The sequence below is a fragment of the Drosophila obscura genome, unplaced genomic scaffold, assembly GCF_018151105.1.
Source record: "Drosophila obscura isolate BZ-5 IFL unplaced genomic scaffold, ASM1815110v1 contig_150, whole genome shotgun sequence".
Lineage (NCBI taxonomy): Eukaryota > Metazoa > Arthropoda > Insecta > Diptera > Drosophilidae > Drosophila > Drosophila obscura.
Genome location: NW_024542736.1, coordinates 10128099 through 10256636, shown reverse-complemented (window position 1 = coordinate 10256636; position 128538 = coordinate 10128099). Strand labels below are relative to the sequence as shown.

Here is a 128538-nt window from a genome sequence, read left to right as displayed (position 1 = left end):
CAATCACAATTCACAAAATCGCATCAACAAAATCAGCATCGGCAGTATTTTCATTTTCAGCCCAGCAGAAAGAGTGAAAATTAATTAGTGCCGTTATAAATAAAGCATAAGCATTCGAAAAGCAAATCATTTGACATTCAGACGCGCCTCAGCCACGGGACACACAAGTGCGCGAAAGAGTGACAAAATACTATCGAACAAAAAAATAAATAAAAATAGTCACACACACAAAAAAATATATGTACACGTAGTAAAAAGAAACAACTGAAACACAGAAGAAAAAAAAACAGAAAGCGTAAACCGGAATCAAAACAAAAAGTAAAATAAATAAAAAGCGAACCGTGTGTAGCCGGTCAAATACTCAAATCATTCGCCAGTCACGTGATCGTTCTACGAGTATCCCCTGATATTCAGTCTAAAATTTTAATTGTCTGTGCTTGTGGGGGGTGTATCTATTATATTCTATGATTATCGCTAGGGCTATGTACTCTGAATAATCCGATATACTTAACTTTAGCTAAACTTCGGACAGCAAGGACAAAAAGTATTTGGAAGCTGCGCACTGCATTCTCCTAATATTTTTATGCAGGATTATTCTTTAAAGTCGCAACTTAAGCTCCTTCCGTTTCCACCTTTCTTAAGGTTTCCGTCGATATGCACTCGCCTATGGCACTGTCATTTCTTATACAACTAGTATATGTATGTATTTCTGCAGTCATTGTTCCTTGTTCTCTTCTGGGACTTTGTTTATGGCTCAATGCATTTCGACAAAGACATGGGGCGGGAACGTGCTTGGGGTCTGGGTATGGGGACACCAGAGTGTCGCGTGTGGGGGCCAATGCCACAAGAATTAAATGCTCTGAACGAGAAACTGGCAGTCAGCCAGCAAAGAAACAAAACAGATAAATAACCATGCATATAGAAATAAAGAAAATAAACTGATATATTGTAGAAATGATCACGCGTATAATACGTTTATAGATGACCATTCTGGCGGGGAGAAACTGGCAGAGAGATGCGTATTTTTGGCCTGCAAAAAGTGCTAAAAATATTTCTTGCGGTGTGCTAATTAAACAACCAAACTTCTTTTTTTTTCTCCACTGTTAACCAATGAAGATACAACGAGACGTAACGGAATTCACGCTAATCCACTCAAGTGACACTTTCCCATTGGAGATTGATTAAAGGTAAGTGTTAATTGGAGCTTCACATAAAAATTCTGCGAATCGGGTAAAGTGAATCACTTTTCCGGGGCAGCATGGTGGTGGTGGCATTCTCCTATTGTGGACACAACTATTTGTCAGCCGTGAGACATCTGATGGCGATGGGGCTAGTGATGGGGATGGGTATGGGTACCGGGGGGTGTGGGTGCTAAACATGCAAACCCCCTTTGGCAACACTTTTTGCCGACGCGTTTGTCATGCAATTTTAATCGCAATTGCATTTTTAATTTTCCTCTTCCACCTGACGGCAGCGCGGATCTCTCTATCTCTCTCGGTCTCTCTCTTTCTCGCGCTATCCTCTTGGAAAAGAAAAATGTGCTCGGCAGTGGGAAAAAAGGGAAAAATAAAAGCAAATAAATATTAAATGCAATACACTCAATACCCAGACGGACAGACAGACAGACAAACGGAGAACGGGCAGCAAACTGGCAAGCAAAGTGAGCTGACAGTCGGCAAAAACATGCAGTGGGGGCAGATGGGGGAGGATGTAAATGCTATGAGGAGCCACGGAGGAGAAGAAAGAACCAACAAACGCCTGGCGGGCTACTAACACATTGGCATACAGGGAATGCGAGATGCGACAGGATGCGAGCGACCGAGCGAGAGAGCAATGCGTCCCATTTGCATAAATCTACATTTTAACTATTTTTTTCATACCCAGCACTCACTCGAGTATCACTAGGGGGATATACTATCCCAGGGTGCTATCCAAGCTATCCATAATTTAAAAGATCTTTTATCATCGTATCTAACTGAATCTAAATATATAAAGCGGAATGCAAAAAATTCTTACGATCGGTTCAATCTTACAGGCTGAATACCTTTCTCTTTAATTTTCCTTTAAATCTGAATATAAAAAAAATAATATAAATCACGTTAGCCGTTGTACCATTCAGAAAGTGGGTCAAAATCTAATAAAATACATAATGTGTTCTATTTTGGGAGGTATCCCATAATCGTGATCCCCCTCGCTGCTCTCCTGTTGCTGCTGCTGCTGCCGCTGCTGATTTTTATGCGCTAGACCCAGAGAAAGAAACGGAAAAGGCAATACAGAGAGGGACCTGAGAGAGGACTAGAGACTAGGGTAACTTGATAAATATTCGCGCAATAGTGGCGTGAAATATGCAACGATATTTCTTGTGCAACTGCAACTGCAACAGCAACCGGCAACAGCAACAGCAACAACATCCACAACTGTCAACCGAGTGTCCGAGGATTGGTATTTGAGTTTGAAGTGGAATCGGTATTGGAACTGAAATTGGTTTTTATTTTTAGTGAGTGCTGCTGGCCAAAGTGTCGTTTTCCAATGAGGCACCCCATCGATTGAAAAGCTCACATGTCAGAATTTCTGACAAACATTGACTAATTATACATGAGCCCGCAACTGACACATTGTCAAACTGGCATTAACATTTTCACCGCAATCAGACAGACCAGCAATATATTGTAGAAGTAGTAACCACATCGACCACAACCTGCGACCGCATGGCATGCCAAATAATGAAGTCAAATCCTCTACAAACACACACACCGCTATTCATGAATATTTTATCGGGTCGAGAGACTTGTTGATGGCTATTTAATGCTGATACGCGCATTTTTTATTAATATTTTTCCTTCATTGTTACATTTCTGTTGACATACGACAAGCAATGAATGAAAGTCGCTCTGCTCTGCCCAATTTACGTTTCTACTCAGCTCATCCATTTGTCAACAATTTTGCAGAATATTCATGTTTCGGTATAGAATAATTTTACAAAGTAAATTTAAGATTTCCTTAAGATATTATTATTAAGTGCACTGGACTAATGAGGCTAACTGTTTGTGTGTGTGTGTGTGTTACTCTCAGCAAGGCTACAGCCACATGAAACACTTCCCATCCAAAGTCCAACTAAACTCAAAAGCTGTTATCCACTAGGAAAGCAAAAACAAGCCGATTACTCCACCACGTGACTGAACCGATACCGGTTGCTGAAAGACAGCACTCGCACAAACTACTCGCAGTATTTAATGATTTCGAGTCTGAAAATAGCATTTCCATTGGCGTGGCAAGTCATGTGACTTATCTTCAGAGTCATGCGCCTCGGCAGACCATTGGGGCACATGATAAAGTTACCACACCACAAAAATCAACAAGTTCTCTGCAGAAACGAGCATCCCACAGACGCTGCCCAAACCTAAGTAAGCAATATTTGCGCAGATCAAGAACGATCAATGATCTTTCCCCGAAATGCAGCTGATAATGCTTGAAGGTTTTAAGTTAAATATTTATTTAAGTACAGCTGACATTGACACCTTGCAAGCGGCCTGGATATACGCGATCTGTTTGCCCGGTGCAAAAGTGCAGTAAGCAAACAACTGAGCACACTTAAGCCCCAAAATGTGACTCATGCAACGCGGATTTGTTTGCTCGGCTGATGGCTGATGGCTGTAAGTGACTGTCACAGTGAGTGGGGCAGATTTATTTAATAATTATATTATGCCACACCATGCCCCCCCCCCTGCCCAAAGTGAGTAGTCGTAACTTCTGGAGCTGGGGCTTGGGTCTGCTGATGCTGATGCTGGAGCTGATTAATTGCCATCACATGATGCGGGTTGACTATTTTTAAATTGAATTTGGCCGAAAAGCCATAAGAGGTGTTATAAAAATGCAAAAACTTGTTCCGAGCTCGCGAAAGTCTCCACAACCGATGCCTAATGCCCGATACCCGATGCCCATGCCGATGCTCGATGCTCAATGCTCAATGCTACCCAGTTTTGGATAATCAATACAAATCGATGGCAGAAATTCGCAGACATTTCACAAAAGTTGAATGACTTGTGAAGAGTTCGGTTACCTTTTGGGCTGCCTGGCCAACTGATGATTGCATATGACCCAAATTGGTTTTAAGTCGATTAAAAGGAGCACACAAATAGCTGCACAAACGTACTTATTCCCAGGCATGCAATCGAATCACAATCGAATTGCCATCGAACAAACAACGAAACGAGCAGCAGCAGCAGCAGCAAGAGCAGGAAAAGCAGCAGAAACAGCAGGAACAGCAGCTTGCATGTTGCATGAGGCATTTATCAATGAAATTCAATAACAAAAAAAATATATAGAAATATTTTTTGCATGGGCTTCCTCGCTGGCTGGAGAAATGGGAAGCAGGGAAGGCATTGAACCGGCACGGCACTCGGCACTCGGCACAAAGGACGCCCTCGAGGGCGAATGCAACTTCTTACCTGTTCCATTTCATTTGTCTGACGGCAACAATCTGTGAGAATGTCTCGAAACGCGATTTAAAAAGTCTCACTCCCAGCAACGTAACTTGACCTGCAGCAAGTTGTGCAGTAATTCCCCCACTCCCCGCACTACCCGCACCCAACAGCCATACAGCCAGACAGCCGTGATAAATGTGACAACAACAGGCCAATTGGCGGCATCCAGCTGGGCATCCCATACCATACAATACCATACCATTCCATCCAATCCCGTACAATCCTTTCCATTCCATTCCATTCCAGTTGTGTGAATGCGTGAGTGAGCAAGCAAACCCAAATGGTCCCTCCCCCTTCCTGACTTGTCATTTCAATTCCATTTGGCCAAAGTTGAGATCCAGTCTGGTTCTGCTTAAGTGCAAGCCCAATTCCCGCTCCAGACCATCCAAACCATCTTCAACACTATTAACGACCAGAGGCAGACGCAGAGGCAGAGCCAGAGCCAAAGCCAGAGTCGTGGCTGTTGCGAACGCTTCTCGTATTTCAACTTCTGCCTAATTGTTGTTGGCATGGCGACGCTTTCTGAATATTTTACCCGGCTAATGCGCTACAGCTACGATTATTTCGAGTCGAAACGCAGTGGTACCTACGTGCATGAAATCGTGGCGATCTTGCTCTCTAATCATAAAGTGTGGCGCTGTTTGCATTTTAATTGCTCCCCGATTCGAGAGTTAGTTGCATTGCAATTCCATTTGGAGATTGATTTGGTGATTGATACTCATGATGGATGCCCGGACTCAAGCCGGATCCTTGGCAAGGCCGAGTGTGCATATTGAATATGAAATTGCACAAACTTTTGGCACCATTTCGTTAGCTCTGATTGCCACAATCAGAGTATGGCCACACACAGAACCCCAAAAGCAACAACAAAAATGAGAGGGAAAATCCATAACAAAGTAATCAATGAAAATTGGAAGGGGCAAATGGGGGGGGAGGACTGCCCCAGACGGAAGCCAGCAACAACAGTTTCTTGTGGCTTACCCGGTTCTGTTCTGGCCAACACGCCAAGCAGACATCTAACCAACCAAGCAGTCCTCGCCCGGCCAAATCAAACGGGTAGCGCCAGCCACTCCCTTGCAACACAATCCTGCCCGACATTCGAGCTTCCTTTTCAGCAGCTCAGCCCTCTTCTTCGGCTGCACTTTACCAACAGCAGCAATAACAAGTATGAAGTGGCAGTGTTGCTGATAGTTTTGTGGCAAAGTTTGCTGCCCCCAGAACCTCCTCTAGTTATCAGACTTACATTTGCTTTGCTCTATTTGACTGGGTCCATGATTGCTGCTCTGCCGCTGGCAACTGATCGAATTGCTTGCCACATGCAACACGAATCCCCCCGCACAAATACATAAGTACGAGCCGAATGCTGTTTTCAATTCTATTTCTATTTTTGGCGACCGCGGTGGCATAATTTTTATTGTTCGCTGGGTTCTGGCATACGGGGCGGATGTGGAATGTGTATGTCACAGGACTCCCAGAGTATGGCTGTGTGTGTGTGTGTGTGTGTGTGCTCGTGCTCTCTCCACATGATAAAGCAATTTAAATGTTGCCTATGTTCGCATTAAATCACAAGAACACAAACCGAATGCAAAACGTGCAGTCGAGTCAAGTACTTGCTCGTATCTGCTCCCTGTGCGGCTGACGTCACGACATTACGGTGCCAGCAGCAAGAACAGGAAGGGGCACAACAACAACAGCAGCTCGAGGGAACGCCTTGAAGTATGCTGCATGTACATGGCTCTGCCTTCTTCTGCACGCAACATCCTCATAAAAATTAGAGCCTCGAGTGCTGAAGCTGACGCTGACGCCAGAAGTGAACTGAACTGAGCTGAGTTGCTCTTCAAGTTGCATGCAACATCGCTATTTATGAACTCAACAATAAGGACGTTCTCAGACCCCGCCCCTTTCTTGAACCCCTCCGAGAGGAGAGTGTATGGGTCTGCTGAATGTGTATAAATGCGAATGGGAATGGGAATGTGTATGGGTGCTCTCGACATGAGCCCAAAACATGCTCCATAAATCGCCACAGATACATTTTTATTCTTGTTCTTGTTCCTTTTCCTTTTCCCTTTTTTTTTTGATTTCGTTCTGGCCTGTATTGGCCTCAATGTGGCCTGTCGTGTCCTGACCTGGCCGGCCAACGAAAATATTATTATGTGAATTTAAAGGCGGAGTACAATGGTCATATCGTTGGCTTTGTACTAGCCTTTATTGGTACCATATACCTTTGGGGGCATCATTTGCTGACTGAATTAAAGAGCGAAAGTTCCTAAAACCTGACCTGTTGAAATATATTTTTTTATGCAGCATGCGTTGGTGTTAGCCCTTTTTATCAGATCAAAAATACTTTATCTAAGGGTAGTATCCGCAGTGAAAATATGGAATAAAATGCGGGAATCAAATGTAAATATATTAAGAATTATCCAGTAAAATTTAAATCGAATAGAGCCAATAGAGAATAGAATAGAGAAACATATATTTCATTATTTAAGAAATTAATGTGTATCGCTCTTAAAGTGTATCAGTGCTTCATCTTGCAAAAATGTTCCCATTTGTCTCTGTTGTAAATGCAGCAGGCATTCGAGCTGGAGGGCCAGGCCAGGCCAGGCCAAGCTGAAATTGTTTTCATGCTCCTTGACCAACCAACCGACCGAACAACCAACCAGGCAATCCAAGCAGCCCAGGCCTTCCAGACCCATTTTATTTATGTCAATCTCTGGCCGCTGCTCCTTGGCCCCAGCCCCAGCCCCGGTCTGATCATAAATCTTGGGCCGGCAGTAGGCGCTGAAAGTGCATATACCATATAAATAATGAGCGGGCGTGCAAGGGCCACGCCCTATTCCCCGATCAGAGCTTCCTCGCTCCTTCTGGTGCAGGCATTGTTTCAGTTTGTATATATGTGCAAGTACATACATATACGTTTAATTATTTATATTAAGCTTTGTTGGAAATGCCTTTTAGCCTTTGTAGTTTTATTTTTAATTTTTTTCTGCATGCGGTTTTTGTTGTCGCTTTCGCGGTGCATTGTTATTGGCTTTCACTGTAGACATGCATTCAAACGAACTCAAATTAATTACATTCTTAATGCGGCCATAATCCCAGTTATGCTCCACTAAAGCCAGCTAAAATTAAGCCGCTTTGAATGCCTAACAATATAATGTGGTCTATTGGGGCCGCAATCCGCTGAGTGAGTCAGTCGCTGACTAAAACGATCACGTGTTCCACCGTTTTTGCAAACTCAATGTTTAATTATCATGACTGTTAATTAAATATCAAGACAGCTGCGTCTGGAGGCTTGGGAAAGAACCGAAAGTGCGTATGGAAGAAACCAGATATTTGCAGCGTCACAGGATTGCATTGTTTATTGATTTGGTGAATGAAAATAACCAATTGAACAAACATATTACCATGCAATATTTGCTAAAGCAAATAAACACATACTTTTCAATTTTAATTTTAATATTTGCAGAACTAAGAGGAAAAGCCACAGAAGGCAAAATAATTTAAATTGAAACATTCCCCCATTGTGGGAGTCATTAAAACTAATTATTAATGAACGGAAAAACACACACACAATTTTATAAACATGGTGGAATGGGAAATTGAAACTGTCAGTACGGGCGGGGAGAGGGAGAGGGAAAGGGAGAGTGTGCAACCCTGCTCTCCCGAAGGGATTGTGTGCCCAGCTTGAGTCGCAATTAAACTGTGCAGCAATTACCAATTTTTTCCCCGCTGTGCTCAGGCCACATTTGAAACGCATTTTAATTGCTTGTCAGTGGGTTGCAGGGCCCGGCCCTGCAGCCAATGCTTCTGTAGCAGAGAGATGTTGTGGAAGCAGCATTTAATGTGCAGTCCACCCTGCGCGTGTCACAATAAAAAATCACTCAAGTGCAATGCCCCACTCAACTCCACTCTGCACCACATCGCACGCCCACTCATCAGCCATCACCCATCAAACAAATGCACCTCACGCACACAACACAACACAGGCACAGGCCTGGCCGCACTTCGTTAGCCTCGACAGTGCTTGGGGGTTTTCTGCATTGCGGGATCTCGTGGTCAGCCGTGGACGACGGACAGAGAGCCAGAACTTGAGCTGCGGAAATGCCAATGACAATGGCCATGGCAATGGCAGCGCTGGGCTGGACTGGTGTCTGTGAATTCTCCGAGTGCTCTGCTTGTTTGCCTGTCGACCAGAAGTGCATATCTGGCTCACGAACACGAAAACTCAATTTGGTGATAAAAAAAATAAAAACAAAAAAACATATAAATGAATCAAGTGGAATTCATAGAGCAACTGCAGCATGCTCGTAAAAACAGATGCAATAAAATTTCAAAAATCTTTAAAAATAAAAAAAACAAATTAAAAACTTTTTAAATATTCAAGCCCACATGTATTGCAGTGTAAATCTTCGTTAAAAAATAAATATTACGTGTTATAAACAGACCAAGAAGTGCCTTATCTTTTAACAGTACTTCGCAACTCGGAAATAACGCCCATCTGATTCAATAAAGTACGCACACAGATCGGTCAACAATTTTACCTATGTACACTTGCATATTGTATATTTGTATAATTACAATAAGTCGATGATTTTCTATCTGGCACTTTGTCTGTATCTATTTACCTTTTAAGTAATGCAAAAAGTTTTTGTTATATCTGATTCAGTATTCCGATGATTAACTATCTGTTTTTACGTTTGCTGTGTCTAACTACACGTGGAGTACACATTTCATTATCTAAACACTTCTGTAATTAATTAAAGTAAAATTGATTGAATGAGATTATGGCATACAATTTTCTTAGTCAACATTGGGCCACTGTATAGTGAGTAGATAATTGCTCTTTAATATGTCCCCCAAAGGGGACTGTAATTAATCTGTTCAGCTGCTCCAGATAACAGCAGACTCCAGCAGACAAAAAAATTAGTCATAGCCTTGTAGATAATAGACTGAGGTTCTTTGGAAAAACCCAAACATCTTTTCCAGATAAGTGTTATTGCTGATGATAAAGAAAGAGGAGGCTGGCTAGTCACATGTAGAGTCACATGTACAATCACTTCAATCATTAAAAGTCAAAAAAACACAACATTGCTGACAATATTAGGTCTCTTTTTGGGTCTGGCTATTATTTAAAATTTGCTTTTATCAAGTATTTACAGCACGCAGCGCATTTCCAGTACTACGAGTATTTACAATAGTTGACGTGTGACATTTTGCGCGGGAAAACACGAAAATGACAGTTGACGGATGATGGGTGATAGGTGATGGGTGATGGGTGATGGGTGATAGGTGATGGTGGGCCAGATACGAGTAGGACCACTCAGCGAAAACAGTTGATTGCTTATTGTTATCGTCATAGATAGAGGCTGGTTGGGTGGCGTTTTGATGGGTTGGGTATTTTTAGCATCGCAATTGTCAATGCCAGGGTCTCTTGACTATTTATTTGCCGTGAGTTGTTTGTTTAAACTAATTGAAAAGATGCACAGACGATAAGTGTGTGTTAAACAAATATATTTAATTTGGCCGACATTTTTGATTATTTTAATTTGTTCAGCTGTAGAGATATTTCTGTTTTTATTTCGGTTCGTAAATAATTCAGAAAGCAATTTACCGTTTGTTGGCACAAACAGAAAGCAATCAAAATGTGCAATCAAGTGCAATTGAGATTTGTGCTTTTTGGACTGCCTGCCCCCCCAAAGGCAATTACTACAAATAACTTGATCAATATTTGCCAGCCTCAAGTGTAACTAAATACACAAATATGCAGTGCATTCTGCAAATATTAGCACTAAACAATATTCATTCAATTTGCTGCACAGTTAATCGTTGGTAATATTGCCAACAATTAGGTGGCAAACAAACTAAAGCTGCAGGAACGGCTCCTCCTCCTCCTCCAATCATCGAGTGGGTCTAAAGAGGCAGCGCCCCAACGGTTGGCAGCCACCGCCATCCGCTGGAATTTAATTAACGGGTCTACGAGCACAAAATTAGCATAAATCATTTAATTAAAGGTAAGTGCTGACGAGTGGCAATGCAAAGCGGAGCGGAGCCAGGGCGTACAATCTTTTCTGAGATTCTCCTCCAGGGTGAGGGTGTGAAAAGTGGAGACCGTTGCCTCCGCCGTTGTGTCTGTTGTTCTGAAGCGCTAACCGAATCATGTGTTAATTTTTTAATCACATTTGATAAATATTTCAAGCTGGGCTCGTGGCACTCTGATGGCTGTTGGGCGGGGTTGCGTTCTCATCTTTACACTGAGAAAAAGAAACGTTATTAAACCAAGAATATATTTCCGCGCTTCTGAACAAGTCCTTACAGATGTGATATGACTTATTTCTATAAACGATTCCCTTTCCACATTTATTTTACGCAGCCCCAAAGAACCAACCCGGAAAACCACTCCCATCAATGATAAGATAAATTCATTCAGTAAATTCACCGCTCTAACTATTTTTGAATTACAAGACATCCTGATTGTTAAGACAAAATTGTTTGTTATGCTCAATTTTAAGCATCAGACTTTGATTCATCAGCACCGCATGTAGTTACGGTACTCTACCTGCTAGAAACATTTTAAAATAATTTTATCAGACAATCATACTAATTGTCATTTTTGTGTAGATTAGTTTCTGCTTCCATGTTTAAGGAAAACATTTATATTCATAGGACTTCAGTTTTATTTGTATGTTCTTTGCCTTAACAATTTTTTGAAGGTTTTTCACTTTTCAGCTCAGCTGTAGTTTTCCTAAGATTATATTGTTGTTTTTACTTTAAAGAATATTATCTTGAGTATTCAGCTGTCTGACGTGCAGATGTATCTATGTGTGTAGCTTCGCCATGAACCCTTAATTATTAAACTTTTCAGCTAAGCAGATATTTGAGTTTGTTTATGTACTTTTATATTATTATGTATGCTATGGCTATTTCAAAAGATTAGATCTATCCAATCATCCCATTCTCATTCAAATCGATACAACTAGACTCATCTATTTTTCAAGTTATCAGCTTATGTTTTTCCCTCAGTGTAGTAGCATACTTTGAATTGAATCATTTACGTTTGGCATAGAGATTAGAGAAAGGCGTTTATATTAATAGCTTTGTTGGCTGCTGTTTTGTCATAATTAAATTGTTTAAATACCTACTACATTTAATTTAGCATAAAACGCTTTGTGCCAACACTGTCAATGAATATGAGTATGTGTGTGGAATGCAAATTAGCAGCATACTTCCCATTCTTGGCAGGGAAATCCTTTTCAAGCGCTATTAAGTGAACACACAAAACAATTGCTCTCGGAGAAATTTACGTGTTTTAAATGCTGCACAATGAGCACAACTCAGGCAAAAATAAACACAACAGCTGCAAAAATTTAACTAAAATGAACTATGGCGCTGTTGTTATCGTTATTATTGTAAATAAATAAAAGCCGCATCAAAACTATTGTAGTAAAAACGTTTTTATTCGCATTTTCACAATGAGCGCAATTGCAAATTGATTTGTGCGGTTCTCTGAAAGTTCTCCCCTCCACAAAAAAAACGGAAAGAATAAATAATAAACACAAAAAAAAAAAAAACACAACGAAAACAAAACAAAAATGCAGAGGAAAAACAAACTGAAGAAAAAACAACAAAAATATGTTGCTATGCATCGAATATTTTTGCAAAAGCTTATGAATTTTTGATAGCGATTTTCCTGCTGCTGAATAGTTAAGCCAGCAGTTTTCATCAGTGCACTGAGCACTGGGCAGGCACCAGAGTTGCTTAAATTAGCTCATATTTAATTCGGAATAAGCGCGAATTACTGTGCGCGAATCCAGTACTCAAATAAGTTAATATTTGCCACCCACAATAGCATGGCCCAAGCAAATATTAACACTGGCGGATTACATCAAAGGATTTTATACGCTCAATGCAATTTGCAGAATACTCGTATTATGCGGGGAAATTCGCTCAATATATGCTATAATTATAACCTATTTATGCTCGTTAATTATGAGTTATGCTATGGTGGAAAACATTTATTGCATGTTGCAACAATCATTTGTAAAAATGTTTAAATGTTACCTTTTTTTTGCTCAATTGCTCAAAGGCAATTTTTCTTTTTGATTTTATTCCCAGAAATTTAATAACTATAGAAATTCTTTCTGCTTTTATGGGTGTAAATCCAACCGATTCCTGTGCAGATGCTAATCACCATATGAAATCCGTAGAGTCAATAGAAAGATACGAGTGGGAAGTGGGGAGAAGGGATTATCTCCGAACTTGTTCTTTTAATTCTCTTGAAGCTTTCCTCCCGATTGATTTTTAATAAACTACCAAAGTCAGGGGAGACTTTTAAAGTCTGCTTTATGCTTTATGAATGCAAAAACTGTTTGGCTCAGCGTAAATTTCAATTAGTTGGCAATGCAAAGAGATGAAACTTTTTTCGCTTGTTTTTGGGCTTTTGTTTTTTGGGGCACGGTACCCAAGCCGGCAAACCTGTAACAGCATTCGCATAAATTTTGCATATTTATAGGCACATAAACTCCCTACACACACCCACGCATATCAGTATATGGACATACGTATACTTGTTGTATACTTGTTGAAAAAGGGGGGTCGTCGAGAGCACCTTTGGCAATTGCCAGCCGTCCCGGGCTTGGTGTGAAAAATGAAACATAAATTAAATCTGTAACACCAACGGCCCCGACCGAAGTCAACCCACAATTCTGGCTGGGCTTAGGATTCGCTACCACGGGCTTGGGACGATCCTTATTCTCCCTTTTTATTTTATTTTATTTTATGATTTCGAGAAAATGAAAATTTATGAAGCAGATGGCACAGCCCGTTGTTGAGGCTGTTGCTGATGCAGATTCAGAGTCAAAGCCAAAACCTAAGCCGTAGCCAAAGCCACTCGCTAAAAATATGAACTTGAAATTGTGTGGTCGCAAAGTTTTTTGTGGCAAATGAAAATAATGACTCATTATTCAGCCAAGTGGTGGCCATAAATAACGTTTTACACTCCAGCCATATATGCACTGATACCAAAAAAAAACGCAGCTCCTGCTCCACATCAGCATCAATATTTCACTCCCAAGAACATCTGTCACGACTGACTGCAGTCAGTCGCCCTACCCGGGGGGCCCGGAGGGCCACAGAAAGAGCTCAATCTGCATGCCGAGTACGTAATTAATTCCAGATACAACTAGTAATTAGTTCGAGGAAATCTACTATAAGCTACAACATCCACTGCATTCGCCACACAAATGATTTACGAGTCATCCATATAGATAAGGCATTAGGGCGACTGCGTCTCAGTTTTGGGAGAACACTTCCGATTAGGCAGCTGGCATCTGGCATCTGGCAGAACTTCGTCTGGGTTGAGGCATCTTCTCTGCCACAGACTTTGACGACTTATCACTACTGACGCTATCCCATTATATGATTTTATTGTCGGGCAAACATTTGCGTCTAGCGCGATTTCATTTAACATTTAATACAGCTAAAGGCTGAGTAAACAAATTAGCACGTTCTGCGGAAAAAAAAATACCCGCTGAACCAGTCGGCCGCCTTTTATTTGCTGAAATATTTTCCACTTTAATCTTTACTCCTCCCGTATAAGATTCAGATAAATAAGGGCTCTGCACCAAGGGCTGCTCACATTTCTTGTGTGAACACAGACATCGTCGGTCATTCGATTTCTGGTCAACCACTTCCGACAGAACCAAAACAAAAGGTTTTAAAAGGAATCTACAAAATAACAAAATACGCGTCCACATTCACGTGAGTAAAACACAAAGGAAAAACCCGCTGAAAACCATTGCTGATCGCTTAAACAGCTGTCAGTGCCTTTTGACGCTGACCTACATACGTACATATACATATGTAAGAACGATTCTATAGGCAAAACAATTTTCGAGTTTTTAAACGTACGAGTATTTCAAGAATGGTGTTTTGTGTTTGTTGTTGTTGTTGCTGTTGCCCCATCCATATGTCAGGCAATTTATTTTGCATCTCTCAGTTGTCTTTAAACTGTTGTCGTGCCAAGTACATACATAGCTCCATGTTTGAGCCAGTTGATTATGATTTCCATTCAAGGGTGCCGTTTACCGAGTAAGCTCAACACAAGTTCCCAAGTTCACCAGAGGGGGGGTTGGAAAAACCTTAATTTCCCCTACCCATATTAGTGCAAGTGTTGGTTCTTCTATGTAGTCCGGAAGCCATGTTGTTGGCCTTCCCAGCACTCGGAAGTTGCCAGACAATGTTCTTAATGAGTTCTTCACAACCAGAGTAACAGCAGCAGCAGCAGCAACAGCAGCAGCAGCAACTCTATGCAAATTGATTCAGTTTCAAACAACTTCATTTGAGTTCGTTACGTATGCGGGCAGTTGGCCGACTTAAGGACCCTGCCCAAGTGTAAGCAGGCTAAGTAAGCTGCCTTAGTTATGACAAAGGACAGCATAACCTTTCGAGAACCACCTTCCACACACACACTCACACACAAGTTGCTCAACATACACACACACAGACACCCAGCAACAGCTAGTAGTACATCTGGCTAATAAATGGTGCGGCGGCCACAGGAACTGGCACAGGGAGAAACCTCTTGAGGTCTTACCTCACACACACACACCAACCCCACAGTTGCTCGAACACAACACCCCGAGAACAGATGTTGCTGTGGCTGTTGCTGTCAATCAAGGCAAGCAACATTTTTGCGACACTGTTGCTGGACAAGCTGCTGCCACCAGAGTTGACTTTGTCTTTTTATGCACGGTGTATGTGGCCTAAAAGGGTATATGGTCTTTATGTGTGGAAATGTAACAGTAACAAGCTAATGTCGTTGCTATTTTTATCCCTTATTAGTGTTGATGCGAGTACATACCCAACCATAGAACTATACCTAACTGAGGAAATAGCTAAGACATTTATTCATGCATGTCTGTCTGTCCGTTTCTCTTTATATATATGTACATAATTATTTTTAATTATAATAACTTCTATACGGAGCAAAGAATGCACATTAAGTTAGTTTTGGCACACGAATTGGATTGAAATCTGGAGAAATTCTACTTCAAACAATTTTAAATATTTTTAAAGATAATTATCCCTTAAATATTTATCTACCAATCCGCCGATTTGTAGGCTTGTCCAAGAAAAATGGGCAACTTACAGTCGGAAAATTTTTTGTTTTTTGATTCTGACTCTTCCCTCGTCCTCTCTGTGTAATTTCTTTGCCTCCGCCTCTGCATCTGCCTTTCTCTCTTGGTCATCTAATTGCTGTTACACTTTGGCCAAGTTATTAAGTGATTGTTATTGTTGCTACTGTTGCTGTTGCTGCTGCCTGTTGTCGTTGCTGGCTGATGCAACAGCATAATCTAACGATTATGCCAGGCTTTTGGCCCTTTCAACTTTGCCAGCCAAATGTAAATTAACTCACGTTCGAGTTGCAGTCCCAAAAAAAAAAAAGGTTCAACTGTTGGCTCTGGCTTTGTGTTGCCTACTTTTTCGGGGGGCTCCGGCAAATTAATTTCGATTTTTGGGAACAGTCTGGTAATGGTTACGGGGAAACAAAGAGAGAGATAGGCAGGGAGAGAGTGAGAGAGAGAGCGTCGGCCCGCAAAGCAATTTGCCAAATTGCCAATTGCAGCATATGCCGCAAACTGTTGCAACTGAGCCAACTAATTGCGTGTAATTATGAATGCAAGCACTCCCCATACCACATACCACATACCCCATACATTGCCCCCCAAATGGGCCACAAAAGATACATTTTATGCGCCTGTCTCTGGTGTGTCAGACACGGCGTATGAGTAATGGGTGTCTAGGTAACAATGCATTATCGATTTAAAGTGTCACACGACACGGCAAGTGGCATTCACACTGAGGAGCAGACAATAACTAATTGCACTCCACACGGCCATCCCCCCTCTTCGAATATTTTCCTGTCAATTAAGCTGATAAAATGTTGCACCGAATAGTTGAAGAGGGAAACGGGTAAACGGGTAAAGAGACCTTTATTTATCTGCAAATATCGTTAACATGACATTAATTGCATATTGATAGTGTTTGTTCAATTGTTGCCCTTTGTTGGTCCTTATTTGAAGTGGCTCGGTTACATTGCTGCGGCAATTCGGGCACTGCATTCATCAATCAATCAATCAATCAATCAAACAGTATATCCATAGATCAATCAAAAGGGAGCTCTACCTAATTGTGCCTCAGGCGTGTCAACACTGGGGGAGGCGCCCCCGAGTTGGCTGCAATTTGCGTCTCATGAATATTTATGGAGGATATAATTAAATATGCTAATTACAACTGATTGTACGCACAATCATTTGAAATTATAATTCTGCGCGAAGCCAGTTTACTTCTTAGCCCCTCTTAGAGCAGCCACCACGGGCAACGGGACAACGAGGACAACGAGGACAGCCAGGACAATCCAGAAGGATAACACGCACTCTGAAACTGACGATTTAGCATAAATTCAAATGAAATAAACACAAAAGGGGGGACAAATGAGAATTAAATTGCTGCTGCACGGCACGCTTTGCACCGACGCTTTTCCACTGTCGGTAAATTTTCCTTACGTGTAAATTCAGACTGCCACTTCTTGCCACCAATAACTGTCTGCCTCCCGGTATTTTTTGTTGTGAAAATGTCGCTGCAAACAAACTAGAAACGCGTTTAATTTTTCGTGCATGAAAATTCCTCTATTTTCCCCAAGAAACTTCGGTAGAAAACATTGCGTATAACAACATGCTTTAGGGGAGGTGGAAGAGCAACTGTTGCCAGTTGGAAAATTACTTTGCAGCGTGAAAAAATGGGGGGAGAGGGAGGAATTAAATAAATTACATTGTTGCCAGCATAAAGTTGACGCTGCCAGCAAAACAATTTGTGCAAGCAAAATCCCTCCACCCACTCCCTAAACCTGCTGGCAACATTGTGGTTTGGTATTGGGGGGGCATGAACTGACTTGCATGGCACTCTGTCCTAGTCACGGTGAGGAGCAGCTTGATGAGCCAGAACTAATTCTGTTGCATCCAACCAAAGTGAATTAAACTTTTAATAACTGACATTGGCAGGGGCATCCATTCGGTCACCTTCAAAGATCGACTCGCCGCCGACAAGGTTTATCCAAGTTAATTGAAAGTCCAAGAGGCCAAACAGGATGGAGTGGACAGAGAGTGGCGATGGCTTTACATATAGTTTTCACAGTTAATTGAACAAACTTCAGCTAGCAGCTTCTCAAATATGCCAGAGATTGCCATGGACTTGACAGACTTCTCAATTAAAGCCAACTCGTACATCAATAATTCAACAAAATGCTGTATGTGCTCTCATTACATAAATACGTAATTAACCAGAGACTGGACAACCGACCACACTACTATGTCCCCGGTCAGACATAAAGGGCTTTCCAATGATGGCAAGTCACTTAAACAAATCACCAGCACGTGGCCAATAAAGTGGGTGTGTGTGTGTGTGTGTGTGTGGATAGTAGTAGTGGTGCAGCCATAAATATCCATTTGAGGCAATTCCATGGTGACAAAAATATATCCAAGTCTAATTTATTGTCAACAGCCTTTGTGCCAACAAAGGGCCGCAAACAAGCTTTTTAATTTCCACAATCTCAGTGGAGAGAGAGAGAGACAACGGAGGAGTGCGGAGGAGTTGGAGTTGGGGCCTGGACATGGACATGGTCGAGGCATTTCATTAGTTCAATTAGCCAGACAGGTGTGCTGGCTGGGTGTCAAGTGGCTGCTTTTTAAACGATGATTAGTGGCTTTTCGTTCCCGCTCTGTGTCGCACGAAATACAAGACAAATTGTAGTTTGCTTAGCCCCCCACCCCCCCGACAGGTCACAGTGGAATGCAAATTTATTTCCACAGAAAGGATTCACAGCTACAGAAATTACAGGAGTTAAATAAGTCAAAACCTAATTTACTTTCGCTTTAAAGTGCACAGAGAAATATCATGTGATATCGGAGAGCTGGTTTGCATAGCCACAGGTGGGCTAGAAAAGGTAGACAAGGCAATGTGCCCCACACCGATGCCACTGTGAAGACGCAAACAGGATTAAAGGGCTGGGAACTGGGAGCTGGCCAACGCTCGATTGTCGCACCCAGGGACTAACTAACCCAATTATTTGTAAAATGCGAACGGAACTGGGCACAAAAAAAAAAAACACCAACAAAAATCCAAATGAAAAGAAACCGCAGTCCATTGTTTTTGCAACCCCCCAGCAGGTGCAACACGAGTCACAGAGGAAGTGGCAAGAATACAAAGAGCCAGCAATAGAGAGAGAGAGTGGGGCAGAGTGGGGCAGAGAGGGACAGAGAAGTTTGCACAGCACGCGTAATGAAAACTTTGTTAGACCACAGAAAGAGCAGAGCAGAGAGAGAGTGAGAGAGAGAGGGAACCTTCTCCCAGCGAAGCGACAGTGCAGACCGAGTGGTCTCCTCCATGGTGTCGAGGATGGCGACAACGTGAAATTAGTTGTGCATGCTTGCAACGCGAAACCCGAGCATTAGCCGGGGGCGCCCCAGATACACCCTGCGGCCGCGAGGTGGGCGGTCAGTTACCATTTACCAGCGCCCGGGGTTGACCACTAAATTGGCAGGATGAAGTCGCCGCTGCAACGGCTCTCTAGCTCCTGCTGCTGCTCCTCCTTCTGCTGCTGCTTCTGCTTCTGTCCGGGGCTGAAGCTGATCAAATTAACAGCATGTGGCAAGTGGCTGCTGGCTGCTGGCCCGCTTTAATGCCACTACACCCAACACTCTGGACACTTCTTCGATCCACCTCCTGGGCTGGCTATTTTCCTGGCATACTTTGCAGCGTCCCACAAATTGCTTAAGCCCTGGCACAGGACGCTCCGCAGGATGTGGGCAGAAAGCTGCCTAATTGTTTGACAGGACAGAACTTGTAACGCGGAAAACTTCACTTGCGAGCCAGAACAGCCAGAAAAACAAGTTGCAATTGTCACTTTTGTGGAAACTTTTTGAAAATTTACAAAGTGCGTGGACGGTACAGTTTGTTTTTTTTCTGTTGGTTTTACACAAGTCACGGTGCAAATAAATTATTAAATGTCTGCGGGAAATTATGTTTTCCAAGCGAACGACAGCCAGCCACAGCCACAGCGAGACGGGGGAAATGTCAGCGCAGTCCAGCGCCATCCATTGCAATGGAGAAGCCCTCGTGGCTTTTGTCGGGACACGTTATAAATGATCGCAATTGAAACTTTAACCCATTCCGAGGTCTAGTTGAAAAATTGACATTATTTTCTGTTGGCAACAACAGTCAACGGACGATAAATAAGAGCCAACTTAAGTCGGAGTATTTATTTTTCGGGCATCGTTTGATAAATGACTTTGAGGCTAAGGCACAAAAAAGAAAAAGGAAAAGTTGGTGGCAAAGAAAGGCCACGGCACCGCACATGGGCGTGGCCGCCACACCCCCGAATGACTTTTCTCATTAAGCCTGACCCGGAGTCAGAGTCAGCGTCAGCGTCAGCGTCAGCGTCAGAGTCGGAGCCAAAGCGAACGTGGTCGAGAAGAAATCAAACTAAACTTTGCTCGGGGTCTCTGTCCCGTTGTCGCTGTCGGTCCCCAGGGGAGGTCGAGGGACCGGACCAGAACATGTGTAAAGCGTCGAGCGGTTAAAGCTAAACAAACAATTGCCAAATGCAATCGAGGAGTGGGCCAAGATGGCTTCGAGAAACAGTTGAGCACAACCGTTGCATGTTGGCAGGAGGAAGTTTGCCAACCGCATGCTTCAACTTCAATTTGCTGGAAGCGTTCGAAGGGGCAAAGAACACCCTGCCACGGTGCTGTGGGTGGAGTGTGGAGTGGGCCCCTGCTTACAGTTTGACTCGTATTTCATTACTCGAACTGGTATTAAGTGGCAAACTTTTGTATTTAACAACTTTTAGCAGTCGAGCAGCAAAAATGTAGAAGATGAACCGTCCAAAGTTTCCTTGGCGAAAACCCAAACAGAGGATACAACAACAACAACAAAAACAAATAAAAAAAACCGGCAAGCAAAGAAAGGCGAAAAGTACAAAGTAAGTTGCAGTTTTCTTGACTTAACTGCAGCGTCGCGTCGCTGACGGCAAGGGGCACGTAGGGGGGACGTGGCAGACGCAGAGTCCATGTAAATGAAAGAAGACAGTTGTCACGGTCCAGCTTGAGACCGACAAAAGCCCAATTGGCAAGAACATATGGAATGGCCAGAGGTCCACCACTCCCCGAGTCGCTACAACATTTTCCACTTTGCCATCATCCCATTGGAGCTTCGGGGCAAGTTGGATGCTTAAACCAAAAATCTGTCAAATAAAACTTTGATTGGCCCGATTCCCAGTCCCAGTCACAGTCTCAGTGCCAATCGCCCACCTCCTTCTTCTGCCCCCCGGCTAGCACTGACTTTGCCAGCGCATTAATTAGCGTTGCATTCACTGAGAGCTGGAGCAACTTTTCTGCATGCAACTTTGCTGCGTACCCCCCACCAAAAAAGTTTCCCGAAGTGCCACATAAATTGAGTTGCCGCAAGTTGCATATATGGAACATTGTTCAGGCCCTCAAGCGAGTGGAATGTGATTCCCCCTGCATAGGTAGCAGAGAGGCATTAGCATTATTATTATGCCTTCAAGTAGCAGATCAAATACCACATCCTGGGCATCCTCCTTTGCGCCCAGTCATGCTGGGCAGCAAAACCAAAACGTTTTTCATATGTCCTGCGTCACTGCCCCACCCCCACCCCCCACTACGGCTGGCACTTGGACCCCAGCCAAAGGTCGAGGCGCTGCAAAAGCGTAGAATGGAAGGCTGCACTTGGGCCAAATTACAATTTCAATTTGTCAGCTGGCGCTGCAGCCAGTAGACACCATTAAATGGCAAATTAAGTTCAGTTTCAGTTCGGCTCCATTTTGCATTTTCGCCCATGATTTTTTTGTTCCACCATTTGCCAGCAGTTTTTGGTTTTTTTTGGCCGCGGAGCTCCGGGGCAAATGTGTTTTTGATATGTGTTCATCATCGAACGATCTTGGCGCATTATCCTGGCAGATTTTCGGGCTCTGGGCAACCATGTATGAATACGTTGAATATTTCATGAGTGAGTGTCATAAAATTCGTTTTCCGAAAGCGAAGGAAATGCCACATGGTAAGCGGGAAGTGGAGGCAAGCGTTTTCTTTTTTTTTCTTCTTCTTAATAACTTTCCGCTGCGGCTGTCACACACACACCCCCAAGAGCAGCCAGGACTTCAGGACATGTCGTCAACGGCTTGTTGTTGCTCCTTCAAGCTGCTTTATAATTTATGATTCCTGGCATCGAAGGCACACTGACACACACACACACGTCGCCAACTTTTGTATAATTTTGACAAAATAAAAAACTGCATGAATATTAACTGCAAGTGGCAGAATATGGCGTCGGCGTTACCGGAAGCAGCAGCATCATCCTGTCCTGCCATGCCCTGCCTTGCGCCGCGCCCCCCATCTTGACTGTCACTTTTATTATGTGCGCCATGTGAAACTTTCAAGTGCCTGCTTGATCTGGGTTGAACAAGAGGCAGGGCAGGGCAGGGCAGGACCACGCCCTACTTACTTATGCATACGTGTAGCTTAGGTTCTAGGTTCCCTTTTGTTTTTTTTTTTGGTGTTTTTGGCCAGGTTTTTAGTGCATACATATTTGATGCAAATGTTCGCAAATTGTCGTCGCTGTCGATTGGACATTTTGTGGCCACATCCGCCACAGTCTCACACATCAAACAAAAGAGCTGGAGATGATGCTGTGTGGGGGGGGGGGGGCGTTAGGGGTGGATGGGTGGTGCTGTGCTGCAGGTGGCTTACTTGTATGGCTCATGGATAATTTGCTTAAGCTCAGCCAGCAGAAAATAACATTTTGCACACAAGCTGACACGCACAATGCCACACGACCCTTGGCCAGGACAGGTCTGGTCTGGCTTTGGTTCTGGGCTCCAGCTCCGGGTTCGACTTGGCTTATCACTTGGCCGAAAGCAAAAAGATGAGAAGTCTGCTGCTGCTGCTGCTGCTAGTGATGCTCCTGCGGCTGTCAGGCTAGGAGTGACACGGCAGCTGTGCTTTAAACAAAGCTCAGCTCGAATAAAAACAACATGACTAATAGTTTTGACAGGGAAAGACAACACAAAGGCCAGCCGGACAGAATGTCAGATAAAAGCCAAAGCAATGGCAAATGACAGGATACAGGATACAGGCGACGCAGGGGACGCAGGGCGCCACTGCATGCTAAATGTTGTCAATTAGTTGGACATCCGGCACACGGTGGACCGAACGGACCCAGATGATGACCACTGAAAGACAGGGTACACCCTTCTAGTGGGGAAAGATGCCCAGAGGGGACAAGGCATATCTTCTCCAACAGCTGATCAATTAGTTTTAATCATGTGAATCATGCGGGGCAATCCCACAAAGAAAGTATCTGTGGCTCGCAGGCTTATGGATTGCACATTTCTCCATTTGATTAACAACATAAATCCCATCTAAAGAACTTTGGAAAATCAATGGCCACCACATTTGTTCCAATTATTCTGGCCCCCTGTCTTTGAAAACTTTCATTGGCTTTGACTGCTTTCCCGACTGCCCCTGGCAACATCTTTTGGGCCCAAATCTTCTTTACGAGAGCATCAGGTAAGAGAGCAAATCCTAAGCCCGGTTGTAACTTTTTTTTGTTCGCTTTGTGTGTGTGTGTGGATTGGCCCCTGCCTGTCCCGGTAGCTCAACAGTTTTGGCTTTCAGCTATAAAAACACAAAGTCGCTGGCAAAGTCGCACTTAAGCTGGGCTGCTCTCTCTCACACTCACTCCCACTCCCTTGCTCTCTCTGACACTTTCAACTTGTGGCACACCCACACACACACACACACACTTACACACGAACAAAGGCACGCGTGAAGCTCTATCAGCTCTAGACATGCATACAGATGTCAGCGCGTGTGTGTGTGTGTGTGTGGGGGGGTGGCACAGTCCATAAATTTGTGCAGCGTGCAACATTTGCTTTGCTTTTCTGGGTGTTTTTGTTTATAGAATATATATTTTTGTAGCGATACCCTAGACTTAGGGAGTTGCGTTTCAGACCCGAAGTTTGCGACACAAAAAAATCTCACATATAATCGTAATTCAGAAATACATCGCTTACTTTAGATGTAAGACTCTCTTGACTCCTCAAAAGATGATCTGACAGAAATGAACAAATTTAAGCGCCGCTCAATATATATAGTATTATTGATCCAACATATCATATTACACATACGCACACAAGTAGCTCTTGTGGGTGGGTATTTGCTGGGGCTGGTGGGGTTCTCAAAACTAACCTTTCCTTCCTCAGTCAGTCTTGTTGGTTTGTCGCTCATTTGGTGGCCCCATCTGAGGGTGACAGAGAGGGAAATAGAGTGAAATGCATGTGTTATGATGGGCGCAAGCAACCAAAGCCCGCACGCCTGCGGATATGCAACAATGTTGTCAAGTTTCCTACTCGACTGGCGGTGCCACGGCGCCATGGAGCCCATGGAGCTACGGTGCCAGCTCCAGCTACAGCTACCTCTGGGCATTATGTCCACCGGGCGTGACTAACATGCACATGCTCAACTGTGCTGGAAAACGTTTTACCCAGCTCACATCTCCTCACCTAAAAGCCCCCACCAGTATTTCCATCCGTCCCCCTACCAGTGACCTTCTATCTGGGCTTTAAGTTGGCAAGATTGTGTTTGTTTTTATCTAGTGACCAACTTGAATTTTGATTTGTTTCTTGCAGCAGCACCAGCAACAGCAACACAAGAAGCAGAAGCAGCAGCAGCAGCAATATGGCCAAGGACTTGAGTACTCTGGGCTGGGATTATCTGATGTTTGTGCTGTTCATAGCACTCACCGTCTTGGGTCCGCTCTGGACACGCATCTTTGGCAAGAAAAAGCAACGCAGCAAGGCCGATTATGTCTTTGCCACGGGCGGTGTATCGATTGTGGCCGTTATGATCTCGATAGCACGCGGCACCCTCGGCGTGCGATCGGTGCTGGGTGAGTAATAAGCCGATTTTAGCTATCGATTTTGTTAATTCTAATGTTTCAATTACGCTGCAGGCTATCCCAGTGAGTTGTTCTATCGCGGTTCGGCCATGTGGGAGATAATCTACGGCATGATGACCGCCTATCCCATTGTCTGCTTCATGTTTGTGCCCGTGTACTTCAACCTGGGCATCACCTCCGTCTATCAGTACATCGATCTCAGGTGAGTGTGGCTGTGGGTATGAAGAGAAGTGGACTTGAGGGGAGTTGGCACTCCCGAGCGCCCCATCGTTTAATTAGCACAAAGCGAAGCGACGGTGACGGCAACAGGAAAATTGTTATTTAAACATTCATTTTAATTTCGTAAAATGCGTCGCAACGCTTGTCCAGGCACTCGCCCACGCCCCCTTATCGCCAAAGCGCACACAATTTTATTCTTCATTAAGAAGGCCAAATGAAACTAAACAGAGACACGGCACGGGCTCAAGCTCAGGCTCAGGCCACTGTCCCTGTTACTGTCACTGGGATTCAGCTCCTGGCTGGCTGGGCTGGGGTTTCTGACTGGCTGAAGCTTCTGCTCGTGGCACAAGTTGCTGCGTTCCTAAATAAATTTGAATTACATTTTACAAAACAAAAAAAAACGAAAGAAAAAGTGGATACAGAAACAGGAGAAAGCAGCAGCAGCAGCAACAACAATGGGCAGCAAACAAAAGCTGAGCAGGCAGCGCAAGTAATCTATAGATTTGTCCGTGGCCCGGCTAGGACTTGAAATTGGACTGGGACTGTGACTCTGACTTGGAATCGGACTGGGAATCGGACACGATGCTATCGCGCCCAGTTGTCGTCAGTTTTGTCGTGCCCAGAGCTGGTGGCCCTGGTGCCTCCTTGTGTCGCAAGTTGTCGCATCGTGGGCCTAATTGTTTTTTAAGTTCGAAATTAGTTAACAAATTTGTTATCAAATGTTTTGCAGTTTCGACAACAGAATTCAATTAATTGCCAAAAACTGGCAAGACAAACAAACAGCCACGAGGGCGCGGAGGCGCGCCAGTTCGGCTGAGCATAATTTGATTGAAATTTAATTGGCATGTGCCGCCCAGCCCCCATCCCACTGCCAGCCAAAGCGAAACGAGGCAAAAGCTGTGCAGAATTGACAAATTATTTAAATGTTTGCTTTGGCGATGAAATTGTAATTTGTAAATTAGCATGTCCAGCAGCGTGGCCAGGGTCCGGGGGCCTGAAAGCAATTAATTGGCTACACTCGGGAAAAATAACTCAAATTGGAATATAGTTTTTAAAAATTATTTCGACAGCTGCAGCAGCTGAATGTATTTTTTCCAGTGCATCAAAATAATATCCAAGCTTAAATTAAAGACGGTTTGAGTTAGTTTTTAGATTTTAGCCATTTAGGCAGCCGTACAGCCGTACAGAACTAATGGAAGAGCGCCAAAGAAAACTGCCAAAGACGTCTAGCGTCTCGTCTCTCTACTTCATCAATCTTAGTCAATTTAGTCGATATATATATAAAAAAAAATGGAATGCGGAGTTAAGAAAACATGAGGCTCAAAGGGTTGGGTTGGATTGGATTGGCTTGGCCAAATGTTGCCACCGAAAAAGTTGTGCGTAAAACATTTTGATGCCTCATTGTCGCTTGTCATCGCAACTGGCGCCCCCTTCGCGCGACATGTTTATGCATACAACTTCATCAAAATAGGCAGAAATCAGGCCCAGACGCAGGCTGAGACTGTGACTGGGACTGAAAGTGGAACTGAGGCCGATAAGTGAATATGCTACAAATTGGCAAAAGCCACTTGGCCAAACACAAAGCAGGAACGATGGGAAGAGGAAAGAGGAAAGACAAAAGCCTTGACGTTGGCAACACGATGACAATACACAAGTAAAAAAAAACCCTCCTACACGCACAAAGGCAGAGAGACAGAGAAAAGGAAAGGGAAAAGGAAAAAGGGAAAATGTAAAAAGGAGGAAAATACAAAGCAGCAGCCACTCGCTCGGTCTCTGAGGCTGTTGACAAATTGTATGACAATTCGTTTGTGTCATAATGTTTATAAATAGCGCGTGTTGTTGCCTGTCACTGGCATCAGGCACCAAGCAGTAGGCACCAGGCAGTAGGCAGCGCTGACAGTTGCCTCCGATCCGATCCGATCCAAAACCATCCCGCAGCGCCCCGTGCTCTGTACTCTGCTCTCTGTGCTCTGTGGCTGCCCCTTTCCATACCCCAAAAAACTTGCGAAACAAAAAATCAAGACACAAACACACACACCACCACACAGAGTCTTGGATTCTCTTGCTTGTCAGTCGCCTGTCGCAAGTGATGTCTGCCACTCGCCAGACACACACACACTCTCCAAGTGCCTGGGAGCCAAGAAGGGCATGGGCATGGGCTTGGGCATCGCCACGACCCTTGACTCGCATACCCACTCAAGTGGCATCCAAGCTCACAGAGATTTTTGCTATCTGGCCTCCAATCGCAATCGGGTTCAATGGTCAAGTCAAGTTTCCTTTTGGGATAATTCTTCCTGGCTGCCTCTCCCCTCCTGTTGCTTGGGGTTGGGATGGGGGGCCGGGCGTCAGAGTTCTGTGGCAATTACATACTCTCTCGTGCATGTAACCAAATTGATATCGCTGGATCGAACAATCGTTGGCACTTAGCAAATGGAAAAAGTGCATTTCAATTGCGCCCTGGATTATTTACGACTACAAGAGTCGGGGCGGGGGCCGGGGCCCAAAGTGCCGCTCCACGGCCAACGACGAATGCCATTGGTGTGTTAGCCAAATAAAAATAAAAGGGGAGGCACAGCAGCACAGGTTCGTGCCAGCCCCCTCGTTGAGATGAAATGGTGGGGCTGGCTGGGATGATGGAATGGAGTGACATGCATGCGCATAAATAAAGACGTTTTCGGTGCTGGCTACAAAGTGAGAGCTTGATTTGCAATTCAAAGACAACAAAGTTGTTTCCGAGCCACACACATCCATTCCCCAACCCCGTGACCCCGTGTATTAAGGAGTATGCAGGAGTAGTTTGGGCAAGAGATTTATCATCCATTCTCATGCCAAATACCATACGGATTATTATGAAGGAGTATGCAGGATTCCTAGGGTATCCTCTCGCACCTTTCCATCCACGTATGGCGTACACCTTAAGTCGATTATCTGCCCCAGACTCCACCTTTGATTCCACCTTGTTATCTGCTTCTTTTCTTTGTGCATGGAAATGGAGGCTGTTAACGCTTTGACGGCACTCAGGGCCGATCCCAAACTTTATATGGCTGATTATGTTTATTTATGCATGGCATTTAATGCAATCAAAAAGCTGACGCCCACACACTCAGCCTTCTCCACGCCTCTCCAGGCCTCTCCAGGCCTTGGTTACATTACCTTTGATTGTAAAATTAACTCGAGCCGACCACAAGGCCTCTTGGCCAGGGAACTGGCTCTCTAAACGGCGATTATCTGGCCAATGTACGAGACCCACTTGTCATATTAAATTTTGCCATTAATTTATGCCTTTGTCCCAGAGCCGAAACTGGCTTAGCGGCCCTGCATGATTAATGATGGGACGACGTCTGTAGATGGACGGACTGGTGGGTGGCTCCTCCCGTGACCTCTCCTGGTGCTCTTCGCCATTCCATTCACTGCTTTTCACACTCCTTTCGTTTATTGTTCTGGTGGCTGGTGGCTGGCTGGTCATTGACGTTGTCCTGGGCGTGTGTGTGGGAGTGGGGGCTAAATGGGAATGAGCGTTCCTTTCTGGTAATTGCTTACCCGCTGGCATGCGCATGGCTGCCGCAATTATTGCATACTTTGCGGCACTTACATTTCATTTAAAGTTATTAAGCGACAATCGCCTCGCAGGACGTCTTTAATCAACTCAACAAAGTGGATTATGCTAAGAGAAAGAGAGAGAGAGAGAAGGAGCAGCAGCAGCAGCAGCAAGAGCCGAAGGGAGTTAAATCAATTAAACTAAAACAAAGGCCAGCACCAGGACAACGTTCAATCAACTGGACGGCGGTGACAGCCTCAGGTCATTACTCACACACAGACGGAGGAAGGAGACAGAGAGCCATAAAGGAGGAGCTTTAGAGGCAAGAGAACAGAGAACAAGAACAGAGAACAAGAACAGAGAACAGAGCAGAGCAGGAGCCAGCCAGAGCTGGAGCAGGAGCACTTATTGTGATGAACACAATGTTAACAGGCTAAATGAGAAACAAATGCCACAATCAGACAACGTAGAAAAACACTCACCCAAAAAACCCAGAGATGCAGAAGCAGACACAGAACACAGAAGCCGGAGTGAAAGGCAGTCGAAAACAATAAATCCCATAAATCATATTAAATTGACATATCAGGCCAAAATTGACCGCAAGCAAAGGCAGCACCCACACACACACACTGGCAGAGAGAGAGAGAGAGAGAGAGAGAGAGAGCGAGAGAGAGAAGCAATATGTTGGCAGGATATTTGTGTCCTAGAATAATATTTCTTTATCAATTTCCACAACAAGTTCAGCCCTAGGAAAAACAAGAAAAACCAAAGAACACACACAGCCCCCACCCCTACCCCACCCACCGAACAGCTGTGCCACTGTGGGCCAAAAATGCCTAAATAAATGTTTGGCCAACCAACCAGAAGATGGTTGGTGGTTGCCCCATACCATACCATACCATCTTCAATATGCCATCTCTCCCGGCCCCAGAGCCCACGCCACGCCACGCCTATTCAATCAACACATAAGACCGACGACTGTCATCCCAGCCCAGCCTCTGTCCTCGGCCAAATTGGCCAGCCAGGCTTTTATCAGCCCTCTGTGGGATTTTGCAGACTGCTTTCCCCTTTGTGTCACAATTAAAATGTATGTTTTTTGCAAGCATGCGACGCGGGGCGTGCGGCAATGTGATGTAAACCGCTTAAAGTCCGCTCGAAGAACAGCCTCCATACGTGTATACCGTACGTACTGCCCGCTGCAAGCAAGCAACCCCATTAAGTCAACTGGGTAAATATATGTTAAGCTCGTGTAATGCATATCTGATATCAGGGGCAGGGAGAGCGAGAGAGAGCCTCCCCCATTGTACATGGTAGGTACACATGTCGATACAATCGATGATTGTTTATTTGGAAAAGTGCAGCGGTATTGATGAAATGGCCCCCGCGGCCCCTGAGGCAACGTTTTGCAAGAGCCTCAAAATTAAGGCGATTAAAGATAAAATCAGTCGCATGTCGCATATCTTCCCTGCCAGCCCATGGAGGTCATTCATCTAAATATGCATTTAATACCCATGCCTCGCACCTGCGTCTCCAATCGCTCATGCTTAAGCACTCAGTTAGAACAGGGGACAGGGCCAGGGCCTGATGACAGCCCAGATCAATATTGGCCAGTGGCAATTAATCATTTAGTGGGCAATCCATACACGCAGAAAGCTGCAGAGGGGAGATCCAGAGGTTTGAGGGGGAAAATGGATTATGCAGTCAGCTTAGATGTCGGACACGAAAATTACCTGTGATTACCTAACCTGTAGCAGCAACTACAGTGGGCTTTAAAGGTGTAAGTCCACCAGCTGGATTCCAAGAGGGATTAAAATTTAAACCAGATTAAACAGGACTTAAATTTGAAAGTCTTTAAATTAAATTCGTTTATTCGCATTCAAAGTAATAGTCGCTTATAGTATAAAGAAGGCATCAAGTAACCATTTTATTACACAAAATATAGAGAGAGGAAAACCACTTCAAATAATGTAAAATATCAGCACCCACATTCAAGCCATCGAAGTAGCTTAAAGTGAAGAGTTGCAATCAAAGGATTATGGACATGAAGCAGTTTGGTTGGCAAAAACAAACCCACACACAGTGCGTGTGCGGAGGCACTTGGTACATTTGGCCCCCAAGCCACATAACGCATACTAAACGATCATTAGGCGGCGGACGCCCTCGAACAGGACCGCCCCATCTTGTCGCACATTTTGCATCAAATTAACACACAAATTTTTACAACCAGGGCCATAAAAGGCGCCCGGCACAACTATAAAAACAATCAAAACGAGTTACGTTACAGACCCGCCAATTTTCTTGGGGTTCGTTTTTTTTTCCGGCCGGTCTTGTCGTAAATTTTCGGCGAGGCGAGGCCCTTTACTCTACCCGATCCAACATTACATCTTTACAGCTGTAGTAAATCATAAATAAAAAAAAAGAAGGCCTGGGGGTGAAGGGAATATATAACTCGAGGAGGTGAAACCATTAAATCTTTAATAAAAATAAATAAATGTGCAAGAGGTGCACGGGCCTAATTAATGCCTGCACTCACCTGTTCCGACTCCTGGTCTTTCCACTTTTTAGGTTCAAGAGCCGCACCGTGCGGTGCCTGGCCTCGGCCACGTATATAGTGCGACAGATCTGCAACCTGGGCATCACCGTGTACACGCCGAGCGTGGCCCTGTCGACGGTCATCGGGATACCATACTGGGCCAGCATAGTGGGCATGTCCGTCATTTGCATATTCTTCACGATTATGGTAAGTTGGGAATGTCCACAATTTAATGACGCAAATATTCAAATTAATCTTCATCTTCTTTTTTCTTGGTCCACCTCATTAGGGAGGCCTGAAGGCTGCCATCAATGCGGATGTCATCCAGACCCTGACCATTCTGGTCGTCACATTGGCCGTCTGTATCCAGGGCACCATTTCCAGCGGCGGGCCAAAGAAGGTTTACCAGCTAAATCGTGAGAATGGTAAGCCATCACAGGGTGCGGGTGCGGGTTTGGGTTTGGGTTTGCTGCTTCGATTGATCATGGCAGCTTATTAGCCAGGCCTGTCAAATGATGCTGGATGTGTGTCCCACATTTATGCTGACGAATGATGACTATTAAAATGGCATCCATTCGGGGTTGCTGCTGTAGCTGCTGCTGCGTCGGCTCATTATGCACATAAATGATGATGATAAAAGTGGCATAAAACAGCGGCATGTGTGGCAGGGGCGGGTACAGGAAAATCTGTGGGGGTATTTGGGAGAGACGAACCGAGTCGAGCCTCGCATGACGACAGTAATAAATGTGTGACGCGAGAGCGTTTGTCACTTGAGTTTGAGTTGTTGGCTGTCGTTGTGGCAATCGTCAGGCTCCTGGGAATCCCTCCACATGCTGTTGCCTCGTGCTCTTCAACCAGCCCTGCACATGCAGTAAAGACTCAACACAACGCTTTTTATCCTATACTTCCAGGGCGTCTCAGTTTCTGGAACTTCACCGGCGATATGACGGTGCGTGTGGATACGCTTTCCGCCTGGCTGGGTCAGCTCTTCATGTCCCTCTCGCAGATTGGCTGCCAGCAGAACTTCATGCAGCGATATGTGAGCTTGAAGTCCCTCAAGCAAGTCCGCCGGTAAGTCCCAATCGTGCAGTTTACTCGGTAGCCAATGATCCACATTAAATATAATTTCTTGCCATTACAGTGTGATGCTAAGCAATGTGCCCCTGGTGTTCTTCTTTTTCGCACTGTCCTGGGTCTCCGGCATGGTCATCTATTCAACATACATCAACTGCGATCCGTATGCCGAGGGATACATCAAGAAACCCGATGAGATTCTGCCCTTCTTCGTCGAAGATCAGTTGGGCTTTCTGCCCGGCTTTGTGGGCATCTTCATGGCCACGTTGTTCAACGGAGCTCTGTGGTAAGTGATCCACCAGCAATGCGCTTGACCCAATGATGGTGATCAATATTATCCCGATCTTTCAGCATGATGGTGTCCAATCTGAATTCGCTGGCCACAGTTTGCTGGGAGGACTTTGTGTCGCAGCTGCCCAGATTCAAGGGGCTCTCCGACATGCAGCAGCTGAGGATTCTCAAGCTAATTACCATCATCTGTGGCCTGATCATTATGGGCGTGGCCTTTGGAGTGGGCCTACTGTCGGGCGTCATCGAGTCATCGCTGCTCGTCTTCTCGGCCACTTCTGGGCCACTGCTCGGCTGCTTCGTGCTGGCCATGATGGTGCCGGTGGCCAATTGGAAGGGCACTTCGGCTGGCATGATCTCTGCCTGCGCCTTTGTGCTCTGGATCATTGGCGGCTCCATGACCATCGACAAAACTAGTCCCATGCTGCCCACATCCACGGAAGTGAGTCCTGAAACGAAACGACATAAACTTTAGTGTCTGAACAATCTTGTTGGTTTCCCCGCAGGGCTGCTCCAACCACAGCTTCTCTCAGTCCATTGCCAAGCCGATCCTGGAGATGGAACAAATGCCCTGGCTGTTGACACACACGCCCATCGATGGCTACAACCAGACCACCCTGCTGGAGACGCCGCCCAGCATTGCGCCCGAACGGTAAGAGCAGAAAGGCAAAAAAAAACTCTGGAAAGAATGAATGAATGAACGCAAATTTATTTTTAGCACATCACTGGAGACGTTCTACTCGATCAGCTTCATGTACTACAGTCTGATTGGAACCGCACTGACAGTGGCTATTGGAACATTGATCAGCATGCTGACCCAGCATCCCGACGATGAGTACGATGCCAAGCTGCTGCATCCCCATCATCTTCAGGTGCTGGGAACGGTTCTCCGGGCCCAAGCCCTACTATGTCAAGCACGAGGAGGAGTCCGGGCTGAATGGGCGCAACAGCAGCGATTCATCGGCCACCACAACAACCTGCAAGGAGGAGAAGGTCAACCATGCCTTCGAGTCGTCACCGGACGAGGCACACATCCACAACGAGAAGGCGAAGAGCAACCCCATTGCGGTGGTCTTTACCAGCTCGGGCAGCGGGCAGGGCGTGGGCCAGCAGTCGATCTGTGACACCAGCAAAGTGCAGCTGGACACTGTGCCGCCGGGCGAGACCGGCGTGTATCGGCAGCTCGGCTCTGGCACCAGGGCGGCACTCTGAGACGAATCTATTGCTGCCCCCCATCATATCGTCATCCCATCCCCGCCCCACCCATCGTACTTACCGAAAAATTAGTCTTTAGTTCGTAAGCTAAGCATTAGTCTAGACCAATTAATGATAGAAGTGTTTCAAGTCTATAAAGATGCTGTGATTATCGTACAAGAAAGAGTATGCAAATTGCAATATTGTTGAGCAATATTCAATGTGTGTACATTTGTTGTAGCCAACTCGAGTTTTATTTATGTGTACTTATGCACGTATTTATGTGCCGACGAATGTAGCTCAGACTAATACGAAATTGTGTGCAATAATTAAATAAATAATACTTTAATACACATCGCAAGAGAATTGATTTACGCGCGCAGCTGCAGTGCTGCCCACCTACGCGTGCAACAGCTGTTTTTCGATAACGATGAGTCTGAAGCCAGGGCTGAGCTGCAGAAAAGTATCTTATCAAATATATTTGGTTACAAGCTATAAAATAGTCTATTGTGAAAAACAGGTGATTTCTCGTTACGAGATTTGTTTTCCGCATTTAATTCGTTTGGCAGACCTGGAAATCCTACTTTTTACATGTTATCGATAGTGCCATCGATGTGTTTGCAGCCCGCCCTAGTAATGACCATAAACTGTTTCCCGTTCAGCGCATTTATAGCTAGCTATGGCTATTTTTCTAGTGGTCAGTTATATGGCTCCTTAATATATGTATATAGCGATTTTTCTTCTAAAATGGTATCCATAACTTTCACGACTCTGTACTTACTCTGTACGTGTTAAAGCAATGATAAAACTTTATGCATTTGGTGTTTATAAGAAATTGGCTGTTAGAAGAAGTTGGCTATTTTGCATGTATTCCCCACAGAAACAGCTAACAAGTTGTCAACACTGACAATAACAATAACAAACATTTTGTCCAAATTTGCAAACTATTTTTGAGTCATCCTGGGCGGTTTTTTGACTACTTGTCTTGTAATATTTCAATGCAGAAATGCACACATAAACGACGTTCGCTGGACGTGCCCGAGAAGAGGAGAAGGAGGTTAAGCCGGTCAAGGCAAAGGTGAGTAATTGACTTCATTTTCCAAACAATAAACACGACTTAACCAAACGAATCTTTTTGGTCTCCCAAGAAAGATAAGAAGGCGGTAAAGCAGGAACAGAAGCCAGTTAATGGCAGATCCAGCCATTACCACATGTCAAGACAATTGAATGTCAGAATCAAGTGAGAGGTCGATGAGAAGAGGCCGAACAACAGTCTTGCGAAGCAGACAAGTCAGCTTTGAGCACGTCCATAAACACTCACCAGAGTGATTTGAGTTCCCAGACGAGCCCAAGGAAGACGAAAGGAAAACGGCGGAGAAAGCCACTTCAAGTGCTGAGGTTCATGCCGCCCCTGCCATAAACGATGTTAGCATGCAGGCGTTGGTTGCGACAGAGACGCCTGTTAAGCAGGAACAGGCCATCGGTGCAGCCAACAAATCAGAGCTAATATGAATGGTGAGCAAATACAACTCTTTCAATGAATTTGGATACACATTTGTGCATATTGCAGGGGAACCCAAAATCGTTAACAATTCCGTCGACGTCAGTGAGGTCTGTATCCATAAACAGAAATATGAACTTGAGAGAGTTTGGTCAACATAATCGTAAAATCCATGCCCTGCATCTCTATGCCTCTCCGTGACCAAGAGACACCTGCCACCAATGGCCATACTGGCTGTTCATTTCCTAGTTGTAAACCCATTGAAACACTCCCTTCCTCTCATTCACATTCGTGTCTCCTCTTCATTGAAATTTCGCTATTGCGAGTCTCACGCGAGCTCACAAGCCAAGTCAAATTCATTCGAACTCCCACTAAAATTCACTTTCATTCATTTTAAGAGTGAATGCGGTTTCCCATGCCGCATTGAATGCATCACGCAAACATATATGTAGCATAAAACAACCACAAAAATTAATATTCTCTTTTTACAAATTTAAGAGAGAAGAAACGAATTCCTTCTACTGTCCAAATGATACGCAGTCACTGTAAAATATACAGGTTTTCTTATTATTATTATTAACATAATATAATGTAATACATATGTGCGAATGGATGTGAGTCATGTGTTCAGTAGGCAGCTTGCGTAGTGCCGTTCTCCTTAGCCTTTGAGTCGGATGATGCCTTCAGCGGCATCTCCTCCATTTCTACCACAGGATCGGGCAGGTTCAACATGTTGCGAACAAATGGCGAATATAGCTTTGGATTCTGCTTCTCCTCTTTGTCCGTGGGCCACACATAGCTCATGGGAATGGCCCAGGCGAACACCAGAATGGCACCCAGCACCTTGTACCAATAGAAGGAGATGTCGTAGAGGGAGAAGTCCCGATTGCTGCCGAAGGCAGTGGTCACCTGTTGCGGTGCATCCGAGGAGGGAGCCGGCGTAGTCAACACCCTCGTGATGTTATTGTTGCTGCAGAAAAATATTGACTTATTTTGAGGGGAAAACTAATTATGATGGGGGCTTGTCTTACATGGAGTTCAGGATCACTTGGAAATCGCGCGTCTCGCACTGATCCAGGCCATTGGGAAGAACATCGTACCGGATGAGGCCAGCCTTAAAGTTAAACTGGGCATTGATGATGATCCACAGCATGGCCAGCACACTAAAGACTATGCCCGTGACTGCCACCTTGGCACTGCAGCGGGGCACAAACATGCCGAGCAGGAACACGCCCACAACGGCGCCCGTATTGATGCCCGTTATCGTCCACATGGTCTGGATGATTGAGTTGAAGTTCTGCACCATATATCCGCCCAGGATGCAGTAAGCACCCATCACGATGATCACCAGCTTCATGATGCCGTTCGCGCGGGCATCCGTGTGCCGGATGTGTGGCTTGATGTAGTCAAAGTAGACAACGCCGGCAAAGGAATTAAGACTGGCGGACAGGGAGCTGAGGGAGGCGCTGAACACACAGGAAATGAATACGCCCGGCATGCCAGTTAGATGCCCCATTATGTCCTGAATGAAGAATGGCATCAGTTTGTCCGGTTTGCTCACGAGCTGAGAGGGAGAGGAGACAAGAGTTGAAACGTTGGATCTATTGTGATATTGAAAGTATATGCATATTACCCCAGCCTGTATGGGATCGCAGCCGTAGTAGTAGGCAAACATGATGATGCCAATGAAGCAGGTGAAGGTCATGATGAGCAGAAAGCCAACGCCAGCAATAATTAGGGATCTATAATGCAACAGTTAATATGAATTTGATCTACATTATCTAGCCATTGGTACTCACTTCTTAGCGTGCGTATACGACGGCAGGGAGACGATGCGCTGCACACAGCTCTGGTCGAGGCCCACCTTGCCCGTCCACATGAGCAGGCCGCTGAATATTCCACTCCAGAATGTGACACGCAAGCGTGGATCTATCCCGAAGCTGTACAATAAAAGAAATAATTTCAGTGAGTCCATCGCTGGGCAGAAAGCTATTCAACTCACTTAAAGTCAAGGCGTCCACCCTCAGAGGCACTCTCCAGGACGTTGCTTAATCCGCCGCTGTTCGAAGTGCCCAGGAAAGCCACCAGCAATACGGAGAGCAGCATCACGCCAGCCTGGAGGACATCCGTCCAGACCACAGCCTTGATGCCGCCCAGCATCGTGTAGAAGACGCACACGGAGGAGACCACTGTGTTGATCAGGTGGATGTTGATGCCCGTCACTGTAAATGAAAATGAATTTTAATATACCCACAAAACGAAATGCAATTAAAATCTATTTCCATTATACCTTGGGAGAAGGCCAGCGAGGGAATGAACATGTAGACGGGCAGCATCAGAAATTGGTTCATTATGAACGTAATGGTGACCAATTGGCGGGTGAGCTTGCTGAACCTCATCTCCAGGTACTGCAGGGCAAGAAGAAAGGATTCTTGTTAGAGAGAGTATTAATATGGATATTCACACTCACCTCGTAGCAGTTAGAGACATTGTTCTCGTAGAACACAGGCACAATGATGTAGATGAGAACGGGCACCGTCAGGATCATAGACATCACGATGAACACAATGTTGAAGCCGAAGGTATAGGACTCTGCCGGAATGGACATCATTGCCACACCGGAAAGTTGACTGAAAAAGAAATACTGGATCATTAGTATCGATACGCAGTTGCTGTTCCTCCGTGACAAAAAGAGGGGCCCGAACGCAATTTGGATTAATTTCACAATATTCCACCGAATAATGCAATTCATCTAAGCTTCCACTTTATGGATAGACTGGGCGCCATGCGCACTTCAGATAAGATGCATGAATAGATACATAGACAGATCTATCTATCTTAAGCAGATGTTATCTTAATGGTGGCCCATATAATCACCGTATATATCTGCCGCAGAACCTTTGGCTGTGACGACATGGAAAATCTCTGACGATGAGACTCACCTGGAGACCAGGGATATGGCCACGGGCCATGTGGGCATTTTCTTGCCGCCTTGCAGGTACTCTTCGGTTGTGTTCTTGGCCTTCGAGAAGAACCCAAAATACACACCAATGCCCGCCGATGCACTTAGCATCACGGTGAAGACAATGTAATCGGTTGCGCTGAACCGCAGAGCCTCTGCGCTGGCTGCTGCCACAGTGGCCACTGTGCTGGCCAACTGCGAGGTACTTGTAGCCATTATGGAGCCTTGATCTTGATCCTTTACGAACGACACAACACAACACTATGGACTAACTGGGGGAAGCCGTTACTATTCTTGTGGAGGCTGCCAGCACACTTATGCAGATTAGCAGCAACTCCCTTCTTAAGTAGCGATCGCCAGCGAGGTAATGGCCCCTTATCTCGTCACGATATCTGTCTGGTAAGCGTATCACCGACATCGTAAATCAGGAGTGCTCCTTATCTAACTTACACGGGAGGATGGTGGATCCCGAATGAACCGCCCATATCCACTCCCAGTGCCAAAACGCACCGTGCCTGTCTGTGGGTTCTAAGTACTCTACGTTCATTTTCCGCATCCATCAATGGGAATCGAGCAAGATGAGTAAGTATAGTGTCCCTTTAAAATTTCGAGATATCTAGGATGATAAGATGAAATATTATCAGCTTTTTGACGCGTCTGTCTTTATGGTTATTTCCTGGCTGGTAATCTAGTACGTGAACTAGACCAACCCACTCTGGGGTTGTTGCACGCATTTATTGCGGCTGACAGAGTGCTCATGCCCAAATATAGAACCTCAAATACTGGAAAATTGAAGTTTAACCTTCAGTTGACCTCTGGGTTTTTTTATCTGAGCAGCTTTTATCTGCCTACCTTTGGGAGCGCTAGCGGGGAGTTCTAAGGATATAATAAAGCTAAAGAACGGCTTTATTGCTTTGGATAAAAGAGTTGATCTGCAGACTGGAATCAACTTTTAACGAGAGGGAGCGTTGTGAGTCGCTTCTGTTGCCGCGACTCTACTTTTATACCCGTACTAAGTCATTATCCTGTTTGTCGCATAGCTCTCAGAGACTATAAGAGCTAGAGCAACTACATTTTTTATCCAGACTCCTGTGCTTTCCCAGAAAGGACGAAAATCTGTGGCATCCACTCTTCTCTCCGACACTTTGCCTCGTGCAGTGTAAACCCTCTGTCGGGAGAGACAAATGTAGCGAAAAAATGGAAACACATAAAATATTTTAAAATACTGGCTGGGTACAAGGTATAAAACGTAGAGGCGCGGCTTTAGATGCGCCTCACAACGTTCCCCCAATCGGTTTACACCGTGAAAGTGAAAATTGTATAAATAGAGTGCTAGCTTTTGACTTTAGTAAGATATAAAATTAAATATTTTCTTGTTTAGTTTAATAGGCTTCCCACAAATTAAATATACTCGTATTATGTTTATTTTCAAGTCTAAAAATTCGTTTTTAATTCTATTTAATTTCACTATATTTGTAGTTAAAAACCGAATATTTAATCTAATTATATTATGCCATTTTTCTCTAGTATTTCTTATATCATATACGAGTATTTTAGCCTACGATTAACTAAATGCCTACAAAAGATCAGTGCTCAGGGCCTTCCCTTTCCTTTTCTTGTGCATCTACTCTAAGTTCGGGAATCTCGTTGACTGTCGCTTTCCTCAATGGCACCTCCTCCATTTCCTGCTCGGAATTCGAAAGATTGAGGAACTTTCGCACAAACGTAGAGTAAAGCTTTGGATTCGGCTTTTCGTTGCGATCTGGGGGCCAGACATAACTCATGGGCACCGCCCACAAGAAGACCACAAGCGCGCCCACCACCTTGTACCAGTAGAAGGAGATGTCGTAGAGCGAAAAGTCCCGATTGCTCTCAAAGGCAGTTGTGACTGGAGCCGCAGCAACTGTCTGGTTCGGTGTGATTGGGCTCATGGCAGTTTGATTACTGGAAAAATAATCCAAGAAATGTTGAGAGTGAAATGGGGAGCACAGACTCAATGCACAATAAACTTACATGGCATCCAAGATCATGTGGAAACCGCGCGCCTCGCACTGGTCTAGCGAGTTGGGCAGCACTTTGTAATTGATGAGGCCCGCCTTGAAGTTCATCTGGCCATTGACGATGATCCACACCATGGCCACCACACTGAGCAAGATGCTAGACACTGCCACCCTGCTGTTGCATCGCGGCACAAACATACCGAGCAGAAAGACCCCCACCACAGCGCCCGTGTTGACGCCAGTGATGGTCACAACAGTCTGCAGTATCGAGTTGAAGTTCTGGACAATGAAACCGCCCAGGATGCAGTAGCCGCCCATTGCGACGATCACCAGCTTCATGATCCCGTTCGCACGGGCATCCGTGTGCCGGATGTGCGGCTTGATGTAATCGAAATAGACGACGCCGGCCAGCGAGTTGAGGGTGGCCGAGAGCGAGCTGAGGGCGGCACTGAAGACGCAGGAGATGAACACACCGGGCATTCCGGCCAAATGGCCCATAATGTCCTGCACAAAGAATGGCATCATCTTGTCCGGTTTGCTGACGAGCTGTGGGAGTGTCGATCGATAAGTATTCATTGTGTGATATGCCATGGCAGAAGGGACCTACACCAGCCAGAATGGGATCACAGCCGTAGTAGCGGGAGAACATTATGATGCCCGCCACGGTGTTGAACAGGCTAATTATAATGAATCCCAGTCCCGAAATAATCAGAGATCTACACAGGAATAAACGTCAGATGGGTCAGATTGGACTGGCGGTGCTCTCACCTCTTGGCATGGGAGTACGAGGGCAGGGAGACGATGCGCTGCACACAGCTCTGATTGAGGCCGATGTGGCCGGTCCACATGAATATGCCACCAGTCATGGCGCTCCAGAAGCTCAAACGAATGCGCGGATCAAATCTGAAGCTACATTCGAAAGTCAGTACACAAAATTCATCGCATAATTCATACAAAGTCTTACTCTAAGTCCATTCGGCCACCCTCAGTGGCTCTTTCCAGGACAGTGGATAGGCCACCCGATCGGACGGTGCCCAGGACACCCACAGTAACCACTGAGAGCAGCATGACACCGCCCTGCACCACATCTGTCCAGACCACGGCCTTGATGCCGCCCAGCATAGTGTAGAAGATGCAGATCGAGGAGACCATGACATTGATCACATGAATATTCCAGCCAGTCACTGCAAACGAATGGTTAAGCTTGGATCTACTCCTGGCAGGATCTACTCCACCCACTTACCCTGGGAAAAGGCCAGCGACGGAATGAACATGTAGACGGGCAGCATGAGGAACGAATTCAGCACAAAGGCCATGGTGACCAGCTGACGCGTGCGCTTATTGAACCTCATCTCCAGATACTCGTAGCAATTGGAGACATTGTTCTCGTAGAACACGGGCACAATGATGTAGATCAGAATGGGAATGACTGGCACCATCGCCAGCACCACGAAGATGTAGTTGAAGCCAAACGAGTAGCTCTCCGCGGGAATGGACATGATGGCAATGCCCGATAGCTGACTAGAAATGATATACAGGCAGCCATTTGATTACACAATAACGGACAGCAATCATTCGCGGAAATGGAAATGGAAATGGCATTGGGATACACAGACACACACATTTCTAGTTCGAGTTCTAGTTCGAGTTGTATCAAGGTAAGGACACGATTGACGTCAGTCACTTTTACTGTCGCCTCGTAAAGATTAAACGAATGCCTCGCGTTCACCGCATTACGCACCTGGCCACCAGCGAGATGGCTATGGGAAGAGTCTGCATCTTCTTGCCGCCGCGCAGGTACTCCTCTGTGGTGTTCTTGGCCTTCGAGAAGAACCCAAAGTACACACCAATGCCGGCCGAGGCGCCCAGCATGATGGTGAAGACCACAAAGTCCGTGATGCCGAATCTAAGATCCGCTGTGGCGCTCGACATCCTGGCAGTGATTCTGTGAATTCCGTTTGGTCTGTTATGCGACGTCTGAGAGCTATGCGCACACTTGAGAGCACCCTGACCGGATTCGCACTTAAATATGAATCCCCCCTACAAGCGGTTGGGCTCCTTATCTGAACTTGGCCACCGCCACAGCCTCCTCCGTAAATCAAACAGAAGTTTAGTGGCTTAGTTATCTGTGCCGTTGCTCTACTGCGAGTACTGTGGCCATGCAATTGCGTCTCTTGTTGGCTTTTCCAACGCACCATAAAAATGAGAAAAAACATTGAAAAAATACTGGTGGTTGCGAATGAGTTTTATGTGTTTTTATTTTATTCATATGTAATATTAGTGGTTTAAATGTTATTTGCACAGCGGGTTATATACAAAGCGGGGGCGACAATAGCGGGGCGGTACTAAATACGCGTGCGGGTGGGTACTCTCAAATATAACTTTGTACTGGACTCATCTCCACAAATGAAGTCGAGCCCAAAAGGGAATTAGAAGATCACGCGATGCGACACTCCAATACCAAGACGATGCACATCGATGGCTTCGTGTGCAGCTGCGCGTTTTGGCTATACGTGTGAGAACAGCTACAGAACGTTACAGTTAAGTTTTTGGACATAAGCAATAAGAACAGCGGGCAAAACAATAGCGAGCATATGATTAGGGCAACTACTATATGAATTATATGAATGAATATTGACCTAAAACTAAGCGATTAATTTCTCAACAACTGGAAAACTAACGAGAAGGAACGTGTGAGTCGCTTCTGGTGACGCGACTCACTTATACCCGTACTCAGTCAGTATATACATTTTTGAGCTTATAATTTTTTAGAATTTTAAAACTTAAAAAAAAAGTTGTAATTTAACATTTTTTTGCTACATCTGTTATCCACATCTACATGTAATATGTAGATTATACATGTACCATTTATATTCTAAATCTCCTCCGCTGAACGCGGCAGAGTGTGCGAGCGAGAAAGAGAATGAGTGGTTGGTTTCTTGCTGGAGGGGGCGGCGGAAGCAACAAAAAATTAATTTCTTCATTCTGGCTATAATTATGATCCGATCTGATTCAGATTCGGCAATCTGGTAGATATGGGCATTCTCGACGATACTGCGTTTTTAGTTTTATCGTATATTTTAAATTGTGCCTGCCACAGATTTTCGTCCTTTGTGGGGGCGTTATACGGGTATACCCCTTAACACTTATTTGAGTACGGGGAAAAAAAACGAAAAGTGTGTGAAGGATAAGAGTATCTGCATTCGAATTTCAAGTGCAACATAATGATGATGATCTTTTCTTTTATAATTATCTTTAGACTGTGAACAGATCTACACTCTACACATTTTTTAGAGCGAATAGCCTTCCCCAAACTACTTTATTTGCCTGCCAAAACTTTCCGTTTCAGTTGTTTTTGTGTAAATTCCATTTTTTTGACAGAGATGCGTGGGGGGGTTGGGCGCGTGGCTGTTGTTATACGACCCTTCCAGCTGGTGTGTAAAGATCTTAACACTCTTGGCCCATTCCGAGCCAGATGTTTGCTATTTGCCAGCGATAAGAGCTTTAGCAGGCGCCACAATTTATGGCTGTGACTCGGCTCTTCTGTGGATTAATGACTGATATATTTACCCGATGTATCGCCTGTACCCTCAGGCGCACTGTGCTCTAATTCTACATTGAAGTTGAGGTTTGTGCTTGTTCTGCGGTTTATATTTAGAAGCTGTCGCTGTCCAAAGATTGTGGCCAAAGAGCCCCCAGACAATAGTGATATAGCCTTTTATTCAGATAAGCAATTCTTGATGTTCAGCTGCAGACAGATCCGATCTAGATAGAATGGGATCGCACTGGAGACCACTGAACACAGCCACAGCACTCATACCGGTTAATATCTTATATCTTTACAATGCCTAACATAAGCATATCATCCTCAGGCCTTCTCGGGCTTCTCGCTCTTCAGCTCGTGCAGCTCATCCGCTTGCGCCAGTTCGTAGGAAACGAAAGGCTGCACCACCGGCGACAGGAGCTTGGGATCCAGCTTGGCATCGGCCCGCTGCTTGAGGATGTAGCTGAGCGGCACAGCCACCAGCCACGTGATGATGAAGCCCACCACCACGTACCAGTTGAAGGACAGATCCAGGATACTGAATCCCTTTTCAGTTTGGCTGTGGGCTGCTGCTGCCGTTGTGGCTGCCTGCCTGAGGGGGGAGGCTGTGGTGGTGGCATTCAGGGACAGGAACGGGGACACCGCCGGGCAGTTGTCGATGCGTGTGGGCAAGGGGTCGTAGTGGTTGCGGCCCCAGCTGAAGATCACAATGGAGGCCATGCAGGCAATGCTGGAAATGACTCCAATCAGGGCCGCCTAAGAGGAGATTCTATTAGTGTTATCCAACTCCAAAAACACTTCCCTTTTCTTTCCGGAGACTCACCTTGCCGTGGGCACGTGGCACGAGCATGCCCAGCAAAAAGACCGCACATGTGGCGCCAAAACTAACGCCTCCGATCGAGTAGATCACCTGCAGAATGGAGTTGAACTGCTCCACAGCGATGCCGCCGAGGACGCAGTAGATGCCGGAGAAGAGCACAAACAGCTTCATGATCACGTTCGCCCTGTGCTCCGTGTGCCGGATGAAGGGTTTGATGTAATCGAAATAGACCACGCCACCGAGAGAATTAATGCTGGCCGAGAGCGTGCTGAGGGCGGCGCTAAACACGCACGAGATGAACACGCCGGGCATGCCGCGCAGATGGCCGACGGTGTCCTGCACGAAATACGGCACCATTTTGTCCACTTTGGTGACGTGGCCCGACTGAATGGGATCGCAGTCGTGGAAGCGCGAGAAGATCACGATGCCCGTGAAGCAGTTGAAGAACATGATGATCACAAAGCCAAAGCCAAAGATCACCAGCGACCTGGTTGGAGCCAACAACGATGATGATGAGAGTCTGCTGGTGCCCCATGGATATATCCACTCCACACTTACCTTCTGGCGTGCTTCAGCGAGGGCAGGGAGACGATGCGCTGGACGCAGCTCTGGTTGAGACCCACATAGCCCGTCCACATGATTGTGGCCGAGGAGAAGACGTTCCAGATGGTGGATCGTGAGGTCAAATCCAGGTTGAAGCTGCAAAGACACGAGATTGAGACGCCTTGTTGGGTGAGCCCCTTGGGCGGAACCTACTTGACGTCCAGACGACCGCCCTCACCGGCAATGCGAAAGACTTCGGATAGGCCACCCACACGCGAGGCACCAAGCGTGCCAACCAAAACGACGGAGACGACCATAATGGCCGCTTGAATAACATCCGTCCAGACGACAGCCTTGATGCCACCCTGGGGGAAAGTGCAGCAGAAGAATGGAGATGGATGGATGGATGGATGGATGGGAAGGGCAAGTGGCTTAATGGCTACTCACAAACATGGTGTAGAAGACACAGATGCCACAGACGATGCCATTGATGATGTGCACGTTGTAGCCCGTCACTGCGGGGAAAAGCATTATGCGGTTGGGTGTATAAAATGAACCGAAGAGCTGCAACTTACCCTGGGAGAAGGCCAGCGAGGGCAGGAAAATGAAGATGGGCAGCATGAAGAACATGGTCAATATAAAGATGAAGGTCTGCAGCACGCGCACCCTCCTGTCGAAGCGCAACTCCAGATACTGCGGCCACAAATGATTAACAATTAACAAAACTGAATCCAGACAGCCAGACAGCCAGACATGGCAGGGCGGCACTCACCTCGTAACAGTTGGTGATGTTGTTGTTGTAGAAGACGGGAATGATCACGTAGTTGAGGATGGGCACCACCACCACCATGCAGACGACATTGAAGAACCAATTGACGCCAAAGCCGTACATCTCGCCCGGTATGGTCATAATGGAAATGGCCGAGAGCTGGCTGGCCACCAGAGAAATGGCAATCGGTATGGTCTTCATGCGCTTGCCGCCCATCAGGTACTCCTCGGTGGTGTCCTCGCCCTTGGCGAAGAAACCAAAGTACACCCCAATGCCAGCTGAGATGCTCAGCATCAGGGAAAAGACCACGTAATCCGTAGAGTTGAACTGAAACTGAGAGTCGGGCGTGACCCCGGCGGCTGCCTGGATCGAGGCATTCAACGCAGCTGACATTTTCAAAGGATACGCTCGGCGATGCAGGAAACTCGGATCTCTGGTGGATGCACTTTCCGACTCCGGCGGAAAATCGCGTTTGAGCGCATCACGCCGTACTGCCGATCTTTATATAAACTTTTCGGCCCGATGGCGGTTTTATCTCCAGAATTGCCAGTTCAAAATAAGCATTATCTATTGACGGCTCTCTTACGACAACTCTGGGTCTTATCTGAGATTATGGGGGATTTCCAACGCTGATCTTAGGACCCCCGCTTGTCAATGCTCTCTCACTCTCTCTCCCTCTGTCTCTCTGGCGAAACCCTGACATGGCAGACTCCTACGACTCTGGATTATCTGAGATAACGGAAGCAGCAGCCGCGAGCCAACTCATTCATTGTTTTCACTGTCATCCCAACACTGTACGAGCACTGGGTAAGCAAACCCGGGAGACATAACCGCTGAAGCTGCCCAGTCATCATCAGATTGCAAAGTCGCCCCTGCCATTTTATAGGGCACCTATTATTTCCTTCATTCAGATAACAATCATCTTCTTCATCTTTTTTTTTAACCATAAAGCCGAAAATTGTCTTCCTTCTGAAGCCCAACAATTGTGTCACTTATGCTAATTATTATCTCTTTCAAACCACTTTGTTTGTGGGCTTGGAGGAGTCTCTAATGTGGCTGCTTATCACGCCTATAAAATGAGACATAAATTCTATATTACTCGCGTATATCGGCATTGGATCGTGGCAATGTCAAAGTCGAATAAAAGATATTCGTGCTTGCTTCCTGATAGCTTTCCTGATAGCTGTAGCTAAGGAAAATTAGTGGATTGGTAGATAGGGGATCATAAATAAATAAATAAATAAGTAAATCCTGATATTCTGTATCCCCTTTGACCTACAAAAACTAGGCACGAAAAGAGACAAGTGGAATTACATGGTATAACAATTTATGAACATGCACAAAAATTGTATAATTGTCTTTATAACAAATTTCTCTGTCGCACTCCAACATAATCACATAATCAGTTAGACAGAAACTCTGTACATTTCTGTGTGTCTGTCTGTCTGTCTGTCTGTGGCTCTTACGAGTATGCCGTAATCTCTGCATTCCACAGCACACTGTTGGAGCCGCTTAGTTGCAGCTACTGTTGCATCCATTGCATTTGCTGCTTCATTTGCTGCTCGTCTGCCTGTGCCTCGTTTTCGGATGCACTCAACAGAGCTCAAACGGCAAAAGATGGCCATAGATGGAGTGGCCTGGCCTGGCCTGGCCTGGCCACCGCGGCACGCAGTCAATTGGGAAATGTTAATGATGTTGAATGTGGGTAAAGTGACTGCAGCTTCAGACGGCTTCAAACGGCTCCAACTTTTGTTTCGGACTGTAATAGTTGATGTCCATCGGCGACCCCATCCAATCGTTATCCACATTTCCCCCTACCCCCCGGGGCTGCATTTTGACCCAGTCTCTCGACTGCATCTGTCGCAATCTTCGCGTAATGAGCGCCTCTCCACGTCGAGCACTTGCACGATGATGAGCGTGCTCCACAAGTGCCGCAGCAGTACGGCAGCGGCGGCGGAGAGGCGGCTGTCGAATTGAAAAAAAGTGAAAGGATTTCTGAAGATGCTTGTTTGGTACGAGTATTTGACGTAAGGCCGGCCAGTGACAATTCGGTTTGATATTTTGAACCGCAATGCGAGTGAATATCGATGGCCCAAAAAAAGCGAGTTTAATTGGATTTAATTGTCATCTTCAAGTGTTTCAAAGCTGTACAATAAATAATGTGCACAATTCTGCATCTTTATGGATATGACGACAGATCTAAGCCTGATTTAAGGAGAAGCTTTTGCGCTTCTTTGGAGTAGAACAAACTTCTCTTGCCATGCGAAACTTCTTTGCCAAATAAACCCCCGAAAAGAGTAAAAAGATCATCAAAATTTTAACGGTGACAAAATTTACTATTTTTTTTATTATTTTCATATTTTTTTTTGTTGTTTCTTTGTTTGTTTCATATAAAATAAAAACACTTACGAGCTAATAATGCGTTATAACACTGTCTGGGGTGTTGATGGTTTTTTCTTTTTCATTATTTTGTTTTCTTCTGTTTTGTTTTGTTTCCATTCATGTTGGTTCTGGGGGCCTTCGTTTTCAGCTTCTCCTTCTTGAGTTTTGTGTGTGTGTTTTGTTTTGTTTTGTTTTGTTGTGGGGTGTAGTGAGAAAACTATGTACAAAGGTTCCAAAAGGAAAGGTGAAAACGAATGAATCCACTTTGTTTGGGGGGAGTGCCCCAAATTCGAGTCGGGGGATAGACAGGGCTTGAGAATTACAGTCGCTGAGGTTGGGGGGTTCGGGGATCGGGATCATCCACATCACTAGTCGAACTATGTGTTCCAGGTTCAAGGATACCCACATATGCATCCTGTTGATTCCAATTGCTGTTCCTGTTCCTGTTGGTTCTGGTGCTGGTGCTGTTTCGTGTCGGGATTCGGTTGCGGTATCGTCGTCGTTGTCGGTTAAGTGTCGTCCATTCCGTCGGTATTCATTTTTGGCAGCGCAATTTGAGTTTGGGATGTGAGTCTCTGGATTTAGAAGGGCGAGCCATAGCTGCCGCTGGGCCTCGACGGAGCACCATACGAACCGGATGGGCCGCTTGGGTAGCCACCACCGCCGCCGCCACCGCCTCCCTGCTGGGTGCTCTGCTGGGCGAACTGGGCAACCTGGATGGCCTGACGCACACCCTCAAGATCGATGCCGACCACACGACCACCGCCGCCGCCCCTCCGTTGGGCGCGCCGTAGCTGCTCGAGGGAGGAGCACCATAGCTGCTCGAGGGAGGAGCACCATAGCTGCTCGATGGAGGACCGCTAGGATAGCCACCGCCGCCGCCTCCACCACCGCCTCCACCGCCGCCGCCGCCCTGCTTGCTCTCCTCATTCAGGAGGATCTGACGCACCTGCTCCAACAGCTGGGGATCAACATTCTGGCCCTCGGATGTCTGGAAGCCACCGCTGACGGCCTGGAAGCCACCGCCGCCGCCGCCACCACCACCGCCGCCACCGCCGAACGAGGAGCCACCTTGGTATCCACCGCCGCCGCCACCACCACCGCCGCCGCCACCACCACCGCCGCCGCCGCCTCCACGGGGATAGTTGTAGCCCGAGGGGGGCTCCGCAGCGGCCAGGGCAGCCAGGGCGAACACTAAGAACTGCAATGGTAATGCAAGGGTAATTATAATCCAATTGATCCATCATCCGCTTGGTCGGTCCACTGGCACTGCCACCGGCATCCTTTGATCCTACTTACCACTGAGAAGGAGTTCATAGCCACGAGTTGTGTGTGTGTTGTGGGGGAGAGAAGTGAAGTAAAATGATAAAGTAAATTTAGTTGCTTTCGAGTGGGAAACCAGCGACTGAATGCATCTCGAATGCCCCGACGGGCCCTCTTTATACCCATCCATCGTTGTCGTTGTCGCTGTTGTCGTGCTCTTCGTTTCGGCTATCTTCGGCAACATCATTATCACCGACACTCGCACACTCGTGGGGGGTACCTTCATCTTCAACTGGTTTTGGGGGCAGAAGACGGCGCCAAGCTCCAACTCCAACTTCCATCTTCATAGTCCCCAGTCCCCAGTGCGCACAGTGCCCAGTGCTCCGATGCATTTGTTTTTGTGCTTCTCACAATAAAACAAAATTTCCAAATGGCAAAACAAAAAATAAGAAAAATAAAGGAAAATACAAGAAAATGTCGCTAACGATTTTGGTATTTGAAATTTTCTTAGCCAACATCCCGGCCAACATCAACATCGAGACATCGTCGAGCCATCGTTGGGTTGACTTGCGACATAGCCCCTGGACCAGGAAGTGATATTTTTTCCCATCGCCAATCGCGATTGATCTGTAGGGTAAATAACCTGACTGACTACGGCACCCAGCAGCAGGACCCATGCCATGCCGATCGTCTCCTCACAATGCTTAAATTATTTAATATTTTTCCATTGAAGGACGGCGCTCCTTTGGTTCCCATAATTTCAGATTTCCCGTTGCCCAATGGCAATTCAAATTACAAATTCAATTGTCTTCCAATTCTCCCCAAAAGAAAAGAAAAGTGAGGATGGATCTGCATGCATGAGTACAAACCACGAGCATGTGCATCATACAATACATCAGCTTCAGCACAGCGATTACGAAATGTACTGGGAACACACAAAGAAAGAGAAGATGGCTATAATACATATAATCTGGCAGTGGAGCAGAGCAGTAGGGCTCTGGCACGACGGCACTGGGCATATAATTAATGTTTCCCAAGGAGTTTACACACACACACACAGCAGTGACAGTGTGAAGCCAAAGCTGCCACAAAAATAAGTTTAAAGACCTCAAACAAATGCAAATTTTCGCTCTCACTCGCATTGCGCGTCGTGCGGGCGGGCGTCAAATGAGTCACAAATGAGAGCCAAGCGGCTGATTATGCAACCTCCAGATGTGACCTCCAAATGAAACCAGAAATCTGTGAATTCTTGCAGAAGTGAAAGAAGTATCCACGGATCGCAACACTGTGCTTATTATGTCAGCAGATGCACCTGTCTGTGAACTCTCCGAAAGACTCCAAAAGCTATAAAATCAGCTGAAAATGAGACTGAATCAAACTGGCAGTAAATTCAAGTAAATGAAGTTTATCTACCAACGCATCTGCCTCTTTCCCTTCATGCTCTTATGAATGTACTTTCGAACAGCTGTAACCGAAGACGATGCGTTGCGTTTTGGTCGAAAAGAAAAAACCGGCAATAGTAGCTTTTAATCCTCCTCCTCTGAAGCGTTGGCTGCGGATGCGGGCCATTGAAGCATTCATTTCATGATCCAAAGTGAAGGACTTTGCAACGTGCCTTGCCTCGTTGCGTGGCCGGTGAGCGATCTGCAATTAGAGTTGGGGGGCAACAACGAGATGAAAGTCAACACTTAACACTCAACGGCAGCACCAGCAGCAGCAGCGGCAGCACCAGCAGCACCATCAGCAGACACGGCACGGCACAGTCGCTAAATCATTTTCGTGTCTTGGTCTGTTTTGATCAGCTGTGGCAGTGTCCGGTACGGGTACTGTGTCATTCGAGCCGTTCATTTGGTTTATTGTGGCCTGTCTTAACACAAAGAAGAAGACGAAGATGAAGGTCTCCTCCTCCCCCCAGCCCCCAGCCACCAGCTGATGTCGTAATTCACTTATTTTTTGTCGGTTCATGTAATTGGAGTAACAGTTGTAAGGTCGCATTCGCATTCGCATTGGAAGACAGGTTCCAGGGATGCTTTCCCACCATTCCTGGACCACACTCTAGATACCATTTACCCCTGAACCATTAGCGCGATTTTGCCTATCATTCGATTCGCTTCTGTGTCTATTTTCACTCGCGCTTTTTTTGCAACTTTAATGAACCTCAACCTCTTTGTTATACTCGAAGGCATATCTGAACAAATCCATCATGAACACGTCGTCTACTAGGTCAGCGGCAGACATCAGCCGACCAGCAGACAGCAGACATCAGACCGATGGATTTGGCTTTGGCGATGGTTTGCTATTTTCTGTTTTCCCAGCTTTTTGGCTCAAACAGAAACTCATTATGCGTGCGTAATTGTTATGACACTGTAATTGGGGCGGGCCAACCAGAAAAAAAAAAGTAAATAAATAAAAACCAAATCCAAACAAAAGCTGACAATAGACAATTGCCGGGCAGACGCGCATAAAATTTTCAAATCAAAATCGATGCGAATATTGCAATGCTTTTACTTGTAGAGCATACAAAATTAATGGGTATTTGCTAAGATTTGACTTGGATTTTGATTATGTCTCGATTCCGATACTCGTCTCATCATGACGATGTGCGTTTAATGGCATGCGTATGCGCAATATCAGCCAATTGCAGTTGCATTCTCTGTGTTTCTGATATCTTCAGGTGCATGCATCGTTGTCCATTTGAACATGCTAATCGACACACCGAATGCCTTTGTGCAGCTGTGCACAAAAAAGATTCATGATCCATGATTAATGCTAAAGAGGAGGGCCATTTTTCATAGATGTGTACGATGAGGAGTACCAAAAAAAAAAAATGATTATTCAAGCCTATTGATGGCAGAGAGAATCCGGAGAGTATGACAAAAGTGTAATTGCTGACTGTGATGAAGATGAGTGCGCAAAATGTTTGGTACCTCTCCTCACCCCACCTCACACATCCCAGTTACATAAGGCGCCAACGCAGAAGAGTCCACCGCGAAGCAATGGCAGTAGCAACAGCAATAGCCAAAGCAACAACCTCATCGTCATCCGCAGACATGTCCACAGTCACAGCAACAGCTACAGCCACAGCCACAGGCCACAGCTGAGCCAAAGCTGATGATCATCAGAGGCACCGTCTCCTATGGGCCACCGCCACCACCAACCATTGCCTCCACTCCTCTGGATGTCTCGCCACCATGGGCCAAGTGACGCTTCTGTCGTTTCCTCGAAAAAGACGAAAACAAGTTTTGGTGTGTGTGTCCAACGGCAGCGTGTGCTCCTAGCTTTATGTAAGTCAAGCGCGGAGACCGAGACCAACCATCCAGCGGCATGCAGCGGGCAGATGAGTAGACGGACGACGACGGCGGCGGTGGTGGCGGAGAAATTGCAATGCATATGCAATGCGAACCGAAAACTAGGCAAAAAACCGAAACGAGACACAAGAAAAGATGCAACATGGAAAAGCTGCAGTTGAATGGGAAATTGCCGCGACACGTTTTTTCGCCAAATGTCTGGAGTCGATGCTGGTGACCGGTCGTTGGTCGTCGGTCGGTGGTTGGGTTGGTGGTTGGGTGTCGATGACGATGCCAGTGTCTGAGTTTGTTTTCCGCCTAAAAAGAGAAACATGTCCAAACATGGGATGGGTGGGGTGGCGGGGATGGCAGGATGGCTTGGCTGCTGCTGCAGTTCTGCGAGCCAACTTTAGCCTTTCGGGGTGCTAACCAAATGGTTAGCTCAGCTTATGCAAAGCTCCTCAGCTGTTCCATTCGTGGGCCTTGTGCAACACCTCGCAGACACTGGCAGACGGACCCCTGACCAGTTGTGATCCACTCGCCACTTAGATGCCCCCCCTCCCCATTCATTCTCAAGGCGCCCCCATCGACAGCCGGGCCAAAAGTAAAAGTTTAAATGTGCAGCCAGCGGGGGGAACAATTGGATGGATGGATATCCATACGTATATCGAAAATCGAAGTCGGTGGCACCACCACGCAGCCCGTGGGGTGCGCTGCTTGCTCATTTGGCTACAGTAATTATGCCACGATTTTGCATGGCCAGGTCTCATCTTTTTTTCTGGCCATGGAGAAGCCCCCCGTCTATTGTCCAACTATTTCGGTGTTTCTTCTTTCTTGTTTGGCAAATGCGTAAAGTGGCAAAGCAGAAAATATAAATGTTTTTACGAGAGGGGGTCTAAATGAGTTAATTAGGTTTTGCTGTGGAGTGCGGCCAGCGAGAGGTCTTAAGTCCGAGTGTTGCTTGGCCATGGCACAGCCAATGAGGAGTAGGGGGGGCAATGGAGCGGAAGGAAGGAAGATAAATAAACATATGTATATGCACGCAAAATTAATACTTTCACGCCCGCAGAAGAGTTTTCTTAAGGGTGGGAAAGCCCCCTCATCTCAAACATTTTTCAAAATAATTTTACAGTTTTCCTGAGTGAAAATTGTTCAACTGTCAATTCGACACACATTGACATTCTACATGTAAATTTTGAAACGCTACATTACTCACTGGCGCCGCTACAACTATCTGCAAATCTATCGATATAGAGCCGCGAAGGCAGGTAATTTTAATCGAAATCAAATTGGTTTATTTTGTCCGGGGAAGGTCACATAGAAGTTGTGCAGGAAACGGATTTGTCTGTTCGATTTAGTATCACATTTTTTGATTGATATGTATGATGTGTATGTTGTGTATGGTGTGTGTGTGTACTGTGTACATGGAGGGGTAATATGCTTTAATTGTATATTATGTATCCAAGCCACAGCCAGACATCGCCCAAGATGCCAATGATGGCCAGCACCCAAGTCAGCCTATAAAGAATGTTGTCCATGGGGCCGCCCTTGAGGAACACCGGCTTTCCATTGTTCTCCTGATATTTCCTCTGCAACTTTGCTATCTTCGGCGAGAGCTTTCCTTTCTTCTTCTGAGCCTGCATCAACAAAGAAGAAGTTTGAAACAGCCGCGGGGTCGCGAACAGCGGAGACAGCACTTGGGACCGCCGGAACAACGGCTGTCCAGAATACAAATATTAAATATATACGATAAATTTTAATTTATATTTACTTACGCTTAAGGAAGTCAACAAATTTCTTTGCATTTTGTTGAATAAAATTTTTTTAGACTTGTTCGAATGAGATATTGTTTGCTTCTGAAAGCGAGCTGATAAGTTTGGGATCGCCTGTGAATTATATACTGAACAGCCTACTTTATCTAGGAATTTGATTTTGATATTTAAATAAAACCGCCGAGTCAGGAAATTAAATTCACAGTGATGATTTTCAATTGTCGTCTTCTTGGTGGTCTCAAGGTGTGACCTTTTTTGTTTGATCCTTCATATGTAAGCAATCCAATAAAAAGGGAGTTACAAAAATTAACCAATCTTGTAGAAAATTGATTCATCAATCGGATAAAATTATAAGTTAAGTGCTAGGAGTTCTAGGTACTTGGTAATGTTAAGCCGAATATCAAAATCGAGGAATATGATTTCCAATCATCGACAAAGAACGATTAACCCAATGTCGACCAAGGGGCATTTAATACTCCCACGAAATTTATGAAACTTGAACTATTTTTACGCATATTAGAAAGATATCATGCTCATTTTCGTGAGCTATGTAAGTAATGAGGTAAGAGGGATCTACACGAAGAATTTACAAACATTATTTTCCGCGGCTTAACTCAAGTTTGTCACTTCTTTAATAAAGGGGGTCTTAAGTGGTTAAGCCGATAAATCCGCGGTTGTGACTAAATTTCGCAAAAGAATGTTCAAATTTGTTATTTTAAAGAATCTGCTATATGTCTCTGGCTAAATACCTAAATCGATCGGTGGGGATGGGTGGCATAGAGGCTATGTCCAGGACCTGCACCCTCAGGCCCACGGAGGCCGAGCACAGCGCCATACGTTTGTCTGCGGGCGAGAATTTTGTGGGACGCAGCAAGGAAACCGGCATTCGGGACTCGCGCTGCTCCAAGCAGCAGCTTCGGCTGCACGTGGATACCAAGAGTTGTGGCATTACCCTGAAGGTTCTGGGCATGAACCCTTGCGGCATCAACGGAGTGATGGTTATGCAGCACACGGAATGCGAGCTGAAACATGGGGATCTGGTGGAACTTGTCTATGGCCGGCACAGCTACGAAGTAGTATTCAGCCCTCCGCCACCTGTTGAATCTACCGAGTCCGTCACAGAGGAGAACGTTCTAGACGCAATCGCATCTGCAGCCACTGCTGAGGAGAAATGGGCTTCGGTGTCGAATGGAAAATTGGTAATCTACACCAGCGCTGGAGTCGTGGCCTCGGCGAAAATTGCCGGCTACGATATGGATGGCACCATTATAAAGACAAAGTCGGGCAATGTATTCCCCAAGACCACTGACGACTGGCAGATCATCTTTCCGGAGGTGCCAGAGAAACTCAAGAACTTGCACAAAGATGGCTTCAAGATCTGTTTCTTCACGAACCAGGCGGGCATTGCTCGCGGCAAGGTGTCGCTGGATGACTTCAAGGTGAAGATAAAGCTAATAGTTAAGAGGTTGGCTGTACCCATCCAAGTATTCATAGCAGTGGGCGGTGGCTACTACCGTAAGCCGCTGCCCGGCATGTGGGAGCATCTCGAGAACGAAATGAACGACGGAGTGGCCATACAGCTGGATCGTAGCTTCTTTGTTGGCGACGCCGCTGGCAGACCCGAAGTGGGCAAGGGAGCGACCAAGCAGCGCAAGGATCACTCGCTGGCCGACCGACTCTTCGCCTCCAACATTGGACTCTCGTTCTACACCCCAGAAGTACATTTCCTGGGCAAGCGATTGGAGCAGTGGAACAAACCCGACTTTGATCCCACCTGCGTGCACGATCAGATCCCCCAGTTTGAGCCAAATGATGTCCAGTTTGACGAGGACGCGTGCGAAATGGTCATCATGGTAGGCCTGCCCGGGTCTGGGAAGAGTCACTTCTGTGCCGAGGTGCTGCGGACACGGGGCTATGAAATCGTCAATGCAGACACTCTGGGCAGTACGCAATCCTGTCTGAATAGCTGCAAGCGCTTGCTGAGCTCTGGAAAATCATGTGTGGTGGACAATACCAATGTGGATGCAGCATCCCGCAAGAAGTTCCTTGCCCTGGCTGGCGAACTGAATGTGCCCTGTCGCTGCTTTGTGATGAACGTGTCCACGGCTCAGGTTAAGCACAATATTGCCTTTCGCGAGCTCCTGGAAACGCCACACTCGCAAATCAGCGACATGGTCTTCAACATGATGAAGAAGAAGTACAAGGACCCGTCGCTCGACGAAGGCTTCGCCACCATACACAGAGTGAATTTTGTGCCGCAGTTTGCCGACGAGAAGGAAAAGAGGCTGTACAAGTTGTATTTGGTGGAAAAGTAAAACGATTCCGCTTTAATCTAATGTGAATATTCGCTTGGCAATATCTCCAATGAGCCAGTCCATGGAGCTAAGCAGCTTCTCCCCAGTCACAGCGCTCACGCCAACCACCAGCCAGTGGTGGGTGGTGATGTCATCCAAATGTAGTATCTAAAAATTAAGCCCCATTCATAATGTTAATAAATAATGTTAAATACTGACTATTTCTCACCTCTTTGATTTCATTCGAGTTGAGGGCCCCGGGCAGATCCTGTTTGTTGCACAGCACCAGCAAGGTGGCTCCGGCCAGGCGTTCCTCCTCGAGCAGCACCTCCAGCTCCTGTCGGCACGAGTCCAGGCGCATCCGATCGGCACTGTCCACCACCCACACCAGGCCATCTGTGCACTCAAAGTAGTTGCGCCAGTAGGAGCGCAGGGAGCGCTGACCGCCCACATCCCACATGTTCAGGGTGTAGCCATTGTGCTCCAGAGTCTTGATATTGAAGCCCAGAGTGGGCGAGATAGTGTCTATGGACTCGCCATTGAATCGCTTCAAAATGGTTGTTTTTCCTGCATTGTCCAAGCCGCTGGAAAACACCACAACAATGAATCACAAACTGCCAAAGAATATGCATTAAGACTCACAGCAGCAAAATGCGCATCTCCTTCTCCTTCTGTCGCATCTTTTTTAATACTGTGAGAAAGCCCATGACGACTCCTGTGAGATGTGATAGCCTAAAAACTGTAAATTAACTGTAAAATCAGCAGCTGCTTTAGTTTATGTTTTATTTTAAAATCAATTTAATTTCCGTGTGAATGTCGATTATCGATGAATGAATTAGAAACATTGTTGTGCAACTTTGGCACGGAATGAGCAACAATCTGAATACCTTGGGAAAATGGATATTATGGACTTGAGATATTGTTTGTAATTTCAGGCTCCAATTAATGCCGAAACTAGTCTGTTTTGTCTGTTCTGTCTCTTTTTTAAAGACATCAACGAAATTTTGTAGCTCACGGGTACCAATAATAGGTATCAGAACCGGGATAAATGTATATATATATAAAACAAAACTTATGCATTAATAGGTAAACAACATTTCAATCTAGGATAAAATCATTTCAATGGAGCTTGGAACAAAACATTTAACATCAATTAAAAGAAATAAGGTATACAAAAATCCATACGCATAGAAGAAACTCGGTTGACCAGCAACATGTGACGTCACATTTAGTCAACATTTACGTTTTATGCTTTGGCCGTTTTTGTTTGAACCTTAACATGTAAATAATCCAATAAAAAGGACTTCTGAAAACTTGCCAATCTCTTAAAAAATGTATGTATCTATCGGATAAAATTATTTGTTTGGGGTTGAGAGGGCCAACTAGCTAGTAATATTAAACGGAATAGAGGAATACCTACGCATCTTGTCGTATCTTTCAGAATACTTACGGTATATTATTTAATCAAGTTCCAATTTATTTTTTAATATATTAAGATACTTTTGAAAATGACCGCCAAACTCCATTAATCGTACAAAAATATCGATATTATTCGCTCTCAAAACGTGGTGGTTTTTCAAAATTTGCTCCTTTTCAGAGGTTTTCGTGGTGACTTTTCGTGGTGTGAGAAACATGTATCTTACGGGAACTTGTATGGAATGACGCAACAATGAATCTTCATACATTTGATTTGTATGGGAAAAAATTCAGCAACATGTGGAAATGAATTAGCAGCATTGTTCTGCAACCTTGGATCGGAATGAGCAACAATCTGCATACCTTGGGAAAATGGATATTATAGAGTAGAGATATTGTTGGTAATTTCATACTCAAATTAATACAGAAACTACTCAGTCTCTTATTAAAAGACATCTACGAAATTTTGTAGCTCATAGGTACCAATAATAGGTATCAGAACCGGGATAAATGTATTTATAAAACACAAAACATATGCGTAGATAGGTAAAAAATAACTCAATCTAACAAAAATGCAATATTAATGTTTTAAAGCAGCCTGAAACAACAAATTTAACATCAATTAAAGGAAATAAGGTATACAAAATTCTATACGCATAAAAGAAACTTAGTTGACCAGCAACAATGACGTTACATTTAGTCAACACTTACGTTTTATGCTTTGGCCGTTTTGGTTTGAACCCTATTATCTAAGCAATCCCATTAAAAATAGTTCTGAAAACTAGCCAATCCTTAACAAATTGGATAAAACTATTGGTTTATGGCTTAGAGGGCCAACTAGCTGGTAATATTAAACGGAATATCAAAATCGAGGAATATCATGTCAAAAAATATCATGGTATGGCAGCCCGCAGCAACTACGAATTGCACAAGTCTGGCAACGCCACAAAACGACGCCACATTCGTTTTAAGTTGTTTTTGTTTGAACCTTAATAAGTAAATAATCCAATTAAAAGGACTTCTGAAAACTTTTCAATCTTGTAGAAAATTTATGTATCTATCGGATAAAATTATTTGTTTAGTGTTGAGAGGGCCAACTAGCTAGTAATATTAAACGGAATATCAACTATCGAAACTATCGCAAAGCCATCGATAGTAGAGGCTAGCTGTAAAATATCGATACTATCGATAGCGCCCTCGATGGTTTGACACTTCGCCCAGAAAAACTATAAAAAACTATAAAAATATAAAAATATCCTCAGCAAAATGTTGAACCTGTCGAGAGTGAGTAACATTTAGCGACTGTAGATAGCCCACTGGCATTGCTGGATTGCATGGAACATGCTTCCATGGCCGTGGGAAAATATGGTTACGTAAGGCCGCTGGAGCTTCATGAACTAACCGCAAACATTTTTCTTACGCAGGCCGTTGTCCGCAGCTTTGCCACCACCTCGAGCCGCCGCTCCACCGCTGTCGGCAAGGAGCAGATCGAGAAGGGCTACTTCGAGATTCGCAAGGTGCAGGAGCACTTCCAGAAGAAGGACGGCAAGCCCGTCTTCCTCAAGGGCTCCGCTGTCGACAATGTGCTGTACCGCCTCACCGTGGCCCTGGCCCTGGTTGGAATTGGTGGCATGACCAAGCTCTTCTACGACCTGAGCGTGCCCAAGAAGGAGGAATAGGAGTAATCAACCTCTTAGTTAAGCCATTAACCAACAGCAAAAATCCGCAATCCAGCCCCCGTACCACATTTGTTTTGCAGTGTAGTTGCCTTGTATTTCCCCTCTTTTGATTGTGTGAGTGTTGCCTACATTTCTGATATCGAATTCAATAATTGAAATAGCCTTTATCTCCTGCAGAGCTGAACCCGCAATACCTGGAACTCCTACGCCCCAGAACGTTGTTTTGTGTTAGAATTAACTAAGTTTTGATGTGTAACCGAACATTCGCAAGAGCATTTAAAGCGTGGAAATATAAGAACCTGGCTGTAAAGTAATGAAATTTCATGTGTCTCAATGTGGCTTCTGCCTGGGTCCAGGAAAGCCATGTTCCCAACTTCCCTCTTTTAATATTTGCATTGACATTAAGTAAACGAACAGCCGCCGTTCTCTTTCGATGCCCCGATCCCAGCGGGGCCTGCAGCAGTGGGGGAGGTGCATCGGGAACGGCCAAGCAGCCTGTTTTATAAATCAAAGGGCGGCAACTCGGCGCGTTGCCATTGGCATGGAAATGCATTTTAAATCGAGCGAATCATGTTGCGCTTTAACACAACACACAAACCCGAGTCGCGGCCCAGCCAGCCCGCTGCATGTTTATTAATACTCGCCGCAGGGGAAGAGGAGTGAGAGAAAGAGCGAGAGGCGGCGGAGTGCAGTTCAGTGCTGCAAAATATGCAATTCAAGGCAGTTTTTTTCATTAGTTATTTCTCCATAAACACTTAAATAAAACTAAAGCATTAAAAATTAAGAAAACATCCGCTGCTTTATGAATTTTCCTTTGCATTTTCACACACAGCCATACATTGGTACAGTGCGTTGCGAAAATATTAAACAAATTTAGTATTTGATTATTTTGATAGAATACTTCGGGTGGAACTTGGTCCATAAATCCACAATATGCTTGGAAATCTTCGAAATGTTCAGTTTTGGTCTCAGACCTCTGCTTGGCACTGCCGAAACGCACTGTCTTCCCATCCGTGGGTGTGAAGCAACAACTACAACATTCTCTCTTCAGTTTTTCCCGTGTTGGTTTGCTATTCAGCCGTTACGGCCCATTTGAATTTCGAGATGTGCGCGCGAAACGAAACGCATAAAATGGGCACCCAGCGAGTTTACCGTTAACACATTTGGAACCGGCAGACACAGACCCCTCCGCGTAGGTGGCTAAGTGGAAGAACTACTGCATCCACCACATCTCGTGATCTATTTCCACTGTAACCCTTTTTAGCCCTGAATCGCCCCCCTATGACTTCATTACATTTTCGGGGAGTAGTTCCAAAAAGAACAAGATATTTTTGGTGTTTTTTAATTAAAGTTTCGTTTGCCCCCGAAGAGAACAGTGTGATGCACATGTCGCAAACTTATTATATTTCATAGACTGTGAAAAATTTAAATGAACAGAGAATGCCAAACGCTCCCTTGGCCCGGGTCCCCGGCTCCACGGTTCTGGTCGGGTCCGGACTCCGGAGTAACTGCAACTGGGTGCAGCACAATCGTTCCACATGACTGCCCACAGCCAAATTACAATAATAACTCAAAAAGCATAGAAGATGCCAAGCTAAATGCTCTTCTCCTCCTTTGCCAAAAACAATATGGAAAGCCAAAACCAAATCGGGTAAGGGAATCGAGGGCCCTGGCAGGGCAGGGCAGGGCAGGCCGGGAATCAGATGCGGATGCGTGTAGAATTAAGAATCGAAAAATGTGTTTCATTAAATGTTATTTATAGTCGGCAATTTTATGCATTTAAAGCGCGTCTATCAACGGCAGCATCTGAGGAGCCATGCGGAAACGGCACCGACGCCATATTGAAAATAAAATGCGGCTCTCTCGTTTGAAGCGAAGGGTGGTGGTGTGATCCAGGGATAGTTGGAGAACGAGAGAGACAACGAGAGAGATTCCGATTATAATCGTAGAGCTCCATGAAGCCATAGTGATCCCAATAGACCCCAAACTTTCACCTTTCCAATTCCTTTGTTTGATGTTTGCCTTTTGCTTTCGCTTTTTGTTTTCACCATTTCCTAGATGAATTTTTAGATGCAGTTCACGTGAAATATGGCCGGGTCCTGGTCTGTGGATGGATGCCAGGGTCCCGTCCCAGTGGCTGGCTGTATGAGCTGCCGGTCCGTAGCAGCCGCAGCCACAAATCAGAATGCCGTTGAAGCGTTCAAGTGCAACGAGCATGAAGGGAACTCGCTGCCTTCGTCCCCAACCTACCCCCAACTTCATCTCTACACATACATACATCCCATATCCATATCCATCTGCATCTCCGTCTCCGTCTCTGATTGTCGTTGTCGGCAAATCTCGGCAACTTTCAGATGAGCCACCGCTGAGTGAGCATCATCAACGTTTCGTCAGTTTGTCGCTGTCTGCGCCCTGCTATATGTATGTGCGTACTCGAAGTACACTCCGCCAGTAGCCAAACCTTTGGGTGATTTTTTTTATGATTTTGATTTTTTTTGTGTGTGTTTACCAACGAAACCCGTTTGGCCTGTTAACACTTCGATTACAGCTCAACTCTTTCCTTCTGTACTGGGTGAGGGGGAGGGGGGCGGACGGACGGACGGACGGACGGACGGACGCTCGCTACGGACACGGTCGCCGGGCACTTTGGGTGGTCCACGGTTCCCGTCCGGTCGGACTATTAGTTAAATTTTGATTTATTTGTACTTCAATTAGTCGTTGTACAAATCTGTTTATTTATTTGCTTTTAATTATTGTTAGAAACCACAAAGCCGTGCCACTGCCCCAGCCGCTGCCTCTGCCGCGGGTCGGCTCTTTATGGTGTGTCTCTTCGTCTCCTGCCTGACCGAAGAAGGTTTTTAATTAGCACCAACAATATAATTCACAAAATTCAAGCCATCATCAAACACCCGAGGATTTCTTCAAATGTTAATGGAATCCCACAAATGATTCAAATGCAAACAGAGTTTTGTCTTTCAAAATAATCCAACGATGGGGCAAACAAAATGCATATGCCAGTATAATATTTCTTATTCAATTTGCAAATCTGAAATACCTAAAAAACCTAGACGCATATTCAGAAAAAAATCCAACTTAAAATTCCAGCAGATTTTAATTGTATTGTGGAAATATCTTCTGTTAAGTAAATAGAATATTTGTATTTAAATTTTATTTGCGTCTGGAAAGACTAATAAAAGTGTAAATACCTGAGTATCAGCATCTATGCAAAACAATAATCGAGTAATCATATTTTGATATAGTTCTGCATCCATGGCTGCATTTGTGGGGCCTTCTGGTAGCACAAACAAACAAAAACAGATTGCATGCCTTGCCGGAAAATGCCGGAATATATAACAATGAAAATTTATAAACCATAACGGACTCGACCCCAGTCCCGGTCTCAGTCCCGCTCCCACTCCCCCGTTCCAGTTCCAGCTCCTGGGGAATCAGGCGTGAAAGAGATGCGCCGACAAACCGAAACCCGAACAGAGCAGAAACACATGTCCAGGTCGAGCATGGAGGATGGTTGGTTGAGGATGGCATGGGAAGTCTTTGGTCAGCCCCGCGTACGGCACCACCGGATTGGGAACAGCTTCATCTTCGGGGCTCGTTAGCAGTGACCGTGTGCGAGCGATCGTGTGGGATGTGGGATCAGGTGACAGGTTGGCTGCGGTATGTTGCCTCTCAAGTGAGCCGGGTATACGTTTACACCAATAATTCATCGTCAACTGCAGTTGCATCGATCCGTGTTGCGTCCTTCCCTCTAGAGCTGCGAGGGCACAGGACTCAAGTGCTTACATAATCACGTGTTGATGCTGTCCAAGATCTACGAGTGTGCCTGCTCTTTTTGGAGTGCCGCTGCCGTAGACAATTTGACGCTTCCGTCCCTTCGAAGTTCGAACTGCGTACGGTTCACACCCATCTGGCCGTAATATTATGCAAGTCCTCCCGCCGCTGCCCGCCGCTGCCTGCCGCTGGATGTGTCAATTTTATAGCGCATTTGCCACTTTCTGACATTTGATGCTGCTTCTGGCACTTGGCCTGCTGCTCCTCGGACTGCTCTCCCACCCCCCATCCTCGCACCCTTGGCTCTTTTGTTATCTCAAGTGGCATATTCTCCTTCGACTGTTGTTACACAACGCAGAAATCCAACAAGAATGGTGGGCTACATATATAGGATTCGATGCGCGCATATTTTTTATACCCTTGCGATCGTTTTTTAACTTTCGAAAAATATGATCCAATTGCAGCTACTATAACCCATAGTTTAATTTCATTTATGTTGATTTGGCTATATCGAATCGGCTGTATTGAAATTGAATTATGATTCACATAGCATGATCTCGGCTATGCTTCCTGCTCCGAGCTCCCAACATCTGGTTAAACTCATAGTACCCTCGGAAAGTGTACTACAAAAAAAAAAAACTGATGCAGAAGAGGCGAAGAGAAAGAGACATAAGTAAATACAGAGGGAGAAAGAGAAAGAGACAGAGTGAGGCAGAGAGAAAAACGCATAATATTCATTTGTTATGCTTGTCATTTGTCACTGGGCTGGTGCCGGCAACTTCAAAGCCTGTCACCCAATTTGTTAAACGCAGAGACAATTTTGTCATCGTCTTCTCTCCCAACTCTCTCGCCCCCACATCGTTCCGAGCTCCCACTGACACTGTTTTGCGCCGAAGCTTTGGCCGCAAGATCTCCTGGGGTAGAGGAGAGATCTCTTAGCTTTTCGCATGTGGCCAATTATTTTGTAACTTGATAAATGCTCAATATCCATTCCATTGCCATTACTGGAATTTGTGTTGCGATACAGTATGAAATTATACTACATATAATCCGAAATTCGTAGTATGTATATTCTTAAATACTTAACTCATTCCAAAACAATGACTTGGCCTCTATTTATTAAAGGACACAAAAATCGTTTATACTCACGAAAATGTTAAATTAAATATTAAAAAATGCTGTGATTAAATATAATTAATTTTGATTTAAACATTAAATTGAATTAAAAATTATTTTTAATACGACCCATATTATATTTAAATATAAAATACTTAAAGATAAATAATAAAACATTAAGTTTGTAGAAATGTATTTAATTTAAATATGAAAATATTTATTTAAAATATGAAATATATTTATTTCAAATATAAAAATATTTATTTTAAATATAAAAATATTTATTTTAAATATAAAATATACTTATTTTAAATATGAATACATTTATTTTTATTTATTTTTTATTTTAGTATTAAATCATTTTATTTTTACAATTTCCCATCTCGGTGACAATATTTTGCAATATATTTTAAATCTGAGTTTAATTATTCGATTCTCAAGGTCTTTTTCCCGTATATTTTTGTAGTTTTTCTCAATTAATTTTCGAGTTAAATTTCTTAAAGAATTAATATTTGCAATGAAAGCTAACTTTTTTTTGCAGATACTTCCACCAAGATGTATGTGATACAATCATGAGACGATAGGCTGTGGCCTAATATACGAAAACCACTTCAATATATCCATGAAAATATAAAAATATTCAGAATGGCGGTCGTCAAAATCAAAAATCCCTATAGATCGTTGAGCAAACAGCACAGTGAGAGAGTGAGAGAGAGAAAGAGCGAGCGGAGAGAGGCTAGTAGTGGGAGAGAGAGAAACAAATTGGATTTGCAACAAAAGGTATGAGCAGGTAAGCGTAAGGAGGCGTGTCCAAAGAATCAGTGTGTGTGTCTGCATACGTGAGGCGAATCCACACAAAGGCAGCAAAACAACTCTCTCAGAGACGCTGCAAGTGTATTTGAAAGTGCAAAAAGTTGTTGTTGTTGTTGTTGTTATGGCTAAGCGACCTGCCAGAGAGAACATTTTAATGAACGAATGACAAGAAAAATTGGCATATATCATTAAATGACGATATTCCGAATTAGTGACAATCAGATGAAGACAACATTTGCCATAATTAACTCTAACCAAGCGCGGCGCAACGCCTCAGCGAGAGCAGCCAACGGCATAAGTCTCTTGGACTAGACCAGGCCATCCATCGCTCATCACGCATACGCCGCATTGGACACACAACAGGCAACAGCCAGCAACAGCCAGCAGTAGAAAGGAGACGCGTATGGGGGTTGCTTACCGTCGCTTTATTAGTGATATGACTTTGTTAATGAACCAAAAATAGATGCACAAGATCGAGAACGCCCGAATGCGATTCCCACAGCCCCGCCCCCAGATCTCCATATGTGTGACACTAAAAAGTCATGACATCGCTCGGATACGGATACGCTTACTTGCTTCAGATTGGCCATTCAAGCATTCAGGAATTAACTCCGCCCGGTTGCGTGTGTCCAAAAGAGAGAGACAGAGAGAGCGAGAGAGAGAGAGAGAAAGGGAAACCAACCTCACTGACTGACTGACTGACTGCGTACTCGTGCGCAGCCAAGATACTCGTACTCAGACGATACGATACGGCCAGATACACAGCGTGTGCACACCCACACACAGATACTCAGCAGCAGGAGCGGCTGCGGTGCTTGTTTGGGCGCTGTGACGGGGAAGAATACTTACGACTGGTTTGCAACCATGTAGAAAGCTCATTGGTCAAGTGGAATCTAAATAGACTAGCCCACAAAATTAAATATTTAACTATAATGTTGACATTTTTTAACTTTTCTCTTTAAATGCATATTTTATCTCATTTTTATGGATGATTTAATCTTGAAATACTGTCCATTTCTGAATCCACTTTAAAAGTAAACCACTATTTCCAATTTACGTTCAAGCAAATTAAAAATGTATGCCATTTTATTCACACCCAGAGTCAAAATATTAAACTGGAATAAAAATATTAAATTCTATATTCTAGTCCAAATATTAAAATGGAATAAAAATATTAAATTTTTGTATGAAAATTTTTAAATAAATATATATCTTCTACAAATTTAATTTAATATATTTATAGAGCCGAATAATGCAATTTTGCAATCAGTTTTCTATCCTACACTGTAGTGTAAAAGCTATTTTTATTATTTTTTTTTTTAATTTGAAATTGTTGCTTTTATTATATTGCTGTACTCACAAATACTTATTGTCCGAATTATTGCTTCTATGAGGATCGATCACGGAAAACGCTTACCCCCCGATATAGGTACATAGCTCCCAATAACCTCCCTCGAAGCGGTCCTGGGTGTGGAGCGACATTCTTCATTTTTATTATTTTCCCGCACACAGATACACACACAGACACACACTCACACACACACACACACGATCATCGCCATTAAAGCCCAACAAATACAAGCCGATCGACCGCCCTCCATCGTGTGTGTGTGTGTTTGTGTCTGTGAGAGGCAGTGGGACAGAGAGCGAGATAAAGAGAGGCAGAGAGAAAGAAAGAGAGAGAGGATTTGAAGATGCTGCGTCGACGCTGTGCATGTGGATTGATGGACACACGATCGCTGCTCGTTCGGGCAGCAGTGGCAGCCACATTAGTCGCAGCAGACACGGGTGACGACCAACAACACAAGAGTGGCAGAGAGCGCGGCAGAGATTCGCACGGTAAAGAGAGACGAGTCGAGACGAGAAGCGCGCGCACGGATCAGTGGATGCGGATTAAACGAATCTGAGCAAATCGCGAGTGTCTATCTCCATGGAATGATCGATCGATCGCGCGGGAGGTCCATTTACCGAAGATCAAAGTAGAGAGAACCTCCAACCCCTCCCCCGTGCCCCAACCCCCTCCATTTCCGATAAGGTGTGGATAAGTGCGTGATAATTATCGAAAGCCCTGATCGTTTGGCCCGAAAATGTGCTAATCAGATCTCAGTTTTGGTTCAACAACTCAGACGCCCCGTCGCGACGTGGCGATCAAAACGTAATCGGGCAGCAGTGCTCCAGCATCAACTGGCGCCAATTTGTATACAAATTTCATGCCTTAATTGAAACCAACATTATAGCCAAGTGGCAAGTGCGAAAAGTTAACGACTAGGCAACTACACTGCTTGCGCCCCAGCCCGAGCTCCAGCCCCAAAACATCTTACCAGCCATTTCGCGCTTTGTGCAAATTGAATCTCCATCGCGGGGGCAGAGAAAGTTGCCGGAAAAATAGTAGCGGTGGAAGAGCAAAATCAACAGCCCGGCAACCAACGAAGCAATTGTGGAGTTCTTCAGTCAACTAACGCCGCCCGACATGGACCCAGGTAGGCCCCTTCATCCCATACGAGTATATTCAATATCCAAATGTCCACTCTCCCGTATGATCGATCGATCTACATATGTGAGGTGCCGACGGCAATGAAGATCTCCCGTGGTTAATCCTACACAGCCACTCAAATCGTCAACTCAAGTGTTTTGCCAACAAAGTGATCCGAGTCCCAGGTCCTGATGGAGCTCAGTTGCCTTCCTGCCATCGATTGAGCTACTCCACGCATTCCCCTTTTGCTTTTTGGGCCAGGCCAAGAGGGGCCAAGTGTTTGCTTATGATTTTGTCGTTTTCAAAAGGTTGCCGTCGCTGGCCGCGCATGATCGACAGCCTCGCGGTAGCCGCGACTCGTGTTTGCCATCGAAGATGCTCACCCAGGTCCATGCCCCTATCCATGCCCATGTCCATGCCCATGCCTCCTAATTTAACTAATGATCGTTGTAATGTTTGTGCCTTTTGTCGTGCGGTCTTCACTTTTGGCTCCAAGTGTCCGTGTCTCTGTTTGTCCATGTGCTTTGGGCCAAAAAGAAACCCCCCAAAACTCCATCTTATTGGCCCGAAAATAAATGAAAAATGTGTGTAAAGATTTGTTTTCAGAGATCTATTGACAAAACTCTGTGCAATTGAATAATTTGGCATGCGTTGGTTTCCGTAGTGCTGTAAATAATACATTCATATGTACATATGTATGTAGGTACTATGGTTAACTTTCAAAAATCTCAAATAGAAGATGGAATCATCTTTGGAATTAGTTGGCGAAGGGAGCAGGTCCGTACGAGGCTTGATCGGATTGGCAGGGCATGTGTTTGAGTGACATAATTTCTTAACTGGCTGGGGAACCCTTTTACTGTTTTGGCTTGGGGTTTTCCATTAATTTTGAAATACCTCTATGAATAGGTTTTATTAGACCTATTCCGATTAATGCATTAAGCGTATAAATTGTATCAACATTTTGTCGCTTACATACAAGAAGTCCGATATGATATAAATCTACTTACAGTTTAATAAATTTTAAAGTTCAATTGATGGGTTGAGAGTTCAAGTATTACCGGGTATTTATTCTAATATTTTCTTATTTAAAGTGATATGTTCCTTTTCCACTGCTGAATTATTTAAAGCTATATTTGGTTGATTTCTTTTATACAATGATTCTATTACTGGTTGGTTTTTATTTATCAATCAATGGCGTAAGATTACTGATCTGTTGATCGCCATTACCAGCTTTAAATTATTTTATAATGATATTTTCATTTAACTTTTAGAAGTATCAATCATCCAAAATACATTCAGCCAACCCAAAAAGGTAGTAACAATTATAGGAAATAATAAAACATGCATTGGGACAGGAAGACAACAAAAAAAAGTCGCAAAGTCCCGCACTTTGGTCCATTAATGACTTGCTTTCGATGTTTTGACATTTTGTTTGTACGCGCATGCTGGCCGCTTTGTTTGCACGGCCGCAGACGTCGACAAAGATGTAGAAGGGAGAGGCGGAGAGACGGAGAGACGGGAGACGGGAGACGTGAGTCGCCGTTGCGGTGGCTATGAAGATGCACAAGTGCGTGACTAACGGCCACCGGTAGCCATCTACTTTAGTAGCTAAACATGAAAAGCCCACAAAACACCGACTACCGACCGACCGACAGACGCAGGGGGATGTGCAGTGCCGATGCGAGATGCTAAAATCACTGAAATGGGCAGTAAAACAAAAGACGTAGACGTAGACCCAGACGAAGAGATGTAGACGCAGCCACAGCCACAGCTACAGCCAGTCTCGCACTGGTACTACGATGGTCACAAAATGCAGGCAAACACTTGAGATACTCCTCGGACGAAAAGAAAAGACGTCGCGTCAATGTGTACACGCCTTAATGGAAGAGTATACATATGTATGCACTTATTTACGGGTGGTACAGGAGCATCTCTGCAGAGCAGAGGACGGGCGGGGCCGGGCACTGGGACGGAGCATTATAAAAGCTCAACCTGGAAGCAACTTCCTCCTTCTGATTGCAACTCAAGTTTGGGCCAACGCTTCACTGACCAGGCTTGATTGTGTGGCGTCGTCATTGCCGGTCTCGTTTCCCCCTGAGTTCCATAATTAAATCGCTTCCCCGTCAACTGATGCGGAACTCTTTCATTAAGCACTTTTGGGGACAGTCTGACGACTGTGGATACTATGATTCGTGACAAATTTAAATGGATGCTGGAGCTTCAGCAGCGCAGGACTTGCATCGTTTGCAAAAGTTTCCCTAACATCAGCTCTTTCTCCTTTGCAGAGTGAAATTTGAAGCATTTTTTAAAGATCCCCCAGAAGAATTCGATGGTTTCTGATCCCCAAGAACTCCCCTCCTCGGGAGACATGTATCTCCCCGAGGATCGCTCCTTTGACATTTGACAAGTGTGTGCTGTTGCTGTTGAGGAGCAAAACCACTCATTACCATCAATTTTAATGAGTTTCTAATCGCTGGTGTTGGTGGGGGCACGTGTTCGAGGGATAATGAATGCAAGCTCATCAATAAGAACGGCCAACATCTGGTTGTGAACCCTAACCCCTAACCCCTTGATGGCCTGTGTCAATTCCCGCGGGGAAACATGGCATCCACAACCGGAACTGCAGTACCACATAAATACTTCCACTGCACTTCCCATCGTCCGGAGTCCAGAGGCAGAGACAGAGACAGAGGCAGAGTCAGAGTTTGGAATCCGGAGTCAAAGGAGTCAAGAGTGGGCGAGCTGCAGAACACATGGCTAGATTTATGCATCTTGCCGCTGTCAGCGACGGGCGTTGCACATTGCTCGGAATGCCAGCGAACCCGAACCCCGAGCCCCGAGCCGGGTGCCAGGCCAGGGAGTGTTGTGTGTGTGTCGGTTCTAGTACATTGCCAATGATTGGTCGGATCTGTTGGATGGATGTGCCAGTTTTCGATTTGTGGCATCTTCTATCGTACATTTCGGCTATGCGCTCGGCTCGCATTGTCCACATTCTTGGTACGCGTAATTGAAGTCACCGCGGCATGTCAGCCTCCTTGGACGCACACCCCTTTTTCGGCATTGCCTCCCGTACTGAGGGGCCGTCATATTTCCTAGACTTCCATTTGGCAGCCCCCCCATCTCCGGAGAAGGGCTCTGGGCGGTGCGCTGTGCGTATCTTTGTGGTGGCTGCCGTGATTTATGGACTCATTAATTTCTGTTGACAGACAATGCTGTTGACGCTGAAGGAATCTATTTAGCTTTATGTACTTTTGATTCCCACTTGCCGGAGCACACAGCACGGAGTACGGAGCACGGAGCACAGGGCGCCTATTTTATGACTTTCATTTATAATTTGAGGCACTTGCACTTGATACGCCTTGCATTGTTTAATCAGGAAACTCGAACGCACATAGCAGCTCTCTATAGATGGTGATTTATGTACAGTTCGAGTATTTATATATACATTTGTATATGGTGGGGTATGTAATATGAACCACTGCACATTATCAAGACCCTGAAAATGCTCATCGATATGGGAAGAAAAATGACTAAATGTTTGAAATAATACTGAAATTAATGTGATCTATTTATTATCAAATGACTAAGAACTTTCTATTTATTCTGTTTTAAATGTGAGAAATTGAATGGGTTCATAAATATTCTAGTCATTCTTCCGTGATCATTTACAGAGGTGAATAAAATATGATTCTCCTTTTCGCATCATCTTCCTTGGTGTTCATCTGTGTGGGGGAAACAGCAGCGATCGATGTTGAGTAAACAAATTGCGATCTCTTTTCCATTGATAAGACTTGAAATTGAACTTTTGCAGATTAAGATGGAAAATGGCATTGCCAGCAGCAGTTCAAAGAGACAGTCGGACAGTCGGTACAGACGGGCAGACGGGACAGGGGAAGATGCTTCCTCTTTCTCCCGGCTGGGCGACTCTGTGAAATTTACTGATAAATAAATGCGATTGTGCGGCAAATTGTGCAACGCTCCGAATGCGAAATTGTCGACAAGTGCTCATAGTTAGTATATAAATGAACAACAACAACAACAAAAAATAACCACATTGCAATGAAGACTGCATTTAAAGGGTGCTATTTATAAGTCGCAGAGAGAACCCAACAAAGTCTGCAACTAACTATGTATGAATGTTTATAATGAACATACATACATATGTGCGTATGTATGTAATATACATAATACATATTTACATATGTATGTATGGGGACAGGGGCACGCGGCGTATACGCAATGCAATGCAATTGCCGAGCCTCAGCACAACTCAACTGAGTTGTTAAATTAATTTTTTCTGCAATACGAATGCATATAAATTTCATAAAAAGAAAATCACACAAATTAAACATATATGAAGCGGCATCTCCCCATCGCTCCCCAGACGGCGCTCTGTCAATCAACCTGCCCTGCCCTGCCCTGCCACAGGGTCTGCCGAAGGAGAAGGAACCGCTTGCCAAGACCCAAAGATTTATGGGAACAGGCCGCCACACATGCCCATGTGCATAAACCCAGAAATTGTATAGTTTTGCGAAAGGAAATTCAATTTGCCATGCACTTGAATACCCTTTCGAGGGGGTTGAGCGAATGTCTGAGGAACTTTGGATGGAATCAAAGATAACAACCGAACAACTGCAGATCAACCTGCACCCCCATAAATGGTAGCATAAATTGTTTGCAACTTTCGAAAATTCTTCTCCCATCGCATTAATATTTCAGAGCATTCAAAATTCTTGTTAATTCCTTTCCTTTTGCTCGTCTTCTTGTAATGTTTTGGGGCGTTCCTCTTCCAACAGATCGGATCAAACACCAAACTCACAACCCGAAAAAATATTGCCCTCAATATCAAAAACATCATTTCATGCCAAATTTATATTCCATTTGGACCCCAAACGAATTAAAAAACACACACACAAAATCCAAAGTGGCAGCCATTTTGATATTGTATTGTATTATTTATTTTATTTGCTTGCCTGCAGTTAATGTTGTGAATATTCAGACAATTACTCAGAGTTTTCTACGATTTAATACAATTATGTGGGCCATTTTCTCAGAACGCATGGCTTAACGTGAAAACGTGTTAATTGACGGGCCGCTTATTAATTTGATTTGAAATGCTTATTGTTGTATTTTCGAAACACACAGAAATGTCCGAAATAGGCCCGCGATAAGTATTGTTGTCATCGGAGGTTCGCTGAGTTTTGTTTCGCCCATGCAATCACTTCAAAATGTCTCATAAATCAGACAATGTATTTTAATGATCGCATAAACCAAATTTCTTATCAATTGAAAATGTTTGAATTTGTTAAATTCAATTAGGCATAAAATAAGTTCATTGCCTTGCGACATTTGACATCAAATTTGTGCTCAAGCAGCGCTTACAATAATTTCTAAATGAAATAATCTCCATATCAATCGAATGGCTTGTCAAATCAAATCAAATCAAAGTACGAGTATGCACATTTATTTCAGTGCATTTTTAGTTGCAACTTATCAACCAGACAACCAGCAGGAAGAGGACGAAGCAATCTTGTTTATAGCATCATTATTTTGCATCATTCCAAAATGATAAGAAAATTTGCATTTCCAACAAAAAATTCAGAATTATCAATGTACAGTGAAAACAAGTTAAAGAAAATCAGGTTTTTATTTTGGTTTCGCTGACTATTCTCTTAAACTATTTTCAGAAAGCTTTAACTTATAATATAGTTAATTTTAGTAAATTTGAAATTACAACTAAAATAAATCATGAGAAAAAAGTTTTTGTTTAGAGAAAAATCGTATTGCAGGCCACACTGTAATCACATACTCGTAAATATATTTTTTAGCGATATAGTTTGGTTTTTTCTTTGCCGCTTCGTCCATTTTGTTTAGCAAAATATTATTTTTAATTAGTTCTAGTTAGTTAGCATTTGTTAATTGCGCCTGTAATTGGATTTACGCGCATCAGTGGCTTTCTGTGAATACTTTAATGATATTTTAATAATTTATAAAAAGGAGTTAAAACAGCAATTTACAATTTTAAGTGCCGTCGGCATTCGTTTGTCAAAAAGCGCAAGTGTTGAGAAATTTCCAAGAAAATTAAAGGGAAATGAACGAATACACATTTCTTTCTCGATTGCGTCGGCCGTTGGTAGCATTTTGTAATTTGTTTATCGTTTGTGGAGTGGCAGTGGCAGTGGAGTGGCACTGGAAACAAAGACCGGCCATTGTATTCGGTAATTTCCCAGAATTTATGAATTATAATGTTGCCCTATAGACAATTTTAATTGAGCTTTTTATGGCATGCTGTGCGGGAAGGATGAGGATACCAACCCTTAAGGGTTGCCACAGCCACAGCCCAGCCGCCAGCGAAAGATGACGCCGATCTCAAGAAGTCAAGCGTGACGACCAGGCTAAGTAAAAGTATACGATTTCATGGCAAACAGAGCCATTTGTAAGCCATTTGTACCAAAAACACAGATACAGAACACAAAACACAGAAGCAGCAGCAGCAGCGCGCGGCTACCGAATGCGTTTTGAATTTCCGCTGGGAGCCGTAAGGACAACGGAACGGAGACGAAAATCCATGGACAAATATTGACCGGACTAGGGCCCAGGGCCAAAGGCTGTTCGAGGCATCTCCATTTCGTTTCAGAGTTTATGATTTTTTAAGCTGTTTGCCAGATCTCTTCACATTTTTGTAGCTGTTTGCCTTTCATTAACAGAAGCTGCTGCTGCTGCTACTCAGCCTCGACTCGAGATCGGATTGGATCGGATCGGATCAGGCAACGACTTTGAGGGGCATGAGTGTTTGCCTTGATTAAGTCGCTGACTAGTGGAAAGCCGAGAAGCCGGGAGGGGAGCCGGAAAGCCTGAAAGAGTCCTCATTAGAAATAAAGTAGTTTGCTGCTGCTCCTGGTCGCTGCTGCTGCTGTTCTAAATGATCAGCGGCTTAACTTGAAATTAAATAAACAAAATATCTTTTAGCGTTCGAAGGTTCTTCGTTCCCTGATGGCAAACAAGCAAACATCTCAACGGCGACCTGGTATGCACCTGAAATACACATGTCTGTATGTGTTTCTCCTGTGATCGTGACCGACGCACGAAGATCGTTCAACGACGGTGGCATGTTTGCACCTCTAATAAGACCAACAATCAGTGCCGACGCATCGTCGTCGAGGCAGGCAGGCAGGCAGCCACAGAGCCACAGGCCAGCCACTCCAAAGGGTCAACAAAATGTTGCACTTGTGCATCCCTCCCAGAAGGGTTAGTTTGGGTATGGAATGGGATCTAGTAGACTGCTGCGCGATGTGGAGCTGCAACTACGAGTAGCATCATCGCTCATTAATCAAATTTGTTTTGGAGACTGGGCACGGCACGTTGCAAAATGTTTGCCCGCCACTCTTGACTCATCCATCAGCAGCAGCAGCAGCAGCAGCATCCAGAGCTCAAGGGGAATCGATGTGTTGCTCTAATAGGGAATACGTGACTAATTTGCATGTGCCGGAGAGCATTTTATTCTGGCTTTGAGCAGGCCGGATGTCGATTGGCATTGTCGGCCATAAATCACAAGGGGTGGAGGAGGAAATCAACACACAGCATTGATGTTGGGGGGATGTGATGTGATGGCGATTCACCTAACAAGTCACACAACCAACCGATGGCCGATGGCCGATCATCCACATTGTCCATTTCCAATTTTTCGGCTTGGTGGAAGTTTCCATTCTTATCGCTAGTCGCGGGAATAACTCAAATATCATAATTAAACTCCAAGTGCTCAACTTTGGCCTCCATTAATCTTCCATAATTGCCCGAAATTGATGTCATGCGTATTTGAAAAGCCATTAAAACCAACCAACAATCTTCAATAGATCCAAAACAACACACACAAAAAACAAGAGGATGAAATCCTCCTTGTACATCGTTCGTTTTGGAGGCCCGACAACTAGAAGATATTTGTTGAGACAAATTTATGAACGTTTAGCACAAAAGTCAAGCACTCGGAGATAATGTTCACGAAGAGACCAAACAAATTGCAGCCCTCATTGGACAACATATTTGGAATACTTTTCCTCGACTACGACGACAACACAACAGCACAGCACAGCAGGCAGAAAATCGGAAAATACATACAAATGGAGACAATGGAGAACAGAAGTACAGAGGCAGAAGCTGTACGGACTAAGGGATATCCAGTGACATATATTATGGCTTCTATAGCTGCCTAGATTCACCCTCTAAAGGTTGTGCATAAAATCAGAGTGCATTAAGTGTTGCAATCATTTTTCCACTCAATTCAATTAATGCAAAGGGACTATCAGAGATTAAGCTTAAGATTATCCCTATAAAAATTCTTTATAAGATGGGCAACCTACGCAACTTTATTTTCAACTGTTTCAACTGAGAAACAATACAATGGAAACCTTTCAGCTTTGCTTTACCAGCTCTTCCGTAACAGTCTTATATACCCATTCGGAACAGCTTTACTACGGAGCATAAAAAGCAGTGCAGCTAATGGGTAAATCGCTGAAGATGCCTGACACTGCTGCTCCGTCCTATAGGTAGCGCATTTGTCGTCTGTGTGATCTTTGACGTTGCCTCATCCCTTTGTGCCTCTCTGCTGCTGCTGCTGCCAGAGACTATCTGGTGCGGGAGCAGGAGCCAAGCCGAGTCGAGCCGAGCGAAGACCCTCTATGTTTGTAACTCAATTCGAAAATAATTAACGATCACAAGATTACAAATGTCAAACATAATGTCAAGCTGGGGGCTGCCGCGATATCACATTTTTGCCACCGGCAGGCACACTGTCGCTGTCACTGGCGGCACGGAATGGAATGGGTGATGCCCTGGCTCCTGTCGAGCCCGAATGTTCAAAGACCAAAAACGAACAAAACCACCGACTTGGAAATGGAAAGCGAAGTGTACTCGTGTGTGGATGTGGGATGTGGGAGAACGAACCCCCATCCACTCGCCAGACGCAATGCGTGTGGGTCTGTGGCGAGCGCCAGCCGATTTGTTGTGACTTATGTCAAGGCAATTGTATCCCAGACTCGTGAGACAAGCAAAAGTGAGGGGAGTTCTCCCCACGTATCCGCGATGTGTGCGCCCATATCTGTGGGAGTTCTTGGCGTGAACAAAAGTTTTATTTTATTTAATAACAAAAGGCGTAGACCGAATCCCGTTTTCCAGCCTAGGGATAGAGGAGTACTTTTGTTTGAGAGAGAACGGATTGGAAAGCTCCTCAAGGAGCAGCTGTTGTGGTAGCTTCAGGGGCTGCAGCAGGAGCTGCTGTAGAATCAGCAGGTGGAGCAGCAGATGAAGCAGCAGATGCAGCCGGCGGAGTAGCGGCAGTTGTAACCGCAGGAGGAGTGGCAGGGGCAGCAGTTGGAGCTACTGCAGGAGGAGCCTACCAGTGGGTGCAGCAGTTGTCTCAGTACCGTTGTCACTCGGGCCTTTTTGACCAATTACCACTGTACAGTTGCGACAAATCACTGCAAGGAAACTCAAAATAAAGCAGCTGACATCAGTGGAACGAACCCCAAAAGAACCTACGGATCTCCTCCGAGTCGCTATCGCTGTCATCGAAGTAATCTCCTAATAGGCTGGAAAACCAGTCGTACGTATCGCGTCTCTAAAATACGCAAAACTTTAGTCAACGCGAATGGGATGTTCATTTGGTACATACCGATCTGGCAGGACTCTGCTCCGAGGGTCGGGCATGAGCAGCCAGCAAGTTGACGAGCAGGCAGAGGCTCAGTACTAAAATAAGTTCACTTCTAGTTGACATTCTAACTGTGACTGACTGCCAATGTGGCTGAGAGAGCGGCTTAAATAGAGCCATAAATGATACCTGAATGCATGCATGTGGAGGAGCATCTTAGACCACTCCGAGAGAACACAGCTAAAGCTTCCAATAGTTGAGGAATTCTATGAACTACCGAGTAAGAAGATTTTCGTTTTAGCGCCCAATCAATGATAATCACATATATTTTCTGTGGTCAAACGGTATCCAAGAGTCGATCATTCTATATTTATCTAAGCGTAATGCTCTCTCAACATGAACAATCACCTTTTATGTGGGGAGATACCGGCTATTTCGGACTAAGTATTTGGTTCGTACTCGTATTTATGCAGCTGCACGTTCGTCTGGCCCATTTGTCGGGTGGTGGTGGTGGTGGTGTTGGCCCCCAAGTGCAAGTGCCTGGCAATGATCGAACTGCAATTGACAAGTGCGCAAATCCATAACCATAAAGTACATGAAATTTGAAACTGTCTGTCGGATCGTTAGTCGAAGTCGGAGTCGAAGTTGTGGGGGTGTGGTGATGCTGTTGCTGTTCGCTGTTCGCTGGTGGCAACAAGTGTCTGCGTTGCTGGCAATTGCAAATGTAATACGATATACCTTCATGCCAATGGGCTTGTAAGTCGCGAAATGTACTTTTGCATTCGATTAGTTGAATGGGGGTCGATACACCCTGGCCCCTGGCCCTCGGCCCTCGGCCAAGTCCCTTCTTTGTTCGGTTCCTTCCTGTTTTCTCTTAGCAGCGGTGCAGCTCGGTAGCCCTATTGTGGTGCATTTTTATGGCGCTGGACCACGAGTACGTGTTGTGCCCGCAAGTAGCTGTTGTGAAACACAATTCGAAATTAGAAGTCGGCGCAGATGTGCAACATTTCCTCCCATTGCCTCCAATTGTAGTGAAACTGCAAGGGCAGACCAGTCGCTAGTCCAGTGGCAGGTGCCATGACTGGATGTGTCGATGTAGATCCAATGAAATTTTCACCTCGTTTGCTTTCTCTGCCCTTCGACAGAATAATTTTGATTTTCTATTCGTTCTTTCAATAGCAATTCGAGGCAGTCAAATGGTTTTCATTCACCTACTTAGTCCTAGGTAGGAATCTGTCTTCCTGTCTTCCCCCAACAAGGGGGGGTCATCGTTCATCGCTCATCGTCATCGTTCAATGAGCATTTCCGCACGTTCGTTGCATTCGAATGGTGTTTTCCAAGTCCACAATCTCTGGTGCTGGATTCTCGCAACACCCACATCCGCAGTTCTAAGAAGCAAATGGTAGCAGGCGATTTTCAGCCGAAGAAACGTACAAAAAACCCCCAATCCGTTTCTCTTCCACTTCTGCAGACCCTCACCCCACTCTCTTTTGCAGGCGAAACTAATTAGAGGCAAATGTGCTTTTGTTCGGTTGCCATTCTAGGGACTGCCCTTCTCCACATGGGGCATGGATGTATGGAGAGGGCATAAGGGAGTAACTGAAAAGCTTAAGCTGCTGTGTTTATGGAATCGATCTTTCTTCCAGTCTATATATCACTTTCAGCACTTAATCCCCTTTGTTGCATCCTCTGTTCACTGGCAAAAGAGCATCTAGGCTTCGGCTTGCAAGCTGCAACTCTTCTTTTTCCCATGCTAAACACTCTGACCCCTTATTTACGCTCTCCCTCTCTCTCGTTGCAGAGTCGCAGTGTCCGCAGTACGGCGAGGTGAACCAACTGGGCGGCGTCTTTGTCAATGGCCGGCCATTGCCGAATGCGACGCGCATGCGGATCGTGGAGCTGGCCCGCCTGGGCATCCGGCCGTGTGACATTTCCCGCCAGCTGCGGGTGAGTCATGGCTGTGTGTCCAAAGATACTGGCGCGCTACCACGAGACGGGCTCCATACTGCCGGGCGCCATTGGTGGCTCCAAGCCGCGCGTCACCACGCCCAAGGTGGTGAACTACATCAGGGAGCTGAAGCAGCGCGATCCGGGCATCTTTGCCTGGGAGATCCGCGACCGACTGCTCAGTGAGGGCATCTGCGACAAGACGAATGTGCCCAGCGTCAGCTCCATTTCCCGCATCCTGCGCAACAAGCTGGGCAGCATCGGCCACCACCATGCACCGGGCGGATCGACTGGCTCGGGATTGGGCGGCGTGGGCAGTGCCAACAGCAGCAATGGCAACGGCGGAGGCGGCGGCGGTGGCGGTGGCGGTGGCGACGTGGCGGTGGCAACGTGGGTGGCAGTCAGGTTGGCAGCAATGGCAACGGCATGAATGTGGGTAACACACACTCTGGGGCTCCGCACCATCACCATCATCACCATCAGACGGCAGCCGTGGCAGCGGCCAGCGCCCATCATGTGCACGCCCATGCCCATGCCCACGCCCACCTCTACAATTCCATCTATCAGCCGTACAGTGCCGCGGCCGCGTACAGCATGAAGGCCGTCTCCTGTGGCAGCCCCTCACCGCCTCAGGGATCAGGCGGTCAGACACATCCGCACCAGCTGCGCAGCGTGGCCGCCGCCGCGGCAGCCGCCCACTGGCCATCGTCGCACTCTGTCAGCGATATCCTGGCCCACCATCAGGCCGTCGCCTTGCGTGCCAGCTGCCAGGTGGGCGTGGGCGTGGGCATGGGCATGGGCGTGGGCATGGGTAACACAGTGTCGCCGCTGCCAATGACCCCGTCGCCGGTGACCGGTGGCGCCAGTGGGGGGCAGCCACTGCTCGACTGCGAGGGCGGGCCCGGCCAGCAGACGCCCTACAACTACTACATGTACTTTCAAAATGGTGGCATGCACCATCATCACCATCACGGCGGTATGATGGCCGCCGGAGCCACGGGCTTATGAGGATGCGGATGCGGATACTTCGCCCATTAGTCATTGTGTGAGCTGCGCGGGGGAGGGGGGCGCTGGTTAAGGGTTTTAAGTACTAAGCACACGGATACGGATACTCTCGCCCATCCACTCAGAACTCTAGTCGGAAACGGTTCCGTTCCAGTCAGCACTTTCGCCGGGAAAAATGTTGCCTACTTTTGGGGGGGCGGTCTTAACGTTCCGACAGATGTTTTTGGAATGCCAAGTGGATGAGATGATGCATTGCCAGGGTGCCACAGTGAGACCTAGCACGGCGGGTACTACTACATCTATACGAATTTTTCTGTAATTTTGGAGATTTTTCTTTGTGTCGTTTTTGCTTGGATTGTTGGAGTTTCGAGTTGGATTTAGTCAGAACTACAAGTAAATCTTTATTTTAAAATGGCAAGTATTGAGTTCTGTTTTGCGGAATGGTATGCTAATCGATCGATATGTAGGTATATAATATATATACTATATATATGTACATGTACGTATGTGTTATATAGGTTCTTGTTCTCATAACGACTATTTGTACAATATGCTCACTAAGTAAACTAGTTGATTAATTTATGCTGCGATTACAGCAACTATATATAATTAATAATTAATAATAATAATAACAATTAAAGCAAGTGTAACTATCGAATAAAATTGTATTTTTAGACAATTTCTGTAATTACTTTGCGGTAATTCCTTTGGGACGGGGGGCAACTGCATATTTGGGTACATCTAATCTTAGTCTGGAGGGGGTGTTCCCATAATTAACAATAACATAAAAGAACACGCACACATCTGATCATCGATGATCCAATCCATCCTTCGATCCTGCATTGTCCGCCTAGGGACAGCACTCGCTCTCGTCGGGTGTCTTCTTGTTCCAGCCAAAGAAGAAGTGGCCAAGGCCCAGGCCCAGAACCACTGCGAGGCAGAGCCAGTAGTTGAAGGTCATGAAGATCAGCATGAGCAGGTAGGATATCACAATCTGCAGCAGATTCAGCAGCGACTGGATAATGTGCGCCGAGTCCATCAAGCGTTGCCAGTAGCTCTTCTCCCTGACTTCGGCCAGGGGCGTGTCCGAACAGCATCCACTGGGATTGTCGTTCTTCTGACGCTCAGCGGCCAGGCGTTCCGCCTCCCTGCGGGCCACTCTACGGGCCAGATGCTGGCGGAGGAACTTCAGCGCCTCGTACAGAAAGGAAACAACAAAGATGGCCAAGGCGGAGAGAACGAACTCTGTCACCGTCGCTGCCACCCAGCCGCGCCACAAAATGCGTTCGCAGTGTCCGGCATGAAACTGTTCAGAGAGAGAGAGAAAGAGAGCACAGGGTGAGCTTCAGGCTAGTAAGGTGTTAATTGTAAGTATATATTTAGTGCAGAGTGTAGCGAGCAGACCCTCCGAGTAATTAATTTTGACATAAAATGGGGGGGATATTCCCTATCTTTGACCCACTAAACTTGATCCATAATCTTGTTGTGCAACACCCTGTATAGCCTGTATTTTATTGTTTGCCGAGAGTAACTAAATGAGAGCTGGAGAGCAACAAATTCAACGCAAGAAGAGAGCACACAGCCATACAGACATATGTTTTTATGTATGTACAGTTTACATACAAAAGTGCGCGAGAGTAAATAGATAATTTAAATTGTTGTCAGTGCTCTGCGCTCGTCGCTAAATCTCATACCGTGAAACTGGAAATTCCGCTGGAAATTATATTATCACAATCTCCCAATATTTATGAATCTATAGATTCACACAGACTGTGCAACTTACCACCATGATCATGGGGCAGGACTTGGCTGCAGTGGCATTGTCAGATCCGTGATCGTGATCCATATCCATGTCTCGGCGGTGCGGTTTTATTTGGATAATATAATTAATTAGGCACAGAGCAGTGGGAAAAGCCGAAAGCTGTGCTCGTTAGACAGGTTAGTGATAACCGCAACACACTTGTTCGTGGGCTGAGAGCGAAGCGTCGACTGTTGCCCCCAAATGGTCGTGAGTTGTTTTTTAAAGAAAAATCGACCCTAATCCCCGTCGAGACGATAGGCAAGGCAAGTGCGCTTATCACTGAGAAATGGGAAATTTACGTTATCAACTGGTAGCGGGCAGCAGGTTGCAAGCGGCGATATCACCAGCCCACATAGAGGGGGTCTTTACACTGAGCAAGAGTAATAGCTATGTACACATAAATACGAGTAGATATAAATACATTTATCACAAATAATGATTATAATCTGCGATGCATCTCTTGTAAATTTGCAAACTTCCACGCGATAAGATACGAGTGTAAAGGGAAGATATAAACAAGAAGGATTTCAAACATCTCATTATCTTTGGCTGTTTGTCATCTTTTGCAGATCAAGGTCATGTCTAGGTACTTGTCCAAAAAAAAAAAAACAACTAATCCATGCCAAAAAATATGATTTATAGCAGCAGGGCAAGTACCAAAGGTTCTGGATTCGACTTAAGTGAAGAATTATTTATTGCAATTAAGATTAACAATTGTTGGCTAACAAGCGCTAACGAATTGTTGCTGCAGTTCAATGTGTTTAAACGTTTAGCTTTCTTCTCCTTCGAATTGAACTTTATGGTACTCGCACCTAAATGGCTATATGTATATTGGTATGTATGTACATTGGTAGTAACCAACTGGCCGGAGCGATAGCAACCGTCGAGCGGCGATTTTGCCGTTTGTCTGCCTTAGGCCCACTTGGCTTTCAAAGAGTTTTATTTCTAACTGGTCTCGAATGTCTTTTGAATCGATGGCCGTGTGCAAATATTCTACGGCCGTGCGCAAAATCTATGGACATTCTTGAGGCCGTGTGCTAATTTCGAAACACTAGTGCCGAGTGCAAAAGCTGAAGAAATTAAACGATATTGCAGAGTGCCCCTCTGGTTCAGTAATTGGTTAATGAGCAAAGCTTTTCATTACGTTCCTTGGAAGGGGAAATGCTTGTGCTCATAATACATACTTTAAAAGAGTTTATATTTTCCACGGCCAAGATGACTTTAATTCAACTGATTTGTGGTTAATAACAGATTTAAAATCATTTTTATGTGGTAGTAAATCGGATCTAAAAAAATCTTCTTCGAAATTTTATTTAATTTAACTGCCAAGTACAGTTGTGCTACCAGATGCAGGAAAATGTAACTTTTTTGGTCGATGTGGCAACTTTTCATTCCCAACTACGTCCTTTTCTGTTTAAATCTTATTTTATAAGCAATCACATAAAAATAGCCCTCAAAGTTAACCAATCTAATAGAAAATATATTTATGAATCGGATAAGACTATATGTTAAGTGCTGAGAATCCTAGCTAGCTAGTAATGTTAATCCGAATATCAAAATCGAGGAATATGATTTCCGATCATCGACAGAGAACGATTAACCCACTGTCGACCAGTGGATATTTCAATTTACGCACGAATATTATGAAACTTGAACAATTTTATCGTCGTTCAGGAGAGAAATGTTGGGGTAATTTTTGAGTTTTAAGTAGAAAGGCAGGATAGATCTGATCTATAAGGAGTATTATACAGTATTATTTTCCGCCATTTAACACAAGTTGGTCACCTGTTTAAAAAAAGGGGGCTAAGTGGGTTAGCCCACTTCTTTTCGATTTTCAAGTAAGTTTTGCTAAAACGCCGAATGCCTAATTGTGTAATTAATTATTGGGGACGTTACAGTAGGATAGCCCGCCGTTGAATTGCAATGTTTGCGCTACGACATTTGCTGAGGAGCAGAAAGCATTTTCCATACGCTTATGCGGCGACAACAACAACAACAAAAAGCATGCTGCCAGTGCCAGCTGTGCCGGCGCGTGTTCTTATTGGACTCCACACAGACAGCGATTACCGCAATGGGAGGCTATCAAAGGTCCAGGAGGTCTGTTGTCGCAAGATGACCACGCTGCCCTCATCCAAGAAGCCGGAATCGCTGCTCGAAGAGCTGTCTGCAGCTGCGAAACCGTATGCCCAGCTGATGCGGATTGATCGACCCATCGGCACTTACTTGCTGTTCTGGCCCTGTGCGTGGAGCATAGCGTTGAGTGCAGATGCCGGATGCTGGCCTGACCTTACCATGCTGGGCTTGTTTGGCACGGGAGCATTGATTATGCGTGGCGCCGGCTGCACTATAAACGATCTCTGGGACAAAGACATCGACGCCAAGGTGGAGCGAACGCGTACACGGCCACTCGCATCCGGGCAGATTAGTCAGTTCGATGCCATTGTCTTTCTCTCGGCCCAGCTAAGTCTGGGACTACTGGTTCTCGTCCAGCTCAACTGGCAGTCAATTCTGTTGGGTGCCAGCTCCCTGGGACTGGTGATCACCTATCCATTGATGAAGCGGGTGACCTACTGGCCCCAGCTGGTTCTTGGCATGGCCTTCAATTGGGGCGCCTTGCTGGGATGGTGTGCCACCCAAGGAAGCGTCAACCTTGCCGCATGTCTTCCGCTCTACCTGTCCGGTGTCTGCTGGACCATTGTCTACGACACCATCTACGCCCACCAGGATAAGCTAGATGATTTGCAAATCGGTGTCAAGTCCACTGCTCTGCGTTTTGGTGATAACACCAAAGTTTGGCTATCAGGTTTTACCGCAGCCATGCTGACGGGTCTCTCTGCGGCCGGCTGGTCCTGCGACCAAACGCTGCCATACTATGCCGCTGTTGGAGTTGTTGGCGCTCATCTTGTGCAGCAGGTGGGTAGCTGAATATTCCATTCAATTGATTTCCCCAATAACCAAGCCTGTTTTACAGATCTACTCCCTCAACATTGACAATCCCACCGATTGTGCCAAGAAATTCTTATCGAATCATCAGGTAGGACTCATTCTGTTCCTTGGAATCGTCCTTGGCACACTACTAAAAGCGGACGAGACTAAAACTCAGCCACAACCCGCACTAGCAACGTCAGCAGCCAGCTCATTCGTTCCGCTAACTCAACAACCCGAGGTTATAAGCTGAACAAATCCCAACTACCTGCATTAGTGGTGTTGAAATGAATGTTTTACGCGCGCTTTCTGTTCGCCTTGGACCAAAGTCTATATAGTTAGCTAAATAGGTTTCATTTTGTACATAGGCATAGAACTTCTTTATTTGTAGCTTAGTTTCATCGGGTGGATTAGGATAAGCATAACCAAATGATTGTAAAATACCTCACAGCTTGGTATGGTTGAGCCATTAATTTTAAGTGCACTCCACCAAGGTAACGTATGGCGTAAATCCCCATCAACTCCTCTCCCCTGCCCACAACAGCCCAAACCCATGCCTCAACAACAAACTGGTTTCTGTATTAAATTCTTACGTGTTATTTATTATTATACAGATTTTGGTTGTGTATCTTCAAATGTATTCACTCCATTTGTTGTTGTTAATGCTAAGAAAAGATGCGTTGCGTTACATACATAAAAATACATGTGTAGAAAATGTATTTTAGATCAAGTCGGCCACATTCATGGGCATCTCGTCGATTTGTGTAGAGTAGTATTGCTCAATGTCGCGCAAAATGCGAATATCATCGGATTTGACAAAGTTAATGGCGACACCCTTGCGTCCAAAACGACCCGATCGGCCGATGCGATGGATGTACAGCTCACGGTTGTTGGGCAAATCGTAGTTAATGACCAGGGACACTTGCTGCACATCAATGCCGCGCGCCCACACATCTGTGGTAATGAGAACACGCGACTGGCCGGCGCGGAACTCCTTCATGATCTCATCACGCTCCTTCTGCGGCATATCGCCGTGCATGGAGCTGACGGTGAAATTAGCCTCGCGCATCTTCTCTGTCAGCCAGTCCACCTTGCGCTTGGTATTGCAGAAGATGACAGCCTGGGTGATGGTTAATGTATCGTACAGATCACAGAGCGTGTCGAATTTCCACTCCTCCCGCTCGACGGCCACAAAGAACTGTTTGATGCCTTCCAGGGTCAACTCATCACTGTAATATAGAACGAGTTAAAGGTATGCTGTGGACGGACAAATTCATTCTGCTTACCGCTTGACCAATATGCGAATGGGATCAGTCATGAATTTTGAGGTCATTTCAAGAATCTCATGTGGCAAGGTGGCAGAGATGAGCACCACCTGCGTTGCGGGTGGCAAATACCGGTAAACATCATAGATTTGTTCCTTGAAACCCTTGTTCAGCATCTCATCGGCTTCGTCGAGCACCAGCATCTTGATGGCTCTTGTGCGCAGAACACGCCGCTTGATCATGTCGAACACACGTCCAGGCGTGCCGCTCACAATGTGCTGGCCGTAGTCCAGTTTGCGTATATCCTCGCCCAGATTTGTACCGCCAATGCACACGTGACACTGCACATTCATCATATCGCCCAGGGCCAGTATCACCTTCTGGATTTGTACCGCCAACTCGCGGGTGGGAGACAGACACAGCACTTGCGTCTCCCGCAAAGTGGTGTCCAGGCTCTGCAGAATAGATATGGAGAATGTGGCTGTTTTGCCTGTACCAGACTGAGCCTGGGCAATAACATCGCGTCCCTTCACGATGGGCTTGATGCTCCGCTGCTGAATGGCCGATGGCTTCTCAAAACCTAGACATTAGTTAAAGGTTAATAACTATAACTGTATCGGGGTTACATGTCAGCGTGAGTATACACACAACTTACCGTACGCATAGATGCCGCGTAGCAGCTCTTCCTTTAGATTCATGGCATTAAAAGTGGGGATTACCTCCACATCTTCGCTGGTCTCGAACTCAACGTTCGACAGGTCCTCGGCCTGGGCATTCTTGCGCGCCATTCTTGCTCTGTTTTATTTATTATCTGCTCAGTTTTTCTAAAATTTGTAATTTTCTCTTTTTTTTCACAATGCGGCTTGGGTCAGTGTGACCGATTGATAAAATATACTGAAATATACCTTCTCATTTTAAAAATATACCGTAAATATACCGAGGAAAAAACCAAACTTAACCCACCTAGCCCCGCTCTCTTTAAACAGGTAAACAACTTGAGCTATGCCCCCTTGGTCGACAATGGGTTAATCGTTCTCTGTCCATTATCGTAAATCATATTCCCCGATTTTGATATTCGGTTTAATATAACGGGCTAGCTGGAACTCCCAGCACTTAACATATAATTTCATGCAGATTATGTATCAATTTTCCACAGGATTTATTACTTTTAAGGGCTCCATTAATTGGATTGTTCATAAAATAAGGTTTAAACAAAAAAGTCAGAGCATAAAACGTAAGAGTGTATGGAATGTGACGTCATTGTCGGCTGGGCATCCAGGTTTCAGCTATGAGTATATGGACATTTGCATACCCTATTTCCTTTAATTAATAAATAATTTAAATTTTAAATAGTATCCAAGCATTACATTCCCATTATAATGCCAGCCCAAAAACTGAACCAGCTCCAAAATAACGATTTAACAAAATATAAACACTTTTTTTTTTCAATCAATGCAATACGATTTCTGTTTGTGTCTGACTTCCCCTCCTTCGTCTTTGGAGGAATTTACTCAGCGATTGCATATCTTTCTTTGTATGAATGGTGTGGACTCGCTCTTTGGCACGTTTGGCAGCACAGTTTGCCTTCTTGGCGCTGGCCCTGGTCCTTTCGAGATCAGCCTGCATCTCTTCCATGCCCTTTTTCAGGATCTGCACTCGCCGCTTGGCTGTTTGTTGCAGTTTTCGCTTCTCCATCGCCTCCCGTTGGGCATTTTCTGCCACGCTACGAATTTTCTCAAGACTCACTTGGACCTGTCCATATAGAGATTTGAGGTTAGCGACGTTTTTCTTTTCGGTGTTTCGAATCCGCTTGACCAATTTTGCGGCACAAGAACTGCTGGCAGCCGAATTCTTCATCTCCCCAAGGACCTTCTTTATACCGCACAGACTGTTCTCGAGAGCGTCCAGCAGTTGCTTTTTGCCAGCGAGTATCGTTTCGGCAGCCTTCGATGCCTCCCTGGCCTTATCAGCCAGCAGGACAGTCTTGTCCTTATTTCCGGACTTCTCCTCGGCACATCCTTGCGGTTTCGGTTGCGCATCCTTGTTGCACTTGACCTTCGTAGCCGCTTTCGACTTGGGATGTATTTTGGGGGCTTTCAAGTTTCCGGGCTTATACCGATCGTCGCATTTCGTGATTGCCATTGAAGTGGTCGCCACAATGAAGCTCGCTACGAACAACATAACCAAGAACTTGCAACGCATTGGGAATATACTCGTACATATCTCATCTTACACAAATCTCCAAGCCCCATTATCGGAATAGAAAAACAGACGTCAGAAGTGGCTGATCTAAATTTTCGATCACCGAACAGCATTGAGAATATTATAATACAAAAAAAGTTTTATACAGATAGAATACAAAATGCTTATTCAGCATATTCTTCGAGCTTTGCTGGTGTTCGTGACCATTGCTTGGGTTCTCAGTAATGCCCACCCACTGGAAGAGGTAAGAAGGGGAATACAATAGTTCCAAAAACCAAAATTTACCAAGTTGCTTTCTCCCACAGTCCTACAATGAATTTTCCAACCTAATGCTCGATGAATCCGAGGGAGGTTGCCAGGGAAGCGGCTGCCAGATCAATATGTCTGGCGGCGGTAAACAGAAGGCGAGCAACATAGCGCAGAAGGCTGCACAGGAAGCTAAAGATGCCTCTGATGCCCAGGTGTCGGCCGCCGAGGCTGCTGCTCGACATGTGAAGCAACAATTGGCGGACAAGGCCTTCGCTGCGGCCAACGCTGCAGAGGCTGCTCTTGCTGGGAAACAGCAAATCGTCGATCAGCTGGAATCAGAGGTCCATGAGGCTGAGGTGGTCGTCCAGGAAGAGGCCGCCGCACTGCAGACCACCCAGAGCACGGCAGCGTCTGCCGCCCAGACCGCGGATATGGCTGGCACCCAAGTCAAGACACTCACCGATGCCGTGAAGAATGCCCATGCGAATGTGGCCAACTCGGAGCTGGTGTCCAATGGCGCTCAGCAGGAGCTGTCCGAGAAGCAGCAGCTGGTCGAAGCGGCCAAGAAGCGCGTGGAGCTGCTGTTTAAGCAGCTGGAGTGTGCCAAGAAGGACTTCAAGAACACCAAAAAGCTGGCCGAGAAGGCATCCTGCGCTGCCCAGGAGGCCAGACAACGTGCCTCGCGGGAGCGTCGCCGTGTGGAACTGCGCGACAAGTTAATGCGACGCTATAGACGCGGTCACTAAGATGGACAATTAGTGTGTTTATTTTTGTATTAAATTATTGTTTGCTTCCGATTCCTACTCCACTCTGAGACTCCATTGTTCACACGCAGATCAGCGAGGAAGCGAAACTATCAACGGACACGGGCGTCGATCCATTCGATTTACAAGCTTGCCTGCTGCCTCGGAGCGGAGCTGAGCTGAGCGGAGCAGAGCAGATAGTTTAAAGCGGCTCGTGGCAATTAGAGGCTCTTCTATAATTACTCATGCGGCAGTGGCCGTGGCTGTAAATTATCCAATCCTCCAGCATGGTAGCATTGACCCAGCCCCATTGTTGGTGTGGCGTGGAACCAATTGGCGCTGCCGGGAGGCCAACTCATAAAGAAAACGGACGACCGACCAACGGGTTTGCACTTTCATCGCGACACACACAGCGAACACTTTTTCGTTTATAAATACATGGCGCCTCCGCAGGTCTGCTGGCAATCGTCGTCGAGAGGTCTCCAACGGATTTACAAAACACATCGAAGCTCACCGCTTTTCCAAAGCCGAAAGTAAAAGCGTTTTTCCAGCAAACCGAACTTGTCCATCGACTTTGGGTTTTGCTTTTGCTTTTGCGGGACGGAGACCTTGTGCTGGGAGCTCTATCGTCAATAGACACGGTTTGCCCACGCTCCAGTCAGGACGTGCACTCGAGTGTTGATTTTTCTGTCAAATTGAGTGAGTGATTCGTGTCCAGTTTTGTGCCACCAGTGATGATGGTTGGGTGGTCCTGGCCTTAAAAGCAAACTGGTTCTTCTGTGGAACATACGATAAGCGGACTGGGTGTGGTGACACACAAACTGTTTGCCGGCCATCCTGGACAAAAGAAAGTGCGCGCACTCCATGCGATATTAGCTAACATCAATTGCCATAGAACCGGTTGCATTGCCTCGATTGAAAGCCCCAGTAATAAATTCGATTTGCTTACACGAGTCGAGTCGAGTGCCGTACCTGTGCCGTGATCCCGAGACTTCCGGTTAAGCAATTTCTTTTCCAGCCCCGACAGAGTCAGATTGCATAATTGTCAACGATGCCATCGGCCATGCAGCTGCTGCTCCTGACATTGCTATTGGGTAAGCGTCGCATACCTTTTCTGTTTCTTTTTTGCTTCCCTATGCAAATTTCAATTTTCCTTTCCCCAATTAACCAGCAGCCATGCCAGCACTGGGCCTGGGACGCAAGGTGAAGCGGAAGGACGCCCACTACCATCTAAATGTGCCTCCACCACCACCGCCACCGTCACAACAGGGCCAGGGCCAGGTGCATCAGGGCCAACATCAACAGGCCACGCAGATCGAACACGAAGTGCCGCCCTATTCATTCGAAGCCATTAACCACGACGAGTTTGAGCCAGCCCAGAGCCCGCATCTGAATGGACAGCCCACGCGTTACGAAAGCTCCGACTACATTTTACACAACCTACAAAGCGGCGGCGGCGGATATCTGGCGGACAATGGGCTGCGCAGCATTGCCAAGGGATCGGCGGATACAGCCATCTCGGCGGTGGCCAGTCAAAATGCGGCGGGAAAACAGGCATCGTATGTCGCCAAGAGTACTCTGGCCCAGGCAGCAGCGCAAGCAGCCGGCACAGCCGTGGCTGTGCTCAAGGGCAAAGAGGTGCTACTGCACCGACTGGAGGATCAGAGCGTGGAGGCACACAAGGCAATGGAGAACGAGCTGACGCAGCTGCAGCAGGCCAAGCGATCGGCGAAAGCTGCCCAATATGCGGCCCAGCAGGCCATCAACCATGTGAGCGTCCTCACGGCGGCACTGAACAATGCCCAATCCGCATCTGAACTCGCCCAAAAGTCCGCGTCCGAGGCAGCCGCTGAATTGGCCTCCCAAATCGATATGGTGGCCCAGGCAAAGACCAAACTGGAGCAGGCCGAGTCCCATGCGTACGCCGCTCGGTTGGATTATGAGGAGACTCGGGATGCGGCGGAGAAGGCCACGCTGTCCGCGCAGGAGGCACACCTCAATGCCAACGATGCTGCTCTGCACGCCAATGTACAGCTCAGTGAAGCGGTTCACATTCATGATAAAAGCGATCGCAATGTGGTTGAACCGGCCCCGGCCCGCCATCGTCGACGCCGCCCGTAATACACTTCCACGACGAAGTTTTGTTGGCATTTAAGCTTCAATTTGAACTTATTTATTTCTTTTCCATGTATTTACTTTAACTCTAAGTTTTGTTATCTTGTTAATAAATAATAGTTGTGAGAAAACGAGAATCCAAACGAGGATTTTCAGGAATCACTGGAAAAGTTCCATTTTAAAAATCAAAACGGCGCGCGCTTTTAATGCCTTGGCCGTTTTTGTTTGAACCTTCTTATGTAAACAATCCAATGAAAACTAGCCAATCCTGAACAAAATTTATTGAGGTATTGAATAAAAATTATTTGTTTACGGATGAGAGGGCCAACTAGCTAGTAATATTAAACTGAATATCAAAATATGGAATAGACAACACTTGAAATTAATGTTTTAAATTTATGGTATTTAAATGGTATTTCTCGAAACTTAAACGGTATTTAATGGTATTTATTTTTTGGCCGGATGGTATTTTTCATCGTTATCGTCACGGTCACACTGTTTGCCGGCATTTATTTACATTTTTTTACATTTGGAAAATCTGGAATAACAATTGAATTAACCGAGAACTATGAACCGCACAGAGCAGACATTTGAGGACCTGAAGTCGTTCTTCCGAAGTCACAGCAAAATACGCGAGCAGCGGGCACATACGTCCAAGGTAAGTGGCCAGTCGGATAGTTGAGAAATGTTCACGAAAACTGTTAATGTCTGATGGTGCAGGTTCACTCGGTTTGCTGGAATGCTGATGGTCGCCACTTGGCATCGGGTTCCTTCGACAAGACGGTGGCGGTGTACTCGTTGGAACGCGATCGCCTCATCAAGGGCAGCATCTACCGGGGACACACCGCGTCCGTGGACCAGTTGTGCTGGCACAAAACCAATCCAGATCAGTTTGCCACTGCAAGCGGCGACAAGACCGTGCGCATCTGGGACATACGCGCTGGAAAGTGTGCTTCAGTGACCAACACCAAGGGAGAGAACATAAACATAGCCTGGTCTCCGGACGGCAAGACAATTGCTGTCGGCAACAAGGAGGACCTCATCACATTCATTGACACTCGTACGAACAAGATACGCGTCGAGGAGCCCTTCAGCTGTGAAGTAAATGAGATATCATGGAACAATACAAACGATTTGTTCTTCCTCACCAACGGCATGGGCTGCATTAACGTGTTGAGCTATCCCAGTCTGGAGCACCAACTGACACTCAAGGGTCATCCGGCCAATTGCATTTGCATCGAGTTCGGACCCACAGGTAAGCGCAAGCCTTGCCCATATCTGAGTATTTTCTAATACTGTACTGCTCTCTTCTTAGGCAAATATTTTGCCACTGGTTCAGCCGATGCCCAGGTCTCGCTTTGGGACGCCAACGAACTGGCCTGCCTGCGTATGATCAGCCGCCTGGAATGGCCCGTTCGCACCATATCGTTTAGTCACGACGAACGGCTGATAGCCTCTGCCAGCGAGGATCTGCTGATTGACGTTGCATTCACAGAGACGGGCGAACGTGTCACCGACATTCATGTCGATGCCTCCACTTTCACAGTGGCCTGGCACCCGAAACAGTACCTGTTGGCCTATGCCTGCGACGAGAAGGATGTCGAGCGGCGCCGCGATGCTGGCAATGTCAAAATATACGGCTTTCCCGAGTAAACCCAATGCTAGTAAAGAGTTTCTGTTTATTATTCAATCGTCTAATGCTTTAGTTTGATCCGATAGTGGGACAGCAGCGGCAGCGTCAGCTGAATGCACTCGAAATTATAAGCTTTGAACTTAACTTAGGTCACGTAACCTGCAGGCAAGTGGATTATCAATTTCGAAGCTCAACTTCCGTACGTGTGTGATGAAATTGAGCTGCTTCGGCATCTATATACTGGAAAGTGAAGTTTTTATCATCCCACGGACAGGCTGCCTGCCCGTTCGGTTTTTATTGCATTAAAGCGCACGCTGATGTAACCCCGGCTGTCTGTCAGCTTAAAATTGCAGTTGTTGCCAGGCATCAATCATCAGGGAAGGAGAGGAGGAACTTTTGCTTTTACTACGGCTTCCAGTGTGCGCTTTTATCATGCAAATAACGACAGGGGGATCACTAGTACATGGGATGGGATGGGATGACCCTGCCCCTGCCCTTTGGAGCAGCTTACGGTTATGGCTTCTTACATTTTTAAGCTATTAATCAGTGGCAACACTTTAGGCTTGGGAGAGAGAGAGCTTCCCAAGAACGAGATTGAGCGAGGGCGCAAGGGGGGAGCTTAGTGGGCCAAAGGTCGATGTCACTCTGCTGCAGTTGTTTGCACAGGCTGGCTAACGCTCAATTGCTACAAATTTAGGGAGGGGACAATTGTTATTAGTTTGCTTTCTGTTGCTATTTCTTTTGCTCATCCTTGAACTAAAAGTATCTGCGCGAGATGTTCAAGTGGAACACAAACAGAAGATAACACCCACACCACAGTCCAGTCCCAGTCCCTGCCCTCTTGGCGCGAGGTGTGATTGCATTCTGCCACATACGAGTGGCATCATACCATGCTCCATGCACCAAGTGAACAGCATTCCCCTTGCCACCCACTCAAAGGCGAATAGCATCAATGTTTGCACTACTAAAAGTTTTTGATAAATTTTGGATTGGATTTCCGTTTTCTTGATTGCCAGGAACATATTGGAGGCAGTGTTTGTGGGTCTGCACCCGATACCAAATACCAAATCTTTCTTAATTATTATTAATTGACTTTTTTACCTTTCAACGTTCACATTTAGTGGCCAAATAATGTAGCTCATTAGATCAACAAATCCTAGTATCCGAGCATCATTGACAGGTGGTTCTTTCTATTTGTGAGTCCCCTGAATAATTGCGATGAAATAAATTAACAATTTGAGAATAAAACTAACATAGATCTGTGTCGTCATCATTATTCTTCTCATTCATCATCCATATCTTTTCCTTAGAAAATCCTTAGAATATCTTTTCCTCAGCGTTGTCGCTGAGATGGTTGGGATTCGCAATGCTGGTATTGGGGATTAGCTGGAGGCCGCCCATTTGTATGGATGGCGGAATGGTCTCCGTCCGACTTTTCTTGTTCAAGTCCTGCGGGGAAATCTACATCCTTGGCTACACGCGCTTGTAATTTTACATTTGCAGATTCAGCGCGCCTCCCCTTCATTATTGCTTCCCAGCCCAAATTCAGCGCACAGCAAATGTAACCCCATTCAGCGCTCTTTCTATGTTAGGAAATTCTATCGCATGCGATAGTTTTGTAATGTTCGTGCTGTTCCTATGAAAATGGAATGGAATGCTGTTAAGTTTCCCCTCCATGTTAATGTGCCAGGCAGGCACAAACGTTTCACCTGCTTTGTTTAAACTTTAAACCTTATTTAATGAACAATCCAATTAATAGAGTCCTTAAAAGAAAAAAGTAGAATGAATTCTGTGAATTGAATTGAATGAATGAATTCTCAAGCAATTCCCGTCTCTAGGGAAACTGAAGTTGAAAGCTTCTACGTATAGCGGAAAAGGATTGCAAGTTCTTGATAAACTAGAATCTTTAGATCTTAGCGTCTTGTAAAAATTCAATGCCGATAACCTTTCGGATTGCTGCCGAACAATGGAGCAATTGCGGTTCCTTAAATTAATACCTACTAAAAACTTGAGTAAGAACAATTTTGAAACTCAGGTGACGAACTGCCAGCAGTTGGAACTTCTGTCCGCGGTTAAGCTCAAGGTGTTCAACTGTTTAAATAGAGCGGCTTTTAATTCATTTTCCTCAGTATATTTACGGTATATTTTGAAAGTTTCTGAGTTTCTGAGGTTCCAGTCACACTCGACAAAACATATCAAGTGAAATATTTATTTTTCCATATATTAATATACTTTTGAAAATGACCGCCAAACGCATTTAGCGCACAAAAAATACTGACATTTTTCGCTCTCAATTTGTGGTGGTTTTTCAAAATTTTCATGTCAATCTAGGATAAAACCATAAAATAAATAATGTTTCAATGGAGCTTGGAACAAAACATTTAACAAAAATTAAAAGAAATAAGTACATACGCATAGAAGAAACTTGGTTGACAAGCAACAATGACGTCACATTTAGTCCACATTTACGTTTTATGCTTTGGCCGTTTTTGTTTGAACCTTTTTATGTAAACAATGCAATAAAAAGGACTTCTGAAAACTTGCCAATCTTGTAGAAAATGTATGTATCTATTGGATAAACTTATTTGTTTAGGGCTGAGAGGGCCAACTAGCTAGTAATATTAAACGGAATAGAGGAATACCAACGCATCTTGTCGTGTCTTTCAGAATACTTACGGTATATTATTTAATCAAGTTCCAATTTATTTTTTAATATATTAAGATACTTTTCAAAATGACCGCCAAACTCCATTAATCGTACAAAAATATCGATATTATTCGCTCTCAAATCGTGGTGGTTTTTCAAAATTTGCTCTCTTTTCAGAGGTGAAGAGAGCGTTTTCGTGGTGACTTTTCGTGGTGTGAGAAACATGTATCTTACGGGAACGCGTATGGAATGACGCAACAATGGTTGCTTCATTCCAAACGCGTTCCCGTAAGATACATTTGATTTGTATGGGAAAAAATTCAGCAACATGTGGAAATGAATTAGCAGCACTGTTCTGCAACCTTGGATCGGAATGAGCAGCAATCTGCATACCTTGGGAAAATGGATATTATAGAATAGAGATATTGTTGGTAATTTCATGCTCCAATTAATACAGAAACTACTCAGTCTCTTATTAAAAGACATCTACGAAATTTTGTAGCTCATGGGTACCAATAATAGGTATCAGAACCGGGATAAATGTATTTATAAAACACAAAACATATGCATAGATAGGTAAAAAATAACTCAATCTAACGAAAATGCAATATTAATGTTTTAAAGCAGCCTGAAACAACAAATTTAACATCAATTAAAGGAAATAAGGTATACAAAAGTCTATACGCATAGAAGAAACTTGGTTGACCAGCAACAATGACGTTACATTTAGTCAACATTTACGTTTTATGCTTTGGCCGTTTTTGTTTGAACCCTATTATCTAAGCAATCCCATTAAAAATAGTTCTGAAAACTAGCCAATCCTTAACAAAATTCATTGAGGAATTGGATAAAATTATTGGTTTATGGCTGAGAGGGCCAACTAGCTGGTAATATTAAACGGAATATCAAAATCGAGGAATATCATGTCAAAAAATATCATGGTATGGCAGCCCGCAGCAACTACGAATTGCACAAGTCTGGCAACGCCACAAAACGACGCCACATTCGTTTTAAGTTGTTTTTGTTTGAACCTTAATAAGTAAATAATCCAATTAAAAGGACTTCTGAAAACTTTTCAATCCTGTAGAAAATTTATGTATCTATCGGATAAAATTATTTTTTTAGGGCTAAGAGTCCCAGCTAGCTAGTAATATTAAACGGAATATCAAAATCGAGGAATATCAACTATCGAAACTATCGCAAAACTATCGATAGTAGAGGCGAGCTGTAAAATATCGATACTATTGATAGTGCCCTCTTTGTTTTGACACCTCGGCCGTAAAGGCAAAATTTCGAATCAAACTAACTAAATTCAGGGAAACTTCAACAATATGTCTGTGCGTTACGACTGGTACCAGTCCGAGACCAAGGTGGTCATCACTGTTCTGCTGAAGAACGCCACAGAGAAGAACTACGCTGTCAAGATTGAGCCAAAGAAACTGCACATGTCCGCCGATGGATACGAACTGGAGATCCAACTGCTGCATCCCGTTGTTGTGGACCGTTGCTCCCACAAGGCGTACCAGACCAAGGTCGAAATAACTCTCGAAAAGGAAACGGGCGAACGCTGGGAGACCCTCGAGGAGAAGGCGGCACCCGTTGCAGTCGCCTTGCCCAAACTGCAGACCAAAAACTGGGACCAACTGGTCAGCGAGGAGGAAAAGATTGAAGAAAAGGAGGCCAAAGGCGAAGCGGCTCTAAATAATCTTTTCAAGCGGATTTACAGCACTTCCTCGCCCGAGGTGCAGAAGGCCATGAACAAATCTTTCTCCGAGTCTGGCGGCACTGTGCTTAGCACCAACTGGAACGAGGTGGGCAAGGAGAAGGTGATTGTGCAGCCGCCCAAAGGAACCGAATTCCGCGAATGGGAGAAATAGGCCAAATCAATGGCTAGTTAAACACACACACACACACCCACACATTAATTTATATGAGAGTTCAGAGACGCAACTAAATACATATTTACCCAAAACAGCCAACATGCGATGGGCGTGTAGGGGAAACCCCCACATTAACGATATTAACATAACATAACAACAATTGTTTTAAATAAAATTAATAGAAGCATTGCACTTGGTTGTCGATTCATGGACTTGGGGGTGATTTGGGGGGATTAATTTCTGGATAATTTCTCTGCAACAGCAATTTTAAGACGAGCATTTTTAGAATCTACCCTCGCGTTTATTGCAGCGCTAACAGCTGACAGACCGGGTTCGATAGCAAGGTACGTGGAAAACAAATTTAGAATTTCTGATAGCTGTCTTGCACAAACTAGGGAAGAGGACGCACAAATACGCACAAAAATGTATCAAAATCTGGAGGAGCACAACCGGCTGGTGAATAAATACCTCAAGATATTCTTCGTGGTCGCCCTGTATTGGTAAGCAGACAAGGAGCGAAAACGTGAACTATTTCACATACTCTGACCTTCCCACAGGTGCACTTCCATCTTGACGGTGTTTGTGAACAAACATTTGCTGAGCAGCGACACTGTGAACCTGGGAGCACCGCTGTTTATGTCGTGGTTTCAGTGTGTGGTGTCCACGTTGATATGCTTTGTGATGAGCCGCCTCAGCCGCAAGTACCCGAGCGTGTTCACCTTCCCCGAAGGCAATCCCCTGGACATTGACACCTTCCGCAAGATTCTGCCGCTGTCCGTGCTGTACACGCTGATGATTGGAGCCAACAACTTGTCGCTGTCGTATGTCACGGTGGCCTTTTACTACATCGGACGCTCCCTGACCACCGTGTTCAGTGTGGTGCTAACGTATGTGATTCTGCGGCAACGCACCAGCTTCAAGTGCTTGATGTGCTGCGCCGTCATTGTGATTGGCTTTTGGCTGGGCGTGGATCAGGAGAGTCTCACAGAGGTGTTCTCCTGGCGGGGCACCATATTCGGAGTGCTCAGCTCTCTGGCCCTGGCCATGTTCTCCATACAAACCAAAAAGTCGCTGACGCACGTCAATCAGGAGGTGTGGCTGCTCAGCTACTATAACAATCTGTACTCCACCGTGCTCTTTCTGCCCCTGATCATCATCAACGGCGAGCTGGAGACGATCATAACGTATCAGCATTTGTGGGCTCCATGGTTTTGGGCAGCCATGGCACTAAGTGGTGTTTGTGGCTTCGCTATCGGGTTTGTGACTGCTTTGGAAATACAGGTGAGGGAGGAGCCAAGTCGAGCGGAGTGGAGACCAAATTTTTCTTGTAATTGCTTATCTGGCCTGATTTTAGGTTACCTCACCGCTAACGCACAATATCTCGGGCACAGCCAAGGCCTGTGCTCAGACGGTAATTGCCACCCAGTATTATCACGACGTCCGGTCGGCACTCTGGTGGACCTCGAATATAGTGGTGCTTGTAGCCAGCGCAGCCTACACGCGAGTGAAGCAGCTGGAGATGGTCCGGCACCATCAGCAGCGAACTGCAGCCACGCAAAAGGCCTAACATGGAACTTTCACAGAAGGCCACACACCAAAGTAATTTAGACTGGAGACGACTATAGTATATAAGCAGATGTAAGTTTAAAAAGTATGCACAAACGAAATCAACAACAATGCAAATACATAGGCATGCATGTTTATAATTAATTGGCAGCTACAGCCTCTTGGGCTTCAGTCCCCGCTGGCTCCTCCTGCTTCTTAGCCTCGTCCCGTTTCACCTTCGCTGAGCTCTTGTCCCACATCTCGGGCACATATACAAACGGATCGATCTTCAGCTGCTCACTGCTGGGCGGGCTCTTGAGCAATACTCGAGTAATGAACTTCCCCTCGCGCTTGGGGCGCATGCTGTTGATGTCCTGAAGCAGATGTTTGAGGTTCTCCTCCAGCTTTTGTGCATCCATGTCCAGGGGTCCCACACTGGCGGCGATTAGGCCAAAGTTCTGCTGATACTCATCCTTGGTTGCACTGTAGCTAATGCCACTGGAAAACTTAACAATCATCTCCGCCAGATTTGCGCCTAACGTTTCACTCTTTGGGTTTGGAAATTTCCGCTTCATCAGACCACGCAGTGCGACTAGCTCCGGCAGAATGTTGGGATGTGCAATGATGAACTGGTAGTCGGAGAGCAGCAGCTCGCCGCCAGTTATATCTTTGATCAGTTCCACGCCACCGACAAGCGAAGCACCGGCTTCTCTTGCCTCTAAGAGTTCGTCCTAAAAATGGATTCTCCAATTAGTAACCACTAAAGGTGCTTGGAGCTATTGCTTACGTTGCCCTTAGTGAAGACTATGATCTTGCGCTCCTCGCCATGCTCAAACTTGTGCGGAATCATGGCCATGCGCTGGAAGTTGTCCACAAACCGAGTCGCCTTCTCGCCCTGCATGTTCAGCTCAATCTCCACATTCAGGGGCGCCTTGGGCACATTGTACATGCTCGGATGATGTGTCTCCCGATGACACTGTATGGCCTCTGCCACGCTGTACACCGGCCAGCGGTAATAGCGTCCCACGTAAACATCGTCTTTGGACACTTGCTTCCAGGAGTCGTCCACATGTTTGTCCGCACGTTTTACGTTGATTCTGAAAAGAGAATGGATGCATTAGTCTCCGACTGGACTGGTACTGGGTTACGGGTCCAACTCACTTCTTGTCGCGTTGATTGTGCGGAATGAATCCCACCTTCTTGACTTCCACTTTAACCTTCTTCTTGCGGGCCTTCTCTCTGGTGCCTTTTCGAGCCGCTTCGCTGATGGCGGTCAGGTGCAGGCGCCGTACAGCATCCCCTGTCGACTGGCGCAAGGCCAGGGCACGCATTGACGACAAAATCGACTGCATTTCTTTCAGAATTATCCAATTTAAAACAATTTAACAGAGAATTTTTGCTTTTGCATAACCTCGCCGCCGCCGATATTTTTTATCGATATTATCGATACCGATATGTATCGATAACTAGGGCGACAAATGCGATAGTTTGATCGATCTTTTTTGCCGACTTTTTTCGTCTTCTTCCTTTGGACGACTGTTTAACATATGATTTCGCCTTATGTTATGATTTCGCCCTATGTTATGTTATGTTTTCGCCCTTATGTTATGGCGACAAATGCGATAGTCTTATCGATGTGTGCATCGATAATTGCGCCCAAAATTTAAAAAGATTGTAACTGTGTAATTGTTGAAAATGTTCGTTATAAAACGAACTGCACAAATTTTTAACAAATATTGAGTCAAATATCTAGATATATATATATACATGTCTTGCAAGACAACTGCCGCATGCTAAGAGAGAATTGTATTGAACTTTTGCAAAGAGTACGAATGCTGAGTTTTTCCTCTCTATAAATAAATCTCACATTTTCCGACTTTTCCGAAGCGTACAAAAAGCATTTCTCAGAATAGCTTCGACCGACGAGCGGCACGGCACGGATTTAAAAATTTGCTCGCCGTGAATAAAAATTGCGAAAAAACACCTCAAGACGACAAAAGAAATAATTTCGACGGAGGGGCGCGGGCGATTGTGTGCATAAGGAAAAGTGCAAGTAATAATTTGTTATTGTTTTTCTTTCATCGTACAACATCGAATGTGCTAGTGGGGGCGCTATACATATCTCTTGTTTCCGAGCAAAATAGCGGTCGGCGGTCAGCCAGGAAGGCAAAAGAAAAATGTGTATTCAATGTGTGGCAACATTTTCGATATAACATTCTGAAAGAGTGGTGGCGAAACGAAACGCGCCTAGTGAAAGTAATGGGAAAGAAGTATATACAAACCGACAGAGATGCGGATACAGATATGTACATATATAGTATATATGTACATGATCTGCGCCATCTCCCATCATCTCGGCCAGTCAAGTGCGTGCACTTTCGCATAAATTGAAAGAAATATGAATTGTGTGTAACCTAAAATTGAAAGAAAAGGAAGTGTGGCGGTGCGTACTTCACAGTGTGTGATGATGGGTGATGTGATGGGTGGTGCTGTGGGGAGTGGGGAGTGGTGCTCGATCGCCATGGGGGAGGCAAACAAAAGAGTGTCAGCGTTTTAAAAATAGTTTGCGGCAGCGTTTTCTATTTAACGTGATTTTATTATTTGTTCATCCGCGGGGTAGAGTAGAGTAGGGTGGGCAGCGGCAGCCAGCCTGTCGATCGGTTTTGGTATCCCCATCCCGAACCGAAGGCACTTAAATACGTATAGCGAAGCACGGCCGGAGTGGAGGTGGAGTGCATTCGAGATTGTTTTTCCGTTCCGTTCCGTTCCGTTTAAGTGACCACACGCGTGAATATTTTTAGAAAATATTCAAAAACTTTTGCACATGTGGAGAAACGTGCTGAATTGGATATTTCGTATCGTTTCGAAAGTATTGTTTACATTTTCGTGGATTTTATTCGTAACACTTTAAGACATTTTCATCACAGCCACATAAACCACCCAAACGATCTTCCTCTCTCTCTCTCTCTCTCTCTCTGCATGTGTGTGTGTGTGGGGCGGCAGACGTTCTACATTTTGTCTTCCTCTTTTATAAACAAATCTCGCGATTTTGATAATTTTTTGGTTTCTCTCGTCTTGTGTGTGTTTTTAGTGGCGTATCTGGCAGAGTAAACAAACAGATCAGGTCCGATCCGATTCGATCCGATCCGATTGATCAAATACGCGCCTCAGAATGAATCTGGACGAGGGAACACCACCACCAGCAGGAATGCAGCAGCCATTACAACCACCGCCAAAGCCACGACGATCCCGCCAGAAAACAAAAAATGTCCTGCACTATGAGTCCTTGCCCACGGCACCGCCGGCCATGTGCGGCCGCACCGAGGAGAACATCTTCCAGTTTCCCGCCGTGGCTTCGCGTGCCCGCAACCTCTCCGCCTCGCCCAACTTCGAGCGACGCGAGGCCAAGGATCTGCCGGTGTGCGAGCATGGAAAGCACACGTGCTTCTTCTGTCAGCCGTATCGCGCCGATCGCGGCACCATTGAGCCGCTTAAGACTCGCCTAAACACGGCCATCGAGGCCATGGACGAACTGACACGCACCTATGCGCTGCTGGAGGGATTCCTGGAGCAGAAGTTGGCCACCATCATCGACAACGAGGCGGGCGAGAAGGAGGCGGAGCAAGCAACGACAAGTGAGGCAGCTGAGCCCACGGACAGGCCAAGGCAGCCGCCCAGGACCAGCACCAACGACACGGAGTTTGAGCTGGAGCACTCGCTCACCTGGCTGGAGTCTCTGATGGGCACTGAGGTGGTGCCAACCTTCAAGCAGGGCAAATTCAAGCGGTAAGCATGGCACATTGGCTACCCCAAGAATAACCTAATAGATACCGATCCTACACAGCATACGGGAGCGCAGCAAATCCATGATGGACGACGACATCAATATGTTCATTAAAGGCGAGCGTCCAATGAAGAGTTTGTCTTCCTCGTCGCGTCCGTACCTGCTGCGACGCCAGAGCACCTACAGCGATAACAAGTCCAAGGTATCCAAGTGGACAAAAGTGAAGGCGGCATTCAAATGGGAGAGGGCCAACGTGCCACCCACTGGCGCGGCAGGAGCACCAGAGACCAGCGTCCTTGTGCCGCTGAACCACGAGGTGGAGAGGTAGCGTCATACACATATGCGGATCTTCACAGACTCGATTCAAGTTTCTTTTTCCCATTGCCACACTGCCGCAGATACCTCAAGGTTCCCATTGGCCAGGCAGGTGGCAGCAGCTCGGCGGACAGCGTTATAAGCTCCTCGTCTGGACACTTTATGAGCGATACGGGGGGCACACCCGGCACCATCAGTTCGGCCAGTTCCATGGATGATCTCGAGGCTGGCCTACGTCAAAACATTCGTAATTCCCTTGAACATTCTGTTTTAAAGACTCCTTTTAAAAGACTTCTCTGCTCTTTCAGGCCGCGACTCGTCCAAGAGCGACACACGCTGTGACTCGCGCACCTCCAACTTTGAGGTGGAGCTCCGCAAATCGGCCACCGATGAGCGCCTGGATAGTATTAAGGCCGCTGCCGCACTGCCCATCAAATCGTCATCCAACAAATCGCTTCGTCGCTCCAAAGCATTCTCTGACTTTGAGGTGCTGCCCGAGGATCATGTGGCGGAGATCAAGTCCACCAGCAGTCGACGCCAGAAGCTGCCGCCGAGTCCGCTGAACCTGAATCAGGTGTGCAGCGATCTGCCACAGCTGCATTCGCCGCTCAAGAGTCCCAAGGATATGGCAGGCAGTCAGACAATGCCACGCATGCGGCGTGTCCACTCTCCGGGCAACTCGTCGGTGCCCAGTAGTCCCTCCAGACACTCGGATTTCTTTGGTGAATTCGGTACGTAAAGCAGTCAAACAGTCAAGCTGCGCTGCTGTGCTCGGGACCTAGTACTAATCCCTGGCGTTTTGTTTGCAGAGAGCGAGGATCTGTCCAGCGGCGACTTCTCAGAGCCGACAACGCCGAATCGTAAGAATTTCCCAGGTACCGATGACGGCGAGGTATTTCAACATTATCAACTTCTCGTACTCAAACTAGATTCGGATTTTAAGCGAAAGCAACGCGAGTTTGAGCGCTCCAGCGCCAGTAATCGCAGTAGGAGCCCGATCCCCCCACACACTCCCCCAATCCAAATCGGAGACTCATACGCTTCCCCCCCTTTCAGGTGTCAAGCTGTGCAGTGGCGGCGGCGGCGGTGGCGGTGCTGGCGGTGGCAGTGGCAAGCGGAGCAGCGACGAGCATTCACCCACCCAGCTGTTGCACAGTGATCTCATGTCCACCGAGCAGCTGGAGCAGAATCTAACGCCGCAGTTCAAGAAGAAGCTGCACAAATGGCGGGCCAAGCAGCAGAGCTGTGCCAGCCCCTCCTACGGCACCACCGCGGAACCCTTGACGGCCAGTAGTCCCACGGCCAGGAGCCAGAGTGGCGAGGTGAAGCCCAAAATCGATTGGAATCTGTGGAGCATGGGGCAAATGAAGCTGGAGGGACAAGGCCTGAGTGCTCTGCCGGACCAAAAGGACTTGCCCGAAAAGTTTCAGAAAAAGTTGGGTGAGTCACCGCCAACGGACAACAGACCCCATCAACAGACACCCCATCCACTGAAAATCGTTTCCCTTAGAGCAATGGAACCGCTTGAAGTGCGCTCCTGGCGGTGGCATGAATTCGGACAACGATTCCCTTAAGCGCGGCTCCAAGCACAGTCACTCCACGTCCACATCCACACGTCGCGGATCGGACGACGATCGCTGGTACAAGCACAAGCCGCACGACAAGGAGAAGTGCGTCCAAATCTTCGAGTTACTTTCCCAGCAGTCGAACTGATATTGAACGCTTAACCCGCAGATTGTCGCGACTGAAGGCCATCGTGGCACCCGATCACACGTCCAAGAAGATCGAGGTGAAGACCTCCGACGGCGAGGTGATGAAATTTGAGGGCATCTCGAGAAAGTTTACGCGGAAACTCTACGAATGGGAGAAGGCCAGGGGCATTGGACCGGAGGCCTCCACTTTCGCGCTGCTCCATCCGGGCTACTGTCCCATCGACGTGCGACGCATCAACAAGGAGTGCAACAAAGGTTGGCTACACTCAACGGATGAGTTTACTTCACTAATGGTCAACCCGCTTTTAGCCACTTCAGATCACTCGCCCACCCTCAGTCGTTCCCTTTCGCTGGACAGTGTGGCGCCAAATTGCAACCAGGGGCCGGCCATTTCACAGCAGGCCTCATCGCTGTCGCTGAATGATGTCAACGATCATCTGAAGGAGATCGAGGACAGCACCGACGCCCTCACGGATCACGAGTGTAAGAGGTACGACGAGCCCGAGGCGGTCATGGTGGAGGTGGAAGAGCATATACATGACACCGCCTCGCCGCTGGTCACCGCCCACACGCTGGTAGAGCAGCAGACTCCGATCTACAAATATGAGGAAGTGCAGTGCAATGACTACGTGTAGGTGCCACCCATAACCCTTCAAGTATTCGCACCTTTAAAGGTTTTCTTTTGTCATTACCCCCACTAGCAACTCTCGACGCGTGCAGAGCTTTGAATCGCACACGAATCTGGCCCCACTGCTCGGTGCAGTGAAGCGTGCCGATGAGCTGTTTGGCCATCTAAAGAATGCCTCGCCGGATCTGCTGGAGCACAGCTCGATGCGGGAGTGCCAGGCCGTTGTATTAAGCATTCGCAGCATTTATCCGTACTACTCCAATAACCTGATGAAGGCGACCGTGCTGAATGCCATATCCGATGTTCAGAGCGAACTGGGACGCCTGTCAGAGCTGGTAAGTGGATCAGAACTTCCTGTATTAGTGGCAGTGTCACACATTCAGTTTTTCCCTTTTCTTTTGTTGTTATGTCAGAGCCAAAAGTCGCCACTGGACGAGGCTTGCTGTCAGGAGACAATGGAGGAGCGGACACAGGAATACCAGGAGGAGTTGCAGGGGCTGCTCGAATCGCTGCAGTGCCTCAAGCTGAGCATACGTAGGCATAACATTGATTCATTTCATATAGAACCTATTAAATTACGTTGTGTCCATTCGATGTTCCATTCCAGAGGGCGGCACAAATCGTTATCCACGCGACATTGTGCCGGACATTAACATCACGAGCGAGGATGGACAGCAGCTGGAGAGCAGCTCTGCGTATGCCACCTGCGACAATTCCAGTCGAGATCAATTGGCCCTCACGGATCACAGTGTGGCCTCGCCCATGGAACACGAGACTGAGACTAGCACCACAACGGGCACCCTTTGCCGGTCCAACATGGGCATGGCCAATGCCAATGCCAATGCAAATGCAAATGGCAGTGCCACTGCGAATGCAGCCAAGAAGAAGGTGGTGCGCCTGCGCAAGATGGGTTCGCGGCAAAACAGCAAGACGGAGAGCGACAGCAGCGATGCGGATACGCACAGCGTCCTGGAGACACCGCGTCGTCTGCGCCGCAAGAACTTTCGGGTGAAACAGCGTTCCTTGGACGATGATTTCCGGCTGGGTTCCTTCACGACAACGGCCCCCAATGAGGCAGACACCGCCAATGCCACAGGGGATGTTATCTACGGTTCACTCAAGGTGAAACCCGGTGAACTGATCGAACAGAGTCAATGCATTGCGCCTCCCCCAGCACCTGCTGCTGCTTCAGCTGCTGCTGCTGCAGCTGCAGCTCCACCCATAAAACTGGGCGGATTTGTGCCACCTCCGCTGCCGGAGCCCCATGCCCGTACATACAATGCCAATGTGTTTGTGAAGACCAAGCGAAAGATCTTCACCACCATTGTGGAGCCCAGCGCCTCCGAGGGCATTGCACTCATCGAAAAGGAGCTGGACAGCCCCACGCACAGCGTCGAGGAAAAATCCGAGAGGTCAGAGAGAGCCAAGAACCAGCCACGGCCCCTCAATCTGTACAAATCCATCAGCCTGGAACGCCTGTCGCCACTCCGCACCAAAGTGGAGCCGCTGCGCAAGTGCCAGAGCAGCGAGGGATTGCGGCGGGGATCACTACTGGTCCGTCCACCGCTGGCCAGCGACAGCATAAAGAGGCTGGCACAGCTGCCGACCAGGCAGATGCCGATGCCAATGCAGCTGGCCAATCCGCCCGTGCCGCCGCGAAAGGCGCATCTCTACAAGAAGAACTCGCTGCACAAGTCGCACAGCGCCACCGTCAGCAACAACATTGAGCACAAGATCGCCAAGACGAGCTCCGGTTCGACCTTCTCCAAGGTTCACCCGCCACTGACGCTGCCCAACCGGGAGGACAACACGCTGCCCCGCATTCAGCGCAAGCTGGAGGGCAAGACCACCCCTTCGCTGACCCCCACCAAGGCCAAGCACTTTGAGTTCCCCCCACCACAGCTAGTGCTGCCCGAGCGTCCGGCCACGCCCCTCTCGGAGCGGGCCATTCGGCTGCAGCTGGCAAAGGCGCAGTTCCTGCAGAGTGCGCCGGTAACGCCACGTCAGGAACCTCCCACACCCACAGCCGGTGGCGATGCGTCGTCGCCGCCGCTCCACAAGAGCGTCAGTGCTGGCAGCATTCGAGGAGGCACTGAAGCAGCTGCCAGAGCAGTGGGGCCACAGCAGCCGCAGCAGCAGCAGCCGCAGCAGTACCAACAGGATGTATCCACCGATCAGGAGAGTGCCGGCACCTCCAGTGCCTACGAGAGTCTGCCGCGTACCGTCAGCCGGAGTGCAAAGATCTCCAGCAAACTTGGCTTCGCCACACTCACCTCCAAGCTGCGGCGCGGCGGCAAGAAGCCGCCCAAGGAATCGTCTGCATCCCCCTCAACCAGTGGCAGCGCCCTCTCAGCGCTGTGTCGCCAAACGTTGATGGCCGACGTGATTGTCATACCCCAGGCCTATGGGTCGGAGAAACCACCGCCCAGTCCCACTGCCAGGAATGTGCACAAGTCGCAGAGCACTCCGCAGGCGGTCACGCCCCAGATCAATCTGGATGGATTGAACAAGTCCCTGAGCGAGCAGTATGTACGCCAGCTCAAGGAGAGCGATGTCTAGGTCTAGTCAGAGCAGTCACGAATGACGAGTCAGATGTCCAGAATCTACATAATCTAGTCATACACATATCGGGAGAGTACACATACTCGCATCCAGTGAAAGAGTCATTGCTAGTCTAGTCGGGAGTAACCCCACACTGTTACTCCTCTGAAGCATTAAAGATCAATGATCCAGTTACCCAATGAACCAAGAAACAATCGCACTCCCTCTGGCATTTGTTCGCACTATATACTTTAATCATATCGATCGTTGTCGCGCATTATCAATCTCAAGTTTAATGCCGATTAGCCATAATTGGCTTATCGCACGAGCCACATTCGCTTTGCACCGCCACTACCTGTGATCCACATAGTCATCCACATTGTCCCGGTCTTCATCATCGGCATCATCCTCATCCACATCATTCTCGTAGGGTATTTCTGGGGGCTCGGCGCCTGTGTTCCAATAGCGATCCTCCTCCGGCAGGGTAAACTCGTAGCTCGGCTTGTCCTTGTCCACGTAAACGATGCAGGCGGTCAGGTTCTGTGCCGTCTCGACCATCTGTGGAATGCTATTGACAAACTCCACGCCGCACTGGGCCGACTTGAGGGCTGCGCCTGGCAGCTCGTTGTTCAGCTTGCCATAGCCCTCGATGCCAACGGCTATGATATCGTGGACACGACGAATCGCACTCAGGGCGTTGATGGTGCCCGAGAGGATCTTGCCCGTGGTGGTCTGCTTGGCGGCAATCTTCTTGTAGATCTTCACCAGGCTACGGACGTTCTTGCGGATCTCCTGTACGGAGGCCACCGTCTCGTGCTGGATGCGCAGCACCAGACCCGTGGTGTAGCTGTAGCAGTCGACGCCATCGCTGACGGCCTGCAGGGCCACCTGGAACTGCGGCACATGCGAGTAGCTGCAGTATGCGGCCATCTCGGCCATGCCCCAGTACTTGGACATGAATCCCAGGCCGCCAAGGGCAGCCGTGACAATCTTTGGCTTGTTAATGCTCAGCAAAATGGTCTCCAGCTCAATGGCGCTCTCCACCAGATCATCGATCCCCTCCTGTGCCTCGTCGATCACATCCTGTAAGATGTCCCGCAGATCCTCAAACTCCGCTTGCTGCTCCTTGGTCATGTCCGGACTGGGCTCTCCAATCAGCTCCTCCACCGTGGGCAGCGATGTGTCGTAGACAACCCTCGGCTTCTCATCCACATAGATCGAGAACTGACTGCGCAGCGCGTCGAATGCCTGGAGGTAGCTGCCATCCACCTGGGGCTCGGCCAGCGCCTCGTTTTGAGCACTGCCATCACCTTGCTGTAGCTTCAGACTGTACAGATAGTCGATTTGGGCTTGGAGCTCGCCGTAGAGGGGACGCAGAGCCGCGAGCTCAGTGCTGGACAGCTGCAAGTCCTTCTGCTGCTGCGCCAGCAGATTTTCCAGCTCCTGGTGGGCACTCGCGACGGCACACAAGAGCACGAAGGAGCTCAGCCAGAGCAGGGATACTTTAGGCAACATTTTGACCGGCCAAGCGGTGAAATCCAACTGTGGAGCAGTGGTCAGATCAGCTATCGCTATCGCCAGAACTACGAGTACAGCTCGTAAAAATACCATCTTAAGTGCTGATTGGAGACCGCTAATCGCATCTTATCTCATTCCTAACGCTATATATAACCCCTGCATAGGGGCAATGTTTCAGTAAACAATTCGGCAAGAGCTTAGCCAGAGAGAGAGAGAGCGAAAGTTCTGGCTCTTGATGGCTATCGTTTGCAGCATCGTTTATTTTTCGCTACTCCATGACACAGGTCTCAATGCCGGCATAGACCGCATCGAACTGCATCTTCAGCTGGTGATAGGCACTGCAACTGGGTGTGTCCAGCTCCTCCAGCGACATCTCCAGCAGAATGTCCCAGCATAGCTCCAGACTAGAGGCCAGGCGCTGATTGATGCCTCCGATGCCGGCCACAGTGCACAGCAGCACGCCGGCATGGTTGAAGTTCGACTGCTTCAGCTGCCACACCTGACAGATCTTGGCCAGATCCGCGATCTTCTGTGCGGCCACATTCAGGAAGCTGGCCTCCTCCACCACCTCCTGCTCGAAGTGCGCCATTACGTTGTCCAGCGACTGTCGGCAGATGCTGTACTTGTCGATGAGTTCCCGATTGAAATGCGCCACTTCGCGCTCGTGCTGCTTGAAGCAGGCGCCCCACTCCACGGTGTATTGGTGGTCAAAGAACTCCTCCAGCCGGGCGCTCACTTGCCGCTGATGCGTGTCCAGGGTGTCCTTGGCCTGCTGCACTTGCTCGGCCTGTGCATAAATCGCCTGGTTCGTGTCATTCCACAGCTGATCGGCCCTAAATCTTTGCTCGGCTATCAGTAGCTTCGTGGACTCATAGAGCGGCCCCTCCTCGTACCAAATCCGTCTGCCCTCACTCTCCGCCTGTAAGGGTATTACCTGTTGAAATGCGTTTTATTCTTATTCTTAGTATTCCAAGCATTACCCAAAGAAAGCTCAGAAGCAGCAGTGTCCTCCCAGCCAACCTCATCTTGAAACTGATGCACGAAAACAGCTAAAAGATACGTGGTATCATTGGGTATCTTTGCAGTTCAGTTGAAGGTCTCTCCACTATGTGAAAGTGAATGTGATTCGGTAAAGTTACAGGTGGTTACGTGGAAAACGCGCTAGGAAAAACCATATGGGGGGGAACTATCACATGCGTACAAATGTATTTCACAAGAAAAACCATCTACGATTTCCCCTCTAAGTGGAGTGCAAAGTGTACAGAAGTATCCACTAGTAAGTATCCAAAAAAGAGAGATGACAGTATCTTTCATCAAGCTAATGTTCCGTTGTACAGCCTTATCGCTGCAGATTCCAATGTGAATGTCAAGTGAATGGCAGGGGAAAACATTTATGATGTGTCAGCCTATTGGAATACTGTCCATGCAAGAGCCATCCATTCCTGTAAGGAAATGCTTTAAAAAAATATATAAAAAAGTTCCCACAACTTGTTTTCTTTGGCATTAAAGTAGTATAATATAGTGGTTCGATGTGACTGAATTACGACTAATTTATAATATAAATCCATGTGTTAATCTTGTTGAAATTGCCTTTAACTTGTTGGCACGGTAAACAAACATAAGGACATGGCTTTAAAGATGCTTTACAATATTCTGAACCATTCCAATTCACCCAAAAAATATATCAAAGTGTCGTACAATTATGTTAGGCACCTTATGCCTGCGAGAGGGTATCGCTTCATTAGGCAAATGGCAAATGCCTGTTCAGTTGTCCAAAATATTGCCTGCCCTGCCTTATCGCTGTCGATTCCAATATGAACGACTATATATACCAAGGAAATCAAGGGGGCCAGAAACAATAGAACGAAAACATTATGACGAATACCATTGGAATACTTTGTCTGCTCCTAGGTTTGACTGTGAGTAAAAGTCACTCACTGACGATATACCGAGTCAACATTAAATCACAACACTTTTAGTCGATCCATGCCGAGACAGTGGTGCTCAATGAAACCCACACGGAGAGCGAGACGACGGAGTACGGACCCATCACCATGGTGGTGAACAATCTGGCCGAGATCGCCATCAATGTGAGCGACGAGACGACCGGCCAACTGCAGGCCAAATTGGAGCGCACAGTGCAGGATATTACTGGCAATCTGGAGGTACTGACCGCCGATGCCATGGCCCAGCTGAGCGATGCCATATTCGAGACCAACCAGCTGCTGGTGGAAAATCCCAGCTGCAATCCGGGCTGGAATCTGGACGAGTTCACGGTCAACATCACGAATCAGTTGGGCGCCTGCACTTTGGGATTGGGCAGCCTGGTCGATAGCTTCCGGCAGGAAGGCAAGCAGTCGCTTGCCAATGTGCAAGAATTTGTGCAGCAGATCGCCCAGTTGCCGTCCCTCTGCCAGCTGCTGGGTCAATCAACGGAGCTGGCTCCACTCAATCCGCTGGGATTTGCCGGCGGCAACAACTGCTTCATCAACGGCATGGTGCAGATCAACCAGGGCATGGCCCAGTCGCTGCACAATGCCTCCCTGCTCCTGGTGCGCATGCGACAGCTATCGGAGGAGCAAGTGGCGCAGGCGCAACAGTGCAGCAACTCAGTGGTCGAAGGGATGCGTCAGTTCCTCAGCGACGAGCGGGCAAATTGTGAATAGCTTTGAATAGCAAATGTATTCGAGTTTTTTGGCTATAAGGAAATATAAAAGGGGAAATTTATGCACCCACAGGAGGGCCATATCCTGCTCACATAATCGAATTCGTATTCATGACATTTATTTGACAACTTTTTGATTGATTTTACAGCTGCTGCGCAGGTCCACAAGATCCCAAACCCGATGTATGTATTGCATCTGCATATGCTCTCCGATATGCATATGCTTTGTGTTTGTGTTTGTTGTTGTTGTTGGATAATTTTGCGGCTAGTCGCAGGTTAAGTTCACTTTTCAAACTCGCATGCATACTAATTGGTCAGGTCATGCCATTGTTCGACTGACCAATTGCCCAATGGACTTGCCAACGACACGTGGCAGCCACACGATGATGCGAGCAAGCCCAACGGACGAGCAAGCAGCCAACGACTCGAGCAACAGCTGGCCATGCCATAGAAAGAGATACAACAAATATACACAGGGATGAAGAGAGGTTGGTTGTCGCTCAGAAACTGTCTGCCAGTTCCAGTTGCATTTCCCTTAGCCCCTGTTCCTCTGCTTCCGCAGTGAGCCAAATTATTTTGACCTGCCCTTCGCACACTGAGCCGAATTTAGCCAGAAACTGCATGGCCTGCATGTGAGCCAAGAAGCACTCACTCCGAATTGTTTACAGTGCAGTTGTCTACGACTCTTTTTGTTTCGGCTCTTTGCCGCAATTTCCCTAAGAGTCTGAATTTTATCTTATTTTTACTGCTTGTAACAGTTGTTGCTGATGGTCATAATGATCATCATGATGATGATGATCCCTGCTGCTGTTGCACAAATTCTGTGATACTCCAACATCTGTTGGATCTGCTAGATCTCTGACGGAGCCTTTGGTGACGCTAAGCGCGTGACTCTTGTCTATTGGAGACCACAGACATAGACGTAGACACGAATAAGAGAATTCCTCTATAACGCTGAGCTTTTTGGATTTTTCCACTTTTACCACAAATCTAATATACCCCTTAACTCTTCGAATACGGGTATAAAAAACCTTAATAGATAAGAGCGGCGAATCTTCCATATTAGTTTTTAGCAATTACTTGTATTTTCCTAGGAAATGGATGACCTGGATGACCAATTCTTGATTCACCCACCTGTTGAAACGCTTATAAGAGCTTTTCGAGAGCTTTTAGCCGGAGCAAATGGAATGAATAAATATTTTTATTTATAATTAATATATTTACATTAATATCTATGTTTTTTTATTTATAATTAATATATTTACATTAATATCTATGGGTAACAGTCACAAATAGCAATGCTCACTTGAAACGACTATTTAAGACTTCCAAATTAAGAATTTCCCCAACATTTTAATAATACGAATACAATAACTTTTACGTGGAGACACACATTGGCACATTCCATGGCGCGGTGGAATGATTCTATTAAAATTGCCTGAATGGAACTTTGCCTAACCAAAAGAGACACGCTCCTTTGCATTGTGCGCTCAGAGCACTGACTCACTGATGATCATGATGATGATGATCCCTGCTGCTGTTGTTGCACAAATTCTGTGATACTCCAACATCTGCTGGATCTGCTAGATCTCTAAGCGCGCGACTCTAGAGTATTGGAGACCACAGACGTAGACTCGAATAAGAGAGATAAAAGCTCAAGTGTAAGCATAAACAATCCGATGTTGTCCTCTATAATGCTGAGCTTTCTGATTTTTGACTGATTGAAGGCAAAAGATATTTGAGACAATTTGAGACGTTGGGGAGGGGGAGGAGTGTGCAATAACTCTTCCATTGTTCGTGACCAATGCCCAAATCAATATTTATTTTTAGAAGAAAATGCACATAAATGCTTTTATTTGTAGCGAAAACTTTTAAAAATTCAATTACATTGCCAAGGGTGCAGAGAGGTTCAGTCTACGATGGTATAACCCAGCTGCTCGGTGGCAAACGATTTGAGCACGTTAAGTGCAACATCTTGTACACGTCCATTACTCATTATTAGAGCCCCAATACTTAGCACATCCGAGTAGCCAACATCGGCCACAGCATTGAACACATGCTGCTCCAGTTCAGCCCTCTGACTTTCCGTCAAATCTTCCAGAATAATTTCACGCAATGACTTGAATTTTCCTACGAAAAAAATTACAATACATAAGTCCACTTGCACGTTTGAAAGTGTTTCATAACTTCGCACTCACCTTCGGTCACTGCATAGGCTGCGAGGCTACCAATTGCGCCGCCCAGAGATAGGCCTCGGGCTCCTCCCAAGAGCCCGCCCAGCAAAGCCCCAGCTGCACAAATAGCCGCTCCCTTCATCGACTCTTTGAATGTCACTTGAATGTTTCTATGTTCAGCCAAAATAGCCAAGGCCTTTATTATCTCCCCCGTATCGATGGGCATTGTGTTGGTCTTTGCTGCTCAATAACGCTCTGGAAACTGATGCGAATCTGCCCGGCTGCAAATACTGGGGGACACTTCAGCCAGAGATGAGCAATTCTTGATGTGGAGCCAACTATCGAAACGCTTACAAGAGCTTTTCGAGAGCTTTTACCCGGAACAAATGGAATCAATGTAGTTTCCAGAATTTATTTTACTCGAAATGTAGAATTATTTTCAGTTGCGTTGACATATTTTACTCAATATTTATGGGGGCACCAGTCAAAAATAGCCATTGCCCAGATACGAATTGCAAATTATGAATTTCCCCTGTTTGGGAACGACATTGTATTAATACGAATATAATAACTTTTACCTTGAGACACATTGGCACATTCATTGGCTCGGTGGAATGATTCTATACAAATCGCCGGTGTGTCTTTGGGCTTCTTATCACGTGTCTAGATCGCGTTTAAAAATCGCTGCCCGATTGTCTTTAATTTTGATTGATGTGGCTTTAATTGCGTCGTAGGTTCGTTCCCCAAAAAAAAAAAAAATGCTACCGAAGAGCAAATTTCGGATAACTGTAACTAGACGCAGCGGCGGTGCCTTATGTCGGTTCGGCAATTCCCGTAGGCCACGGCCTGGATATGTATCTAGCCAGTTGGATGGATCTGCCTGCCTGAGTGCCAGCCAACTGGCGCGCCTTTGCACACACAATAAGGAATTATCATTATTATTATTATTTGCTGTCTTGCAGGACAAGAAGGAGAAGAGCCGCGTGGCGTGCGAGTGAAAGCCAGCGAAAAAGGACACAACTCGGGGCTGTTTGACTGACTGGCGGCCAAAGCGAGATAGATAGACTCTCTGCAAGCCAAAGTGCAACATATGCTACTATGTTCTCCTGCTGCTGCTGCTGCTGCTGCTGCTGTTGCTCCTGGTATCCGCTCTGGCTGAGACTAAGACTCAGAACAAACGTGCGGCGCACGCCGTCATCTGGTGCCACTTTTGACTTCGAAAATTGGATTGCCTACGCTCGCTCGCTTGGGTCCGCTCCTCCGCTTCCTACTCCTTCCTCTTGCTCTTCCTCCTTCAGGTTGTACATACATACATATGTATGTATTACTTGTGTGTATATTTTTTGTATAGATGTTTCTTTTACGGTTGGGTTTTTTTTCAGGTCCATGCCCGCTGCTGCAGTGTTACTGTTTGACTTCCGATAAGCACGAGTGCAGGAGCGAAAGAGCAGACACCAGAAACGGCAACAGCAGGATAAACCGCTTAAAGGACATGGCCATAAGCACAGCCAGTCGGAGCCCCCAAAAACGATCGCTGCCAAAGGGTTGTGGCTGCCTGCCGCAACCTGGGGAAGTGAGGTGTGAGGCCGACAAGGATACACAGACGGAGCTCGGCTTACAAATCCCAATTGAGCCCCGAAATCGCGCGCATGCCTGCCAAATGAACACGTGTGCCAGCCACCAGTACCAGCACCAGCACCAGCACCAGGACCAGAACCCGAACAGATCGGTGCGTCAGCTGGCCAGCCCCGAATATCCCCAGACATAATAATTGGTTTGCCTATGAAACTGCTAGAAGAATCCTCTGATACACAAATGGCTGTCTAAGGGTTGAGATGAAATTTTAAGCAATGGATACAGGAAAACATTAAACATTAAATATTTTATGTATGAAAAGTACGATAGATTTTGGGCTAATAACACTAACAAATTGCAACAAAATGAATCTAATGGAATACTTAGCACAGAACGATAATTAAGTTGTAGGTCTAGTTGAGTAGATCACATCCGCATACTTCAAAATTGCAATATACTCCCAAACTCTTTTAAAAACAAAATAAAAGTCGGGGCAATAAATATAAAATAATTTTTACACGGCATCTATAGCGCCAATATCCAACAACATTAATAGGTTACAAATAAAAATGTGTGACCTTTTATGGGATTATTTATTAGTGTCTATACAATGCACAGTGGGCGGAAATGCCGTTTTTTTTGGCATTAACCTCCACGGTAAAGCTAGAATGTTGAAACTTGGCATATTGGCTGTTCATATTATTGGTCAATTTCGAATTAATTTTCTGACCGATGCGACCACGCCTTCTCCTCCTCCAACATTTAAAAAATGCATAGCTTGGAAATATGTTGGAATTCTTTTCAATACAAATTGCTCGTATGTTTTTGTATTGTTGCTTGGAAAACGAATTTTCAATAATAAGGGCTAAGGCCTCATCAGCTGACAACATAATGGGAATTTTATGTGAAAGTTGTTCCCTTAGCTTTGATTTGTTAGCAGTCTTTAAGGTTTCATTAAGAATATGTGACGTGTCTTTATCCCTAGATTTCTTAGCAGACATGGCAGCTGCGTGAATAAAGAGAGCTGTTGACTTTTCTTGAGAAAGCTCCGAAGCCAATTTTCGTTTTAAACGCGATCCTCCTTCTTCATAAGCTAGAAACGGCCGTCCACCTTTATCCTTGTCCCTTTTAATGGAAAATGATATTTCTGATTTTGTTTGTTTAAATCGCTCAACATGTCTGTTTGCTTTATTATTATTAGTTATTATTAGTTATTATTAGTTTCTTATTAGTTTGGGCAATGAAGTTTTTTATTTTTATTTTGATGTCATTTAGAGCAGTCTCTGGAAGAGAATCATCATTTATTTGTTGGCACATCCAGTCAAAGCTTATGCTGCGCCGATTGCTCAACCAAATTTCCAGCAAATCGCCTCGACGAATATTGACCTTGTCTGGATACATGAAAATAATTCGAAATTGCGCAAATATGCGCTTAAGTTGTTAACTCTATTTAAATATACATACAATAACACACACTACAACATAAACAATATGACCAACCCCGCGCAATCTTACTACTTGTACTCCAACAAAGATTACTATTTTGAGGTTAGGTTAGAAATAAAACATCTGCCAACAAAAGCATTAAAATCAGAATGGACATTTATTTAAAGCGAGTAATAATAAAATCATGATAATATTACATCTTAATTTTGGGGGTTAATGCCAAAAAAAAGGCATTTCCGCCCACTGTGCAATGGCTATATCTGAAGATATATCAAGCCAAAGTTTAAGTTTTCAAAAATTGTTTATGTTCTTTTCTTTTTTAATAATTGTGTGCGGAAAATTGTGAATGACAAAGGTACAAACGTGTTATATTTTTTATATTTTTTACTTTTTTTTTGTCTTGAGCAAAGAGACAATTTACACAATTTTTATAGAAAATTTAACTCCGATTTCATTTTCGGTTTAATACAAAAAAAAAAGACTTGCATATTATAATAAATCGTTTCGATTAACAAATTACCCAACACAAGGCGTACATAATTTTGAAATCGTTTTTCCAATTGCCGTAGCCAAAAGCAACGAAAACAAAAAAGTTCATTTACATTAAATTCCAATATCCTTTAGAAAAGAGGTTCCCAAATAAATAATGGAACTTTTGGTGGTGCGGAGACAAATGTAAAATTTTCCAGAGCGCGCAATTCAATTAGAGAGTGCTCGCCGCAAAGCCTTGGAGCACAAAAAAATTAAGCAATAAAATTATTTATGGTTCACGCAAATTCAATGCGCTGACCAGCATCAAAAGGAGCCACAGGGAGATGTGCCGCAAGGACTCGCCGGGAGCTGCAGAAATAGAGCAATAGCCATGAATCAGGGCACAGCGAAGGCGAAGGGCAATAAAATGGGTAGGAATGGGTTCCAAGGATCTGGGACTAGGACGATTTGGATCGGTGTGGTGTGTAGGCCTTCGTTTTCGTTTTCAGTTTCATTTCATTTTCGTGTCATAATGTGTTGTAAGTAGTTGCCTTTGTTTCGTTGGCCAACACACAAAGGACTTGCCATTGTTCTATTGTCTGCTGAAGGACCTGTCCTGCGCCTGGGAACACCCGGGAGGTTCTCAGCATAGGAATCAGCATTCAGCATCATCGCTGCTGCTGCTGCTGCTGTATCAGTTGCTGCGACCACAATTTGACTCTTCTGACCACCAACATAAAATGTTGACAGGCGGAACACGCCTCTAAAATATTGTGCGAAGCGAGTCCTGTGCGGTCTCCCTACCCCATACCCCGTACACAGCACATGCACCTCTACCCATAGCTTCCCTGAACCGCCTTCGGATCGGATCGGACTGGACTCTACAGGGCTATTGGGCAAATCAATTGATTGCCTTTTGACAGTTATGAGCTGATCACATTGCTATCTTGATTGCCTACCCCGTAGCCGCCAGGAATTTATTGTTATTGACATTTTAGTCGGATGGAATCACACGGATTATATCTACTAATTGCATGTCGGACAAGATCCGATGCCTGTGATCCCTTTTGTCGGCATTAAGCGGCGCTCCTTGATCACAAATATTTTATTAGCCGTCACTCAAAGTCTGATGAAGTCTTGGTGTGGATTTTCTAAGAAGATTCTGTTCGGAAATTGTGCCAGGGGATTTGTTATATAAAGTATTTGCATTGAATCTCTGCTTTAATGGATTATCAAACAGATCACAGTTCTTTTTGCAGTCCAAACTTTGACTGAAATCCGCTCGTAATCCTTACCAAAACTCCCTCCAGCTCGAGCGATCATCGCCCGTGCGAATATTGTGTTCAAGAAGCCCCACTTTCACGATCGTTTAAACACAAATCGGCTGGAAAATCACGGCTTGCTCAACTCAACTCAACCCGACTTGGAGCCAAGTCAACCCCTGGCCGAAGGTGATAAAATTTCGCACATTAATACTTAATTACTTGAATAATTGGGGCCAAGGGATTAAGTTCACACTCACTCCAAGTCGCGACAGACAGTCCAAAAAAAAAAAAGTCCAAAGTCAAGTCAATGCAGGTGGTAGCCACAAAACCAAAGCCACAGCTCAAAACAAAACAAAACGAAAGAAAAAAAACCGAGTCCGAAAGACGTTTCAGGACGTTCCCTTGGCAGTGGGCAAAAGATGAAGTGATGCCAACGCCACCGACGTCGTTGACATTAAATTGGATAGGATGGGATGGGATGGGACGGTCGTCTGTCCAGTCCAGTCCTGTTCTCTTGTGTACCCTCCAGTTGTCCAGTTGTCCATGTTGCTGTCTGCTGAGCCGGGCTTAAGCACAAAATACGAGGGCACCCTGGTCGCATTTTTCACACGAAATCCTGATTAATAAATATATAAGTTCCAAAATATTACTGATAATTTGAAAAGTCGTCAACCTGAGCGTACATTTTGGCAGAGAAGGGTCGAGAGAGGGAGGCACGGATCTCATGTGGAGTCTGTGCAAGGCTCCGGTGCCCAATTACAAGCAAATGAGCTGGAAAACTGTATCAAATGACCCAATGTCAATACAAAATTACAGACAACGGGCAGGACCATCCATGCCCAGAGGCAGACGAGAGGAGAGAAGAATCTTTTGTACAAAAATCGCAGTCCAGACCAAAATATTCAGACTGGTCTCCGTCTCCCCCTGCTCTCGTATCGCCCAGAGAGAGAGAGAGAAGAGAGAGATCTTCGCATCTTAACGCGACAAAGCGATGGGCGATGGCTTGCGTGTGGCAATTTCAGTTAAAACATACAGCCAAAAAGGATTTTTGGGGGGTTCTTAAACGATGAATACTCTATAGACGAAGATGCTGCATGGGGCCCCTACAGCAGATAACTTTCTACAGCATTGTTTATTATTTTTATTTGAATTATTAAATGAGGAATTCTATCATAACACACAAAACATCATAGGTTTTCCTTCCACAAACATAATACCAAAAGAGAAACCACAGGATCGATCAACATTCATTGGTAGAGCATATTGAATTCGTTGGACAATCATCTCCTGGGTGTTTTTTTGTAGCTCTGCTATCTTTTTGGTAGCATCTTTACGTTTTTGTTGTGTGTTAATTTGATGCCTCGCCAAAAAATTGTCAAAACCATCCACAAAGACTTTGATTTTGATGCACTTTCACTGGCCGCCGCCCTGTCCTGTCCTGCCTGTCCATCTTCGATGATTTGCTGGCTGCAGCGTGAGATACTGAGAACTTTTGGTATGGATTTGGGTTTGGGTTCTCTCGGCTTTTGTAGGTGGCCCACCTACTTGGCAGAGTCAGAGTCTCTTGCTGTGGATGGGGGCAGAGGCAAAGGCCGAAAACCGAAAGTCACTCAACTGTGCCGATGATGCGTCTCTGTGTGGCTAATTGAGTTACCCAGAGATCTTGCAGAGCAGCAGAGAGCAGCAGAGAGCAGAGCAGAGCAGAGCAGAGCCCGTTGTACCGTTGGCCGTGCGAATTATTTGTCAAACGGTTAACGGTGAAATCCGTTAGTGCTCCCGATGATGATGATGATGATGATTATCGGTAATCGGATCCTGCTCTGATTGATGGCTGATGGATGGGATGGGATGGGATGGAAGATGCATAGCAAATCGTTTGACTAATTGCCGCTACGCTCTTGCCCTTTGGCCCAAAACTTCCCTAAACAAACGGTGGGTGACCTTTAATAGAGTCCTTCCGCTACTTTCACTCCCTCACTCTCGCGTAGATCCGCCCAGTCAGGTAATTTCCCTTCTGCGGGACCGCACACAATGCCTGGAAGTGGAAGTGAGACTGGGACTGAGACTGAGACTGGTCCTGGAACTGTGCAGGGGCGTGGCTGGCGTGATTTGGTGTCGCTAATTACAGACTTTTGGGCATTTGTACGCTCTGCGTTTTATGACTTAATAATTGCGCTCATTTGGCCTGGGACTTTGAGTTTGGCTAAAATCGAAACCGAGGCCCACACAGCCATCAATGCACACGCGACTTGAGTTGGGGGAAAGAAAGGCTCCGACGACTATCCATGATGATCCCAGCAGAGGCCAGCAGGACTAGGCATCAATCACAAAACCTCGGATATCATTTTTTGGGTTGCCGGAGTCTTGCGCAACAATTAAAGGATCAGCGCAAAATGTTCACACAACAATGCCAAAACACACATCGGCGGAAACGGAAACTGCACTCTGCACTTGAAGTTGAAGGCGCAACCAAATAGGCAGAAAAGATACAAAAATAATACTTGTCTTGTGGTTAGATTCTTTCAAAAAAAATTGTTGGAAAATGTGCCCAAAAAGGCATGAGAAAATGTTTTGTAACCAAAAGGAAATGGCATGAAAAAAAAAAAGGAAAACAGATACAAATAACTTGAAAACGATGGAAAAACCGCAATTTAAAATTGTTCAGAGGTTCAGAGAGTACAATCGATAGCTGGCGACTACCTGTAGAAAAATTTTTGTATGCAAGCCAACCATTAGTTTTGGAACTGAAAACAATATTTAATAGGATAAACAAAGTTGCAGTTAAAAATGCATTCATTGACCAAAGGAAACTTAAAATAAAAACGAACATCTTCAGTGCAAGAAAGCGAAAACCATGCTGTCGTTTTTGTGCCTCAGACCGAAAACCTCTCCAAGCCAAAGCGATCCAGACCGATCCGATCCTGCCCCATGGCGACACTAACAAGAAGTGACAAATTGATGGTGTTAAAGCTCATTAACTTATTTAACGCAGATACAGATGCAGATGCATATGGAGATGGAGATACACTTACGAGCCCTACTATGCTCAGCAAACTACTTATGCTTTATTGGCCACGGAGAGATACTATACAAAATGCACAGGACCAACCTCAAGAACTTCAAAATAAAGCTCGCCAATTATCGACATGACAAATTTTGTGAGCATTCATACGTGCCCCAGCCGGCTGCCTGTCGATCCTCCACAAAATGTGCACCCAAAGCCAAGCCAAGCCGAACCGAACCCCAAAGCCCGAACCACAACCGAAACGAAACGGACATCGAATGCATAATAATACGTGTTAATAATGCTCAGGCAAGCTGTCTATAAATTGACAAAGACATGCGAGGCAACTTTGAGACTTTTGCTCCCACCACCACTCCACTCCACACTCCACTCCACTCCTGCTGTTTCTTCAGCTCCTGCTTCTGCTTCTGCCCCTGCTCCTGCTGCTCTTCTTCTGATTCTGCTTCTGCTGCTGCTCCTGCTCCTGCTCCTGCTGCGGTTGTTGGCGGCGGCATTGCCAAAAGCTGACTGGGGTCGAGATCCCATTCATGAATTCTAACTAATTGTATTGGCAGGCAGTTGCATTTTGGTAGCTGGATTCGAATCTGTGCAGCTGCATGCAGGTGGCAGTGTCAGTGGCACTGGCAGGGAGATATGTATTCACGTAGCTCGGTTGCACAAAGCTCCCAACGAACGGCAGGAAGAGTCGAATTCGAGTCGCATCTTTTGTTGTTGTGTGTGTGTCTGTGTGTCGGGGACGGGGGCATGGGACCCAAACAATTTGTGTAATTGACAAATTGACGGCAACGCTTTGTGCGGAAGCGTTCGAAGTCGTAAATTGTCGCTAACAAGAGCGAGGCGACGGCGACGGCGATCAGGTATCACGGCAGGATATCGAGGGTATCCGCATACAAATAGTTATAATTGCCCAGGGGCCCTGGGGAGACGCCCGCACCTCGCGACCACTAAATTAAGTCATTAACAATTTAACGAAGCTGCCCTGTCGATGGCGGTGCCGCCAGTGCCTGTGCCGCCTCAACTAATTATGTGAATTTCGTTTTGATTATGAGGTCCGAAATGCCTAAATCCCCGGGTAAAGCCAATATCCAACGGGGGCCCAAAAAGCTTTGCCGCGAAATGATTTTATAAAACAAACAGAAACAGCCCACGAAATCCCCATCCTCTGCCCTGCCCTGCCCTGCCCTGCCATGACCTGCCCAGCCCACTGGCCTGACCCTCGTCTGCCGCCTACAAGCGCTCCAATTCCCATACCATAGTATGTGATCCTGGGGAGCGAGCGGAAAAGGTAGTCGATCGTCAGCAGTCGCGCTATCAACAAATTGGTTTTGGATCTTCCGAATGATTGACTGACTGACTGACTGACGGACTGGCTGTCGTACCGGGTGCTGCTCTGCTTTCTGCTGAATGAATCGCCTGGCTTTTGGGGCTTAAGACTTGGCTTAGCTGCCTCTTGGCTCCCCCCTCTGTTTGGCATCGGTTTATCCGCCAGCAACGATCATCGATCGAAGAGTTCGCTTTAAACGATTTGTGAGTGGCGGCGCTTGATTTTCGGGACTTGCATGCGACCTGCGACTCCTGCGACTCCTGCACTCCTGCGACTCCTGCTGAAAGCAGATCATCCCAACACTTAACTTAATTTGGCAGCTACACTCTGGCGCGCCGTGCCGTGTAATTATTCTGGGGATCGCTGACGCTGTATGGGACGGATGGGACGTATCGGACGTATCGTTCGCGTATTTGTTTTGGGCAGGCCCTAATTTTGTCGAACTGTCTACAAATTGATCGCGAAGCGCCAAATCGATCACCTTACCCCATATAATAAAGTTTAATTCAATAGGCGCGACTGTGTGAGAATTGATGCCCCCGGGCAGATAAGCGTGCAGGAGGGAAGTCGAGTCTGCAGAGGATCAAAACAAATGCTGAAAAGCGGAACGAGCATCAAATATGATCGACTGGCGACTTACCCTTCAGGATTATGTTTCTATTAATCTATTTTAGTTGCAGTTCTTTGGTACTTTTTCTTGGTTTTATTTGAATTGAATTATTTATATTGATCTACGGATCGATCCTTCCTTTTTCTTTCCCAGAAATTGCCCCAAAAATTAAGTACAAAGAATATTATTTAGATGTATTACTTGTGGTTTTATTTTTTGTTTTTTTGTTTTTTGTTTTTTCTTAATCATTGTCTTCCATTTAAACTAGCTAACTAAACAATAAACAAGCGATAATTTACTACTGGGCTATTTACAGGTATTATAGGTACAACATTTGGCAAGGCTCCAACAAACTGGATAACAAATATAACTTTGGTGTCCTGTCACGTCACCCCTCTTAGCGGAGCAGATCGCCCAGCGCCGAGATGTAGGTTTGGGCCATTTGCAGGGTCTCGTGCTTGGACAGCTGACGATCGTTGCCCAGGCAGGGCAGATACTGGCGCAGACGATCGAAGGCCTGGTTGAGGTTCTGCATGCGACGACGCTCCCGGGCATTGGCTGCCAGGCGACGCTTCCTCTTGACCACCGGCGGGATTTGCTTGTTGCGACGCTTCTTGCCGCCTGCAGATCCAGCGGCATCCTCACAGTCGCCATCGGCCAGATCGAAGGAGCCATCGTTGCCATCAAAGTCCTCGCCGCCGCTGCCAAACAACATTAGATCGTCGTCATCCTCCACGCTGTCATCGAACAGAGCGGAGTTGTCAAAGTCAAAGCTCTGGAACTCATCAGCGTAGAGATTGGCTGGAGCCGCGGCCGTGGAGCTGCTGGCACTGATGGTGGATGGTGCGGAGGTGGCTGTGGCTGTCGCGGCAGTCTGCTGATTCTTCTTTGTGTAGCTGCGCTTGGGCTTGACGGCGGCAGGCGCTGGCACTGTCTTGCAAGTGCCCACATTGGAGGAGCCCATGACCTCCACTGCAGCTAGCGGAACCATCGGCACTTCTGCAATGGACACTGCTGCTGGTGCTGCAGCTGCTGCTGTTGCTTGTGGCTGCTGCAGACTCAGTCCGTACTGCTGGGCTTGGTGGTGACCCATGTGGCAGCCATTGTTGTAGATGGTGTTGAGATCCACATATTCGGGACTCTCTGAGCGATGACTGGCCGGCGACGAGGTGATCCAGCCATCGGAGCTGGCCTGCTCAAAGCTGATGAAGCCGTTGCCCGAGTTGGCCAAAGCATTGGCATTGAACTGATAGTGGGTCATGCCCGGACCCAAACCCGGACTGTAGGCGGCCATCGGATTGAAGTAGGGCTCAGTGGCTGCCGTCTTGAAGCCCTGCAAGTCCTCGGACGTCTTGTAGTAATAGCGATAGATTTCACTGGACGACATGGCTGATGTGGATGTGGGTGTGGATGAATTACAGTGAACAAAATCTGATGAACCGTTCGCTGCGGATGCTGGCTGACGAGTTTCTGACTGGTCTCACGTCCTGGCAGTGGTATTTATACTCTGCGGAGCGCACGAACCCACCACTGCGCCGCAGCGCAGGTAAGGGACAGGTAAGAAAAACGAGTTGCCTGCCTGCCTGCCTGCCGACCGACTGCATAATTGTTGCCTGAGACCCGAAGCCGGCCCGAACCTTATTCTGCCCCGTGCACTGTGGACTGGGGGGCAGCACGTGCCTGAACTGGCTGGGATACAAAACATATTAATATCTACACTTAATAATATTCGATTCTACGGAATATCCACACTGAAAGCATGGGAGACAAGCGCAAAAAAACAAAAAATATAAATCCAGAAAAAATAGCGAAGAAATGCAGTTAAAAGCTAAAGATTGACAACAGCAAAAAGCCCATCAAGCAATACAAAGATACAAAGAGAAGCTGCAACTGTATTTGTCATGGTATGTGTATTAAGTTTCTTCACGCGCAGACTTTTCGTTCTCTTTTGTTCTCTTCTTCGTGCTCTTTGTTTGTTTCCTTGATTTTGATTGGCTAAAAATGTTTTCGCTGTTTTCATTGGTTCAAAAGCGGCCAAATTTAGAAAGTAATTTTGAGAGTATTTAAGAGAGAGATGCGCGCGCCATTCAAATTCAAATTATTTATTCTCCGATATACATATGTATGTATGTAATTTTATTAGAGTTCATCCCCACTGTCACAGCCAAACCGTCAAACACGCACACCCCATTACAGTTAACAAAAACGTTAATTTTATATTGAACTTTGAAATATTACTTACATAAATTATACAGATATCACTTACGAAAATGCAAAATTTCCCACTTGCAGCCATTGCTGTGCCACAATAATGTCTTCATGATGTCTCCACCAACTTCTTCGATATCCGACGTAAGCTCTACATTCTCCTCCGAACCGCCAATGTGACAGGCAAATCGAGGAGAAAAACTTTGGCCAAAGGGATGGGACTGAACCCATCCTGACGCAGAGTTTAACGAAGAAAATTTAAAATTACAGGAGTGCAAGCAGATCATTCAGCGACAGGAGCAGAACATGAACAGCGCATGAACCATTACCACTGTATAATTTTTGTTATGCATAATTTGTAGCTTTAAATTGGTTTATATACTTTAAATATTTATCTCTCATGCGATAGATAACACTGGGAATGAATATACCCTCCCCTCGATTTGTTTTTTGTGTTCAATCTCTGGCATAAGTGATTTACCTGCTGTTTTAGCTTAAACCTTGTTTTATTTCATATTAATAGTATTTGCTGCTGCAAATAAAACCCCTATTTAGTCATGTACATCGTACACACATGATCATAATAATAGATACACACATTTAGGTAAACTTTATAGAAAACAGTTTTATTCGATATTTGAAAATTAAAATTAGTTCCCACTTATTCTTTAAGTCTTTTTTATCATTAATATCAAGTTTTTTATAGTATAGGATAATGTTATAGAAGAAAAGAAATCCATTTGTACTTTAGAGTCGATGTCAGGCTGATCAAAATAATAGGTACACTTCAAGCGTTATAATAATATTTTTTGTTCTTTATTAGTATTAACTAGTTAATATCCAGTGTATCCACCTCTATTTTTGGTCACCTTTATAATACTTTTTGGACTACTTTTAATAAGCGTCTGGCAGGTTTCTATATGTAGGTGTCTGATACCACAATTTTTTGACGCCCTCCCATAATTTTTGCTTGTTTGAAAATAAAAACTTAGCTAATTTCTTTTTTAAATCTCCCCACAAGTTTTCAATTGGATTCAAGTCGGGAGATTGACTTAGCCACTTTAAAACGTCAATTTTTTGTTCCTCAAAAAAGTTGGTCAGATAGCCTTGTGTGCGCTTTGAAATACCCAATGCAAAGGCATGTATGTACATATATTATCCACAATAAGAATTCGACATTTTGCTTGGCCATATATGAACATGAATTTGCTTGAAAATGGCCATTCCCGATAGAAAAAAAAGTCGCTATCAAATGGCATATCTAAAGCCGCTAACAAGATGATTATAGGGTTTAATTTGCGCCGCTTGCCAAACCCGGAACAGGAATGGGCGGAAATGCAAACAGAACTTAAAGACAAACAATCCCCAAAACAGGATTAGGGCCGACCGCAAAGTGATGCCAAAATTTGCCAAAAATCCCATTGGATTGAGCATCGTCAATGATTTGTCAGCACCAAATGGCAGAGCGAGCGTCGGGCGTCGAGCGTCGCTCTGCCTTATAAGTATTATTATCTTATCTAAATCGGCTAGAGGGCAGGCAACTACCTGTGCGGGTACGCTTACCTCGGGGTAAACCTTTACAAATTCACCGCCGTGAGGCGATTCGGCATGCCGACTAAAGATCGAACGAGAGAACGTAGCAAATATCGCAATGAAAAATCTTGTTTATTACAACTTGGCAAATTTTCCGATTGATACGCCTGTTCCAAGGACTTGCCACAAGGGTCAAGGTACACAAGGACAAGGGGACGCCGCCGGCGCTAGCTTGTTAGAGCATCGAGCGTCAAGGACACGCTTGGATGGACATGAAGCATCGCTAATAAGCGTGCCCGACACAAACTAGGAGTTAGGGTTAACATTTTAGCGCCTCGCAATTAATACTCCTGCTCGTGTATCGAT

At 45.8% G+C, this 128538-nt stretch overlaps 27 protein-coding genes and 3 long non-coding RNA genes across 34 annotated transcripts; 15 read left to right on the top strand and 15 right to left on the bottom strand.

Annotated features, from left to right (window-relative positions):
- Window positions 1-14124: 14124 nt before the first annotated feature.
- On the top strand, window positions 14125-33711 carry LOC111075741 (sodium-coupled monocarboxylate transporter 1). Its single transcript, XM_022369213.2, is given in 11 exon segments — window positions 14125-14240; window positions 24244-24503; window positions 24567-24714; window positions 30835-31009; window positions 31092-31227; window positions 31714-31873; window positions 31944-32162; window positions 32228-32606; window positions 32671-32816; window positions 32883-33021; window positions 33023-33711. Coding segments are annotated over 10 exon segments (2067 nt in total). The 5' UTR covers window positions 14125-14240; window positions 24244-24292; the 3' UTR covers window positions 33377-33711.
- A 529-nt stretch (window positions 33712-34240) lies between these two features.
- Window positions 34241-35448, top strand: LOC111075753. Of its 2 annotated transcripts, none has more exons than XR_002607971.2 (3): window positions 34241-34436; window positions 34511-34873; window positions 34929-35448. It is a non-coding gene; the product is annotated as an uncharacterized LOC111075753 (long non-coding RNA). The 2 variants fall into 2 exon arrangements; XR_002607970.2 differs by having other exon boundaries at window positions 34242-34436; window positions 34507-34873; window positions 34929-35447.
- On the bottom strand, window positions 35415-38063 carry LOC111075752 (sodium-coupled monocarboxylate transporter 2). Its single transcript, XM_022369226.2, has 8 exons — window positions 37802-38063; window positions 37330-37489; window positions 37150-37267; window positions 36862-37081; window positions 36659-36799; window positions 36493-36601; window positions 35891-36423; window positions 35415-35829 (listed from the first exon to the last, which is right to left on the bottom strand). The coding sequence occupies exons 1-8, from the start codon at window positions 38035-38037 to the stop codon at window positions 35487-35489; spliced, it is 1860 nt and encodes a 619-aa protein (XP_022224918.2). The 5' UTR covers window positions 38038-38063; the 3' UTR covers window positions 35415-35486.
- A 1184-nt stretch (window positions 38064-39247) lies between these two features.
- Window positions 39248-41930, bottom strand: LOC111075715 (sodium-coupled monocarboxylate transporter 2). The gene is made up of 7 exons (XM_022369179.2): window positions 41563-41930; window positions 41065-41342; window positions 40786-41005; window positions 40590-40730; window positions 40429-40537; window positions 39835-40367; window positions 39248-39765 (listed from the first exon to the last, which is right to left on the bottom strand). The coding sequence occupies exons 1-7, from the start codon at window positions 41751-41753 to the stop codon at window positions 39408-39410; spliced, it is 1830 nt and encodes a 609-aa protein (XP_022224871.2). The 5' UTR covers window positions 41754-41930; the 3' UTR covers window positions 39248-39407.
- Window positions 41931-43450: 1520 nt separating this feature from the next.
- Window positions 43451-45986, bottom strand: LOC111075714 (sodium-coupled monocarboxylate transporter 2). Its single transcript, XM_022369178.2, has 7 exons — window positions 45501-45986; window positions 45304-45421; window positions 45176-45243; window positions 44942-45093; window positions 44744-44884; window positions 44189-44672; window positions 43451-44121 (listed from the first exon to the last, which is right to left on the bottom strand). Exons 1-7 carry the CDS (start codon window positions 45888-45890, stop codon window positions 43690-43692), a joined length of 1785 nt encoding a protein of 594 aa, XP_022224870.2. The 5' UTR covers window positions 45891-45986; the 3' UTR covers window positions 43451-43689.
- Window positions 45987-47828: 1842 nt separating this feature from the next.
- LOC111075744 (putative glycine-rich cell wall structural protein 1) lies at window positions 47829-49279 on the bottom strand. Its single transcript, XM_022369218.2, is given in 3 exon segments — window positions 47829-48646; window positions 48649-49080; window positions 49179-49279. Coding segments are annotated over 3 exon segments (636 nt in total). The 5' UTR covers window positions 49197-49279; the 3' UTR covers window positions 47829-48460.
- A 4422-nt stretch (window positions 49280-53701) lies between these two features.
- LOC111075751 (cytochrome c oxidase subunit 7A, mitochondrial) lies at window positions 53702-54314 on the bottom strand. The gene is made up of 2 exons (XM_022369225.2): window positions 54205-54314; window positions 53702-54147 (listed from the first exon to the last, which is right to left on the bottom strand). The coding sequence occupies exons 1-2, from the start codon at window positions 54232-54234 to the stop codon at window positions 53872-53874; spliced, it is 306 nt and encodes a 101-aa protein (XP_022224917.2). The 5' UTR covers window positions 54235-54314; the 3' UTR covers window positions 53702-53871.
- Window positions 54315-54853: 539 nt separating this feature from the next.
- On the top strand, window positions 54854-56726 carry LOC111075710 (uncharacterized protein F21D5.5). The gene has a single exon (XM_022369173.2). The coding sequence runs from the start codon at window positions 54933-54935 to the stop codon at window positions 56514-56516; it is 1584 nt and encodes a 527-aa protein (XP_022224865.2). The 5' UTR covers window positions 54854-54932; the 3' UTR covers window positions 56517-56726.
- On the bottom strand, window positions 56498-57305 carry LOC111075711 (ADP-ribosylation factor-like protein 2). The gene is made up of 3 exons (XM_022369174.2): window positions 57138-57305; window positions 56725-57079; window positions 56498-56663 (listed from the first exon to the last, which is right to left on the bottom strand). Exons 1-3 carry the CDS (start codon window positions 57200-57202, stop codon window positions 56529-56531), a joined length of 555 nt encoding a protein of 184 aa, XP_022224866.1. The 5' UTR covers window positions 57203-57305; the 3' UTR covers window positions 56498-56528.
- A 1808-nt stretch (window positions 57306-59113) lies between these two features.
- Window positions 59114-59610, top strand: LOC111075716 (cytochrome c oxidase subunit 7A, mitochondrial). The gene is made up of 2 exons (XM_022369180.2): window positions 59114-59195; window positions 59336-59610. Exons 1-2 carry the CDS (start codon window positions 59178-59180, stop codon window positions 59588-59590), a joined length of 273 nt encoding a protein of 90 aa, XP_022224872.1. The 5' UTR covers window positions 59114-59177; the 3' UTR covers window positions 59591-59610.
- A 7478-nt stretch (window positions 59611-67088) lies between these two features.
- LOC111075746 (paired box pox-meso protein) lies at window positions 67089-81545 on the top strand. The gene is given in 4 exon segments (XM_041591611.1): window positions 67089-67785; window positions 79223-79389; window positions 79391-79700; window positions 79745-81545. Coding segments are annotated over 4 exon segments (1119 nt in total). The 5' UTR covers window positions 67089-67775; the 3' UTR covers window positions 80377-81545.
- LOC111075749 lies at window positions 73801-74758 on the top strand. Its single transcript, XR_002607969.2, has 3 exons — window positions 73801-73996; window positions 74079-74177; window positions 74241-74758. It is a non-coding gene; the product is annotated as an uncharacterized LOC111075749 (long non-coding RNA).
- Window positions 76885-77551, bottom strand: LOC111075748. The gene is made up of 3 exons (XM_022369223.2): window positions 77446-77551; window positions 77313-77391; window positions 76885-77251 (listed from the first exon to the last, which is right to left on the bottom strand). The coding sequence occupies exons 1-3, from the start codon at window positions 77545-77547 to the stop codon at window positions 77151-77153; spliced, it is 282 nt and encodes a 93-aa protein (XP_022224915.2). The 5' UTR covers window positions 77548-77551; the 3' UTR covers window positions 76885-77150.
- LOC111075747 (high affinity copper uptake protein 1) lies at window positions 81023-82374 on the bottom strand. Its single transcript, XM_022369221.2, has 2 exons — window positions 82157-82374; window positions 81023-81679 (listed from the first exon to the last, which is right to left on the bottom strand). The coding sequence occupies exons 1-2, from the start codon at window positions 82223-82225 to the stop codon at window positions 81224-81226; spliced, it is 525 nt and encodes a 174-aa protein (XP_022224913.2). The 5' UTR covers window positions 82226-82374; the 3' UTR covers window positions 81023-81223.
- A 1529-nt stretch (window positions 82375-83903) lies between these two features.
- Window positions 83904-85739, top strand: LOC111075724 (4-hydroxybenzoate polyprenyltransferase, mitochondrial). Of its 2 annotated transcripts, XM_022369192.2 has the most exons (3): window positions 83904-84012; window positions 84073-85087; window positions 85146-85739. In XM_022369192.2, the coding sequence occupies exons 2-3, from the start codon at window positions 84098-84100 to the stop codon at window positions 85350-85352; spliced, it is 1197 nt and encodes a 398-aa protein (XP_022224884.2). In that variant the 5' UTR covers window positions 83904-84012; window positions 84073-84097; the 3' UTR covers window positions 85353-85739. The 2 variants fall into 2 exon arrangements, with proteins under 2 accessions (XP_022224884.2, XP_022224885.2); XM_022369193.2 differs by lacking the exon at window positions 83904-84012 and having other exon boundaries at window positions 84032-85087.
- On the bottom strand, window positions 85678-87258 carry LOC111075723 (eukaryotic initiation factor 4A-III). The gene is made up of 3 exons (XM_022369191.2): window positions 87020-87258; window positions 86386-86944; window positions 85678-86328 (listed from the first exon to the last, which is right to left on the bottom strand). Exons 1-3 carry the CDS (start codon window positions 87150-87152, stop codon window positions 85821-85823), a joined length of 1200 nt encoding a protein of 399 aa, XP_022224883.1. The 5' UTR covers window positions 87153-87258; the 3' UTR covers window positions 85678-85820.
- A 555-nt stretch (window positions 87259-87813) lies between these two features.
- On the bottom strand, window positions 87814-88506 carry LOC111075713. The gene has a single exon (XM_022369177.2). It carries the CDS (start codon window positions 88504-88506, stop codon window positions 87814-87816), a length of 693 nt encoding a protein of 230 aa, XP_022224869.2.
- A 122-nt stretch (window positions 88507-88628) lies between these two features.
- On the top strand, window positions 88629-89612 carry LOC111075726 (axoneme-associated protein mst101(2)). Its single transcript, XM_022369196.2, has 2 exons — window positions 88629-88810; window positions 88872-89612. Exons 1-2 carry the CDS (start codon window positions 88727-88729, stop codon window positions 89559-89561), a joined length of 774 nt encoding a protein of 257 aa, XP_022224888.2. The 5' UTR covers window positions 88629-88726; the 3' UTR covers window positions 89562-89612.
- Window positions 89613-89931: 319 nt separating this feature from the next.
- LOC111075725 lies at window positions 89932-91820 on the top strand. Of its 2 annotated transcripts, none has more exons than XM_022369194.2 (2): window positions 89932-90652; window positions 90730-91820. In XM_022369194.2, exons 1-2 carry the CDS (start codon window positions 90610-90612, stop codon window positions 91677-91679), a joined length of 993 nt encoding a protein of 330 aa, XP_022224886.2. In that variant the 5' UTR covers window positions 89932-90609; the 3' UTR covers window positions 91680-91820. The 2 variants fall into 2 exon arrangements, with proteins under 2 accessions (XP_022224886.2, XP_022224887.2); XM_022369195.2 differs by having other exon boundaries at window positions 89935-90652; window positions 90733-91819.
- A 324-nt stretch (window positions 91821-92144) lies between these two features.
- On the top strand, window positions 92145-93357 carry LOC111075722 (THO complex subunit 3). The gene is made up of 3 exons (XM_022369190.2): window positions 92145-92331; window positions 92394-92928; window positions 92989-93357. Exons 1-3 carry the CDS (start codon window positions 92242-92244, stop codon window positions 93324-93326), a joined length of 963 nt encoding a protein of 320 aa, XP_022224882.2. The 5' UTR covers window positions 92145-92241; the 3' UTR covers window positions 93327-93357.
- A 3850-nt stretch (window positions 93358-97207) lies between these two features.
- LOC111075721 (protein SGT1 homolog) lies at window positions 97208-98025 on the top strand. Its single transcript, XM_022369189.2, has one exon. It carries the CDS (start codon window positions 97285-97287, stop codon window positions 97828-97830), a length of 546 nt encoding a protein of 181 aa, XP_022224881.1. The 5' UTR covers window positions 97208-97284; the 3' UTR covers window positions 97831-98025.
- An 88-nt stretch (window positions 98026-98113) lies between these two features.
- On the top strand, window positions 98114-99539 carry LOC111075708 (GDP-fucose transporter 1). Of its 2 annotated transcripts, XM_022369172.2 has the most exons (4): window positions 98114-98177; window positions 98229-98333; window positions 98391-99114; window positions 99188-99539. In XM_022369172.2, the coding sequence occupies exons 2-4, from the start codon at window positions 98257-98259 to the stop codon at window positions 99398-99400; spliced, it is 1014 nt and encodes a 337-aa protein (XP_022224864.1). In that variant the 5' UTR covers window positions 98114-98177; window positions 98229-98256; the 3' UTR covers window positions 99401-99539. The 2 variants fall into 2 exon arrangements, with proteins under 2 accessions (XP_022224864.1, XP_022224863.1); XM_022369171.2 differs by lacking the exon at window positions 98114-98177 and having other exon boundaries at window positions 98184-98333.
- Window positions 99458-100821, bottom strand: LOC111075707 (39S ribosomal protein L1, mitochondrial). The gene is made up of 3 exons (XM_022369170.2): window positions 100540-100821; window positions 100166-100475; window positions 99458-100109 (listed from the first exon to the last, which is right to left on the bottom strand). The coding sequence occupies exons 1-3, from the start codon at window positions 100728-100730 to the stop codon at window positions 99540-99542; spliced, it is 1071 nt and encodes a 356-aa protein (XP_022224862.2). The 5' UTR covers window positions 100731-100821; the 3' UTR covers window positions 99458-99539.
- A 1774-nt stretch (window positions 100822-102595) lies between these two features.
- On the top strand, window positions 102596-108586 carry LOC111075742. Its single transcript, XM_022369215.2, has 12 exons — window positions 102596-103164; window positions 103223-103486; window positions 103561-103724; window positions 103786-104208; window positions 104287-104463; window positions 104534-104917; window positions 104988-105147; window positions 105212-105444; window positions 105499-105820; window positions 105891-106152; window positions 106231-106351; window positions 106425-108586. Exons 1-12 carry the CDS (start codon window positions 102686-102688, stop codon window positions 108374-108376), a joined length of 4941 nt encoding a protein of 1646 aa, XP_022224907.2. The 5' UTR covers window positions 102596-102685; the 3' UTR covers window positions 108377-108586.
- A 4-nt stretch (window positions 108587-108590) lies between these two features.
- LOC111075743 lies at window positions 108591-109914 on the bottom strand. Its single transcript, XM_022369217.2, has one exon. The coding sequence runs from the start codon at window positions 109871-109873 to the stop codon at window positions 108710-108712; it is 1164 nt and encodes a 387-aa protein (XP_022224909.2). The 5' UTR covers window positions 109874-109914; the 3' UTR covers window positions 108591-108709.
- Window positions 109915-110081: 167 nt separating this feature from the next.
- LOC111075738 lies at window positions 110082-111104 on the bottom strand. The gene is made up of 2 exons (XM_022369208.2): window positions 110857-111104; window positions 110082-110795 (listed from the first exon to the last, which is right to left on the bottom strand). Exons 1-2 carry the CDS (start codon window positions 110899-110901, stop codon window positions 110145-110147), a joined length of 696 nt encoding a protein of 231 aa, XP_022224900.1. The 5' UTR covers window positions 110902-111104; the 3' UTR covers window positions 110082-110144.
- A 624-nt stretch (window positions 111105-111728) lies between these two features.
- Window positions 111729-112634, top strand: LOC111075728. Its single transcript, XM_022369197.2, has 2 exons — window positions 111729-111795; window positions 111856-112634. Exons 1-2 carry the CDS (start codon window positions 111751-111753, stop codon window positions 112540-112542), a joined length of 732 nt encoding a protein of 243 aa, XP_022224889.2. The 5' UTR covers window positions 111729-111750; the 3' UTR covers window positions 112543-112634.
- Window positions 112635-114371: 1737 nt separating this feature from the next.
- On the bottom strand, window positions 114372-115173 carry LOC111075739 (protein C19orf12 homolog). Its single transcript, XM_022369209.2, has 2 exons — window positions 114740-115173; window positions 114372-114671 (listed from the first exon to the last, which is right to left on the bottom strand). Exons 1-2 carry the CDS (start codon window positions 114939-114941, stop codon window positions 114451-114453), a joined length of 423 nt encoding a protein of 140 aa, XP_022224901.1. The 5' UTR covers window positions 114942-115173; the 3' UTR covers window positions 114372-114450.
- LOC111075740 lies at window positions 115159-116709 on the top strand. Its single transcript, XR_002607968.2, has 3 exons — window positions 115159-115449; window positions 115678-116032; window positions 116098-116709. It is a non-coding gene; the product is annotated as an uncharacterized LOC111075740 (long non-coding RNA).
- Window positions 116710-124643: 7934 nt separating this feature from the next.
- LOC111075750 (protein atonal) lies at window positions 124644-125818 on the bottom strand. Its single transcript, XM_022369224.2, has one exon. The coding sequence runs from the start codon at window positions 125816-125818 to the stop codon at window positions 124829-124831; it is 990 nt and encodes a 329-aa protein (XP_022224916.2). The 3' UTR covers window positions 124644-124828.
- Window positions 125819-128538: the final 2720 nt, after the last annotated feature.

Coding starts and splice junctions, on each gene's coding strand:
- LOC111075752 (XM_022369226.2), bottom strand. CDS start 38,037: ATGGCTACAAGTACCTCGCAGTTGGCCAGCACAGTGGCCACTGTGGCA. Junction 36,800..36,861: donor GGTGGACGCCTTGACTTTAA/GTGAGTTGAATA, acceptor TTTATTGTACAG/CTTCGGGATAGATCCACGCT. Junction 36,602..36,658: donor TCGTATACGCACGCTAAGAA/GTGAGTACCAAT, acceptor GTTGCATTATAG/ATCCCTAATTATTGCTGGCG.
- LOC111075713 (XM_022369177.2), bottom strand. CDS start 88,506: ATGGCAATCACGAAATGCGACGATCGGTATAAGCCCGGAAACTTGAAA.
- LOC111075747 (XM_022369221.2), bottom strand. CDS start 82,225: ATGGATATGGATCACGATCACGGATCTGACAATGCCACTGCAGCCAAG. Junction 81,680..82,156: donor CCTGCCCCATGATCATGGTG/GTAAGTTGCACA, acceptor CTCTCTGAACAG/TTTCATGCCGGACACTGCGA.
- LOC111075742 (XM_022369215.2), top strand. CDS start 102,686: ATGTGCGGCCGCACCGAGGAGAACATCTTCCAGTTTCCCGCCGTGGCT. Junction 103,165..103,222: donor AAGCAGGGCAAATTCAAGCG/GTAAGCATGGCA, acceptor GATCCTACACAG/CATACGGGAGCGCAGCAAAT. Junction 105,445..105,498: donor CAACAAGGAGTGCAACAAAG/GTTGGCTACACT, acceptor ACCCGCTTTTAG/CCACTTCAGATCACTCGCCC.
- LOC111075751 (XM_022369225.2), bottom strand. CDS start 54,234: ATGCAAAGAAATTTGTTGACTTCCTTAAGC. Junction 54,148..54,204: donor ATTTGTTGACTTCCTTAAGC/GTAAGTAAATAT, acceptor TATTCTGGACAG/CCGTTGTTCCGGCGGTCCCA.
- LOC111075738 (XM_022369208.2), bottom strand. CDS start 110,901: ATGAGGTTGGCTGGGAGGACACTGCTGCTTCTGAGCTTTCTTTGG. Junction 110,796..110,856: donor TGCTTCTGAGCTTTCTTTGG/GTAATGCTTGGA, acceptor ATACCCTTACAG/GCGGAGAGTGAGGGCAGACG.
- LOC111075725 (XM_022369194.2), top strand. CDS start 90,610: ATGCCATCGGCCATGCAGCTGCTGCTCCTGACATTGCTATTGG. Junction 90,653..90,729: donor GCTCCTGACATTGCTATTGG/GTAAGCGTCGCA, acceptor CCAATTAACCAG/CAGCCATGCCAGCACTGGGC.
- LOC111075711 (XM_022369174.2), bottom strand. CDS start 57,202: ATGGGCTTTCTCACAGTATTAAAAAAGATGCGACAGAAGGAGAAGGAG. Junction 57,080..57,137: donor GAGATGCGCATTTTGCTGCT/GTGAGTCTTAAT, acceptor GGTGTTTTCCAG/CGGCTTGGACAATGCAGGAA. Junction 56,664..56,724: donor ACTCGAATGAAATCAAAGAG/GTGAGAAATAGT, acceptor CTTAATTTTTAG/ATACTACATTTGGATGACAT.
- LOC111075722 (XM_022369190.2), top strand. CDS start 92,242: ATGAACCGCACAGAGCAGACATTTGAGGACCTGAAGTCGTTCTTCCGA. Junction 92,332..92,393: donor AGCGGGCACATACGTCCAAG/GTAAGTGGCCAG, acceptor CTGATGGTGCAG/GTTCACTCGGTTTGCTGGAA. Junction 92,929..92,988: donor CATCGAGTTCGGACCCACAG/GTAAGCGCAAGC, acceptor CTCTCTTCTTAG/GCAAATATTTTGCCACTGGT.
- LOC111075723 (XM_022369191.2), bottom strand. CDS start 87,152: ATGGCGCGCAAGAATGCCCAGGCCGAGGACCTGTCGAACGTTGAGTTC. Junction 86,945..87,019: donor ACGCGGCATCTATGCGTACG/GTAAGTTGTGTG, acceptor ACTAATGTCTAG/GTTTTGAGAAGCCATCGGCC. Junction 86,329..86,385: donor ATTCGCATATTGGTCAAGCG/GTAAGCAGAATG, acceptor TCTATATTACAG/TGATGAGTTGACCCTGGAAG.
- LOC111075721 (XM_022369189.2), top strand. CDS start 97,285: ATGTCTGTGCGTTACGACTGGTACCAGTCCGAGACCAAGGTGGTCATC.
- LOC111075739 (XM_022369209.2), bottom strand. CDS start 114,941: ATGCCCATCGATACGGGGGAGATAATAAAGGCCTTGGCTATTTTGGCT. Junction 114,672..114,739: donor AGCCTATGCAGTGACCGAAG/GTGAGTGCGAAG, acceptor TTTTTTTCGTAG/GAAAATTCAAGTCATTGCGT.
- LOC111075707 (XM_022369170.2), bottom strand. CDS start 100,730: ATGCAGTCGATTTTGTCGTCAATGCGTGCCCTGGCCTTGCGCCAGTCG. Junction 100,476..100,539: donor CACAATCAACGCGACAAGAA/GTGAGTTGGACC, acceptor TTCTCTTTTCAG/AATCAACGTAAAACGTGCGG. Junction 100,110..100,165: donor TAGTCTTCACTAAGGGCAAC/GTAAGCAATAGC, acceptor ATCCATTTTTAG/GACGAACTCTTAGAGGCAAG.
- LOC111075724 (XM_022369192.2), top strand. CDS start 84,098: ATGTTTGCGCTACGACATTTGCTGAGGAGCAGAAAGCATTTTCCATAC. Junction 85,088..85,145: donor GCGCTCATCTTGTGCAGCAG/GTGGGTAGCTGA, acceptor CCTGTTTTACAG/ATCTACTCCCTCAACATTGA.
- LOC111075726 (XM_022369196.2), top strand. CDS start 88,727: ATGCTTATTCAGCATATTCTTCGAGCTTTGCTGGTGTTCGTGACCATT. Junction 88,811..88,871: donor ATGCCCACCCACTGGAAGAG/GTAAGAAGGGGA, acceptor TTTCTCCCACAG/TCCTACAATGAATTTTCCAA.
- LOC111075708 (XM_022369172.2), top strand. CDS start 98,257: ATGTATCAAAATCTGGAGGAGCACAACCGGCTGGTGAATAAATACCTC. Junction 98,334..98,390: donor TTCGTGGTCGCCCTGTATTG/GTAAGCAGACAA, acceptor ACCTTCCCACAG/GTGCACTTCCATCTTGACGG. Junction 99,115..99,187: donor TGACTGCTTTGGAAATACAG/GTGAGGGAGGAG, acceptor GCCTGATTTTAG/GTTACCTCACCGCTAACGCA.
- LOC111075715 (XM_022369179.2), bottom strand. CDS start 41,753: ATGTCGAGCGCCACAGCGGATCTTAGATTCGGCATCACGGACTTTGTG. Junction 41,343..41,562: donor GCCATCTCGCTGGTGGCCAG/GTGCGTAATGCG, acceptor TATCATTTCTAG/TCAGCTATCGGGCATTGCCA. Junction 41,006..41,064: donor GTCGCTGGCCTTTTCCCAGG/GTAAGTGGGTGG, acceptor ATTCGTTTGCAG/TGACTGGCTGGAATATTCAT.
- LOC111075750 (XM_022369224.2), bottom strand. CDS start 125,818: ATGTCGTCCAGTGAAATCTATCGCTATTACTACAAGACGTCCGAGGAC.
- LOC111075748 (XM_022369223.2), bottom strand. CDS start 77,547: ATGTCAACTAGAAGTGAACTTATTTTAGTACTGAGCCTCTGCCTGCTC. Junction 77,392..77,445: donor AGCAGAGTCCTGCCAGATCG/GTATGTACCAAA, acceptor TGCGTATTTTAG/AGACGCGATACGTACGACTG. Junction 77,252..77,312: donor TAGCGACTCGGAGGAGATCC/GTAGGTTCTTTT, acceptor GTTTCCTTGCAG/TGATTTGTCGCAACTGTACA.
- LOC111075710 (XM_022369173.2), top strand. CDS start 54,933: ATGTCTCTGGCTAAATACCTAAATCGATCGGTGGGGATGGGTGGCATA.
- LOC111075728 (XM_022369197.2), top strand. CDS start 111,751: ATGACGAATACCATTGGAATACTTTGTCTGCTCCTAGGTTTGACT. Junction 111,796..111,855: donor GTCTGCTCCTAGGTTTGACT/GTGAGTAAAAGT, acceptor CAACACTTTTAG/TCGATCCATGCCGAGACAGT.
- LOC111075714 (XM_022369178.2), bottom strand. CDS start 45,890: ATGTCAGCTGCGTTGAATGCCTCGATCCAGGCAGCCGCCGGGGTCACG. Junction 45,422..45,500: donor ACATCACCAACTGTTACGAG/GTGAGTGCCGCC, acceptor TTGTGGCCGCAG/TATCTGGAGTTGCGCTTCGA. Junction 44,122..44,188: donor TGCCACGTGCCCACGGCAAG/GTGAGTCTCCGG, acceptor ATCTCCTCTTAG/GCGGCCCTGATTGGAGTCAT.
- LOC111075743 (XM_022369217.2), bottom strand. CDS start 109,873: ATGTTGCCTAAAGTATCCCTGCTCTGGCTGAGCTCCTTCGTGCTCTTG.